At 34.9% G+C, this 144,179-nt stretch overlaps 1 long non-coding RNA gene across 2 annotated transcripts; it reads right to left on the bottom strand.

Moving 5' to 3' along the window:
- Nucleotides 1-66,502: 66,502 nt before the first annotated feature.
- On the bottom strand, nucleotides 66,503-106,562 carry LOC106016458 (uncharacterized). 2 transcript variants are annotated; one of them, XR_002401175.4, is made up of 5 exons: nucleotides 106,457-106,562; nucleotides 106,105-106,178; nucleotides 74,880-74,990; nucleotides 67,939-68,103; nucleotides 66,503-67,831 (listed from the first exon to the last, which is right to left on the bottom strand). It is a non-coding gene; the product is annotated as an uncharacterized lncRNA (long non-coding RNA). The 2 variants fall into 2 exon arrangements; XR_001189187.4 differs by lacking the exons at nucleotides 66,503-67,831; nucleotides 67,939-68,103; nucleotides 74,880-74,990 and adding exons at nucleotides 79,024-79,416; nucleotides 79,617-79,729.
- Nucleotides 106,563-144,179: the final 37,617 nt, after the last annotated feature.

The following is a 144,179-nucleotide window of genomic DNA, read 5'->3' as shown; positions in this document are numbered from 1 at the left end:
TCTCTGTCCAGTTAAGAAAATATAACTTGAGCCAGGAACCAGTACCTTGTACCAGACCAGTCTGAACATTTTGTCTGCATAACTGTTTTTTGTTTGTTTGTTTGTTTTGTTTTGTTTTGTTGTCATTGTTTGTTTTTGTTTTTGTTAGTTTTGTTTTTTTAATAGCCATTTGTTTTTTGACCATTCTGAAATATCAGAAAATCTCATATGGGTCCAATGGTATCCTCATAATTATTGGAGTAAAATTACAAATTATGAGTAAAGTTTATAAGATACCCTTCTAGACCTTGAAATAGCAATTGCAGGACAGAATTTATTATTCTATGTTAGCCTGTCAAAGCTATAAGGTAAATTATGTAAGATAATAAGGAAAATTAATAAAAAATTAAATAAGGGAATTATGTAAGAAAGTCTCAAGCCGTTGTGAATAAAGAGAGTGCTTTATTAAACACTTTCTGATACAATTTCCATTTCCTTTTACTCCCTAAAGACATCTAAAAAGGACCCTCCCTCCCTTCCCCTTCCCCCACCCCTACCAAAATAGAAAATTTCCTATGCAGTTTTTCTGTATCATAATATACCATGCTACAAGATTCTCCATTTGCGCAAACTTGCAGTCAAAGTGAATGGAGTGTTGCACTTTATATCCACAGTCTTTCTTCTTAAAAAAATAAAAAAATACTATCCAGACATAGCAAATTTTCCAGATATAATTTCAGGAGAAGACCCCATTTTTGGACAGAGAGCAGGAAATGATTCTTTTAACAGATTACTTGAATAAAATACCGACATCTCATTTATTTAAAGATCTATGCTTTGCAACTCAGATTACCAAAAAACTTTTCTAAATAATGAATTTATATTTTCTACATAATGACTTGAGCAGACATTAAGATGGACACCTAGCAGGATGCTCACATTTCTAACATGGATTTTCTGGATAGCAAGGCAAAATCATCCACTACTACTGTGCACAAGCAGAACAAGTCCCTGAGCATGCAGAGCAAGCAAGATGAATCTAGGACATGCCAGAAATACTGCACATGTGCTGTGGAGGCCATTTGTGCAGACAAGCATCTGAGAGTTGCATCAGGTGACCAAGGTAGTCTTTTCCTGTTTAGAAGAAAACTTACTAGGAAGAAGAAAGAAGAACATGCATGGGGAAACCCAAGCATATAGTAGCCCTAATAACTATTTACAATTGTAAACGGTTATGGTGCTTATCACATGGCTATCACTTCCAAAGAAGCGTGTGTCTAAGTATGTATCATGCTAGATTCCTTTATGGTATAGTACACCAAACATAAATAACTTAAATAGCTCCTCAAGTAACTGCACTTGTTAAGCAGGCAATCTAGCAGCATATTCAGTGTTTTCTGTAAGTGGCTTAGCAGAAATTTCCAGATATTAAATCATATGTTTATAATTGCTCTACATTTATTGTTTCTTTAAAATACTTTTAAATATTAAATTTTACTCATTTTTCTACCTAATTTCCTAAATGTCAGTTAATTCTTTACAAATATCTTTGAAATACTGTTTTCATATTTTTATTAAGCTTATTATTGCATTCTCTGTGTTCCACTAGATTAGTAGGATTACCTTCACATACATTATTGTCATAAAATACAATAACACCTAGTAACACCTAGTATAAAACCTTGGAAATAACTTTTTTTTTTTCCCCCTCTCAGAAAATCCACCTTTTGACTTTCAGCACGAATATGAAAAAAATTCAATATGGTATTGCAATAGACTTTTTTAGTGCTGTCCTTATAAGCTACCAAACCATAGAGTCACAGTTCTTCTTAGGAAAAGCTACAAAAGGGAGAGAGAATCCACACAAGGAATCAAAATGTGGTCATTTTCAAATGTCCTTTATGGATCATAGTTTAATTGTAGAACTGATACGGCTGGAAGATAATCCACGCAGGGCACTCTCCATTTGGGACTAAACAATAAAAGAAGATAACTTAGAAGTTTTCTGGATTGAGAAAAGAAATGGAGATTGGATATACTGTTTTGGATAGATCTGCCTGTTTTTTGTCTTTAGGCTTGCTTAAACAAACAAACAAACAAACAAACAAACATTCATAATGCTAACAAACAGTACATCAAATTTAGTGTTAGATCTGTAACTGAAGTTTTGTGTTGTAACACTAATAATTGCAATGTCCAATTTTTGGTGTCTCAGTCCTGGTGAGAAAACCCACCTCCCAAATAGGTGTCAGAAGGGGGTCCACAGGTGCCAAAGGGAAGGATGTTGCTGCTGGAAGAGCCTGTGTTCCAATGAATTATTTTTGGAACAAGTGACCTAGAGTAACATCCTAACTGCTAGGCTACAGAGTCAGTAACATACTTGTCCTTGATTTCTGGTTTAGATTTCTAGAATAATTATCTGCAAAACTGCCGATATTTTGGGAACATTTTTCCCCAAATAACTTTGTGATTACATATAATTAGTCTACCCTGTTCAGATAAAGGTGGGAAAGGAAAGGAAAATCACATGGCAGATAAAATCTACAAACCTTTTCTGGGAATTACAGGCTGGAGAAATGGGCTGACAGGAACCTTATGAAATTCAACAATGGGAACCTGGCTAGTGAGAGGCAAAGAGGCCTTGGTTACAGATTGAAGTGCAGGACATGCCATCTGAACACCAGGAAGCTCAGGGGCGACCTTATTGCTCTTTACAGATACCTTAAAGGAGGCTGTCGAGAGGTGGGGGTTGGTCTGTTCTCCCAAATGCCTGGTGACAGGATGAGGGGGAATGGGCTTAAGTTGCGCCAGGGGAGTTTTAGGTTGGATGTTAGGAAGAACTTCTTTACCGAAAGGGTTGTTAGACATTGGAAGAGGCTGCCCAGGGAAGTGGTTGAGTCACCATCCCTGGAAGTCCTTAAAAGACGTTTAGATGTAGAGCTTAGGGATACGGTTTAGTGGGAACTGTTAGCGTTAGGTCAGAGATTGGACTCAATGATCTTGAGGTCTCTTCCAACCTAGAAATTCTGTGATTCTGTGATTCTGTGAAAACATGTATTTTACTGTGTGGGTGTCTGAGCACTGGTTCAGACAGGCTGTGGAATTTCCTTCCTTGGAGGTATTCAAAAGCTGTCTGGACATGGTCATGGGAAAGCATCTCTAGATGGCCCTGTTTGACCAGGGGTATTGGACCACATAACCTACAAAGGTCCCTTCCAACCTCAGCTATTCCATGATTATGGAAATTCATTTCATTCTTCACTCCCTTAATGTCTGAACATTACTGGGTCTGAACCCTGTAAACGAAAGACAAGAATTCAATATGTGCTGAATCTTTGACTACGGTCTCAATTATGAAGATTAACATATAAAAGTGTATAGTCACATGTACCTTACTGAGTAAAAGGTGCTCTGCTTAAGCTGACTCCCAGTCAGCTGGTTGCATGGTCAACTTATTAAGAATATTGCTGCCAGATGAAATTCTCAGAGAAGATAACTAGTTGAACACATGCTCTGAGTATCTAACTGGGTCCATAACAATGCAAGCGGTTCTTGTGCTCTTGGGCCCTGCAATTATAATTTTTCTGACACCTTTCTGAAATATTTCTGTGAAAAAACAGTAAATCTCCTCAGAACCCTACTGAGACACCCTTCACTCTTTGAAGCAAAAAGACAGCTGTAGGTGCCTAAAAATCTTCTGATTCTGTCTCACTCCACCTGGAGACCTATTTTTACTGTCTTTGCACTTCTTCAATTAATTTGGACAAATGCTGTATCACAGTATAAAACTGCAAAGGTAAGAAATCCATTTGTCAGCTGTGGGATTTTTTTTTCTTATACTTGGTCAATTTTTGAGTTCAGAGGCAGAAAGTACTCTAAAAAGGTTTGCAAGAAGTACTTCCTTCTTCAAGTACTTAACTGTGAAATCACTTAATATCTGAGAAGGATGTGCTTGTAATATAATGCAGTAAATGAAAAAGCAACTGCAGATGTAAGCAGATTAGAAGAGCAGATTAATTTCACAATTTCATAGAGTTAGTTTCCAGCAGAAAAGTCAGAAAACTCTCCTTTGAAATTACTGGTATTGATTGATAAAGAAACCACACTAAAATAGAGGACGGATTACATTGTTGTATGTAACATCTTGTGAATACAAAGCTGTCCCCTTCATAAATCTACAATAACATACAGATTACATCATTTTGCAGTGTTAGCAAAGAAAGTAAATTTCATCCTTTCTAATTAGAGGGTATTTTAGAAAGGGTCAGGTTGAAGTAGGAAAAGAAAGACAAATATCACTGCAGAGAAAATTTAGGAACCTAATTTGGGTTCCTAAATTTTACTTCCATTTTACCATTCCATTTTACTTCCTTTTTCTCACTGATTGCTGAATTAAAAGCTTTTTCTCTATTAAAACAAACAAACAAAGAAAAAGCAACAACAACAAAGACACCACTGTGAAGATGGGGAGAAAATATATATTTGAAAGCCTGCTCATTCATAGGAAAAAAAAAATAAAATAAAATTAATTTTAAAGCTCATATGGAAAATAAATCCTATACAAATGATGATGATGCCTGCAGAAAGAAAGAAAAGGAAATATTATTCCTACACTTCCTGCTCCATAGAATGTGACTCCAAACACATGAAAAAATACAATTAACCTCAGGCACTTACAAACATCACTGGAATTAAAGAAAGATATTTACTATTTGTCAGCTCTCTATATAATGTTTTTGGTCTAAAATATTTTTCTAAGTACTTTCCTGTAAAGTGATGAAGTTAGAAATTTCCTTGAAATACTGTGTATGTCCCAGCTCTTCATCAGTGAATTTTTCTTCTGATTAAATAGTTATTCTTTAAAGCAGACCTGACATCTCCCAAGCTAGGAAGCCTCAGAAGGTCACAGATTCTGTCTCTATAGGAGGCCAAGCTGTTTAGCACAAAGTATGACCTACTGTGGAAAGCAATGACCTAGTAAAAAAATAAACAGTACAGTGATGTAAAGTGGTGGAGCCAACTGAGAAATAGAGAGCTCAGTAATGAACTGCCTTCCTCCTACAGAGATGAAATCATGTTAAGTGATGCTATTAAAATAAATCACCTTTAAAAGTCTTTACCTGAGACACTAATCACTTAAATAAGTAAACTACAAAAATATCTATTTTACTCTTCAACCTATATGAACACATTTATTCTTCACAGCAGACTGAAGTCCAAACACTCAGATCAACACCCCCTCAGGAAAACACTTAAAATATAAGCCAAAGGAACTTAAGAACAAGTTTCAATGCTTTTCTATATAAATGAAAATGTGGAGAATTATCGGTTGATTTCAATGAACTCTGAAACATGCAACTTGCAAACATTCATTCAATAATTCCTCACATTTCTTTTTAACACGTTCTAATAGGAAGAACTTCTTTACCAAAAGGACTGTTAGGCATCGGAACGGGCTGCCCAGGAAAGTGGTGGAGTCACCATCCTTGGAGGTCTTTAAAAGATGTTTAGATGTAGAGCTTAGTGCTATGGTTTAGTGGAGGACTTGTTAGTGTTAGGTCAGAGGTTGGACTCCATGATCTAGAGGTCTCTTCCAACCTAGAAATTCTGTGATTCTGTGATACACCTTCTGACAGATCATGTATCCCAAGCATTTCTAGTCACATGTACCACAAAAAAAAAAAAAAAAAAAAAAAAAAAGTGTTCACTGGAACAGGCTGCCCAGGGAAGTGGTGGAGTCACCATCCCTGGAAGTCCTTAAAAGACGTTTAGATGTAGAGCTTAGGGATATGGTTTAGTGGGGACTGTTAGTGTTAGGTCAGAGGTTGGACTCGATGATCTTGAGGTCTCTTCCAACCTACAAATTCTGTGATTCTGTAATGGTAAATAATTGTGTCACACCACGAAAGTACTCAGGTAGTGTTCTCCTGAAAGGCTACCATCTGAGATAGTGTTCTGGCTATTTTACTCTGTTTTGTTTCAAAGCAGCATCACAGATCTGGAATTCAAACTGTCTGTTAAACCCTGTGTCTCAAGCAGAGGAATTTTTGTATTTTGTTACTGATATTACAAGAAAAATCTTTATAAGGGTTTGTGTGTGAAATAGGTATTTTCTGGCCAGGTATTTGATTTGTGGCCACACAATCTAATCTGCCTCTGACTTGAGCTAATGTCATTTTCCTAACCAAAATAAAGAATTACAGTCATGTGGACAAGCAAGGCCTGCTAGCAATCACATAAACCATCTCTTTGCCAAACAAATGAGCTACATGCAGACATGATGCAACATGGTCCAAGCTGAGTTCGGCACCTCTACTTAATGTCTCTGATGCATAATAAGTACGCATAACATTCCAAAGGACGTGAAGACCAGGCTCCTGCATTGCAAATTAATGCAAAATCTACAACAGGAGAGAAAAGAAAAGAAAAAAAACAAACAACAAAAAACAAACAAACAAACAAAAAACACAAGATAGTATAGAAAATATACAAATGTTTCTTGGCTCATTTCTAGCTGGGGATTAGATTATTTAATAACAAATTTACTGTGCTTTCTCATTACAGAAAAACTCCTTGTTAGGTCACCTATCACATAAACTTAGAAAGGCAACAAAGAAAAATCAAGAAATCAATTTCTAGTCCCTGTAGTGACATATTCTACACATTAACTTTGTTATGCCTGGGGAGTGCTCATAGAAAATTTCTGGCTTGTCTTAGCTTTTTGAAATGTCTTTTTAGTTCACATTATTATTTTTTTTTTCCTGAGAATATGCCTTACTATGAAAATACCTTGCTCCCACTTGTATTACCAAATATGAAATCCATCTTTCACACAGAAAATTATTATTATAAGTGCTTACAGAAGCAGATGAAAGTCCAGAAAGTTCGAAAGGGTGGAAAAATTCCCTTACCTTTTCCTTCAACAACTCATTTAAAGTTTAAAAAGTAGCAAAGGTCTGTGAACTATCAATTTTTTATTATAACTACAGAAGAATTCCAAATACACAATTTTAAGTGTTCAATACTTGCAATACTACTGTTCTATCTTACAACTTTTGGAAATCAATGTAGGAACAAATTAAGATTACATGAGAAATATTAGATCACCTTCTGTCTAAATATTGTACAACATAAAGAAAGAGGAAGCAAGAGGAAGGAAGCAATCATGCTCTTGTATTTCTCTGTGTGTCATATACTATTGATTTACTTCCTTGAGGACTACCAAATAAACAAACCAAGTCAACAAATATGAAGAAACAAACTCTCTCTCTCTATGTATGTACACATACATAATAAATATTATAATATACACTGTGCTTAAGCATAGCCTTCATAGGTAGAGATCAATAATCCACTTAAACATTAAGTACCAGTAGTGACAACATGCTAGATGACAGATGACATTCACAGCTGCCATAAAAGAGAAGGATTTTTGCCAGAGCTGTCAGTCAGCTGCAAAGTTAGTCAGTTTGCCACTCTAGCGTGAGAGATATTAGGGAAAGTGTTTGACAAGCCCACAATCAGCCACAAAGGAAGAACAAACAGCTCCCATAAGTTAGAGAATATATAGCATCGTCTATAAATCATCCACAGATTAAGAACCTTTGAGTAAAAGGAACTATAGTCAGCACATAACATTGCTATCAATGTTTGCTCTTAGATTAGAAAAAAAAAAAAAAACCAACAAATAATAAAAACAAACAAACAATCAAACCACCAAAGCAAGCAAAACTCCCTCAATATTTATTCTCATTTGAGCAGTTAGTTTTCTCTAAGTCATGTCTTTCCTGTAAATAAAAAGAGGTAACAGGTGAAAAACAGCAGACTATTTAAATAGTTGAGATATTTGTACCAAGAGATGTCATAGTTGCAAGATGAACAAGGAAACCACAGGTTGATGGTAAGCTCACAGACACAGTTATTTCTGCTTCCAGTTTCTGAAGCTGAGAAACTTGAAGAATATATGACAAAAATGTCTTCAGTTGTTTCCAAGTAACAGAAACAGTTCAGACAGGTTAGGATATAAGAAAATTATATCCTTATATTATATTATATTATATTATATTATATTATATTATATTAGAAAATATTGTATATATAGATTCAATTTCAACAAGTCGCGAAACTTAAAAATCGTGACCATATCTGGAAGGAGAGCAGAGCAGAGCAGAGCAGAGAAGAGAAGAGAGAAGAGAATTAAAAATCTTTATAGTATTTGAGTTCATAGCCTGTTGGTATTACCATTTTCACTGATTTCTGTATAATTTTGCTCTTTGAAAATATTCTTTTTAATGAAAACTGATACTCATATATGCTCATTTAATGTAAGAATCTACCAGAAAAACAAACAAACAAAACCTTAATTTATCATGAGATTAGAAGAAAAATCATGAAAGAAATGACTAACATAATTTTTTAATAAATGAAATAATAAATAATCTTCTGTCTACTGTGTCATCTTGTCTAAAATAGCCTCATGTCTCTGAGGTTTTAAACCATTCTCCAATCTGCTACCACAAATCTAAATGTCTATGTGAACTGTAACATTCATATGACTAATTAGGTGCAATCCTTCTGCAGACCAGATAGAAATAATGAGAATGAGAAGGTCATGGAGAGAATTGGTATAACTTATGTTGACTCCACATAGTCATGGCCACTAGAGACTTTAGGCCTGACGCGCCAGTCTAACACAACAAATATGCCAGAGCCATTGAAAAGGAACAAGATTTCTGTCACTTTGATTCTTTCCCATTCCCAGTGTATTAGTTTTTGGACTTGCAGAAAAGTTGTAAAGTTTATCATCTCCTACCAGGGTTGTAAAATCAAAGCCAAAAGAATTCAGAAGACTCTACAAGTGTAGAAGATTTCTACAGAACTGGCACCTGTGTTCATGTCAGCATTGTGGGTTTAAATTTATAAGACAATTGCCTAGGTTTGGTACAGTAAAATTGTGAGACACTAATTAATGAACAAATTGAAGAGAAAACAGTGTTTGGCTGCTACAAATCATTCAGAAGGCCTAGATTTTATTTTTCATGGTTGGAAATGCCCAATGTCAATATACATCACACCTACACCCTCCTCTGAGTCTCACAGCCTTTGTTTGTAAAATGGAGGTTGCAGCTTCCTAAATCCCAAAGGAATTCCTGTTTTAGCTTAGTAAATACCCAGGAATCATCAAAAAGAAGATATTGCAACTCAGAAATGTTATAGTAGAAAAGAAACAAACAAAAAAAAAATCAAATACAAATATCAAAAATGTAAGTAATAATGAAATTCTAATGTCTGAAGTAATTCATGAGACTGCACATATTAACTTCCTGCCCTACTTAATATGTTAGAAACACCTTATGGTTTAACAGTTGAGAGTCTGTTTAGATAAACTGTTAATTGAGATCAAAAACATATTTCAAAATTATTCCCAAGTCCTCAGCTTCACATGTTTCTCATTATCTACAGTTGAGTTAACAGTCCTTTCAGAGTTACTTTATCCCAAGGGCTTGGGCTATCAATTATACTCATCACAAAGAGACTTAAGCCTGCTCAGCAAGGAACACCAGGGTAGTTTATTCTGGATAATAACAAATTGCAAGCATGATTTGCAAATAAAACTTGTAAGGATTATTGATGAGAACCAAACAAGGGTACTGTCAGTAGTTGTGCTGCTGAAAGAGAAGGGCAGCAATTAGGATGTGCACCAGGAACTGGAACTAGTACTGTGCCTGTAAAGTACAGGCAAAACCAGGAATCGCATAGGCCGGAGACTATGGTACATCTACAACAAAACCATGAAAATGTGAGGCTGATTTTATTTCTTAAAGCTAAAAGAGCCTCAATCCTTAAAAGAACAGACAAACAAACAAAATGCCACCTCTGTACCTAGCAGTGTTTTCATACACGAGAAACAACTGCTGGATCTATTTCTAGCTGTCACACCCTGTGGTTTCAAGCAAACATATAAAACAAGCAAACCAAAAAGCAGAAAACAAAGCAATAAACATTGTAGATATGCTCGTAAGAAATTATTACCTTAAAAAGTTAGACAGTTTCTCTTTATTCCAAAATGGCAATTACTGTGATGGAGTATCTAGAGCTAACAGTGCTTAGTATTAACCCTGCGGTTTTGAGAAATTCAAGGGATACTCAGGTTGAAGTTTCTACTCTGAATCACACCAGACACAGAAAATATGTCTCTTTTGCTGCTGTGGCATATAGTCTCAGTTTCTGGATATATTGTTATGAAACCCCTCCCTATACAAGTATGACGGTTTGTTAGAAATAACCAACTATTCCTCAAAGCAACATCATGAAAGAGAGATCTAAGAGAAATGCATCAACCTCCAGACAAATTCATCCTGGATCAAAGAAATACTCTGAAAATATTTTTAATTCACAAGAGTTTACTCCCACAAAGCTTCATTTACTGTAAAATAAATCTCTTCAAAATGAACACATATATATGTATATATATATAAATTCCTTACTGTTAATCAACAAGAGGAAAGAGGTATCAGTAAATCAGCCATTAGAATAATCACACAAACAATATATTAAAGAAGCGTATCACTTCCTTTATGGTAGTTTGATCATTACCTATTACTTTTTATACAGCACTAAATGTGACATCCTCCAATTTGATTATTTAGAGATATCTGCAAAGCTAATTATATATTTTGATTATTAATCTGGCTTCTCTACATGATTATTTATTTTCTGAGACATTTATACACTAGAACACTGTCAAGCACCTGCGAAAAGTATGGTATATTGTTTTTCAGAAATTTCCAGTGCAATGGCTATTTCCTGCTGACATATATGACATATAGTAGCACTAAGAGAGAATATCTAGTTAGAAGCTTGGTGTACAACCCTGATTGTGAAGACAAAGAAGTCAAAAAAGATTTCATTATTATTATAATTATATTATTTTGTTATTTATTTTATTATTTAATAATAATAAGGTCCTAAAAATATTTTGATTGTTCTTTAGCTTTAACTCCAGTGTCTAAATTCAAACTTAATTAGCATTCAGATTTTTTAACTACTTCACTGAACTGCAATGCATTCACTCTGTCTAAGAGACAGAGAAAGAATGGAAACAAGATCATTGTTATCGTTTGTAGGATTTAACATTATTTTCCTCCCTAATATCCTTAAAATCTCCTACTTAAAAATAAGAAAACATGATGAAAACAGGAAAAGTAGCTTCACTGAGTTCTACAATGTAGGACGTATTTTATGGTTAGGTCCTCATCTAACAGATGAGAAACTCAACATAGCTTCAGTTGTGTAGTGACCTCTGAGTAGTTACTACAAAAAACTTTTTCACATCTAATAGGTAGGAAATTTGAGTTTTTTTGTTTGTTTGTTTTTCCCTGGGAGATTTCTGTTACACTCACATATATAAACATTTGAACCCAGTATTTTGTTTGCAATCTTGATTGGATTGCACCTAAGTAAAACAAAGCGTTGTGTGTTCATTTAAAATCACTATTTAAAAATGCCCTCCCTAAGCCTAGGCTATCAGATGTTTTATCTAAAATGACAGTTTGAAAACAAGCAAAATATTGAATAATTCTAATAACCAGAGCATGGAAAAATGTTAGTGGAATGTTCTTTAGCAAGAATGGCAGATAGCCACCACCTACTGCCAAAAAGAATTAATTTCCACCCCTTCTGGAAAAAAATATTGGAGGAATCAAAGCAACTCACCATATGAACAGTAGTCAGTGAACGTGAACCCTCTCAAAACAAACTGCAAAACAAAAGACTCCTCACAGATAATCTCTTGCCATGTTTTCTCATATACCACTGATATTTACTTTGGCTATACAGCCCACGTGAAATGTTTCAAACTCAGATCTCTATTAACATTGACTCAAAATTAAAGAGCCATCAATGGAACTAAACAGTGACATAATAGACACAACTCATAAAATCCAGTAATGTATGAGTGGGATGGTCTTCACACACTTAATTTATATGGTGATGACTAGGCTCTGTAGGCTGTAAGCAAAATAAAAGGTCAGTGCTATCTCCTTTTTTACAGTCTTCTTTGTGCACAAACAATTTTACGGATGAAAGATTTTTTTGAGTGCACCTACAGTATGTCCTCCAAGCTACAAAAGGAGCACTTATCTGAACAAGTCTTTTTAAATAGCACAAATATCTCACACTAGCTGTGGTATTTTTCAGAGGAGTTTCTCAAAGCACACTGTGAATTTTGTATTAAACTATTCCATATGTTCACCTCCCATGTGCAGCTAATTTAAAAACTCTTAGTTTTCTTAGCACCTTCTCCTCTGTTATGATCCTCTCAGAAAGGAGTGGAGGAAAATCATGGAGTTCAGAAATCTGCATTTCAGTTAATGTCCTGGATTTTATGAACTGTAAGGCAGTCTCAGAGTCTCACTCTTTCTCTTTTGTCATTTCTAGCAGCAATGAAAATATGAGATCATCAGGTCCAAGAATAATTCCATTACTACCTTATAGCCTTCTGTGTGTATTGAATGACAAACATTCTCCTGAAACTGTATTTAACTTGAAAATAAATAAATTAATAAGGTATATTTTCAAAAAGTTCTATTGGACATTACTCATCATATAAAAAGTATGCTCTTTGTATTACATGTCTTGTCAACGCATTCCATAAATATTCTGAAGTGTTAATCTCAGATAGACTTCTATTTTGTAGCTTATATTGCCTCCCAAATTTTTACTTACATCCATGAATACACTAACAGTATTACCATTTAAGAATGCTCTTTATCAAACCATCATTAAAGGCTGTATAATGCTCTGTTACTACTGGCATGTCACAATAATTGATTAATTAAATAGTGATGGCACTAATGATTTTATAAAAGTTATTGAGAATGGAATTTCCTTTTACTGACATTGTTTTTATCTCAAAACATCTTTTATTTGGTGGTGTTAAGAAAATGGAATTCTAATGGTTTGAGTAAAAATAGTAAGAAAAGATAAAAAGTACCATTCCAACATCATTTTTTTTCCACAAAAATATTTTAAATATTTTTAGTTTTTTTTTTTGAAAACGTAATATGCATTATTATTGTTGTTGTTGTTATTTAATAACACGTTTTGGAAAATATTAGTTTATAATTCAGAACAAAGTAGAATTTTGAAATATTCCCACAAAATTCCCACAAGTTTCAGAAGGACTTACGACTTCTCTGTTGGAATTACAGAGCACACAATGGGAGCTGAATGCAGCATTGGCTATGATCCTTCTAAGGGGAAGTGACAATAGAAATGTGCAATAATTCGTTCTACTCCAATCCCCTCCTATCCTGACAAATTAAAACCTGACAAATTAGAAGCCTAGACTTTCCATTGAAAAGGTAATGATGGCTATATGGGGATGAGAAATTATTATCATACGTTCATTTTTCCCTTAAACTGTCATCTTTAATGGATTTCTCCTCCTGGGCATCCCAGTGTCACCTAATCTGTAGTTTTAACAGTTTAAATAAACAACTATTAATATTAACAATCATTTTCAGTATTTGTAATATAGCAATATGACTAGGGATAAATGAAATGAGTGCTCAGCATCTAGATGCTAAATCTAAGTAATTTAGAAAATACGTCATGAATTAGTTTAGAGAGGTGTTAAAGTTTAAAGAAATCCAGATGCAAGTGGAATAAATGTCTTTTAATTATGCTATAGCGTATCCTGCTTTCTGGACATGTTCAGGGTTACTCCAGCATTCAGTGAGAAGTATGTATATTTCATTTGTATTTTTACTGCACATACTATGATCATTTAAAATAAATATTTTTTTTTTGGCATGCAGGAATTTGTAACATTTTTTATCTACTTGATTAATAAATGCTAGTCTGGAACTATCATTCCAATTCAGGTATCCTTATGCTTAATTGAGAACTGAGAGTCAAAACAGACCAGAAAACAATACTAACTCTCTTTACATAAAAAACAAATAAGTGATCAGCAGCACTTTCATCTAATCACCCCAAAGTGTCTTCCATTAAGAAAACACACTGATTTTACAACTTTCATCAGAAAAGTCCAGCTTTCCCAGATCACACCAACACTGAACAAGTCTTACAGGACAAGATAATCATTTTCAACTGAAAGTAGGTGGTTAAACATAGAACATATATTTTGATTGTTCATATTGAATTTATACTCATTTATGTTTGTATCAATTTCATATTTGAGTAAATTACTCAACTATGTAAAATAATACAACTGTGTCCAAATACAATGTCAGAGAAGCCCTAATTAAATCTGCTAACCAAAACACATAATGTATACATTAAAATTACATTTGGACAGACTAAAATTATTTTTCTGTGACTAAGTAATCATTTAGATAGTTGTAATGCTAACTCATCTTTCAAACCTATAAAGATATAAAAATAAAATTGATGGTATAAACGCACATTGCAATGTTTCAACCTTAGAGCATTACAGCAGATACATATTTGCAACAAATTTAGTTCTCTTTAACTTCTCTCTCTTTTTTTTTTTTTTTTGTTTTTTTTCCTTGTAGAACTTAAGTTAAAACCAGCACTTCCAACTGTTTCAACTGTACTTAAGGAAGCCAAGTTTGTGTCACATCTTGAGTGCTTGAAATACACAAATAATCACCATTCATAGATGTTATAAGTTCAGGCAGGTAAAAGTGAAGAATGAACAGTTCTTGAACTAAAGGCATGATGTTCATAGAGTAATTGTTGTTCAGTTTTATAGTCTCATAGTGCCACTGCTTTTTTTAAAAATTGTATTTAAATATATTTAAATATGCAAATGCCTAAGCACAATTTGCCATACAGTGACTAAATTTGCTTTATATTTTTCAGTGCCTTCATCAAAATAAAAATAACTTAATTGTCTCCCCTCCTCCCCCCCTTTTCCTTTCCTTTCCTTTCCTTTCCTTTCCTTTCCTTTCCTTTCCTTTCCTTTCCTTTCCTTTCCTTTCCTTTCCTTTCCTTTCCTTTCCTTTCCTTTCCTTTCCTTTCCTTTCCTTTCCTTTCCTTTCCTTTCCTTTCCTTTCCTTTCCTTTCCTTTCCTTTCCCAGTATTCATCATAAATATTCCATAAATAATGGCATGGAGTCATGGCAGGGTATTTGAACACCTGTTTCATTTACCACTCATGTGATGAAACCCATTCATAACCATAACAAGCACACAGTGTGATTCCTGCATTCCAAAATTAAAATACTCAAATTCTTTTACATATCATGAATGCCTAGCAAAGTGTAGTCTGCTAAACTAGTCATCCGGAAGTGTCTGCTCATTCTGACCACAACATGAAGTTCATGTCTTGCATCCTGTGGTCAGTCACTCAGATATTCCTTAAAGTTCAGGAGCCTGACATCAGTTTTGCTACCTCCAAAGGCTGCCTGAAGCTGTTGTGCCTGCTTCCTTCTCCTTTCCCCTTTCCAAAGGACACAGCAGCCTCCCATCTGAGGAATTACAACAAATGAAGCAGCTGTTCTTAATGTTGTGTCCTCCTTTTCTTTACACTATGGAGAAGGTGAAAAACCGGATGTGGCATAAGCCAAGCAGCCCTCCTTCCCATCTGCTTGAAAATAAATTCCTAGGGATATATATTCACTGGTAATGTCAAACTTCACTCTTAAGCTTGCAAAAGCAGTGTTTGTTTCTTCCCTTAGTATTTTACACTGCTTTGAAGACCCTGTCTTTGAGCTGGCCCTAACATCAGGGAAGCACTGTTTCCATCTGTTTTATCTGTAGTAATGTTACCTACATAATGCATGAAGAAGGTTGCTGCACTGATTTTTTTTTTATTTTTTTTGGGTGTGTGTAAGCAACAAGAACTTTCTCAAGAAAGGAAAGTACAAAGCAAAGCTTTTCATAGATTCCAGTTTGTTTGTTTGTTTTGTTATCTTTGAGAAGGATGTAAACATATCCCTTTTCCAAATAAATCAATCCTTCTGTTATAATGAAACAGATAACATTTTCTTAGGTTTTGTGTATGCAGCTTCTTTGTTCAACACCTAGCACAACACTGAACTGGATCTTTTTCTATTTTGCAGAATATTTGAATATTGTGTGAAAAGAAAAATAATTGTGTTCAGTTTAGCGCAATTTCCAGTCTTTGGCACAAAATCAATCATTACCTGAACAAAATGAGAGATATTCTGAATATACAACAAATGAAAACTGAATTACATCTTCAGGGAGTATCTGCAGGTACACAAACAAATTACTGCCTAACCCCTCATTTTAGTTTGATAACTTTTATTCTTTCAATAATGTTTAGTAAAGTGCTCCAAGCTGATGTTTGTATACCACTTAAGCAAAGTTTAGAATTTTTCTGTTCCTCCTGATTTTAGACAGATTAGGAAGGACAAGTGGATACTGGCAAATGCAACTCTGCTCAAGCCAATTCTGGTTCACATGGCAGGTAGCCATGCTACATTGATACTGAATTTGACCTAAGATCAGCATTTCAGTTAGCATGAACTGTGCATACAAAGATGCTGTACCAAAGCATCCTCACATCCTTGCAGTCAGACAGTAGGTAAAATAGCTTGCTGTGTCAAGTAGGCATGCCTCCTGCCTCACTGCCTGATTTTTTTTTCCTTTTTTTGGTCCTTCCGATGTTTTTCCCCAGACATTCATCACCAAATCCACTTGTACATTTATACTTCTTACCGTCATTTCCTTCCTTACTCAACTGTGCTATACAAAGGGCTAATTATGTACCAATTTCTGCTATTGTAATGTAGGAAATGTAGCACTTGCAATATCTTGATGACTGTACTATGCGAATTTTGGAGATGCATCCAGTATTTATTATCACACAATGATGTCAACTGTATTAAAAATGAACCTGATGAGACATTGGATAGCTCAGAAATGGCAATGGGTTACAGAAATATGTATATATAATTAAGTAGTTTAACTACACCAAAACATAGTACTGACTGAAGCTAACAATCATGTGAAGCTTAAAGATAAAGCTGGGATAAAGTTAGTTATCCCAGCTTGATTTCGACTGGACAGAGGTATAAACCATAGAAATGAAAACAATAACAAATTACTAATTTGCAGATTTCTTCATTCCATGGTCCTAAGGGCAAGTGAGGCACAGAGTGCTCACATACACAGCAGCCTTCCTGCCCCAAAACCAGCTCCCTCATCCCAGCTGGGAGCTGTAACCACTGCATTCTGGGTGCAGGACTGTCAGAGACAAGAAGAGCTGGCACAGGCTGCAGCCATTCCTGTGGCTCTGCTAACAGCCCTGTGCAGTCATGCATTGGTGCACAATTCCATTGCCTCTTTAGCTGGCTAGGACAAATGTCACCATGGAGGTCAACGACGGGAAGAAGTTTAAGCACACCTTGTGCAGCTAGGCCAAATGATTAGTCAATAAAACCTCATCCCTCTACTTAAAGCTATCTGCCCACATTTGACTATTTCTCTTCACTCATACTTGCCCCATATACACATACTTATGACCAGATTCCATCCTGAACTAGTTATTTCTGTCTTGTAGGCAGGGGACAGGTCATTTTTTGGAAGGCTGAAAGAGACTTGTTGCTGATGAAGATGTCTGCTGCTTGCCCTTCAACAGCTTAGAGGGTGCTAATGGGAGGTGAGAAAGTATATACCCCAAAATACTCAATATAGAAGGTATTTCCAGAGAAACCACTATAAGAGTTTTCAGTCCAAGGCTCACAGAACACCTATTGCCCCAGTGTCACCCCATGTTGAAATGTCAGCATTGACCCGACAAGAGCAGTGACCTGACAAGTTTTCCATTGTAAATTACTAAGTACTGATGTCACTGAAGGAGTAATGACAAAGCTACATTGCCACAGCAAGGCAATACACTAGACTGGGCTTAGGATAAGGTGTCCCTGTAACAATCCTGGGTTTGGAATCTGTAAATCCTTCTTTCCATAAGTTTAACACACTAATGACCAGAAGTGAAATATTTCTAGACCTTGACCCACAAATGAAAAGGGAATAAGCATTTGAAAATTTGAATTCTGGATAGTTTCTTACTAAGTCACGCTAATAAAAACTTATTATTTACACCTTGTTTACTGCCCGTTCACAAAATGGACTTGGACAGTACTGGTATGATGAAGCAAAGTTTTGCATTACAGATCTCTTCATTGTATCTTTCTTGCAGATGAACAAAGGACCTCAGTTTTCAAAACTATCATTTTAGTTTCTTTCACAAGCAGCAGGTTAATTAGAATTGCTTTTAACAATGCTTATTTGTGTTCCAAAATAAGGCATTTATTACTTTCTGCAAATCATGCTGAATCAGCCATTCTGCAGCATTTTCTCTTTCTATAACACATTCATTTTTTAAGGAGAGAGGGACATTCAAATCTTATTTTAGAAAACCCAGCCATGTACTGTAAACCTCCTTACAAACTAAAATTGTTAAAAGGAAAAGTTGAAGGTCAGCTCTCTGTAATTGTTTAGGGAAAGATTAGTGTCATGTTAAAAAGCCTAGTTTGCTGTTTTCCTACAAATGCTGATTGCAGCTCCAGGCATCATTTTGAATGAACTGTCTTGTCTTTGGCATAGAAGATAATTATCTCAGTCCCACCCGAAGAACTGAGCTTTAGCCAGCAGGGACAGCTGAACTAAAAATGAAACAAATGCCGTGTAGAAACTGAAGATATTGTACCATATTTCCAGTAAAATCTTATTCAGTTTTCTGCCTTTTAAAAAGCTATAAAGGGTGTTGTGTGCCAATGACCTACAAGCAGTGTTTGAGAGGATAATACTGGATGCTATTAGCCAGTTAGCAGTATAAACAAGACTTTTACAGAAGTCTCATTCAAAGAGGCTAAGTTCAATGTACTACACTGTATACCTCTAATCAATATCCTCCATACCTACAGAGCTTGTCATGCCTGCAGATTATCTAGATAATGTTTGAGAAATAGCATGGTCGAGAGGAAAAAGTGATATTTATAAAATACAACAACAAACAAAAATAACAACCAGTTTAAAAGTAACTATATCACTATGTAACTTGCTTCTTATGAAGAACTTTTTTCTAGCCTAATGCAATATAATTTAAGAGATAAATGTGTGCAGAAAGATGAGCAAACCAGTGTGTCAACCTCAAATGAGTGCTTAGACCAATCCCTTTTCTATAAAAAGTGATATTTGGAGGATTCTGTTTTAAAGCCAATTTGTTGCCAAGATAACAACCTTGATTAAAGAATCATTTAAAACGGAATCATTGTGAAGTTTAATTTAGAAACTCATCAAAAACCAAGTCTGAACATGAAAACTAGATTCACACATCCAACGCATAGCATTTGCAGAGATAGCTTCTTTTATTTTCAAATAAAGTTATTTCTATGCAATAAGTCTTTTCAAATTAAAAAAAAAAAAAAAGAAAAAAAAAAACACACACCAAAAAAACCTCACACCAAAAAAACTATTAAGCCCAGTCATCAACATGCCTTCAAAACTTATCTTTTAGACAGTAAACTGTAGACAACCACCACATGACTACGTCAAACAAATTCAAAAAGGGTCTGTAAACTCCCAGAATGCTGAATATTCTAGAAGACAAGCAAATCTTTTCCTTTGATGTTGGCTAAGGTTCCTAGAAAACAACACCAAATCTAAAGTATACCACTGCTGTGCAGAGATCATGGTGAACATGAATATTAAATTTTTAACATGTCAGCTCAGAGAGGCTGCAAGTGATAACTGCAATAGATACGGAAAACCAAGTGGATTTGGCAAATATTGTATTAGACATGAGACTAAAATCAAACTATTGAACAAGCTAAATGATTGCTTTATTAAGATCTTAGTTAGGTAATGAAGGAGTAAACTAACTAGGTCCAGACTGTTAGTAAGGTGTGGCTCAAAGATTATATCTGAAGAGCTGTCCTTCATAAAAGTAAATAAAGCAGTCAAAAGGTGCTGAGGCTGTACACCCATACAGGAAAAAACAGATTCATAAATTCTACTATTGCTTAGTAGTACAAAATATGAAAAGGAGAATTACAAAAGAAGAGGAAGATCTTGAAAAATGAATTGTGAAAGTCAAAAGAATAAATTCTTGCAGTAGGCTCAAAGCTATTTAAATTAGTATTAGAGTATTAGAGGTCCAGGTTATATGCATACCCCTTCTAGTTTGTTGTTTTTGTTGTTGTTTTTTAAACTTGAGAAAAAGCTGGATAAATATCAAGTTAGGAGAAGTTATTAAAATTGAAAGTTAGCCTTTAAATAGTGAAGATTTCTGCAAATGAGGAAAATAGAAGACTTATAAGAAGGTTTACATAAAACCTTTATCAGGTTATATGTAAAAGACAGGCCAAATATGAGCTTGCAGAACAACTTTCTGAAGACCTAAAACCAGATGATAAATACTCAAACATTTTCAAATTTTCAAAACCATCAAAAGAAAGGAGCCATTCAAAAAGACCATAGAAAAACTAGAACTCTGAGTATAGGAGGAGTATGCAGAGTAGGTAAGGCCAAGGAGATTTTTACTTTATTTATGTATTTATCATGGAGATCCATTTAAGCACTTACCGTGAAAATAAATAAATAAATTAAAAAAGTTTACGTGTAAAATTATCACTGATCGTTTTCAAGTTTAAATACTGGTACCAAGATGTTATAGTTTAAATTGATAAAATAAGAGTTTTCTAGACAATCATTAGCATTCAGAGGGAAAGCAAGTATGGAACAGCTAAACTGTTTGTAAAAAGTAACCAAACTAGTGAACAGCTGAATAAAATACATTGGGAAGGTTAAATATGTCTCTTGTAAGTAGAAATCTAAACTTCCAAGGGTTATTCTGAATGAATGAAAAGTATGGAGATGGAGCAGATTTGGATATCATCCACTCAGAACATCAAAATGTGTCTCTTAAAATCACAGAGCAAATGCTTTTAACTAACATAGGCATGGGAAGGTCCTTACATGGTTGGAAAACACGCATGAGTGGCCAGTTTTCACAGTCAGAGATTTTAAATGGAGAATCAAAAGCAACTGTGGTGATATCTCAGCTTATTCATAAGTGATGTGGAGAAGTGGATGAACAAATAAGTGCTTCAGTGTGTTGATGATACTAACTTATTCACAGTAGCAAAGAGGAGGGCTGATTTCAAAGAACAGAACAATGTCAGAAGAGTCAGTGATGAACACGAATTTCATCATAGAAAAATGTAAAGCAGACCATGTGTAGAATAAACAATTGTAACTCAACATGTGCACTGAGAGGGTTTGGACCAGGAAGATCAATTTAACAACTGACAGAAGTCAAAACAAATACACATTTAGGAATAATGAAGAAATACAAAATAAAACTGAAATTATCATTATGATTATGTGGAAAACTATGCTGTACCTTCTTTTTAAATGCTACTTGTTCCAATCTTCCCATGTCAAAAAGAGTACAGTGAAAAGTGTAACATTTTAGAGAAGAATAACAAAGATTATCAAGGCAATATTGTACAAGAAGTGACTAAGCAGACTAGGACCCTTCAACTTGGAAAAGAGGTGACAGGGAGAAGAGCACATGGCATAAATGCATACAATCAAGAGTCTAACATGGAGAGTAGATAATGACCTTGCTCAGTCCCCATAAAGAGCAAGAGTACATTACAACTGGTATCCATTTTAAGGAAAATTCTTTGTCCTTTGAAGGTTATAAAATGTGAAGCATTATTCCTGTCTAGAAAAACACCTGAAAAAAGGCTATGTGATGTTGAAATAGTAGTCCAGGAAATGTCATTACATTTTTGCCATGTTCTGGACATCCACTGCTGGCCTTTGTCAGACATAAGGCTGTCAGAAATGGTCTGACCTGATTTGTTTTTTCCTATGTTCTTTGTGTAACACTGAGACAATCCACTGCTGCCACACTGAATGCAATGCTGTGCATGTAGTCTCCACAAATTTCTTCCTTCTTATATAAAATATATTAATAAAAATGACAGAACTAGATATAGTACCAGTATATTTGACTAAATACATGAGAAAAGGCTGGAATATTTCATGTTAAGTTTACACATTTAATAATAACCTCTTTCTGTAGATTTTTTTTCTTTCTAATCATGCAGGTATTGCCCAATCACTTCAAAAGAGCTGATAGCATCAGACAGATTTCCAGCTGTGAAACCAGGAAATAATGTGTAAGCTTGCTCATGGAGTAATGAGCAAGCAATTAACAGAATCAGGACATATTCCAAGTATCTCCCCCCTCCTCCTCTGTACAAAGCTCCCCAAGTGCTAATAGTGGACTTAAAAAAAATTGTAGACATTTTTGTCTACCCTCCAGTCTCTTCAGAGCTGGCTTTAGTGCACCTTACATTATATCACTACTTTAACTTTGAACAGATTAACATTGTTTTACCTAAAAGGCAGGGAGTCACAGGATGAAGCCAACAAAACTGAGTGTCCTTCCCCTGGTCCGTACGTAATTTGGGGTTTTGTTTGAGCCTAGGAAGTTCTTCCAGAGTAACCTGTAGATGAAAAACAGTTAGTCTGGTTTCCTGGAGTAAATACTCCACCATACTTCAGGTTCCAAGATGCCTGAAGAACCAGCCACTGGTTCAGAATCTCTACCAGGGGCTGGAGCACCTGGTGCTCACCCGGAGCACAGCTCCTAACTTTGTTTCTTCCAAAGTAGACTTCTCTAATGAATACCAAATCTATGCAAGTCAAACAAATGCACAAAGAATAAGAATACTCAGGTGATCCACTCTGTCACCACTCTATGCTGTGAGCCAAAACTCTAATGCAGATGCTTCCTTATTTGTTAATGCCTCTGCAGATGTAGGCTACATGTAAGCGGTAGCATCACTTATAAAGGGGATTGTAATGCTTTAAGTTGTAAGAAAAATGCAAAATATATCTTTTAATAGAGGCACTTATGGTACTCTTCAATTTAACAGCTCAAAAAAATCCTCCTTCCTAACACCATTTTATTTCCACTTTTTCAGGTTTTAAAAATATTCGGTAATTTTCATAGAATATTGCTAAACATAACTGAAGGAATGCATTAAAAAGTAATTATTTTAATTATTATACAAATATATTTCTACAGCTAGAAAAGATAACCTACAAATAATGAACAAAACACACAGCCTTGGGAACTCAGCTGTCAGTAATTTAGAAGTTAACTCTACCATTTCTGATTTCTCCTCTTCCTCTTGATCAAACTGCTTATAAGTCTTCCAGAAGAAAGAAACAGATCAAAAATAGATACTCAAAGCTCTGGTCCTTTCCTAGAAGCTTCAGACTTCAAACTTTATTTTTAGTATGATATACAGGGCAGGTAAGGAAGAAAATAACTAATTTAGCTATGAGATTGTATCACTTACTTGAGGGTAACTGCTGATTCTGGGTCTTTCTATGTGATTTAGTAGATGTGCCAGAGTTCTCACAGAAGTAGGAAAAACAAACAAAAATACAGAATTACTGTATGATATAATTATAAAAACATATATTTTTTTTCTATGACATCCTCTTAGCTCACTTTCTATTGCTGCTGTATATTATGCTTTCACAATATTTTGCTTTATTTGACCCTTTTGATACATACCACATTGTAATAAAAAGCGATGCATTTCTTGGCGAGGAAATGACAAACCGTGGCAGCTTTATATACCAGTTGTTAAAACATAGTTGATGAAACATTCTGTTTGTTGTTTGGTAGCTTAGCTACTTCATCAAGCATTCTGCTTATTTCCCCTCATTACTGGAATTATGCCTTTCAGCTATAGAGACCAAAAACATTAATATATGATTTAGGAAACAAGAATATTAAAAGTGTGTGTGAATGAAATACTGACTAGGCTAAAAAGAAAGTGGGGAATTAGACTTTTAAAACGGAGTGTTTTCATTCCCCTGTACCATCACACAGTTCTTATACATGGTTTTTAGGGGTATGTTTTCAAAACAAAGAATTAGGCACATACTTCTATGCCAGTAGAAGCTGTACATTACCTTTCCAGATGTAAAACAAAAAATGGGAAATCTGAATTCTTCAGTCCCTTGAACAATACAAAGAATTAAATTTTACAATTTTTTAAAATTATTATTTTTTTTCCCCAGAACATCCTTGGTTGTTATTTTGAATTATAAACTAGTTTAAACACTACAATTATTTTTGCTGACAGACTGAAGGCATCCTTTTATCTTGGTGAACCCCATAATCCTGCTGTGTTTAATCCCAATGAACTCCATAACGGTGTTGAACTAGATCCTGGAAAACGAACAAACAAGCTAACAAAACAAAAAACAACGAACAACAACCCCTACCTCAAAGCCATGAACACTTAAACTGAAGAGCATCTGGGAGAAATGTTCTGTAATGAGCTCAAAGACCATATGTCTGCATATACAGGTATGCATTTGAAAATTATTTATATATGACTGAAATTGCGAGAACAAGAAAAATTAAGAAAAAAAAAAAAAAACTGCAACTGAGTCAAAACACCCCCTCTATCACAAAACAAAAACAAACAAGAAGACAAACTAAAAAACAGTGATTGAGTTTCATTAAAAGAAAGTCAAAGCATTTTTTTTTTTAACTTTGAAATAGATATTTTTAACTTTACTGATTTTTTTTTTTTTTCCTAAAAGATAAATAGTAAATTCAGTGATCTCTGTTGAGGTTTAGCTTGGATATGAGGAATAACTTCTTTACTGAAAGGGTTGTGAGGCATTGGAATGTGCTGCCCAGGGAAGTGGTGGAGTCACCATCCCTGGAGGTCTTTAAAAGACGTTTAGATGTTGAACTTAGTGATACGGTTTAGTGGAGGACTTGTTAGTGTTAGGTCAGAGATTGGACTCAATGATCTTGAGGTCTCTTCCAACCTAGACAATTCTGTGATTCTGTGAATTGGCATTTGCATTTTGTGTTAACCATTCCTAGGATGATAAATTGTTCTCAAAAGTGACTTAAAAGAAATTCCTAAGCATTCCAATTTTCAAAGCCTGGATTAGTAAAATGATTCAGTATTAGCCATCACTGCTCTTCCTGAAGGTAGTGGTAAACAAAACTCCCACTATCCTTACTGAGAAAAAGATTAGGCCAACGCTGAGGACTCCTACACTCACAAAGCCAAAATGTAAGAACAATCACATCTGACAGTCATAAATCCAAAAAGCAAATAAAAGGAACTTATTATATTTTTTGTGGTATGTTCAGGCATACATACCACAAGCAAACCAGCTGGGATAGGAAAAAATACCACTTTTTTTCAGCAGCACAGAGAAACTGTGGAATGATTGTGCTCTAAGGACCTGAGGAAAGCACAGATCCTCTTGTCATTCCTGTCTGGACTCTGCTGAAAGAATAGCATACAGGCCTAGCAAAATGAAAAATTACACAGAACACAGAGATTTTTTTTTTTTTTCTCTTATTCCTTGTGTGCAGCTATGATTAAATATATGGATGGAGAGAATACTGCTAAAACATGGTGAATAGAGATGAGCTTAAATTTGAGTTAGAAAATGAAGATTGCCTGGCAAGCAGACGATAGAACATTATTACAAGTACACCAATTTAATAACTTATTAGATTTTTGTTGCAGCCGGTAGACTCTTCTTGACCTAAACAGTGCTCTCTAATAAATATATGCAGGAGTATGCATATGTGTATTTGTGCTTGTATGTGTAAATTATTTCCTTTATTTCCTTCTAAATAATAATACTGTGCTGCCCATTGACTCTAGGCTCTCTTAACTTTGAATTTCTTACAGATATCATGGTAGAAGTGTGTCTGGAAAGCAGATACAGGAAATAGAAAGTTTGAAGTGTAACATCTGCTACACAAACAGAACGAAGAAAGTTGTCATAGAGATGGACAGACAGCAAATAGTGTTTCAGTAACAGAGAGAAAACTGTGGAGGAGGAAAAAGAGAGGGAAAAGCCAGAGGCAGGGAGTATCACAACTTTGGTGGACCTTAAAAATACAGAAAAGCAATCTGAATTTGAATTGGTATGAAATTGGGAGCCAGAGGATGGATTCAAGGAATGCAAGTGATACTACTGAAGAGAAATAAAATGTGATTAGTACTGAATCTTTGCAGGTGTTAAAGGAAACAAACAAACAAACAAACAAACAAAAAACAGGAATGGATGGACAGGACAAATGAAGTTGTGTCACTATATTGTTTTTGATTGACAGGTAAGGATGGCACTATTCCTGTCACTGTGAGGAAAAATATGGGCAGACGAAAGGTAAAAGAGAAAACCAAATTCTAGATGGATAGTCAGACTTCAGGAAACAACATTCTATAAAAGCTCTTTAAAAAAGTGACTGAAAGGATTAAGACATATTGGATCTGGAAATACACTTTTCCAATTATTAGGTAGTTCCCAAATGTATCTAGGAATCAGACTTAGTGTTATGTAGATAGATACATTTCTTAAACAAGGCTTACTGCATTGTCCCTGGTTTGTTTGGGGAACAATTATTCTAGAATAAATATCCTTTTTTCAAATTGAACTTGGATTTCCTAAGAAACAAAGATCATGCAGGGATGCTGCCTATCTTCCCTCCTAAAAACTTGTTAATAGATCATCTAATTCCAGCCATGTCTAATAGAAGTATAGTTGCATCAGAAACTTTAAACCCAAGAAAATCAGAGTAGAAAAAAGATCAAATTTGTATGCAGATTAGTAAAATGCTGCAGAATGAGCAACAGTTGGAGTTCTCATTAATTAGCTGGTCAATCAAAAAGCATACATATTCTTTTCAATGAATTAACTCAGTAGTAGCTTGAAAGCGGTCATGAAGTATACTTTTTTATCCATCCAGGAATATGGAGGCCTGAAAAAGTCAAGGTACCACAGAAGAGTATAAGGCAGTAACTACAGCTGTAAGTAATTGCTGTTGGGGTTGAGGAAGGAGGGAAAGTTTGGAGACAAACTTAGGAACCCAGCATCATGCACTCCAGTGTTCACAGAACAAGTTCTTCCATTAGAAGATTCTCCCTCTGAAGTATGCATACAAGTGAAAACAAAGAAAAATATCTGCTAGATTCTTTATGAACCATTTTTCATTTCCCAATGACAGCTACTTAGGTCTATTACAGACACATCAGAGTGGGTTCAAGATAGCTCATTCTATATCCAGCACATTCATAGTGCTACAGTATTACTGCCAAGCACCCTTGCCCAAAACGTTTAATGTACTACTACATGAGATGATCACCACTATACTATTCCATTCTAGACATTTCACGTACACATAGCCTGAAACTTCTGGTCCTTTTATGTTCACTCCGAGGACCTGTAAAGAAGTCAGGTCCATACCTACTGTCCTCATTCTACCCACAGCACCCTGACACTCTTTTGTCACCTAGTAAAGTATCTATCATCAGATATAAGAAAAATCCTAAAAGTTAAGGAAAGTGTCATTCTATGAGGTGGAGTGGCAGTGCCAAAATACCAAGATGTGCTGATCCAGCTCTTCTGTAAAAGACCCCTATGAAGTCTAATCTATCTGACCAGTTATAGATATTTTGACAAAATATTACTTTAAATTGCCCAGAGACTGAAGCAGTTTCAAGCTTCCATCTGAGGTAAAGGAATGGCAAAATCCATACAACTGTACCTAACCTTTTTTTTTTTTTTTTTTTTTTTGATTATAAAGAAGTCTTTGCATAAAATTTAGTTTTAATTTGCTTGCAGCATTCACTGATGTTACAAGGTAACAATGTGAGCACGTAAAATCTACAGTATTTTACATTTATAATGTATACTCCTCAACACAGGCATACCTCAGTGACTGCGAGCAAAATCCAGTGCAGAGTAATGAATTAGCAATCCAAACATTAAGAATCAATGTAGTTAAAATGACTGAACATATGCTTAATGACATTCTCATGACCCAGTATCTGGAGAAAGAGAAAAATCTATAAAATTATTCATAAATCTTAACATATTTACAAATCAATAAATGATGGACACACTTCCATCCCAGCTAAATAGGTACTTGTTTCCAGTTAGAAACAACAATTGTATAATTTAATGGAATTAACGTTATTTTAGAACAACAACTTCATATTTACATTAAAACAAGAACACTACACCCTTACAGTTTTTTATTAGATTTGCAAATTAAGCTTTGAATTATATTTATATTCTAATGATTTATATTGTCATGCGTGCATTGTTATGGCAGAAAAGTGTAATACCATCCCTCTGTGTTCCCCAAATTCTCTTTGACACCATGCACCAATATGGCACTCAACCTGCTCTTTTTGAGGCCTTCCTTCGTAGTGGGAAAATTATTTGGATGTGGAAGAAGGTGGAAGAAGGATAGTAAAGGTAAGGCTGGAACTCTTCTAGCCTTCTTGTCTTACGCATTTTGGGAGGTGTTAGGGAGGAGAAAAGATCAGCATTCACATCACTGCAGGTCTCAGGATTCAAATAACATCCTCAATGGTTTTGTGACCCCTCTTAGCACTCACAGCTGTAACTTGGCATTTCTATGCAGATGTGTCCTATGTCAATCTTGAAGAAATAAATCAAGAATTTAAGACGTGGAGGTGGCAGTAAGGGACATGGTTTAGTGATGGGACTTGGTAGGTCAGGTTGATGGTTGGACTTGATGATCTTGAAGGTCTTTTCCAAGCTAGATCATTCTATGATTCTACTGTACAATTAATTCTATGACACAAGCTAAGTAAGATTTAGCTAGTGTCAGATATAGCTGATAGTAATAATGTGCTTGCTAGCACTTCTGGGCAAAACATAGTGCCTTGACATCAAAACCTTTAGAATTATTTAAAGGTAGTACCAAACTAATACGTAGTGCTTCTTTCCCTTCTCTGTTACACTTTATTCTCTTCCTGCATAAGATGTATGTCTCACCTCCTTTCACTGTCTTCCTGTACTAGCAAGAACACTGAGTAAATAGGGCTAACAATTTTGATGGCAGGTAGTCAAATTTGGAGACTCAGAGTCTAATGCAACTCAATCTTTGCTCCTGGAGATCAGCTTATATCTGACAGACCTTCATCTTGTCCAAGGAGTGCACAGGTTGGCAAAATAAGTTTAATTCATAAAACATTTTAATTGCAACCCAGAATGTTGGTATTTCACTACTGTATTAAAACCAAATTGATGATATGCAATGTTTAATTGGTTTCTCATTAGGTATATTATGCCAAGTAATTAACACATATTTAAAACTGTGATGCACCACATGGCTGTCCACGTTCTTACCCAAAATGCAGAATTTTGCTACTAACAAAACCAGAATTTTCTCTTTTATTTTTAGAATTTGTTAGAAACAATATATTGTAATTTTCTGAGGAATGAAGGTCTCCTTGGGTACTATAATCAGGCTAATGTATACAGTGTTATACAAATACTTAATTCACGCAGTTAGTCCCCAGTTATCCAATATTTCAATTTCAAGATTCTGATTATAGTAGAATCTTGAAATCCAAGGCATTACAGCTTGGACTCTTCTCTATTAGTAATTTTTATTTGTGTTCACCTCTTCACATGCTTCATATATTTAATGTAAGATTTCTCTGTTATGACCAACGGTCTGAGTATTAGCCTTTTGGGGGTAAAGAAACTAGTATAAATTCTTCACTCTGATAAGAGAATTGAACTGCAAGGATTCATTGGTGTTACAGAGGGAAGCCAAGAGAAGGACTTGTCCTTTTGCCTAAGAACTTTTAAAAGATGGAACTCTTTGTGATTTTAATCACAGAACAAAAGTATTACCTTGGGTTTTGTGTCTTAGGTATTTGAAACTACAAAAACTCCACTGAAATTAAAGTACTCTAAAAAAGCATGAGAAAAAAGCCTTCTTTATGCTTCTCTTACCCCTGCCCTCTACCGCCCAATCCCCCCCCCCCCCCAAAAAAAAAAAAAAAGTGTCTACTGATTAAAACATCTTTCTAAATGTTTATTATTTTAATCTTGGATTTTTGGGGGAAATTAACAATAGACTCCAAGGCTCAATTTCTACATTCGGTGATATCAGTTCACCCCAACTTAAGTCAGTGATTGTTCATTACTAATCTGAAACTAAAGAGAAGTTAGAGTCATACAGGATGTTGAAAGAATGGATAGAATATACAAAGCATGGAGGACAGGTTTTAGGATGCAATAAAATAATTAGTAGAGAACTAATCAGTGGAGAACCACTGTAAAATCCCCCTTATTTTTTCATGATGTTTTCAACATCTAAGTTCTATGCTGGCCTGATAAACTCTACCCTGTGAAAGGACCCTGACAAGACTAAGTTTGTTCTAATTTTGTTAAAAAACAAAACCAAAATGTTTTCATGTACAACACAAGAGTTTTCATGTTAGTAATCAGATATAATCTATCATTTAATTCCTTTTATAAAAACTAGTGGTAGCCATCTTACGCCCCTTGCTTCAAAAGTAAGCAGAATTACAGAAGCAAAATTTTTTTTTCCCCTCATTCTTTCCTTTTTGTGTTTAGTAAGGTAATGACAGATACACATAAGGATGATGTGTAATTAAATTAAATTCAGCAACAAAAACTGTGTAAAATGCATTTATTCCAAAACAATAAACAAGTACGTGATTAATTGCTTGCAATATGCCTACCTTTGATGTGTGAAAATAAAGATGATGCAGCAGCTGAGTACCTTTGAATCAATTCAGAACCCACCTGGTAGAAAAGATCATCGTTTACTACAGCCTTAGACAGGTTCTATGAAATAATTTTCAAGATCTCTGGCAGAAATTCATCACAGCAGAAAAATTTTATATCCATTTAATTCTTCCTCTCCTACTACCATGATTTAGACCAATTCCCAGAGCAATAAGTTCCCCCAAATACCTATAAAACTATGTGGTAGGGGAAAAATTAGAAAACAATTACATATTTTTAGACACCCTGATAAAGTAATATTTGCAAATTAAGTTGATTTTTTTTTTGTCATAATTTGTCATAATTTTCTATGAATCTAGAGATTATACTTATGTAAGCTAGGAAGAAATAAAATCTAGAAGAGTCCTTTAGTAGTGACACATATTTCCACTAATAGTCACTGTGTTTTGAAGCTCTGAGCATTATGCTGTACTTCACTGTAATGCAGTAATACTTATTAAATATACAAATACAGTGAATGTACAAGTAGTATACAAGGAAAATAAAGAGGAAGAGATGTGGTAATAACAATGACCATTCCTCCTGTGTGCAGAACTCTATTTTTCTACCTGGACTTTCAACTGTGTAAGAGAGTTCAACCTACTTACTGTTTTTCAGCAGGTATATATTTCTAGATGCATGCTGGATTGCTGCTTGTTTCCTTTGTCTTACTGGAGAAGCATTTCATTTTCAGCAATGAGTAAGGATAATTCAGACTAGATGAAGGCTTGTTTAAGGTTAATTCTTTATGGTTCTCATCTAAAATGTGTTTCTGTCAAAGCAATAGTTTACGCTGGATTTCAGTGGATACCCAAATCAAAATCTACACTAGATGGGTTCAGGAAAATCCTTTATTTCCCCTCAAATCTTTTAAAGAGATCTAAAATGTCTGCAAGTTCAGATTTTGAGATGTGAACAACTCAGATTGAAGAAATATAAAAGTTTTATCATCTGCAAGTTGGATAAACAAGGATTTGTAGTAGTGCTATAATATTTATCTACACACATCTTCACTCTCTTACAACATCTCACACTCCAGAGATATTGCACCCTCTTTTAAGTGGATGTAGTGAATAAAGAAGGAGAAAGCCAAGTTACTAACTCCTAATTTTGTTTTCTTCTAATACCTGTAGTTTATTAATTTAATAGCAAAAAGAGTTCTGAATGTGCTTATAATAGGATGGCACCTGCAATCCTGCCTAATGTCACATGATACAGGAGAATTACTTGCATTTGTAGTTATTTATTATAAACACAGTCCCATAAATTCACAGAAAAGCACATTTATATAAATAGACCTACTAAAAAAAAAAAAAGCACCATTTTACTAGATATGAAAATACTTAAGAGATAAAGACTAACAAAAGTAGCAATCCTTTTACTCCTAAACAAAACATGAGAAACTCAGTCAAATGTGAGGAGATAAATAATACTATGACTACAAGCAACTGGTGTTGCTAATATGTGCTTTAGCTCCTTGGAGATTGGTTGCATTCATTTCCTATCAGATGACCACTTGAGTTTCACAGTGTGCTCTACAGCTCATTTTACAATAGGGAGCATTCTTCCCAAGCTCTGGCAAGTTGTCATTGATTGTTTCAAATGTTCTGTATTCATCTATTCAAAGAATGATTCCCTGGCTTTTCAAACTGTAAGCAAGCCTAGTGTGTCAAATATGCTTCTGAAGATAAAGGCATTTGTAAATGTAAAGGCATCTTTAAATTCAAAAGGTGCTTAACTATGTATGCAGCCTTTACAAAGCACAGGCAGCAAGTGTGAGACTGTTCCTGGTGAGAAAGAAAATAACTAAGCAATGTTTTTCCTCCTTCTGAATTCAGATTTCAAAATGAAGATTTAGTAGACTCAGACATAATGAAGTTAGGAATTTTAGCAATGTGTCAGTTTTGGCACCACTAATTCTCTATTTTCTGCACCATAGAAATGTTAGCACTGTCTCCCAAAGAACTATGATCCCATTCCAGTATGCACAGTATATAAATACAAGGGTTGGGAGGCCTCATTGGGAAAACCTACTGGCAACAAAACAATAAACACGCTGGCATATATTTATGGACACAAAGTCCTAGCATATATTTGCATACATTTACTCAGAAAAAAAAAAAAAGAGAGAGAGAACGAAAGGTCTAAGAGGAGGAAAAAAGACAGTAAGACCCTAACATTTCAGTATTTAATTACTCCCTAAATCTTCCCTCCAACCATGATTCTGTTATATTCCCACTTCTTCTTCATATTTCAAAATCACCTTCCCACAACTCTGTTCCTTTTATAAATAGAGAAACAATACCAAAATTTTCAATTCTCTTTAGGCTTGGAGACACAGCATTGAGATCAACAGCTAAAGATTTTCATTTTTCCCAATCCTGGTGAGCAGAAATGGATTAGCAACAGCTTTGCTGTAGGTGAACTCTGCTGTAGGCAAGAAGAAACATTCTAGCCTAGATACTTTTTCTTTGCTTGATTTGGGTTTTTAGGGTAGGGATTTGGGCAGGGTGGGGATTGGAGGGTTGTGGTGAGTGGGGGTGAGAGTTAAGAAGGAACAAGCTACTTCATGTATTGAGGGAGCAAACTGTCTGCCATAATGAAGGCCAGCTCATTCTTGTAACTGTGGGAGAACATAGAAAACCAGACAATCAAACAAGGTGAAGGCCTGCCAACCAGGAAGGTCTGAATTTTGTTCTTAGTTGAGAAACAGGTTTCAGTAAGTCACTTCAGCTCCATGTGCTTTTGCTTTCATTGAATCATAGAATGGTTTGGGTTGGAAAGGACTTTAAATACCATCTAATTCCTCCCCCTCACTTCCATGGGCAGGGACACCTCCCACTCACTAAAATTACATGAATGTTCCTAATATCTACAGTTTGCTGAAAACAGAATCATAGAATCATAGAATCACTGAATGTTTTGGGTTGGAAGGGACCTTAAGGATCAGACTGACTGGCCTGTAGTTCCCCAGGTCGTCCATTTTTCCCTTTTTAAAAATGGGGTTTATGTTTCTCCTCTTCCAGTCAGTAAGAACTTCGTCAGACTGCCACAACTTCTCAAATATGATAGTGGCTTAGCAACTTCCTCTGCCAGTTCCATGGGTGCATCTTGTCAGGTCCAATAGACTTATATGCCTTTAGGTTCCTTAGATGGTCTCAAAATTCATTTTCTCCTACAGCGGGTGGTTCTTCATTCTCACTGTCCCTGCCTTTACCTTCTGGGACTTGGAATATATGTCTACAGCTCTTGCTGGTGAAGACTGAGGCAAAAAAGTCATCCATAACCTCAACCTTCTCTGTATCCCAGGTAACTAGGTCTCTTGTTTCCCTCCAGAGAGGTCCCAAAACATCCCTAGTCTTCATTTTATCACTGGTGTACCTATAGAAACCTTTCTTGCTGCCCTTGACATCCCCAGCCAAACTTAATTCTAATACGGCTTTACCTTTCTTGTTCGTAAAGTGAGCATTGGATTACTGAACTCTTCGGTGAAAAGAAATGGTGCCCATAAGAACTCTTGTGGTAATTTTATAGAATGAAAACTCACATAGTGGACTCCAAAAGGAATTACACCACGTTGGTTCCCAAAGATCTACAGAAGGTTTGTCCCAGCAGTACTGAGGCTCAGCTGTTGGTATCAGAAGGTGGCCTGACCTCTTCCCAGCCTTCAACTTTGATAGGTCTCTGTTCATGGGACAGTATTGCTCATGACCTGCTTGAATGGAGCTCGTACCTTTGGAATTTGACTCCAAAGGGAACCTAATATATTTGGCATCTTCTTTTCTGAGTCATATCTAGAGGACTAGAGAAAGGTCACATTTCATCTTTTACTCTCTAATTATCTCCCAAACAGACTCTGTGCTCAGACTTGCCAAGCCTACTGAGATGGGCAACAGATTATTACTTCTCTTGGTAATTTGCCACCCTGCCACTCTGAGCAAATGTATTAGACACACAGATTCCCAGTCTGCTGGGCTCAAGAGATGTACCACTGCCTTGAAACATGTGCCCTATCTGCATACCCAGAAATTTCGGTACATGACTCACTGGACAAATCACTTTCAGATCTGCATATGCCAGGCAGAAAAAACTTCTCAATGACTGAAAGAAGAAACAGAGGCTGTGAAGAAATGAGAATATATATATTCATTCCTGCAAGGGTATTAGAAATAGGAGGAGTCTACTTTTAATGTATTTTCTTTCTTCATTTAGTGATTTTGCTTCTCTAAAATATATTAAAGCCTTTCCTTTAATGTGTCTAAAGTAAGTTAAACCCTGTTTTAATTTATTATGAATTGGTATGCATCCAAAGTTTTAATGATTTTTTTTTTTTAATGGCATTTTTCAATTTTATTCTTTTAGGTATTATATATAAGGGATGATGACCTAATTACAGGAGAAGTGGAAACAGGTTAGTTTGATTTTAGTGCTCTGTCCACCAAGATGCCTTCCAGGTATCTGTCATGTAACATAGTATGTATGCTTCTGGAAAAAAGATGGGCTAGATGGCAGCTATAACTTTTGCAGTATCTCTCTTACATCTGCTCTGTTCTCTCCCCCTACTAAATTTGGCACTGCTGTAGGGATGCACAACAACTCCCTTTCAAAGAATCTCCCAAAATACATTCAACTCTGTGCTTCTGACAGTATCTATTAGGTCTAAACATGTCCTTAAACAGACACATGAAAGAGCAAAATATGTACAAACAAGAAGCAACTGTATGGGTGAAGAATTCCTGTCTTATATTACCAAATACTTGTGATTAACTGCTCCACCCTACACTACCACCCTAACTTTTTTTTTTTCTTATTGTTTTATTTTTCCTGAAAAGCGCAGTCTCAGGCCAGCAGGGTGCAGATACAAAACAAAGGTAACTGGAGGAAATTTTTCCAAGTTGGGGAAAAAAAAAAAAAAAAAAAAAAAAAAAAAAAAGCAGCTGGACAGCTATCTGCCTCAAAAATTTACTTGCTCCAAGACCCATTTCAAAAAAATACTTACAGAATCATTAATCTTGGAAGGTCAATGTTTTTTCACTTATGGGGAGCCAGAAAGGTCTCCACAAAGAAATCTCCACAACCTTACTATCCAGCTGGACAGCTGGGTTTCTGGCATGCTGCCGTCCTCATGGTGGCAGGATTTCCCTGCCACCTACCATAATGTGCATCAGAACAGCAGGTGTTACTTTCCCCCTACTATCTGAAGGAGGTTATAGATTGCCCTAAACCAAGAGCTGGCAACCCATCAAAGGTGGTGTGCCAGACTGTGTGTTTCTTTCCCAAATTAGAATTTCAGCATATTGGCAGAGATATAAAATATTCAGCCTTTCAAAGAGGCAAGTTGTTACCTATTAGTTTATTTTTAACCCAGCGTGAGCTCAGAGATATTATTTTCCTATGAGATTTAGCTGTGTTAGTGGCCATAACTTTGCTCTTTTTTCAAGCCATGGTTCCTGGCTCCCAAAAAGCTTGGGAGCTAATGCCCTGTGCCATATCCCAGTTCCATTACTGAGGTTGGGCCAGGGACACTTCTCTCCACCCTTCAATACGCAGTAGTCTATGTGGGTAACGCTGGTGGCTAGTCTGTTTGTAGACATAACAGTCCAAGAAATCCCCAGTCCAGACAAATGTGATACTTCCATATACTTGGAGGTCAATTTACATGTAGCTAGGATCAGTTAAGAAGCAGGAGGCACTGCAGTTTTCAATACTCTCTCTTAGAAAAACATGAGTTTCAGCTGTAAACCTGCCACATACAACTCACGATCTGTTCACACCTTCAGCACCCTTGCTCTCAGCTATTTGTACCCATTCTATCTAGCTTCAGGAGTCTGGAAGTTTGGCCTTTAATGTAGGTAGTCATTTACACTCCTGCAGTGGAGACTGTCAGGTAGATACAGAGGGGAACTTTTCCCACTTATTTTAATCACCTACCAAAAGATAGAATGGAAAATGCATTTCATTATAAAGCCAGCCTAGAAAAAATGTGCAAAATACAAAAGAATAAAAAACAATTTTGGTATTTTGCAAAGAAAAGAAGAAAAAATATTAAAAAAAAATATAAATTAAAAAATAGTACATCTTCCATTAGGATTAATGAAGGTAGTGTTTGTGTGCAGTGTGGGAGGTCTCCTAGTGAAGAAGAAGCACAAATATGCCCAAAGTACCTCTTAAGTTTAAATAAAACATGGTGTTAGCGTGTGTTAGCTGTTTTTCTCAGTCACTTGTGAAGTTGTGTGGTGTACTGTAATTCAGAAAATTCCACAGTGATCTTTCACAGTTTTATGAGTCTCCTTGAATCCTATCTGTGTGAAATAGCAGATAATCTGGAGATGAGAGGAATGAGTGCAACAGGGAAGGTACCAAAAGGTATACAATGCATATCTCAAGCTTGTTGTTACTTCTTGTGGAAAAAAAAAAAAAAAGATTTGTGGTGTTGGGAGAAAATATAAAGTGCATTTGAATACATATACTTACAAAGTGTATAAGCATACTCAATATAGAGTTTTCATGAAGCAGAAGAACAAGTCATAGAATTTCTGCATGCTCTAAGAAAAGATAGAAACCCAGTAATATAGGAAATCATTAAACTGAAAGATCAAGAAATAGCACAAGCATAAAACACTCCATAGAGAGAATTCAAGGCAAGTAATAGTCAACGTATACAAATGATGTGGCACAATGGATTTTGCTTACAGTGAGGAACTTTGTTATACCCACACCTAATTTCTAACTTCATTCCAGAAGTATGAGATTGGACTATGTACAGATCTCAATTATTTGCTGAGCCAAATGGGTAATGTAGATGAGAATCCAGTTTATTTTGACACACCACCCAATTACACCATTGAAGAGGTAGGTACAAAATTTGTCATCATAAAAAACTTTGGGGAATGAAAAAATGCACTTTACAGTCACGTTGGCAGTGTTAGCAGATGGTATGAAATTGCCACCATATGTGGTTCTGAAGCATAAAACAATGCCGAAGGAACAGCTGCCTACTGGAATAATTGTTAGGTGTCAAAACCAGGATGGATGTCTGAAGACTTAATGAAGGATTGGCTGAACGTTATTTGGAATAGGCAACCAGGTGTGCTATTAACAGAAAGGAGTAATGCTTGTCCTAGCTGCATCCAGAGGGCTCCTATCACTAGCAATATTATTACTAGAGACAAAATATTATCAGAGACATTAATACTGTTCTCTGGTAGCAGGAGAAGGACGGTCACAATCATACATGGCTTGGTGGAGCAGCAAACAAGCTCCTGGATGGCTATTTGAAGTCTGTGTATTCAGAATGGCTCTAGAGAGGTGATCGTGATATAATTCCTAGTAAATAAATAAATAAATAAATAAATAAATAAATAAAAAGAAAAGAGTAGGCACAACAATCTCTGTCATTGGATTTAGACAGCATGGTACTAGATAAACCCAGAAGTTGCAGATGAAAGTTGCAAACTCCACATTTCATATTCTGAGTGGAACCAAAGATGATTTGTTTGAGTTCAAAGAAGCTGAGAGCACAGAAGACAATGAAAATGACCAAGAAATTGAATACGAGCAGGAGAGTGACGGAGACAGAAATGAAGAAAGATACTGAAACTCAACAGCATTAATAATAAAGCATAGGAGAGGGAGGCTAGTCAGACATCAGGAAAATAATGAGTGAAAAGTGTATATACTTTCTGCACACATTACAAATATGTAATATAAAATCTTTGTCTATAACCTATGTTTTTGGAGGACGAAGAGATCATCTCAAACTCAGAGTCATCTTTCTTTCTGGTTAATACAGTAAATAAGTCTACACTTGGTCTCCAAATTACAGTTGTACCAAGGAGGAAGAGGTCAGAGCTTCCTGCCAGAATCACTTGTGTACCATGAACTAGGACCAGCCACATGTCTGAGGAGTGTAATTGTGTGGACAACAATGTACCTTCTCTATTAGTTCAAATTTTTGTGAACTGGGGAAATTCAGTTGAACACAATAGCATTTTCAGAGCACCTCTTTTTTTTACAAACTGAAGAAAATATCATATATAACTCAAGAGGTAATTAACCTACAGCTCATATAGTATCTCAGATTTTATCAACATGACCTCAACCACTGCTTCTTGTTCCTAGAAACACAATCAAATAATTCCAGAGTCTCTGCACCCAGGGAAAGATGAAAATTCCATCACAAAATATTTCTATGAATTTATCATGTGGCCTCTGGGATTTTGGCATATCACCAATGTCTGTTTTTTCTCCTTGAATACAGGATTACATTAGTGACTAGATGACTTTGAAATATGTATATATATTTAAATTAATAACTGAATACAGCATAAGAATGTTATTTAGTGCTATTTTAGTCAATATGTCTAGATAGGTAGATATATATTCACAAGAGCCAAAATTTCAAAGCCTGCTCAACACTACTGAGTTGTTTTTTCCTATCGCAAGATTCAGTTTAACCATTCTGTTACAACAGGAGCTATTACTGCATTAAAAAGCTTCAGCATGAAGAACTGCCTAACAAGAATATAATCAAGTCTGTATAAAAAGATCAACTGCTCCCTGCCATGCTTAATATAGTCTACATTTATTAATGACAGTTGCTCCTGGAAATGTCCAAAAATTCAGAATTTAAACATGATTGCCTTGGAAATTTGAAGGCCAGCAGTAATTGACACAGTTCTTATCAATTTCTATTAAAGTAGCATTGAGATCTAGTTACTCCTCATTGTTGCTTGTAGAGTACATTCTTGGGAATGTGGTTTAAAAGGCTGGAATTGGAAGAGTTTTAAATAGACTAAGTGGATATTTGTGTCTTCTCTACCTCCCAGTAGCTATAGTAGTTTAGGACTAAATCTTCATCAGTGGCACAGAGACTTTTCTTGGTAGTGGCAGTAAGAGTTCATGTCCAGACAGCCTCCCAAGTAGAAGAATATGAAGTTCATGCCACCTTTATTCACAGGAACATTTGGTGTGGTTCTTGTCACCTGACATTGCATACCAATCTCCATCTGCATTATTTTCAAACTGTTTTTTTTTTTATTATTTAAAATTTAAATTTACATTTAAGTAGAACAGTCTTTAAGTCTGTGCTGAATAAATTCAGCTTTTGCACAAACCCTAAGAATACTGAGTTGCTGCATTGAAATTAAATGAAATCTATCCTCAATATACAAAGTATTCATCACTTTCTAATGTCATAACCATGTGAAGGTACTTTGGCTTCTTAATATTACTAAGTCAAAATGTACAACTTTTACAATTCCCACAGAGGGTTTAACTGCATTCCCCTCTGTGTATACTTTTCAACAAGACCTTTCACTGCATGACCACAGATTGCTAACTACTGTATGTTGTTAGATTTATTGGGAAAAGGATGGAGACAAGAGTGGCTCAGAAGGTGATATGTACCAGTTGTTTAATCAAGTAAAGAAACATCACATCTCTTGCTCCTTGAGAGATGATCTTTCATTTAGTATCACTTTTCTACTAAAATAAGCAATTCTACTGAAATAAAATTTCAGGCAACAGAAACAGATACTTGGCTTGCCTTCTAGATCTGCATGTTATGGAAGATAAAAAAATACCTCTTCTAAATAAGAGGTGCTACAGAATACTAGTAGTATAAAAAGCAAGGCTGCCGAGCATTTGAAGGTCACTTCCACATACGTTGTTATCCCTACCTCTGTTGCTTTCTTGGACAAATAGAGTTAAATAGTGTATTCTTTCTAAAATGAGATTAATTTGTCCCTGATAAAACTGATAGGAAGAATTCCTAAGAGAAAGCCTCCTTGAAAGCAGAGATCACCATGAGCAAAGAATGAAGTACGTGTCTGAAAAAAGAATGAAGCCATAATTGGTGACAGTGGGAATGTAAAAAAATATTTCTAATTGATTCCTTCACACTTTTCTGTGTAGCTACTGCTCCAGAGCCAAAGTTTCAGTTTCCTTGTATTAAAATTCTTCTAAGAGAGAAAAGCATTCCCCCCTTCCAAATATGTGTTCACTATTAGACCTCCACTTCTCTTACAATGATTTATGCAAAATGAATTGCGGAACTCAGTCTAGTTTCCAGTCTATGTAAGAACCATTGCAACTGACCTTCATTGTCCCAGTTAAATAGCCAAGGACTGAATTAGCATAGAGACAAAGGATAGCTCTGAGTAGTAAGTTAATAAAAGATTTCTTGCAGAATAAACAAGTATATTGTAGATTGGAATAATAGAGTCTTTAGTGTTATGTTCACAGTAGATCCATGCAACTCAAAGAGATTCCTATTATATTTAGCAATGAATGAAGAGTTATCCTCAGAGAAAATAAAACAGTCAAGATCTCAATGTTCTTTCAGAAAGAAATCATTAATACCAATTAAAAACATGAATCAGAAGATATATGTCTTAGTTGTTCCAAAACTAAAAAACTGAAACATCAAAATATTTCATCTGAGAATGATGAAACAAAATGTTTCACTTTCTAGAGGAGAAAATAAGTAAATAAATCACTTTTCTCAGCTTGAACTACTGTACAGATTCAGGACAAATCATTTTCCTTAATCTTTCTCTTGCAATTATTTATGCCCAACCCCTGCTTAATTCTAGCCATAAGTGTTACATTTTCTCCAGCTAAGTTGGTAAGTAGTGCTGAAAAAAGGATATGGCAACTGAAGTTTGTTCCGACATAGGTTGTTTCAAACTACACACGAGCCACAAAACCAGGGTAAAACTTTTCAGATGGAAGCTCCAGTTTGGGAGCCTAGACCTTCAAGCTTCACAATTTCCTTCATAAGTTAGCCTGTCCCTGAACATACTAGTCCCTGAAATAGAAAGAGCAGCAAAGGTGATGCAGCACTGCAGCCCAGCTTACCACAGAAGAGATGTGGGGTAGAAAAGCAGTGAAAATAAATGCTTTGCAACCCCAACTTGTAACGGTGATGTAGAAGACAGGAAAAGATAAAAGGTAAGTTGTAGAAGACATCTTGTGAAGATACAGTAGCAGCATCAGGAAGGTAACAAATCTGAATGGAGGTAAGCAGTTGTAGTCTGTGGGGATGAAGTGTGCAGCAGTCCTAACTTTCAGGAGCAAGGAACTGTACTTGCTCCAAGGAGGAGGAGGAAGTGTTTGAAGCAAACCTCCTCTTCTGTGTGATAGGCCTGGTGCAGAACTGGAGGATGTAATCAACAGCAGCACAGCCATGCCAACTAAGTTTGTAAGGCACTATTTAAAGAAGGACAGTTGCTTGTGTTTTATACCAGCTTTGGAAGTTACCTCTGTATTTGCTTCAACAGAGTTTGGACCTAGTGACCTTGAGATCAAGCTGTAGGGCTCCTGGAAATATCTGAAGTAGAGAAATATATTACTCCTCAGTATTGTGGATGTTGTTTCTCTGTCAATTGTCACTGAGCTATCACCTCAGAAAAGAATACTGAAGTGTCAGAGCTGTCTGCAAACCTCAGTGAAAACATCAGTCACTCTAATTAAAGACCATCCAGAAATTGCTTTCCCTTATATACTGCTCACCATCAAAGGATAAATTGGCAAAAGACCACAGACTGTTGTTGGGATGATGCTGTTAAAAAAGTACCTGGCAGATATTGACATCTTGTGTTTTTGTTCGTGTTCCAAATTCACCCAAATATTATCCATTTATCCATAGAACTAAAGAAGAAAAAAGAATCTTAGGACAATATCAACAAGACAACATGGAAGTAAGAGCAGAGTTAAAGAGAAGATCCTGCTGAGAATTTCTCTCAGGTGACATATTGCCAAGACATCCACTATAGAAAGAGCCAGTATTCTGGATACAGTTAAATACTAGCAACTCCATGCCTTGCTGTCCACCCCCCAAGATTTTTAATAAATCTGTAGTAGTAAGTAAAGTCACTTGGGTTTTGCCCCTTCCTCACTTACACTATTGGAGCAAATGCATGGATGGTTATTCCCACTATTAGCTGTGCAAATGTTATCTAACAAAAGCATGGTGATAATAAATACCTGGAAATAAGAGTCTTGAAGTTACACTTGTAAGAAAAAGAAAATTTCCAACTCTAGTGGGAAGACAATATGATAATAACAATGATCTTAAAGGACTAATAATCCAAGCTAAAGAAGCAGAATTTTGGGGAAAGTAAGTAGATAATATTATGTCATTTGACTAAAATCTGTTAGTGTCAAAATAAAAGGCAATACCGCTGTAGTTATAGCAAATCTAAATCCAACTCAGCACACTAAATGGTTCTCACAACCCCAAATCAGTGGAACCTAAGAATGGGATAATTATATGCTGTTGGTTTTTCTTGATCCACTTGTTTGATTGATGGTTTCTTTAAAATGCTTGCACTAGTCATCAACTTTCTATTCTTTGCTTTTTTTTTCTTTTTTTTTTCTTTTTTTTTTTTTTTTCCCCAGACTAGGTAAATTACATAATGTAGAACACACACATATGTGCAAACATGATATTAAAACAAAAAAAACATGAGACAAGACAAAAACGCTTGTTCTCCAGAAGTATGCTGGCAAATTCCCAGTGACAGATTAAACAATGGCAGCCTACAGCATTTTTTGTATCCATCTATAAATCATAGTACATTAGTTGCTTTATTCAGGGTGAAGGGGGGGATGACAAAGAGAGAGAAAAATAGGAGAAAAAAGTCATATTTTAAGATTTCCTAAACTCAACTCACATTTCAGCCTTTGTTTGCAGCACTACTTCTGGATCATAAAAATCAAATAATTTAGATATTCATTTCAAACAATACTGCCTGCTTACACAGGACTTCAAGGAGTAATATATAGGTACCTCTATACGGCAGTTATTTTTACATCTAAGAATTTTTTATGTTTGTTCTGTTTAAATATTCAGGCTTTAGGCTATTCAGGTTATAAGGAATTATAGCCATCTATTGGAGAATAAAACAGTAATGACTGTAACAGTTAGTGATGCCCAACAGTTACCTCATTATCCTTTGTTAATCAGTAATACAGAATCTTGGGCTCTATTTTCCCAGTTGGACAAGCACCAAATTTTTATTTGTTTGTATTTGCTCTTGATTATGTTAGAAAATTTCAGGCAGGCAAGAGCATTCATGTTACCTTATAATCTAGAGACAGAAAGCAAAAATGAAAAGTAAACTCTTTAGTACCCATTCTTTTAATTACTTGAAGCTACATATACTTCTGCTCCCCATACTTTGATTTTATACATTAAAAAGTGTCCCTTGGGCTTCCCTTTAAATTTTAAGTAACCTACAGTGTCATTCCAGCAGAGAAGAGAGACCAAGCAGGACTACTGCAATTTACTACTACCATTATGCATTAAAGAGAGGGGACTGACTTGGAATGTCATAGCCACTTTTATGGGATGGCCATGCTTTCTAACATTCCCTGCTGGAGTTAATCTACAGGATTGTACTGTGATGTTTCCGTTGTTTACTGTGGACTTTAGATCAGCTGAGTGAGAAAAAGGAAATAATAGGTATAGTCCAGCATGCTGAATTAATATATTTCAGAATATTCTATGAGGGGGAAAAAATTCCCAAAGAAACCACCAGCACCTGCAACCCTGCAGAATAGAAAAGCAAAAAAATCAAAGAGACTGAAAGCAACAAGAAAAAGGAAACAGCAAGCTTGAGAGTATCTGAAAGCGAAGACACAGGAAGGTGAATTTGCCTCATTATCTTTTAAAGCAGTTTGTAACTAATACTCGTGGTGGGGAGGGAGAGCCATTCCATATTAAGAGTAATGAGAAAAGATACAGTGCAAAAAGAAACTAGAATTACAGCACTTCCTGAACTATGTAGTCAAATAAGATGACACAGACAAAAAACTAAATAATTAAAAAACAGTCAGACATCCTAAATATATAAACGTGTGTATACGCATTGGCAAGGGTTAGACCAAGTTGAACTCAAAAAACTGTGTGCATGAAATCAAAACATTTTTTTGTAATACTAAACTGCTTCAGTAAGAAAAGCAATATATAGAAAACATTTATATTATCAAAAGATCTCAAATGAAGATTAAAATTATTCTGACTCTCTTGGAGAGAATGAAGTAATTTGGGGTTATATTTCACAGCTTCATACTTCTACAAGACTCTTAAAACATGTGAGCTGCATACTCTCTTTCTTCATAATATGTATCAGAAATATTGCAGCAAAGTTAAGAGAATATGATAAGCATTGAGGGAGATTTTCTTGTAAATGCAAAACACTAGATAGAACAGTTATATCTGAAAATGCTTATGGAACCTGAAACTGTCACAAATTTCTCTTTTTATAAATCTGACAGAGCTGAGTCTATTGCAGTCTTACTGATAATAATCAAACGGGAATTTTGCTATAGGGATGAGAAAGGGCAAAGGATACTAATTCAAAAATTGTATATTAATAATAATAGAAAAATGCCCTACCTCTGCTGAGGATATTGTGCCATCTATAATGACGTACAAAAAGTCATGAGATCTCCCATTAATGAGATAAGTTGGCCCCAGACTACATCCACTTGGGAATTCCCAGTGCTTAGCATGAGGGCTGGAAGAAAATGAATCTTCCATTACAGTGCAAGTGGGCGACCTGTCTCGTAACCCTGATCACCACATTGCTGATTTGTATGCCTAATGGCCATCTCTTTCCAACTTCAGGTCTGAAAGAGCATTGCAAGCTTCTGATTAATTAGAGAGAGCATACAGGATGGGTTCACTTGTTGCAAAAGCAGTGCTTTTTGAAGGTTATCACCTTGATTTCTAAGGCTTTAACCCATGACCAGTATCTGCCTTTACTACTCACAAAGGATGCTTATATTATATACTTGAAAAAGAATTCCTGTAAAGCACAGCTATCTAGTCGTATATGCCATACAGACGTACAAAGTTGAGAAATGATCTTGCAGTATCCAAGTTTGAGAGCTATCTGCTCAATACTGTCAGATCCTTCTACAGAAACTATTATCAGGTCACCTGTAAGTGTATTTTTAATGCCTCTTCCTTTTCATTTAAATTTAACTCATTAGTGAGGTAAAAAAACTGACACTTTTTCAAAATTATATATTATATATAATATATTATATTATATATTATATATATATATATATTAATATATATATATATATTATAAAATTCATATAGCAACTGGTCGGCCTAAATATATACAATATACATACAAATATTTTTGATTCAGTGCATGGATTAATCTGTCTGTACTAGGCTAGGAGACAGGTTTCAAACACTCTCCTCACTTAAGCATTGTTTCTTGCCAAGTGTGAGAATTAGTGTGATGTTTTTTGTGGCTCTCAGCCAAAACCATCTAACTTTTCTTATTCATGGATATAAGTTCCCCAGCCTAAGATGATAAATGTATGTGTCTGGGTCCATACATTACTGTGGTTAGTGGAACAATGCGTAAATTACTTGTTAATCTGGGTGTAAATAATTTCTTTCCCAACAGACAAGTTAAAATACATTTAAAAAACATCTACCTTGAATAATGATTTAGATAAATAGAAAAGATCACATAGCAATGGAGTTGGTGAGGTGAACAAATGTCCCTCTACATGAGCAGACAGTCATGAAACTGGATCCAGAATTAAGTGAAGATTTCTTCTCATATACAATACCAATGCATCAGAATTTGAATACTGGTGTAAACATTGCTTCAAGGATTCTCTGCAGTAGTAAGCAGAAGAAGTCCCAAAGCAATACCTGCTTGCATATGGCATTTCAAGCACACAAACTTTCAAGTACCAGACCTGAAACCAAACCTGGAACCAAAATACAACTAGGTCCCTACATACCCCCAGGTATCTTAAAACAGATACCTTGGAAAGAATATGAGTGAGAGTAAGGTAAGAACACTGCAACACATGGACATGCGGACAAAGATTTAGCAATTTCCACAGAGTACTTCTTCAACCTCCAACAATTCATGACACTGATACTTACAGGCCATTTAGTCAAAACACTGTACCAACTAAATTAGAACAATCTACAGTCAAGAATAGTTCTAGCAAACAAAGGAAGAGAGAGAGAAATCAGTAAAGAGTCTGTATTTCATAAGTAGGAAGAAAGTATGGCTCACAGATCCATCAGGCTGCTATCCAAGAGTCAATTAGCAAGTAAGTGATGGTGACACAGCCTAGTATTATCTAGATTTTCCTCCACCAAGGTAAAGGAGAAGCTACTAGAGGAGTGGGCCGTGTAACACCCTTATTAACAAATTGGAAAAAGGGGTAAATAATAAATTGAAAAGCTTGCTGATGTTAAAAATTATATAGAATAACCAAATATGAAGAATATGACATGGACTTCCAGAAAAGTGATCAGGCAAGAGATAATGAAATACATTTTCAACAAATGCAAAACAATTTCACTTGGGTGAAATAATTGCAATTACACATACTCAATATGCAATACCAACATTTGGACAGGAGTCAAAGTACCTGGTAGTCATTGTGGATATTTCTCTGACACCACCATCTGGTCAGTGGAGTCAGACAAGACATTATGAATTATTAGGAACAGACAAAAACAGTAGACCTAATTATGAAGTTTCTTTTCTTTGAAAATCATATCAAAATAGTGAAGTCACCATTTTGAGTAGCTCATACTAGTCTAATCTGCCCATCTCCCAAAGGATAAAGTAAAAATAATATATACATTATATATAAAAATATTTTATATAATATACATATAATAATTATTATAAGAATACATTATGATATAATTAATATAAGAATTTCATATGATTATGATTCATAATCATACATTATAAGAATACTGTATTATATGTCACATATTATATATACAATATAACATATTAACAATACTAATATGTAATAATACATATAATACATACACTAATACATTAAAAAATGGAAAGGTTATAAGAGGTGCTCAATGCTTTCTTTATAAAGACTGTAAATATAAATGGACTTGCAAAAGAGAAAACAGACAGAAATAAGGAAGAGTTAAAATAGTTACAGGCAACATGCATACCAAAGAATAATTTGGTATGAACTATTGAACTATTTTTCTGTTGTTTCCTATATTTATGTAAAAATTGTATTAATTCCTACATAGGATTGGCCACTATCAGGGAGAAGATGTAATGTTAGGTGGGTTTCATGTGAAAATGCCATGACTTTATTTTATTTTCTAAGAAAAAAGAGAAAAGACAAGAAAAAAAAAAAAGAAAGAAAAAGAAAAGATGATTTTATGATTCTTCAAAGTAACTTCTAAAACAGTTAGAAATTTCACAGCAGGTTGTGCACATCATTCTTGTAAACTGAACATGGAAATGTTGATATGTATTTGTTTTGTTTTCTCCCAGTCCCTCATTTGGTCCCATTTGGTCCCTCCACGTCCAGCTTTGTGAAACAAAAGTAAGCTGAGATTTCCTGCTGAATTCCAACCTTCTCCATTCAATCTAGAAAAAATACATAAGACTTTTCAATCAGTCTGATGTCCAGAACTGTGGAGACCTTTGACTGATTGAAGAAGAGAACTCAGATGGTCCATTTTAGCATAAAAGGTGAACAAAAAGTATAGTGTAACATTCTGTATTTCACAGTTCTCATTGAAATTTGATCTTCTGAGTGATCTGTGTTGCTGGGGATTTCAAGTGAAACAAGTCTAATGTTTAGGTATATGAGCAACAGACTTGTGGGAGATCCACAAGCTGGTACCTGGATTTTTCTTGTTTAAAATCACAGAGGTATTAAACTAATTATCACACTGCACAAATATTCAGTAAGTTCTCAGTTGCCTGGAGATCTATAAAAAATGTCCCTAAAAGGAGTAACCAAACCAAAACCCTGAAAGACAACCATTACTCTGGGTAGTACTTACTAGACTTTATTTTCTAAGCCTGGTGTGCTTTGGGGAGGTAGGGAAGGAGGAAAAACTAATGACCCCTTTCTTAAAGCAACTGGTCAGCAAAATACCAGCTTTGTTGGGCTTTGTGAATCACGAGGGTAACGTTGAAACTCTCCATTTAAACACTATGTCTTGAATACAGAGAAACAGTGATGAAATTAATGTGTTTAAGTAATTAATTTTAATTTTAATTTTAATATGTAATTTATAATTATATTATATAATTATATATATTATAAATATATCATATAGTATATATACATCATGATAATTACATAATATAATTATATATAATTTATATATGATATATATGCAATATGTATTATATATGCATATAATATATAATATAATTATATGATATAATAATAATTTAATATTAAGTAATGTTTTTTTTTGTTTGTTTTTCTCTGTCTGGTAACAACTCAAGACAAATAATATCTTTATTTTCAACATTATCTTGTGTGGCAAAGTAAAATGGAAATTGAACAGATGCCTTCATAGGTTCTTTTTAAAACAGTTATTTCTAAAATTCTGCAAGAAGAACATTATAGTCCTGCTTTCTGAATAGAAAAATGCAGTTTTACTTGAGAGACTGGTCACTGCATATGTTTAATTTTACTTTTGATAGATGCTTTAAGATGTTGCATTTCAAACAACACACTAGTAGAACTCAGTAGTTATTTTGAATCCCTTAGGATTTTCAGTGAAATCTGACAAAATCCCACAGTAAATGCATGTTATCCAAAGGAACAAAGTGGGGTTATCAAAAGATATTACGATGATACTTCAGAGAGACATCAGTACATGACTCCTCTCAGTAGTGATTTGAGTTGCATACATAATCAAATACTTAAGGCAGACCACCATCATGGCTTCAGGGAACAGCAAAAGATGGACTTAAGAGGCTCGTGCTAGGTGTGTGGGGCCTCAGATTTTTGTTCAGACTTCATGTGTTTAAAAACAAACAAACAAACAAACAAAAAAAAAAAGTGAGGCCTGAAGTAGCTTCATTTCAGCCACCTGTGCTTAGGAAAGAAAAGATTTGGACAACCAGGCCCACCAAGTTTTAGACTCTAACACAAATACTTGAGGTGCTTTGATGGAGTCAAAGGTGTTAGTTCAGTACTTGAGGGGCTGAATGCAGCTGTTTCTCTTTCCACCCACTGCAACAGCAGACAAACACAGATCAAAGACCTCACTGAGATCACTTCTCTCATGACTGGCAACAGCTATACAACAAGATGTCCATTTTAAGGATTCTGCAAAGAATTTGTACCATCAAATCCAATTCATTATGTTTAACTCAACTGCTTTTAATACTTTGACAGATGCTTTAAAATTTTAATAAAGGTCACAAGTCCACAGCTGTAATTTGCCACAGAAGGACAGCAAAAATAAACTGCACTGCCAGAGAACATGCTCCTTTCACTAATTAGGGATTTTTATATAAAATAAGTTATAAAAAGTTATTTTTATATAAAACTTCCATAAGACCTTAAGTCTTATTTTTATATAAGACTTCCATAAGATAAATGCTCACACTGAAGAACAGGATACAAGAGGCCTTGCATTGAATTAGTCCCTATCAGCCCGACCGAATAAGAAAACCCACCTTCCCAAAGTAGGCACTCAGGTGACATGAATTTGGCTTGTGTTCTAAATGTGTTCTAACATTTGCAGATAGGCCAATCTTTTATCAAAAATAAATAAATAATAAATGAGTGTAGCACATTAAAATGCTTTTTGGAATAAGGCAGAATACAGAATACAAGGTATAATAAAATTTTCTAATAGTTATCTGAAGATACCAGAAAATTACTCTGTCACAATCTGCTCCCTCTGTGCCACTCTGACAGCAGGAAGACCTGGATACCTAACAGAAATATTTCTGGCATAGAGGCGCCAGCACCAGCTGACAGAAAGGCCATACACATACATAACAGCTACCAACATACAAGCTTTGCCAAGGGACAAACAGGTCCTAATCAGAGCATGCCGCTCTCCAATAATTCTTGGCTGTGGAGCATTCCCCCAGTTCCACTGCAGTTAAACACAATTTAGAGATGTGATTGAGCTGTTCTAACTTATCCAGGAACCTTCATCCAGGGATTATCACAGAGATGACAACTGTCCTAAAGTCACCTTTCCCATATGTATATCTTCCTTTAACAGGGATAACCCAGGAAGAAAAATTAAAATCACATATTTGAAACAGAGCCAGGTCTAGGAATCACTAAGTAAAAGGATTCTGCTTTTGAGAAATTTCTGGACCTTCCAATGACATACAACAATGGATTGGTTATGGCAGAAAAGTTAAACAAACAAAACGTGCAGCAACCGTGAGTCATATACTGTGATTTAATCAATCCACCTTTAATTAAAACCAACATTAAAGAAGAATGTTTTCACTCACACATCCCAGTACACAAGAATTTATGTTTTACTTTGTTGTTGTTGTTGTTGTTGTTGTTGTTTTTTTAGCAATCTGAAGTTATACGTGCAAATTCCCACATCTCACAGTGAGAGTGTTCCCCATAAATTCAAATAGATGATTATCCTCAGATGAGTATCCATCAGGGTAAGCATTTCAAACCGCATTAGACAAGTGTAAAAATTCACAGAGATTAATGAATTTAAGCTTCAAATCTAGCAGTGACACTATGAATAAAATGAACTTGCAGTTTTCTCTACAAAGATGGGTTAACTTATTAGGCATGTGTATGAACTGATACATTTTCCTGAAAAATTTATTGTCATTTCTAACTGCCTTTCCTTTATAATCAGCTCTTCCCCACCTGTACTGAGTCAAGGTTGTAAAGAAAGCTGCTCCTTAATGAGTGTGTGATACCTAATGCCTCACCATACTAGTCCATTAATGCACCTTGTTCTGGTTAGGCAAGTTGGGTGAATAATTCAAGATCATTTCTAATTTTTACAGAAGCAGATGATTACTTTGGAGTAACATAATATTCTGTTTATCTGAAGCCTGCTACCAGAGCTTCACAATAAATATAAAGAAGCCAGCAGTAGGCATTTCCATGCTCAAACTTTATTGCAACTTTTTAGTTTTGACACAATGCTTTATCCTAATGGGCTTTTTATCCTCTGCATAGATTTTAATTAAGCAATAAATAATCATCAGCAGAACATGGATAATTACTGTAGGTATGTCAGAAACAAAAATCCTGTGCTCTGTCTCCATGTCAATGAAAATATTAGAAAATTAGAAAAATAGAAAAGTGTACCTTATGGAGATCTCAATATACACTTATACATTTAAGTAGTGGCCATGCAACAGTTCATAACAGAGAGAAGCTCTGGGTGCAATAAACTTAATCAAAAGGACAGCTTAAAGAGTTTTGGGTACATGAGAAAATTCTCCTTGCTCTTTTAATATAAAAAATTGGGTATTTCTTTGTTTGTTACGATTGTTTTAGAAGGGCTGCTTCAAATCCATTTAGCACTTCCAAAGGAAACATAAAACTGTACTATTCTTGCTATCTTGCAACTGAAGCATAGATGGAAAATATTCCCCCACCCCCAGCCTCTCCAGAAACCATATCTTGATTTGGTGATCTGTGGATCCTTGCAACTTTCAACCTACAATACACATAGAAACACAGAAAACAAGTGTTGTTTTTGTATTTTTATTATTATTATTATTATTATTAAATATAGATATTCAGTTTAACACAATACTCTTTGTCTTCGCTACAGTTGTTTATGGAGTTTTCTCTCTGTTAATTAAAAGATGATCCACACCTATTCATCTCCTAGGTCTGTTACTCAGAATTGCCTAAAGCTCAAAAACCTATTTCTTCCCTTCTACCTTTCATTCTGCTGCACAGGGAGTAAGTAGGCAGCTGGTCTACACCTATGATTTCTTCCCTGACCAAACATACTCGGCACTTTGACACTGCCAGTTCTGCTCTCTCTGCATCCTAAGAGCAAGTACTTGGGGGTACATCAATCATCTCTGGAGGGCTTAGTCAGCACCTTTACACAAGCTTGCCATGCTATTTGAGAACACAAGAAGGCATTTTACTCAATGTCACAAAAATATTGGTCTGAGTTCTCCACTGGCTAGGAAATGTTTCCAGCTTAGTCCATTCAAAGTAGAGGGAAAATTGTATCTAAGAGATATGCATAGCAACAAAATTCAACAAACTGCATAAACTATTCTACACCGAACAGGTCTTTAAAAAAATAATGGAGATTAACTTCACAATTGACATCAAATTCATCTTTGTCTAACCAACATCTTTGATCCAGTCTAACAGTCCTCTAGTAAAAACAGTTAGTGCCCTTGCTTGTCAGCATTCTTTGACCATTTTCAACCTGTGTGTGTAACACGGATGTGTCCAACTCTTCCTATACTTGGAAAGGCTTTTTTTTTTTTTTTTTTTTGAGAAGTTGATTCTCAGTGTGGATGGAAAATAAAATTCAGCCTCCATCACACCACAGCAGAATTTAATTTCCAAGGTCGGATAGCTATATAAGAATTCCAGGAAGCACATGACACTTCAGGAAACAGATTATATATATATATATTCAAGAGTTAAATTTCCACCGAGAAACAGACTCAACGGAAAATTTTCAATCAAATTAAGAAATGGGATGGGCAGTTTTCAAGAAAACGTCTCACTTATTCTTCTCTGCCCTATCTATTTATTTCTCTTCAGTATAATATCTTCACCATAAATAGAAGTGAAGTGCATCTTACATCACCTTCAGCAATTAAATTCAGCTCTTACGGTGCTAGCATCTATCCATCCTGTTAAAATCACCACTCAAGTCTTAAGCTAAAACATCTAAAATCTCATTCTTTAAATATTACTCTTGGCTCTCTTTCTTCCACAGCCTCAACTAGACAGAGAATAGAAATAGTGACACTATATTTCGTGTAGTGGAAATTAGGCAAGGCATTGAGAGCATTTCTCTGAACGGTTGATAATGGATTCCCATCATAACTCTCAAACTTAGTCATCAAGTCACAATCTAAGATCAAATAAAAAGCTTTTCAAAGAAAAAGAGTATGAACTGGAAATTAATACAATTCAACTGTAAATTTGAGGGTTTCCAATTATAAGAATAGTGAGAATCTGAAGCAATCTTCTGAGTAATAATAATGAAGACAACAATCTAACTGTTCCTGAAGTGAAACTTGAAGATTTCTGTAACTAGACTGACTACAGTAATAAGGATTCATTTCCTGGATTCACTCTCAATGCTTAGCTTCTAAAAGCTGATTTATTTATTATGATTGTATGCAGCTTCTGAAAATATACTGAGATGAATCCTACTTTACATCATATGGAAGAGAATGAATAACAGATCATTATAAACCTTTTCAGATTACATTTTTATCTAATGCAGTGAGTTTTTTGAAAATGGGAGTATATTTCCAAATTCTTATACAGAATTATAGTGCTTTGTTATTTACAGAATATAATTTCTAAAGCTAACACGACTCTAAAAATTAACATCAAATTAAATTTTTGTTAGGCTATGATGACAGCAACCAGTAGTGTCTTTTAATTAGTTCTCATGATAAATTCTAATTTAAATGAATAATTAAAATATTATGCATTAGAATTTCAAACATTAATATCATCAAGAAAGGTAAAGAAAACTAAAAGGCTATGCCTTATAACATAGTCTCCAAATTCAAGTTTATAAGCTTATGGGTGTAAGATGAAGGATCCGCAATTTGGATTTGGCCTTTATAAGGCCTTACATGGCCTTTGCCTGTGTAAAAATTATATGGACAAGCAAAAGTCCCAGCTGGGACAGCAGAGACTTCTAAAGGCTCAGAAATGTATCCTTACATTTCTACATATATGTACATTTTTACACCTACATAATAGAAGACAAATACAATAAATAAAGGCCTTTTTGAAAACTTGATTTAAGCAAATACTTTCTGTTTCTGTAATCTCTAGGAGGTCTGGAGCTGCTTTGCATGTGGAAAAAGCTTCAAATAAGATTTCAATTAATTAGAATTACATGACTTCCTTTTATTTATTTTTTTTTTTCACCTCCTTTAAATAAATAAATAAATAAATAAAAAGTCAAACAAAACCACAGTTCACCCTGGTAACTGAAATGTGGAACTCCAATTCCAAAATTCTGTAGCACAAGATAGGAGAAAGAAAGCAGTTTAGCAGTAATACAGATACTTTGTGAACTTTTAGTCATAATGTACAGAACTCCTGCATGTTAAAATAATTTCATATTTAATTGTTGATAATAAAATATCTAGGAATATTTGACTTTTTTCTTTCTTTTTCTTTTTTTTTTTTTTTTTAGTGAATATGTCAGATTTGGGGTTTAAAATATACTATGACTTTATTCAACAGTATAGTTAGATCTATTTTAAAATAGTTCTAAATGTATTTTACCCTTTTGTTTTGTTTTCTATTTTCTGTTACAATGAGCAGTACTAAGGATGTTTATAAGGCATACAAGAGGTGCAAGGATAAACACTGATTAACTTAAAAAGATACATGCATCAGATTGATCTTCAACTTCTCTACACAGGTGAACTTGCATTGACTCACTGAGATGACAATAAACTCTAGTCTATCCAAGCAGCTTGCAGCAATCTGAGACCCAGAGATGAAGATTTGGTATTTCAGAGACTTAAATAGCAATATTCCCTCTGACCCCAAATGCATCCACCTCATGGCATGCTCTCCAACCTGGTATAATACCTACAGAGATTTCTGCAAGTAGAAACGTACATTATTGATATATTCATTTTGCCTCAAGTTATAAAGCAAGTCCTTTTTACCCTAGTCTTGCAGAAGTTATAACGTGAAAAACTTATTTTACAAAAGGAGAGTAAAGGAGTTTGATGTATTTACCTAAACAAAATGAAGAGCCAGGAGGCATACAGTTGTTATCCCTAAATATCAAAAAGAAACGTGAGCTGTTTCACCTCAGCAACAGTTCCAGCAACACTGGTATTGGAACAAACACATGAACTAGCTGAGACTAAATTCAGGCTGGATATTGAAAGGAGGCTTTAAACCATCAGGGAAGCAAGGCTGTAAGACTACTTTCTATTAGAAACAGTAGAAACAAAGGAAAAAATGCTCATTTTCAAGTCTGAAGAAACCTATGATTAAAATATGACATGACAGATCTGGGACTGACAGCCCGAGAGGCCCTTGGCTATCTTATATCCCTGTAGTCCTATGAGAAATAAGTGACATTAGTCACTCCTACTTTCCAGCTGGAATCAGTTCTACGTTGGGAAGGAAATAAAAATATCCCCTTTTAGTCTAAGTAATGTTTGGTTCATGATACTCTAACTGTTTATCCCATAAAAGAACCTTATCTGCAAGTCAGTAGAAATGTTTGTTATTTATGCTTCTTGTCAGAGTTCAAGAAAATATTTGTTTACACAAACCAGAGCTTTAGATGCTTGCAACTCAGTACAGAATGGTTGCATGTGTTGCATACATGTGTGTGTGCACACACAGCTGGCTAATGGATGAGTAGACTGATGCAATTCAAATCGAGATGGAGGGCACAGTCAAACTGTTCTCTGCCGGATCACAGCACTACTGCTGGCAAGGCACTCTGTGTGAATACTCTTCACCCATTTCAGCTGCTGTATCCACTGCTTCACCTTAAGCTCTGCCACCTCGATTCACCTGGCTCAAGGCCCTTTAAAGCTGCTTTCATGTTGAGTAGATAGATCACTGTGGCACCTACTTCATTTGTCTTTCAGCTGACAGGAGGTTGGTAGCCCCTTAAGAGATGAGTGACAATCACAAAGGCATAAGGAGGGGAAAAAGACCTTCATCTTACTCAATTTATGCCTAAAGAGAAAGTGCAAAGTATCAACCTAGGTTCCTGAATTCATGAACTCGAGACTAGACATTCAAAAGGATGTCCTGGTTTTGAGAACAATGGTCTATGATGGTATATTTGGATATTCTATGAATGACATTTTTTTCACGATCCATCAAAACAGGTGGAAGATATTACAGATTAAGTCCAGGTCAGAGGTTCATCAAGTTAAGTTTCAATTGCTGACTACTTGGTCTTCTGACTTTCTTCCTGCTGACCACATTCAGCATAATCTGTGTAACCCTCCATCTCCAGTCTATAAAACAGGGCCAACAGAATTTCCCCAATTCACAGTGTTATGAGAATTGAGAACTGTAATGTCTAGACAAGAATTGTAGTATCTAGACAGACTGTGTATGAAAGCAATTTATCATTTAAAGTTTATAAATGTAAGACTGTTACCACAGCAGTTATTTTTGTATGCTAGGGGAACATATCAATGGTAATAATAATAATAATAATAAAAAAAAAAAAGGAGCCAAATGTATAGCAAAATTAATTACTTGAACAGCAAACAATGAACATTCTTTTTTGGCACACAAATACTTGTTGTTTGCCCAAGAAATATTCACAGGAGCACCACTATTCCTTCAAATTCAGAAAAAGACTGTTCATATGTGCATAGGAAAAAAAGACATAATTATGCATAATTCTAATGAGTAATTAAATTTTGAAATTGTGTCCACAAGTATTTGCCAATTATTCAAACAAGCCACAAACTAAATACAGTGCTTCATTAAAAAGACCATTAAAACAGCAAATTCAAGCACTAAAATATGACAGAATCACCACACTTAGCTTTCTTATTTCTAACCCCTTGTCTATAGAAAAGTTGGGCATTGTGATCACATATTATAGTATCTACAAAACTTACAAAACTTTTGTTGCATTTAACAACACACAAAGTGAATGAGACTTGGAATGGTATTTTTGTGCACTTTCCTTTTTTTTTTTTTTTTTTTTTTTTTTTAGGCATGGCGTGGACTAATTATTTGTATACCCTATTTTGTTGTAGCATGGTTTCAACAGTATTTTATATAGATAATTTTATCACCTTAAAGGGCTTCTCTTACTATTTTCTAACAATCTTCAGCATGCCTCTGAAGTAAGGAAGCTCTGTGAATCTTTCACAGATGGGAAACTGAGTCATACATAAATATAACATTTAGGAAATCTAATTTTGGGTGTTTGATTGATGACGAGTTATGTATTTTTCATATCAGAGAAGCTCTCATGTTTGAATAAAATTGTTGTCAGTATTTCTTAAAATTAGGACTGGGGATTGGTTTCATTCTACTTAAATATATCTGAACTAGAGAGAAATAGAGAGGAAACAGGCACTTAAAGGACAATAATATTGTCAAAACAAAAACACACAAATCAGGCACAATAACTCACACGTATAAAGCACAATTCTCTCCATCAACAACAAAAGGAATCAAAATAATAAAGCTAATATGTAAACAACTAGAATTAGGTGAAATGAATCCAGCCCAGTATTCTTCAGATTTTCAATCCCTGACATTAAACATCCAAGAATTTCTAAGCAACAGTGAAGCAAGTCTGAGAGAGGCAGTTCTCATAAATCTTTGTTCTTTCTCTTAACTTAGATGACATCAGTGGCATCATCCCTCTTAAAAGACTTTCACAGCAAAATTAAAAATTATACTAATATCTCTTGTCTTTTGGCAACTTGCGCTTCTCTTATTCAAACAGAAATGGAAGAAAAGTTGAACATTTCTCCTTCAAAAGCATAAATCCACCCAAGCGTTCTTTACAGTTCAACTGATGGGATAGACAATTTAATGAGAGAAAGCTTGCTTTTACATCTCCTGAAAGCTCTAGGAAGTCCTGTTTTCTTCCCCCCTTCCCTCCCCCTCCCCCCCCCTTTTTTTTTCCCTGTGAGTATTAGCTGTCAAATTTGTTAGAAGACAAACAGAACACCCTCTGGACTGTTATTTATTTCCAGTCAAAAAGCTTGTGGAGATGGGGGCAAGTAAAGGAAAATAAAAGCCTTTTCTGGTTATAGCTTAGAAAAGCAATGTTCCATACACATCTCCAGCAATATCCACCTGCCATCGGGAATTTTACAAGCCAAGTAGATGACTGTTGCCTTGGCTGCAAATGAAGCCCAGACCACTCATATAGCAATGTTAATTCAGCCACCAAATGACCAGTGGTACACAGAGGAAAACTCTCTACCCCCAAGAAGCTCTACCAGAGAAAGCCTATCCTTTCACTTAATATATTCTGCTTGGTAGGATCAGCTGTCCTATAATTTTTATTTTAAGCATGTGTTCCAAATGTGCCCGAAGTCCCCAAATAACTTTGAAGGTATACTACACAGGGATCCATACACATAGACAACACAGTACCTTTCCTTCAGATCTTACAAACCTAAGCAGGCAAGTCAAACGCGCAGTAGCAGAAAATCCAACATGAACAGACTTTTTTTTTTTTTCAGGTAAGTATCTTCAGTACTTTGCTATTATTGCTGTTTTACCACTTGTTTATATTTACTATCAAGCAGCTCATTGATTCTTTGATTTTTAGACAATCGTAAAGCCAACGACTGTGCTAAATATCACACTCTCAGCACAGAAACAGTGAAAAGGAATGCTCCTTTTTCTGCAAGACAACAGGAATCGACAGAAATCCTTGTCTCTTAAAGTACAACACCAAGCAAGGCCAAATCAGCAGGAGGAGGTGAGAAGGGTTTGACAGTGGCACAGAGAGGCTAAAGGACTGGTGGGATAGCTCTGAATGTCTCAGCCACATACTCAGTCAGAACTGATCCCATTCCTCTGTTCTGCTCACAGATGATTTTATGTTTTACAGCCTTTCCTGTCATACTGTTTAGCAGCAGTGCATTCTGCTTTCAACAGTGCTTAATGTGTCACTCTTCCCTACATCTACATCCTAATTTCATTTCCATGAATAACCTCCCCTCTCCTCACTTTCACACATCTTTACCAATCATCCCTTTTAAGGAAGCTCAGCTATTTTTAAAGGGAAATTTAAAGAAGTAGCAAGGTTGTTTTCTCTACAACTGAACTGCTCTTCATCTTTCCTTCCCACACTGTCTCCTCAGGGGCAAGGTAACTTTGTGGGCTTTCTCTTGATGGAGGAAACTGCTGGCCTCTTGTTCTCACACTGGGATAGAGAGAACTCAATGTCTTTTCATTGGCATAAATGTTTAATACCCATACAGGCAGAACTGTCTCATGATGGCTTGCTAATTATCCACTGTAACAGAGTCTGGATCTGATGTTGTTAGATTATTCTCCTTATTGGCTAGAACTTTAATTACTCATCATGTTTTTAGAAAAATCAAACATTACATTTTCACAGTAAAGGCTCTACTAGCAATGGGAATGATACTAAAAATAGAGCAAAAGAGGCCAGTGGTTTCTTTTGATTCATCAGCACTGTTTCTAGCTCTGCAGACTGCAGTGTGTGACTGGAGTTTGTACATTGAGCAGAATTTCACTGAAGATGAGATCTTCACATCCAAAGCTGCAGGCATTACCTTTGTTGAATGACTAATTAGGTACAATTTACAGAAAATCAGTAGCTTTTTAAATGAGAAAAGTAATTTGTAGCTAGGATTGCCATTTTAGTTACTGCAAATCTGGTGGTTTAGAACTTAAAAATATGACTCAGCATTACAGTTATACCATTCACTAAGCATTGATGTGTGTCCCTTAAATAGAGCAACTGAAATAAGAATGATTCTAGAATTCAGTATTAGATGAGATAAAACAGACAATTACCCAAAAGGATAACAGTTTGTTCAAAAAAAAAAAAAAAATCAAGATTTTGTTTTTATCAAACCTGACTAAACATCTGGAATTTCAGGCATTTTACTATTACAATTGAAGTGCATAGACAATCAGTGGGAAAAAAGATTAAATGTAGAAAGTTTTGACCAATCTGTTGTTAAAATAAGTAAAATTTAAAGACACATTGAAACATATCTAGAATGAGGTATAAGAAAACATTACAAGAGCAAGAAGGGCAGAAGAGCAGGAGTGGACTTGGACACTAAATTTACTGTCAGTGTATTTGTATATGAAGTAATACAGAAGCCAAGAGCAGAATCTACCAGTGTAGAAGAGACTGTCAAACTTGCCTACAATTTAGAGACTTAAAAATCCAAAACACCAAAATGGAAATAACTGAGAATTGTAAATTTCATATATACATGGACATTAGCATGTGACATTGGTTTGAAAATTAACATTTTAGAACAGTAACTAAGAAACAGATATCATCTTGTGATTTTTTTCCTTAAGTAACACTTTTCAGAACCACATAGGTATGCCTGCAGCAGCTTTGAATGAAGTAGGTACCAAAATGTTCTGTTTATATTCCTACAAAATCTTTACAGATTATACACAACAATGTTTGTCAATGTTAAGTCTAAGAATAAACATTCAGCTACTATAATCATTAAAATTACGCATTAAACAAAGCACCTTCCAAAGGTAAAACTCATTGCGTTAACAGGCTTTACTGTTTTTACTACTAAAACTACAATAGACCACTACTTTCAACTTTATCTTTTTCAAAGTACTGTAAACTAGACATTTTAAAAGAATATTGAACGCTAACATTTTCAGTTTATTGTAAAGAAATAAATTTAAACTGAAATTCTTTTTTCAGAAAATATAGTTGATGCCTTCTCTTTCTGGTTGCCCAGTTAGAATGCAGAAAGATTACGGGATTCTATGCACTGTACTCTTAAGTAAGAGAAAATGAAGCACTTTTCTCCTTGCCCCTAATACAACAGAAATACAAACATAAGCTTATGCATTAAGGGGAGTGAAATGAAAGGAAGGGTCACATACTATAAATGACTGCAGTAAACACATACAGGGTGAGTTCAGAACCAGCTAAGTCTTCTACCTTGACCAAATTCTTCTGCTATATTTTTTTCTGTGACACTGCACTATTGGCTGTGTAAAATCATGAAGCATGCAAAGACTAAATATTTGAGGCTACATATATGACATACATATATGTAAGACTAAATATATGAATAAATACATAGCCTATTTTTTCATTTACAGCAAATAATCTAAGCCCTTGTTTTAAATGCAGAATTTAGCTGGCAATTGAATGTGCAGCTGCATTAAGGTTATTTACTACTCTTACAGCATTAGCTAAAGTACAGTATCTGTTTTAAAGGTTCTTGTCCTGAATAATAATTTTTAAAAAGTATCATTGATATTTAGCTTAGTCATAAAACCATGACTGATCACACAGATCCATTCAAGCTGAGGCACTATTAGCAGTTATTGTACAGGCATTCCATCTACAGATGGGGAACAGAAGACATAGAAGTAACTCCATCCAAAAAAGTATATATGCATGTATACACTGCCCATGAAAAAAAGAGGAAATGACAAAACCCCTTCAGATTGCAGGAAAGTTTTTTTTTTTTTTTTTTTTTTTTTTTTCTCCCAAGGGTGAAGGGTACTTGTATTTTTCCTGGCTCCTCTACCACTAAGCTGAAAGACTTCCCCATGACACAGAACAACCGATGCCTAACCCCATTCTATACCATTCTTTTAAACTGTCACTTCAAGTTGCACATCAGATGAATCCTTCCATAGGTATAAGTAGTTTGAAAGAAACAGCAAACTTGGTAGCCATGCCTGAACATATTCATGAATCTACTCAATGCCACAAGCAATCAGGGAAAATGGTTCAACAGCTCTGATTTTTCTACTTAGTAAATTAACTTTTTATTGAAAGAGAGAAAGAGAGAAAGAAGTAAAAACAGTGTCAGGAAAGAACTTCACCTCTGAAGTTCTCCACCACTGCAGATTTTCTTTGCATTTTCCTCATGTAGGAGTCATTTCAGTGCTGTTCTATCATAAGTCAAGTACCTTATGACAAGTAATTTATAAACTTTCTTAATACTTTCAAACTCATTTCCTTTTTTTTTTTTTTTTTTTTTTTTTTTTTCCTACAGCTTGAACAATCCTCCAGAATAGCAAATTAATAAAGGATATAACTGCTGTACATGTGACCTGAATTTCTATGGGTAACTGCTAGCCTGGGTTCCCTATGGGAAGCAAGTATTCTTATGCAACCATGGGCAGTTTAGACCAGGTAATTTCACCTGCGTCTCCAGAAGGCCTGCTTCTGGAACATGTGTTGATTTTGTGGACCAGTTTATATAGAGTGGTAAATGCAAGCTTTTGATAAGCTAGGGTACTATTATAATCAAACATTGCCTGCATTTTAAATTGCTACTATTTCTTATGCAACGTATAATGAAGGATAATGCACGTACCTTTAGAGCTCATTTTGAGTTTCAAAACAAGTTACAATGCAATCACCTGTTAACCTTTTCATCCCAAGGGTTTTTCTACAAAAAGCTAATATCCCTGACAGCTCCTTGTTTATTTTCAGATCCATGCACTGTTTGCCACTAGTGACCTTGCAAGCAGATTCACACCTTGCAAAGTCCCTGACCTTGTAGTCATTAAAATCCAATCACACACTGGGCAGGCTTCCATATTCATTAGGACAGCAAGAAGATAGATTTGAACATGGCTCTAAAGTGACCAATACATTCATCAGCCAATTTCCATCTTCTTCAACAATTTCAGCTTGCTTAGGGATATTACTAGATTAATTGATACAGAAAATCTTTTGCAACAAAACAGTAGCAATGTTAAACAGATGCAGTATGTTTCTAATTACAAAGGCTATGATCAAGCATAAGTCATAATTTATAAGTTGTTCTATGAATACACATATGTAGTTCAGAGAACAATTCTTTTTATTTATACTTCTGATGTAGTGGTCAGGGTTTTCAGAATATGTTACAGAGCAATTAGCATTTACAAATAAGAAAGGTCATGTTTACAAGTATAACAAACTTCACATAGGATATTTGGTAAAAAAAAAAAAACAAAAAAAAAAACTTACCACTGGAACATGCTAAATAATCCTATTCAGTTTCCATGCATCTATTTTGTAAACATGTTAGGAAGGTAAAATTTTAACTAGCTAAATAAATAAAAGATTAGTGACAAGAACAAAAAAAGCATCAGAATCTAAAGGAAACAAAGTTAAGATTGAAGTTGACATTATCCTAATATTTTAACATATATTTGTCTACAGAGAGTTCTCATGGAAAAGTTAAATTTATGTGAATATATTTTGAGGAAAATAAAAAGATTTTTTGTACTAGGAATATATAGGCATGACATCTTTTGAATTTAAAAGAATTGTTGTCCATAAGTTTATATTGGGACTACAGGAGAAGCATTCGAAAGAGGCTGGGATAAAGGAAAAAGTTTCAAATATATAAATAGTTAAGTCTCAACTGAATCACTACCCACAGAAGAGGTTACTAAAAATCTGTTTGCTCTATAAAGCACATTTACAGCAATATTGTTCAAAAAACATTTAAGATTATCTGGTAAAGGCCAGTGTTATATCAAAACATTTTCAAGGGGACTGAGCTTCAGTACTTTGGTCAAAGGTCTCTCTGCACAGAAGGCAGCGGACTGCAAGCTCCTCTTGAATTTTTTATTTTTATTTTTTATTTTTCCTTATATACTGCATGGGGAATACATCTACCTGAGTTTTCATGAATAGACAGACGAGTAGCTACTTTCCTACCAGGCTTCCTCCTCGTCTTAAAACTGTAAATAATATTGCTTATTAGCTTTGCATTTTCATTCTGGCAGCCATTTTATTTTTTTACTAAGAACTGAGACACAGCAGTGACAGCAAATCAAGCCAAGGTTTGATTTTCAAGAGAACTTTTGATTCAGAAGGTTTTTGCCTGATTAACAGATCTTGAGTAACATTTGAAATAAATCACCTCTCTTTACAGATTCCTCCAGCTCTATGACATAAGTCTGAAATGGTATGTGTCTTGCAAGAACCAGTAAAATTACTTTCTTACCATGTACATAGGCCATCATATCACTTATACATTATCTTCCGTGAATTCAAGTTTGTTTAAAAAAAAGAGACTAAACACATTCGTGTCTTAGAAGACAAACAATTTAAGGACGAAAGATAATTCTAAAACCAGGATCTTAAGGAGAGAGGAGAGAAAAGAATGATAGAAAAATCAATATTGCTTTGAAAATGCATTCCCCTAGATAGGGAAAGGGCTGTTGTCTTGAGAATCCAGTGTATAATAAACAAGCGGTTATTTCTCCATGTTTGTTCAAGACCATGTGATGAATGTCCCGGAACAGCATTTGTAACTAGTGTAATAGACTTTCCAAACTACTGAACAGTATACAACTTGATACAGAACAACACTATCTGTATCCTTTGTGTAATGGTCAAGTGTTTTTCATTTATACTGCCCTATCATAACCTGTGTTGTACTCACACTGAGCCAAGGCTCAAAGGCTCTGGCACACAGTTACACCATAAATTGAAATCACGTGAATGATTTCATACAGTTCTACAAAACTTGTCTAGGGAGTTGTGTGTGTAATGAGAACAATTTTGCAGCCAAGACTCTTTCTGTGGAGATAAGTAAGACCATCAGCTTTCCTCAACTCCTGGAGAAAGCACGGATGTTTATGGCAATAAATACACTCTTTTGAAAGTAACTAATTTTAACAGGCCCATTAGTCTTTATTGAATTAATATAAAGAATATTCTTTCAATAAAATTAGGTTCATAAGCATAAGTGCAATTGTCTGGCATTAACTTTGTCTGGCAAGAGACACATTTCATGTCATTATACTGTACGTCCCACATATTCAGCAAATTAAACGCATGCCTGATACTTCAGGAGTACAGTAGCTAAGAAGGCGAGTGTCTAAAGAAGTATATATTGATTCATTCATAAATTACATACAGAATTTTAGAACAACTATATTGTTGGAACACAAAACATACTTACTGTAGCTCCTTGAATACCTATTCTCTGAAGGAAAATTAAGGAAAATAATGACATTCCCTTTTCCTTTGTTTATGGAGGAAATTTCTCTTTTTCTCGTTTATAATTTTATTCTGTAAACATTATTCAAAGGATTGTAATGTAGTTATTAATACTTATTAATTTCACAATGAAAAACAAAGTTTGAATGAAGAAATTAATTTAAAAAAATGCCAAAGTTTGAGATTAAAGCAACAATCAAAATATATGCTACAAATTAGGAACTTTCCATTCTTAAAACTGACAGTTTATGTTTATATAGTCTGCATTCTTCTGCTGGCACTAGCACTCTAACTCCATTTTTAAACACAGTTAAGTTCACAAAGGAGTTGAGGATCATTAAGATTTTGATTTGCTGAGGGGCTGAGAGTCGATGCAGCCCGTTGCCTCCAAATGACTCCGTTATCTCCTCTGCATCTGTGAAAAATTGAAATCATGCTCTAAAAATTATTCCATGTATAACCAGTCCTGTAGCCACACAGTTTGTTTATAAATAAATGTGAAAAATTCAGGTGAATGTGAGGCCACCAATAAAGTGAAAAATACAAATCCCCAAATCAGTAAGCATGCACATAAATAGTCAAAACAAGCACAACAGAACATCAGCCCACATCATTCACCTGCAGAAAAGCAGCAGGTACAAGAATGCTGCACTGTAGCAGGCCACCACAGAGTGCTATTTAGATTGAGTGGTGACAACCCTGCTCAGACTCTGGGTTGTATTATCCACGTTTGGACTGTATTTGAATCTCTCTCTTAATGTCACCATTATACCTCTAATTATTTTAATGAATCTTCCCTTACTTGGTTCATTGATGTGATTATCTGACTATTTGATTTAAAACAAAACAATGAGAGGCTGTTTTCTATTTGGCAGGTAGCTTCACTCTCCTTTTTGTCTTGTTTTAAAAGGATTTTGCTATTCAGCTTCCAGATTTCTTCAACAGTTTCTCATGGCTCTCATCCCAATGCCCCATTTGTTTAAGATGATCTTGTGCATTCATTGCATTTTAAGTAGTCATAACCATTGCTTGTAAATATTTCACCAATATATATTTCAAATAACATATATTTATGCTAAAATACCATGTTAATAACCAACTTCCCAAAACTCATTTTCGTTAAACAAGGATAAGAATGCAATTGAGCATGGATTTCCTGTTCACGGCTCCAGCTGTAATTCCAGTTTTAATATAATTATTATTTCTGTGTTTACTAAGCCTCCGAAGAGTTTAGTACAGAGCTGGCAAGTGCTTAGAAAACTCAATAATAAAGTACAACTTAGAAAAGCAATAATGGTTTTGTTTAAAAGACAGATTTTAACAAAGGTTCATTGTTTTCCAAGCCATAAGAGTGGAAGGATGCTTAAAATAACTAAGAAAGAAGAAAGAGAGAAGTCAAAACACTGACCTGATGCACAAAAGCAGAGAAGTAAAATGTGTATCCCAGGAAACAATGGATCAACTCAAGGGAAAAATAAACCACATAAACATTAATTCTTTTTTCTGATACTTTGAAATTTATTTCCTTGGTAGTATCTATGCTTTCTTAAAGGGTGATGGAGGATGCAGGAGGAGGATGCAGGAGTTATCAATGTTTTATATCTTTGTGTGGCCTCTGAGAGAGAAGAATCAGAGATACCACCCAAACTAAAATTAAAGGGAAAAACAAAAGGTGGAAGAGAGTTTTTTCTTTGGTGGTGGTGATTTGTTTGCCTTTTTTTTTTTTTTTTTTTTTTTTTTTTTTTTAAGTCAGAGAGTGTTAGGCACTTTTTTCCAGTGGGAAATAGCATAGAAAATACATGTATGTTACTCATTGCATACCGCTGTACTTATTTTTCCTTCAGCACTAACATGAATAGATATTGAAGTCTTTATGGACCATACTTTCTTCAAAATAAGTTCTGGAATTAAATCCTTGACCTAGGAAAAGGGACATGTTTTTTGGTTTCTTCGGTATTATTCAGGCGTAAAATTTACCACTTGAAATTACTACTTGGGAATCCTTTACTATTAGAAATCAATATGTTCAATAAATAGCATATTTGACCAGAAGGAACAAGTCTTCACGACAAAGTACATTTTGTTGTGAGTGGTCATACTGAAGTGAATGCATCTATTCACAGTAAACTTTAAAGAACAATAAGAAGAATGGACCAAGTGTTCACTCATTGACCAGCAGACCCAGACTCTGCCTTCCTCTCAGACTGCACTGAAAATTGTTTATCATACATTTAGAAAGAGAAACAATCACAACCAAAGAAGAAAAGACTCCACAGTGGAAAGTGTAGAAGGAAGATAGCAATTCAAAATTAATTTTAACACTAAATGATCACATCATTTCACAGCAGCAGCAGATAAAATGTAGGTGGTGATTTTTTGGTGAAGCTGTGGGTGGTGATTTTTAGGACACTTTATATTTAATTACCTCAGAATATACAACCTAATTGCTCATGAAGAAGCCAAGACAATTTTAACTTATTATTCAGAAATAACAATAATAAAATCTCAAAATGCAAGATAACAAAAACACTGTCGTTTTTAAAGTTTTATCCATTTCTTCTAAATATGTATTACCTGGAGGAAAAAAAAAAAAAAAAAAAGTGAACTGAGAAGTGTTGCTGAATTCAGGAATCAAAAAACAGACTTTACATACTTGTGAAGATGAAGAATACTTATCTTACCCAGAGGAGATATTGCTGAAGAAAAACCAAAGACAAAATTTGATACCAGTTGTGAACCAGGCAACCATTTTTCCAAGGATAAGACATTCATTTATCATTCAAAAATTTTGAGGATCAAGTTTAGTTTGAAGCAAAACAAAGTTCAGTAATTCCAAGATTATATACCTAGGAGAATTGTAAAACATTTTAACTTCAAGAACACACATTCAGCAAAATACAGTTTTATCAAAAGCTACAAAACCATCTAAATTAATTACAAAAAGGTATGTGATCTTCCATCTGATTAATGATTACAAAATTTTTTGTCTAGAGGGAAACTGGAATGTGATTGAGTAGGGGACAAAACACAAAAATGAGAGCAAGCAGAGATTTACTTTTGCTTCAGTTATAAATAATGTGAAGAATTTGATACAGCTGTTCCACAGGGATTCTGTAATACCAAGACTGAGATTTTTGATAGTGCATTCCCCTTCACCATGCTCCAACAAATGTTTGCCAAAATATGTCAAACCATTATTGTCATTTACTTATACGCCATATATCACAGAAGTTTGAAATGAACCTTGAGAGTAATATGTAAAGTAAATGAGAGTGTATGTAAAATATTTACAAGATTTAAAATATCAAGTAATGGCAACAAGAGAGAAGGGAATTATATTGAACAAGATGCCAAAAATAATAAGGCAGAGCACAGTATTGTTTGGAACTAAAAATATGCTGCCCCAGCTGACACCTGATAAATCTACTACAGGAAGGTAACCAGTTCTTTGGATTTCAGGGTACAGTGTTCCAGTGGAATAAGAAATTAAAAACATCTATCCTATATCTCAAGTTTATAGGCCAGGAAAATACTTCAACAGAAAGGAAATGTGATCTGCACAACAAGTGCTTCAGACTCTACAATCACCGACATGTCATATTGGAAATTCAGTGGTTACAGAAACATAATTTAGATAGCAGAGGATTGGGAATGCCAAAATGCCAGGTTTACAGACAGATATCCAGAGGTATTAAAACTTGAGCCTGCAAAGGATCCCCATCACCAAAATTTAAACTGTGTTTTGAGTTAAGCAAGTGTTTTGCTGAACAATGTGTTAATGGCAAACGGGACTAGCATCTTATGAGTCTTAAGAGACTGGATTTATGTTCCTTAGCATTCAAATTTTCCACTGGAGATGTCACTATGATAGCTAAGCGTCAATTAAAAGCTGCAGATGACAAAAAGCTTGAAGTTGCAGTTATGTAATTTTGGTTATTTTCCAGGCTAAATTTACTGAATTTTAACACTTATGTCTTTCAAGACAAATATAATCAAGGTAAAGGCAAGACAAGGTCAGATTCTGTCACTTCTTTCTTCTCCCACAGGCTTAGTTCTACTTTTCCTCTCTTTTATGAAATGAAGACACTTACTTCCTCACTTTGCTTTCCTTGGAGCAAACACTGCAGACTTCCCCCACTGCTAGCAGGCTTAAACTGTCATCTAGTTTGACTGCATCATTTAAGTTACTGGCCTCTCTTGCCCAATTGCTCCTCGGGTCTTACTTGCTCTTTCTCTGATCCCTAGAGACTTCACAGTCAAGATTAAATGGTAGAATGGGGAGCAGTCATGAAAGTGGGTATATGAATACATGACAGGGCAAAACTGAATATTACATAAGGAAAGCAGTAGCCAACATATGATGAAGAGTCTTTTACTCTTTTCTGGTGCCCAGAAACATCTAAAAACAAAACAGAACAAAAACGTTGGAGCTAAGAGAAGAAGAATGAATACATTTGTAAAAGATGACTCGCAAAACATATAAAGAAAGGGACGCATTTAGAGCTGAGCTCTAAGGGATATTACAATAAAACTAATTAAATATGAGTTGATAAAATTACATTGCTTTAGAAACTTTTTGTTACTATATTTATGGTGCTGTATTTAGACTGTACTAGTGAATTTCTGCAGTAGTGTAAAGGCAGGAAAAGGCGAAATTTGAAACAGCAAAGTAGTAGCGGCTCTTGAACATATGGCTCACAAAACAAAATTGAAAAATATTTGTATTCTCCCTAAGGAAACTGAATTTAAAAGTGAGCACAGCTCTGTATAAATACATGGGATCAATGAGCAGGCAAGTTAAGTGTTTTAATTGAATACTAGCAACAAAGTGCAAAATGGCTACAAGCTAACAATATGGTACAGTTAATTTGGCTCAAACATTTTAAGATGTATGCAGTTTAAGCATTAATCTGACATACATATTCCAAAATCCTCTTTCTGCTCACCAGCACTAATGTAATAATGGCAGATATGTATAAGATGCATGAGTACATATATGTAAACACATGCAGACACACAAGTATCCTAATTTACAGATAAATCATCTCATACAAATAACTTTGAAGCACAGATTGCAGCAGTTATGAAATGCTAGGGAAAGAAGTATTCATTCTGACTTCCAACAGGAACTTACAAGAAATTACAAGTGACGTGTATTTCCCTAAGAATACAGGTGAGTGAACAAAGAGAACTACCACTCTCCAGTTAAATGTGAATAATGATATTCATTATAAAGATAAGACTACATGCTGTAGTTAACAATGCTAACATTTATGAATAGGACAGTATCTGCACTGATCTCCAGCTATCTTATCTGAACTATGAGACATTTGCTAGTACTTCTGAAGTAGTCAGCAACAGGTTTGTAAGCAATTCACAAATTAACAAGTCCACGCAAATTTATATAAAAAAAAAAATACAAGGCACTGTAAAGATGTCTTAATAGTGATACAAAATCTGTATCAATTGGGTCAACTCTATCAAATCAATGGAAGTTGCAACTTCAGGGAAAAAGTCACTCAAAAAACAGAAGCTCTAGCTCACTGGAGCTCTAGTCTAATTGTTTGGGGGCTCTTGCAACAAGAGAAAGAACTTTATAACACTTAATTAGCTCTGAAATAAAGACTGGAAAATTTAGTTCCAACTGCGTCTACTTCAAACAAGTTTTAAATTTCCTATGAGGATTAGTTTAAATCACGTTCATACAACAGGTTTCAGATACTTTGACAAGGTAGTTCATATGACTGGTCCCTAGACCTTACTGGCTTTTCTAATTGCACCTGCCAACCTATTGTCTCCCAAACCTTGTATCGCTTTTCTGATGGTACTCCTGACCTCAGATGCTCAGTGTCCGGAGAACAGTTCAATACACGATGTGTTCAATGCCTCCTGTTCCTGCCCCTCTCCAATGCTTGCTCCTTTCTCACCCTGTTCTGCACTATGCTGCATGCACACAGCCATTGTCAGGGCTGTAGGACCAGGCCAGGGAACAAAACAAGATTAAAAATACAACTTTTCCCTCCTCAACTTATTTATTTATTTATTTTTAAATCTAAATCACTTCCCTGATCTGATTTGATGCACTTCACACCTCACAAGCAATTTTCAGGGGCTCAGCAATGGAAGATACAGTCACAGAAAGAAACTACTTATACTGTCATTGCAGTATCAGGGAACTAGATTTTCACTTTGCACTTTAACCAGCTGACATCCTGGCAACAGAGTAAGTGTGATAGGAGATACAGATGAACAACTTACTCCATCTCAAGTTACTGCCAGTTGGGTTAAGCTCCCCTAAAAATATCCATTTTATTTTCTCATCTTGTATCTTCCAAAGCCATCCTAGGAATTCTGTTATTGGAGTATCAGATAGTTTTAAAATAAACTTACAATATGCACTATATTCTTAACCACTTATTTAGGTAACACAGTCACAAAAACATCTAGAACAGTAAAGTAAACATCTAGTACAGATAAGTAAAATGAAGACTAAATTAAAATAAATTTGAAAATCTTAGAAACCATTCATTAATTCACCTTAAATATCCCCAAATTATTTGTCTATATTTGATTTACTATTACTTTAATGATCTCAAAGAACATCAGTCTCCCAATAAAATAATGCATTTTTTTTCCACGAAGCTTTTCACATGCACAGCCTGAACACACGCACATTCTTACATGCACATTCTCCTGGGCTCAACATATTTGACTGTCTATCTGTTAAATGATGGCTGTAGTGTTTAAGTAGCACCCACAGAAAGGCAGATTGCAACTCCATGGATTAGTTTTAATTAACTTTTTAAGTTGCAATAATGTGGCCTGGCATGAGGCAATGAAATGACTTTAGTGCACAGGCTGAATGCCTGCAAGATTTAAGCAAGTTTCTTGAGCAAGGCATGAGTACTGTTGGAGTGGATGGAAAGGGCAGGCACCAAGCACAGCTGATCACCTGAGCTCTCCCCTGACTGCAAATGACTGCCCTATGTTTCAGAAACCGCAGGATTTTTTAGGTCATCCCTAAAACTGGGATTTTAGGTCATGTCTAACCTTGTGAATGTATATAGGTAATAATAAGCTCTATATAAGTAATAACTTTTTAAATTCAAATCTATTTTTATCCATAGATACAAAGCAGTAGAATTTACTCTGTATTATACTACTTTCAGCTAGCCCATGTCATTATCAAGTGTAACGCTTTTCATTCTTTGTAAAGTCCCAGAAAATCTTTTTTATCCACAAAATCTTTGCTCATTGGAATATTTTTGAGTGCTAAGTCACCAAAAATGTACTTGTTATCGCTTTTACTGCCACTGTGTGTGTTAATATCAAAGAAATATAAAAGAAAACTGAAGAAATCTTTCTGCATTGTTTAGACTTAGCAATGCCAAGTATTGTTCATCTCTATTTTAATTTTAAGCACTCCTCCATTCCCTCATTTATGATTTTTTTCTGGTAATATTAGTGAAACAAATGACACAATCTTAACCCCAAAGCCATCACACAGCAGGCATTAGGATGCCATAGACAGCCAGAGGTACTTGGGTGCCTCCATGTCAGTATTTAAATTCTGGCCAATCAAAACTTGGCAATTAGTGTTATTTAACGATGGCATCAAAATTGTCATCAGTAAAATTAGAAATATTAACGTAAGCATTCCAAACAAACAAAATCATCTTTCACTTTGAAAGTCACTTGTCTTACTTTCACAGGACCCTCAGGCATATCTTCTAGAAGTGAGAAGAAGAAATTTCAAATAAAATTTATACTACTCACCTACCTGCTGCATGTTTGTTTTCTATCACAACAATTACAAAAAAGAAATTATTGTGCTGAAGTTTGGTGCAGCATACATTTGGCCTTCAGCATGATGAGGTTACTCTATTTGAGTAATGGTCCTTGAAAACAGAATATTGTGTACTACTGGGGGCCAAATCTTCAGATGGCATAACCTGGCATAACTCCACTGATTCAGTAATACGGATCATAAACTCTCTGAGCAAACGATGTATCATTTTATGCTTGGAATGTGCCACTCGCATTGTGGATGTTATTGTAATTCAGATAGAAGAGATCTACTAATAGCTGAAAAACATGCTTTTCCAGAAAAACATTAAATCAGCTTCTAAGTAAGGAAAACTCCAAATAGTAACTCATCGTGAAAATTAATCTTATAGATTATTGCGATAACAATATCAGTATTGATATGTAAGAACCATTATTCATTTAGAGTAAGCAGCATTTTTAGCAAGCTCAGTACTAAGATCTTCCTATGACATTTTCCCTATAACTAACATAATAAATTACTTTTTCTTAACATGCAAAATTTGATATTAAGCCATGTTTACAGAGGTCAACTATTTGTTAGTGTAGGTATTTCCTTATTAGAGATGATAATCATGAGCAGTCATGTATCAGGCCGCCAAAGAGGGAGGATGTGAAGCAAGTGTACAGCAACGGGAACAATATTAAGTTTAAAAAAAAAAAAAGGACAAGAATGAATAAAGAGTCAGAACCACAAGAAGACAATCCCCAAATCTGGTAAGAAAAACAAAACAAAACAAAACTAAATCCTGAATTGCTCCCCTAATTTAGAGCTGAGAAAACTGTAAATTGATCCTGCAATAGGAATGTGATCAAGTGGTGTTAAAAGAAAGGGGGAAGGGGAAAAGAAAGGAGAGGGAATACTTCACAGTAGCAACTGGATGCTTTCTCATTTTCCAAGGTGCAGAAAAACAGAATTTATAATTGAACATATAGGATTAAAAACTACTATTTGCTCTCTAAGCACATTCAGTTCTGACTGCCTGCTCTTATTAACCAGCTTGTCACCAGAAAATGTTCCTTATTAAGTTGTCCAAGTAATAAAATGTTTCTGTTTTTCTTCATATAAAATTAATGTATCCAGACTGCTATTGTATTTGCCACACTCTGCACTTTAAATGTAAATATTATCAGTTATTTTCATTATGAAACTGCTGTACTGATGCATATACTGTTAATTCAATTTTCCTCCACCAGCTTTGTTCTTTTTAAGCAAACAGCCAACACCCTTCTCATGAACCCAGATGACTGCACTCTTTTGGGCAAAACAATTTCTGCTATGGCACTGTGGAGTTAATTTAAGTTTCACACGGTGAAGTCAAACAGGCAATACGAAAGAATCTGCTAGCACCAGAATTCTGAGTTTGCTACTATGATTTCATAATGTACAGGGGAAAATAGTTCATTCTGATAGAGCTTGCAATGTACCTTTGTACTTGCACAAGTACTTTGAGATTAACCATACTAATGACCTGTAACACATTTTCACCTCTTTGAGTTGAGGAAGACTGGTAAAGTGTGAAAAGATAATGTAAACAAGGGAAAGTCTCACCCAAAGACAGATCAGAGTTGAAGGAACTAAGTAAAGGAATTGAATCAGATTTAGCAATGAAGCTATGTGGTATCGCAACTGAGAAAACAGTATAAATGTATTTGCTACGGCTTCATGATTTGTTCTGAAATATTAAGTTGACAAATTTGAAAGAGTATTTCACTGCCTATTTCAAAACAATGTACTCATTGTATTACTCTTCTGTTTACATTGGAAACTCAGGTACACCTTTTAATTGCTACTTACCCATGTACTTCCACAGTACTTCCATGATGAAATGTTTTAGGATTAAGAGAGGCAACACTGACAGAATAGCAATTTCAGGAGGCTTTACATCCTGTGAAAGACAGCGTGATCCTTAAGGAAAAGGAGAAGGAAGGAAACATGAGGAAAATTTTGTTGTAATTTCAGGAGCCAACATTCCACACAGAAAGCAGCCACCTTAACATGCTTAGAGATGATCATTTTTTCTGTGATCTGTCCAAAAGTGCCCATTTTCTTTTTTCTGTGACTTTTTAAAATATTGGTCCAGCTTAATAAATTTATAGCATCTAAACAAACTTAATCTATGCAATAAAAAGTATGAATGATATAACTGTATGAAATGCATGAAAATTATGTTTTTCTCTTACTTTGTATTAAAGATATTTAATACAATGCAATTTTCTATCTTTCCTCCTCCCCATCCTAAAACCACAGAATAAGATAAAGACTGTTTAAACACCTTAACATTTCAGTTTTAGACCCGTTTTCTGAACATTCAAGTTTAGAAGTGTTTGGGTTGCTTACAATATTCCTGACATGATTTTGCTCTTACATCATTGACATAACCACGTAACTGCAAATTAAGCCAGAAATTTGCCTTTTAAGAGACATGGCAATATTTAATGAAAATCCCCAAAAGCATATTCCCACACATTGTTTCACATGATTTTAAGAAGTATGAGGTCAGAAAAAATATACTTTAAAAATGGTGAGATGCACAGATATTGGGCTATTTTACTCAACTTTGGGAAAAGAGAACTACAAGTAGTTCTTTACAGAAATCTCAAAGTAGAAAATACTTTATCTGATCCTGATAAAGAGCGGGAATAATAGTCAAGACACCCAGAAAATCACATTACGTTAGCAGCAAAGAACAATAGGGAAAAACAATCAAAACATTCTTTTTATCAGAAATGTTTACTATTTTACTAAGTTTGATTTTACATAACATTCAAAAACTTTTTCATATCATTTGCACAAAAAGCAATCTTTTTAGACTACCAGATTTCTCAATCTTGTTTTTTTCTCAAACTTTTTTTTTTCTAAAAACAAGTTAACATTTCTAAAATCCTAATTTAAAAGTGTATAAATTATCAACACTCTCTATAATATCTTATTATTTTCAGAAGAGTGGAGTACTTTCTTCTGATTCCTCTTAAATAACAGGCAGCAGAATCTTTAAAGCTGAGCTTTCTATGCCCATTTTCTATTTTGTATTTTTTGTCCAATGCTGTATACAAACTAGGCTAAACAGTCTCTTATCCAAGGAACTCGAAATACTTTACTAAAGGAGATAAGTAAAACATCAACATTTATACTCCATAGAGGGAAGTTGGTCAGAGAGAGGTATAGAGTTAATAACCTGAGGTCACAAGTCAGGTCACTTGCATAATCCTGTTTTAGCATTATGACCAGATACTCCATTACTGTCACTTGAATGAGCATAGTTTAGGGGGAAAATATTTCTTAGAATACTAATTACAGTACTTGCAACACACCTGAAAAATCACTGAAGGTCTTGAAAGAACTGAACTAATTATACATCCAGGAATGCCACACTATGATACAATCTGGACTGATGCTTTTCATGTGGATTTAAATAGGAAAACACATGTTTGTACCAATTTTGTAATGATTCGCCATCACACAACAATTAGTTCACTACTCCACAGTCTGGTTCCTGAAATAATTCTGCTCACATTGTTAGGAGTCATTGTCGTAACTTCACTGCTGTGGACTTACATAAGTGCAGGGAATTCACAGTCCTTGTGAAAACAGAGCAGCACTTCCTTCTGCTGCTTCTGGCTTTCAGACCTTCCAGCACTATGTATTTCCTAGCCACTGTGTTTTTAAGGTTTAAAGTGCATCTGTTGGTTCTGCAGCTTATAAAAATGGACCTGTAAATGAAAGCGGCAACTTTGAGCCACTACATCTGTCTCTGAAAGAAAAAAAAAAAAAAACAAAACAAAAACTTATATCCTGCTATCTTCTGTGAAGGTTTAGTCTGTATGAATGTAGCAGCCGAGAAGCAAGTCATTTTTCATGCATTGCAACAGATCTTCTTAACATTGTTATTTACATACTATTGATTTGTTATGTTTGGCCATCTGTTTGTGGGTGAAATACTGTACGCATATTTCTCTCTCTTTTTTTTTTTTTTTAAATTTGATTTTGTTTAAAAAGCTTAACAAAATCTTCTCTTTCTCCCCTCAAAAATACTCCATGTTCTTTTCATCCCGTTGGAAAAATGCTACATAATGATAGCCCAAGACATTAACAATACCCTCAGTGAAATATCATCTGTGGATTTCCTTTGGATCTAAAGCACTGAATGGATAATTCTGGATCCCTTTTTCACTATAGAGACATTTTTCCTCCTATACAATGATATTACACAGAAAGCGTGGTTTCACACCATTTAACTCTTATGTTCCTCTGTTTTAAATATTCTAACTGCCATTTTCTTGAACTTGTAAATACCTTTAAACAGCAGATCAAGACTGCTCAAAAAACCAAAGATATACATTTGACAAGGACAATATAAAATTTGCATTGCACTTCAAATTCAGCTAGAAGAAGACCTGCTATACTAATACCCTGGAAGCAATATCTTCTATAAATCCTTTAACAGCAGCTGTTTTGAACACAGTAGCTGATCTGAAATGCCCTGTGATTTAAATCCAAGTAGTACACAAAGTAATCCTCAAACAACTGAATCCTATTTAACTTCACAAAACACCTGAATTTGAATGTAAGAAAAGCAACCATTTCTAAAACCCCACTTTTAAATACACATTTAAACTTAATCTCTTTTTCTACGTCTTTCTTGAAGCATACCACCTGTACATCCATCTCAATTATATGTTCATGTATATACATATTTTTAAAAGTATAATGTATTCAGCTTACTAAAAACAGTTTCTAAGGAGAATTTTCCTCAGTTCTAAGACTAACTCTACAGTTTTCAGTGCCTGATCATACTTTGGACAGCAACAAGCTGTATGCTCTAAACTGCTTTTTGAGCCAGTAAGAAAGAAGTATTTATTATGTTAGCCACTGTATTTTTTTTTCTTTTCTCAGTACAGGAAATTTGCAAAAACAAACAAACAACAATGAAGCAAACAAACAAACAAACAAACAAACACGAAAAACAACCCATGAGTAAATAGAATTTCCAACCAGGACCAAAACATGGCATTGCAAAATTCATAACAAAAGAAAACTGGACAGCCACCCAAACCCAACTTATTTATGATAAGATTTACACTAGTGTTGTATCAACACTTTGACCTACTGTTACGGTACTTGTTTGCAAATGCTGGGTTGATGCATAAAATCAGTGCTTAAAAGACAATGTTCTAATTGAGATTGCTTCTCTCTAAAAATAATAAGAAATACAAACTTCACATGAATCCACCACCACTCCAATCTAAGGTGTTACAACTCCACTAACTTGCCCTCCTCAAGCTGAATAACAAGATATCATGTCAGGATAAGGACCCTATGATGGTGTCAATTCTAAATCAGAGAAATATTTAATGTTATTGTTCATAACATTCAGAGGCATTGACTCATATCCCTGAAGCCCACAATCATAAGAATTCAAAAGCCAGTAATTCTCCAGCTTTTTAATTCTCATCTCTTTGCCTGAAGCTACTACCCATGGCAGAGTTAGTGGAAAGGACCACTTCTGTGCCTCAGCCATTTCAGTTCAACACTTAGTGTTGAACTGAATGGACCTTGGGAAAAAGTAGCAAAATTTCATGCAAATGTCCACTACTGTCAGATTTACTACACAGAGGGTAACTTCCAGCGAAGTATGAGGGTGAAAGATTGGAAACGGTATCTTCTTAGAGGCTGCAGCAAGATTTACCACCATCTATCAGTCAGAGATCACTGAGCCACAGAGCCTCTGGAAGCTTGCATCTATGCTCAGTGTCTCCTGTCTTTCTTACAGAGAACTCAAAATTAAAAAAAAAAAAAAAAAAAAAAAAAAAAAAGATAAAATTTGTAAAACCCAGAATAATTGGTCTAGCAGTAACAAACTAAATTTGTTTTAGATTTGCATTTCTTATTTATTTTTTTTTTTTGTATATACATACATATATATATATTTAGTGGTACTTTGTCTTTCTCTTAAGCAGAAATAGAAACAGTAATTCATTCACAGTTTGGCTTTCAAACACCACACACTTAGGTTACTTTAAAATGATTTGTTTATATTAATAACTTTGCTGTGTATACAACATACCGCTGTTGTATCATTTTGATTTGCATCATATTGATGCCTATTCAAGCCCTAAGAAAATCTATTGTGCACCTTGTAAGGTTATTTCTATGAAACAACATTTTAAATAAAATCAATAAATAATGTGACCTGAAGGTACAGTGAGCTGCTCACACTGCCTAAGAATTGCTAGGACAAGTCTCCCTGAGGCTCATAAACTTCCTGTCGCTTGTCTGTTAGGTTTCAACACAAATTTGAATGATTCAACTGGACACACTGGGACAAGTGAACCTAAAAGAAAACAGGAAAAATCAGTTCACCGACATGACAGGAATTCTGAACTTTCTAAAGTAGAGGAGCCATCAAAATAGCCAAAATGAAAGTGACATTCAGTTCCAGAGCATAGTGTTTTTCTACATGTGATTTAAAAATATTTCAGAAGCTATCTTCCTTCTCTTATGACAGCTCCTATTTGTAATTCAGTCACTTACCACATTTTCATGAAATAAAAACTTTGTTCCCCTTTCTTTTGTGTGCCAGGCTATTAGACTATTTCACGGCATGCTGGGGGATGGCATCAGCACTCTGAGTGGGGCAAATGTTCCTAGGAAGGCAGAAAGAAAAACCTCGATTTCATGTTCAGCTAATACAGGTAAGAAAACACTGTTACATTCCAATGACTGCACTGATCCACACAACTCTGTGTAATCTTTTTGTCACTTAAAACTGTACACAGAATACAACTGTTCTCTAAAATAACTATGCTAGCACAACTGCTAACCTGAATTTAGCTAAGTTTTGCAAAGGTACCCCATAGCAATACAGCCTATATGTCCTCCTGTATGGGATAGAGCAGTGCAAACCTTTAAAATGACTGTGTATGTGTACCCCAAGTAGGCAGAGTAAAGATGTGCAAATTTAACTATACCAGCTGCGGTGGTAATGTTTATGGACATAGGAAACCTTAGGTTACAGCAACAAAAAAACTTTTTGGATAGCATAGATTCTGCTAAGGTATGGTTTTTATACTGATAATGGCTCCAATGCCTGATGCTATACCAGTAACAACTACATTAACAAGGAAAAAATGTTTTCTTGATTGACTTACTGATGCAACATCTTTCTTTCTTTCTTTCTTTCTTTCTTTCTTTCTTTCTTTCTTTCTTTCTTTCTTTCTTTCTTTCTTTCTTTCTTTCTTTCTTTCTTTCTTTCTTTCTTTCTTTCTTTCTTTCTTTCTTTCTTTCTTTCTTTCTTTCTTTCTTTCTTTCTTTCTTTCTTTCTCTTGGTGTTGGCATTATCTACCACCTAATCAGTGGCCTTCTTTGCTAGTACTGCCCAAATATTACAGACCCATAAGGACTAGGTATTTGAATGCAATAGATATAAAAATCAAAACAATTAATTTGTAAAAATTAAAGACTCAGTGTAACAACTTTCTCTTCTTATTCTCTCTGTTTCTGTATCTTTCATTTTTTACAAAGCAAACTGCATTTGAAATTTATGGAAGGAAAAAGAAAATAAAAAACTCCTCACTTAAATGGCTACTGGATGAAGACTCACAGTCTTTCATTTGTCCTTAGTGCTTATGCCCAGACATGGATACCACTAAGCACAACATGCTTTTATTCATGTATAGCATACAACTCTGAGAAAGCAGTAAAACAAGAGAAAGAAATGAAAGTTTATTAACTAAGTGTAGGACCTTCTAATTAATATAGTGATGTCTCAGCACCATCACTGAGCTGATCAATATCACAATCAATATTCTCATTTGCAACTTTATGCAACTTAAGGGCAACAAGCTACCACATTAAAAAAAAAAAAAAAAAAGTCTATAAATCATGCTTAGCACTCAAGGCAAATAATAAATGCTTATCCAACCAACTTTTTTAATGTTTACTTAAAGGAAATTAGCTTCCATCAGTTAGTGTAACTCAACATCAGAAACAACACCTATCTTCCAGTGCTGCTGAATAAGAAAAACGGAAGCCTTCAAATGCAACAGCTGTATTTTCCTACCCAGAATAACTGTTTCCTCTAATATTAATTCAAAAGTTCCCTCTAATTCTCAGCTCATAAATCCAAGGATAATCTACTTTGAGATTTTTTTCCAGATTATCATTTAGAAAAGTCTACAGACTGACAAATAAAACACTGATATCAATACTAATATGGCAATGAACCAACAGAATCCTAGGTAGCAGAAGTTTCCAAAGGCTACCAAAGTAATGCCACTCTTTCTTTCTGAAGGCTGTGAGTTATTTCAGTAGAAGTCATCACCACTTCTATGTTACATTTCTATTGCAAAACTTTCAGTTTTCTAGGAAAATAGGAGAAGAAAACATGGAAAAAATCTACTAAAACAGTATTGTATTTTGATCTTTTTGCATTCTCATGAAAATTGTTTTAAGAAGAGAGGTACACTCAGGCAGATGATTCAGTGTGTTGTTTTATTTTTTCCTTTTTTTTTTTTTTTTCTCTTTTTGTGTTAGTGGAGTCTTTCTATGCAGAATGACAGTCCCATAATAGAAGTTAAATATGAATAACTTGGTATATATGAACAGAAGTCAAACAAACCATCACAAATTAAAGACAGGAGTGAAAAAGAATGAAAAGAATGTGTTGGCTTTACAAACAGCAGAAAAAGTACAGTGATAAATTTGGTCATTTGTGTGCTTTAATATTTATTGTTATCACAATGTACACTTGGAAAAAGAGCAGCTAGAACTTAACCTTGGAACAATACAGCTGTGGAAATACAGGTCTCTGCCACCTGAAGCATAACTGAGTCTTCTTCAGCTATTTTAGTACAGGACGTACGTTGCACAACTCTGATTCAATTGCAGGGACAGTAGCATTATTGTATACTGGTCAATTTACTACAATACTCCATTGCTCTCCTCCCTGACCCACAGATATCTAGACTTATAAAAAAGAAAATACATTTGAAAGAAGAAAGCAGTTCCTTGAAAGGTCAAGAGTGTATTACATAGAGGACAGATCATAAAGCAATAGAACAACACACTTGTTCTTTCAACTACACTCAAAACCATTCATTTATTTTCTTTGTTATAAAGAAAATATTGCAGATGTACAAGAACATTTTTATGGCATACAGTATTTGCCATCTGAGTGTGACATAGCAAGAGGATATGCAGTTATCTCCCCTGTACACCTGTATGGACACTTGATTTATTTTATTATGAAATACTGATAAAATGTACAACTTGGGTTAAACTTCTGAGAACTTCATAGCTTCTTTTTGAGCACATTTATATATGAATAAACACATATAAACAAATCAGGCAATTTACAGTAATCCAGAAAAGATTGATGAAACATACTTGGTTAATAACTTTTGCTGGAAAATGGTTTAGCAAAACTATGCCAAATCCAAGTATTTTCAGCAGAAAACAAATGTTAGGAAGGGTAGAAATAGTTGGTTTATTTTTTTTGAAGAAAAAAATCAAATTTTTAAGTACTGAGGAAATATTTAGATGACAACCTTCTGTCACTTGCATCTCCTTCATGCTTGTTTTCCTGTTCCTCACTTTATATGAGCGTTGTGGCTAGGACACTCATGTGAGTTCTAGTCTTGCTCTTCTTTGGTTTCTTCACAATTATGGTACACAAGTAATCTTTTACTTATTCAAAAGATGTCCTAAATACTTGAGATAGCACACTGTCCCTTGAAGAAATTTCATTTTGTATAAAATGCTTAAGAATATACTACAGCAAAAACTGGATGGAACCACTGTGCCACCTTCCAGAAGAGTGCTTCAATCATGTAATTAGATGGTAGAGGACAAAAATCAGGTCCAACACTTAATAGACTTTGTGAGAGTCACCTAACTCCTCTCATGCATGTAATTTTACACTTCCCTTAAACATCCAGAAGGAATTTAAAAAATCCTGAAAAATATTGTCTTCAGACTGACCCAAATGGATTCCTCTTCAGGTGGGCTTTTGAACTGAGAAAAGATGAATTATTGTAACTATACTGTGAAACCCATGTGCTATTCCCCAAGGCAGAAGTACCAAGTTGCCCAACTCAACAGTCAAAAGCTTTGAAAGTACTAACAAAGAGGTGCAAAGAAAACTTGAAGCACAAGGAGGTCACAGAAAGGTGAGAGAAATATGAAGAGGCATGAAAATGTCTCTCTAGAATATACTGAGATGCACTTCATCACTGTCAAGAATGAGAAAAAGAGGTGAACACATAATAAAAGCAAACTTTAATACTGATTAAAGTGAGAAGGCTGGAATTCTGTTATCACTGATTTACAATTCAGGAATGCTTACTGATAAAGTGAATAATTTAAGATTTGCTATCTGAGATATACATATACATATCAGATATAATGTATTACTGGAAGATACTAAAAAAATAATTTTGCACATTCAGAAATAGTGTATATTGAACAGCAAAAACTATTGACAACAAATCCTTCTGGCAGTCTTACAAAATCAGCTTTAGAGCGTAAAACGTTAGACCCCAAAGTCTGAGATGCGTTCTCTGGTTTCTACTTCTGTTTCCAAGTAGAAAAACAATAGTGGAGATCAAAACAAGTAAGTCTGAGAGTCACAAGCTAAACCAAACATTATTAAATTTAATTATAATTAAAGTTAGAAGATCATGGTGGAAAACTAAGTACTGCATGTTATAAACTTTCTGGTTCTACTCTTAAGCTTCTAAAGATGGCTATCCAGAGGTGGTTTATTAAACTAGACTGACTTTGCTTCTGTGGAAAAAGCAAAAAGAGATTAATCATTCAGCAACATGCCTGCAACTCCATATTTTGGACTGTCTGTGCAAATGTACAGCTAAAAAAATAATCTATCTACAGATAACTGTAGCTTTGGATCATAGACACAGAAGAGAAAATTTCAATAGATCTTTTAATAGTTTGTAAACAACAGGTATTATAAAGGGAGATAAGAGAAGAGTATTTTCCAAAAGAAATATTACTGAATATCTATCATGAGGCACGGAATGAAAAAATATTAAGGATGCTCTTCCAATGCTGCTGACTTTGAAAACCAAACCGTAGCTCTAGTCAGTAGAATTTATGCATATATACATGTATGTCAAAAATAGTATCATTGGTATATTCTGACAGATTTAGCTTAGAATACTGGAATGTTAGCTTTTCTGTTCATTCCTTTATTTCCCTGGGTTTATTGGAACAGAACACCAACTTTTGTTCTATTGAGAATCTGGTGCCTGGCTTCTCCCTATTACAGAAGAAAATCAGTGATCTTTCTTTCACAGATCTTCTGGTATTTCCTGTGTGCAAAAAAAGATACTCCCTGAAGATAGAAAAGATCCTTTCTATTATAATAAGTCCTTTCTTCACTTCTAGCTGTTGTTTAGTTAGAATAAAAGAACGATGTACATTTTTAGGTGCAAACATTTGATACTGAGATGAGCACAGCATGGAAATGAATGATTTGCTAATATATACAAAGGTTGTGGTTTCAGACTTTACTGCTTAACCAAGTGCACCAGTCATTATCTGTCCATACTGACCAGATATTCTTTTCATCCTTATCAACCAGAAAGTTACTTTCTCATTAAATGAATCTTGAGATTCTTGTGCACAATTTGTCTGACTTAATATTTTCCTTCCAACTGCATATTGTCTCCCATTCATGCCCTGCTGGTATTTTTCAAGAACCATATCTTTCATTGTTTCGCTGATGTTGTGTTTCATGCAGCTTATACAACATTACTATTCTGCATTCATTTGCAAAGTCAGGTAACTTTCTGTACCAGGCTCGGTTCTGTCAGGTAAGCCCTCATTCAACAGACATTTTAGTCATATGCTTTTAAACTTAAGAATACAGACAGTCTATTTCTCATATGTTCCAACTCTTTGCTGACCTGGAGTCAGTGCTGAGAATATGCACAGGGTTGAGCTAGCCAGGCAGAAGACACCACTGCACTATCAGCTGCACAGCCAGAATACTTGGAGTTCTTGTCTATGTTGAAAAGTCACCTTGCTTTATGTAAGTTGGTGAAAATAATATATAGCAAAACCTGCCTTGTTTATTAATCTCTCATACCCCAGAGTCTGACAGAAGTCTGCTTCACTCAGTATCTCTCTTACACCTGATCACCACTACACCAAACGAGCTTCTCCACAGCAAACAACTCTCCCAGAAGAGATGCAAATGGAATCTGCACAGGTCCTTGTCAAATAGATAAAGTTATTCCCAAAATGATGAGGAATAAATTATTCTGGTACCTTTACGCAAGGGTCCCTACAAGTGGGTCATGCCAATATAGTGAATATCAATTCATAAAGGACAGTATCTCCTTTTCTGGCACCCATTGACAAGTCCAATGAAGGCACTGTGAAGAAACAATCAAAGTGAATCTCTCTCTGGTTTATGAAAATTCTCACTTGCTGCTGCTTTTTAATTCAACTGCCTCAATAAGAATGTACTAAAGTCTTAAAGCACTAAATCTAAATCACATTTGTTTCTGCCTTGAAAAATTACTTTGGGGTTTAACTTATACTCTACTTGCTGCCACCTGCCAATTGCCCCCAGAACAAGGTTTGCTCTGACCTTATTGAAAACCTTCAAAGCCACTTACTATGCTACGTATAACACTATTTATAACACATCTGTCCTATATTTGATTGAAAGACCTAGAGAATTACTTGAAGTTTTGTTCATTCAAAACTAATCTTCTAACTCAAAGGCTGTCAGTACAGTACATCCCCTGATAGTTTTGGTTGCATGCTATTTAGCAAAATGATCATAATACTTTTTGATGCCAAACAAAGGAAACATTTAGAATACCATGTCTTCAAGTGTCTGGTAAAACAAAAGCCATCCTTTCAGTCTCTGCAGAATATTGCCAAATATTCATCTGTGCTGTAACTAAATGCCATCTATGTTGGACTGGACATATTTTTGATAGCTTAGAATCAGCCTAGAGAACTAATGCTATTTATTTTTTATCTTCCTGACAGAACATCTTATTTGATTTTCCTGCAGAGCATACAGTATCTAAATCTTGCCTTTGCAATAAAAACAAACTCTACTCATTCACCTTTTCTCTGTGGTATTACATAGACATTCTTGCATAGAAAATTAAATATTTCCATCTTCAACCAGTCTGAGAATATGTTCCTTTAAGAATTAGAATATTTATTGCATTTTCACCCAAAATACATAGGGAAGAATTTTATTCATTATTTCAGTAATCTACACTTAACATGAAAGCAGTCAAACTTCATATGTATATCATTTTCATTAGGTGTTTTAGCTATTTAGCTATATTGAACAGTGGCAGAATACTTACTTATATTTCATAAGCTTTGTTAGTTCCATAAAATGTAGTAAAAGTATGTAAATTTTAATTCAGTTTACTCATTTAGGTAACTAATCCACATCCAGCTGTTTCCCACTACTTGGCCTGTTCTACCAGATGAGTATCAGCACATTTACACACTTCTGCAGAGGTGAAGACAGGTGGTAACTACTGCAGAGAGGTGGAAGACAAAAAATTGTGAGGCTGCTACCAAGATCTGCTCGTTTTTTAGCACTGAGTGCTTCTGCTGCCTGATTGCTATAGAGACCAGTCATCAGCCTAAGAAGGAGCTGTTATTAGCATCTGTGGGCAGGCAGAAGCAGACAGGAGAAAAGCATCTCTAGCTAAATTGAAGATTTCTGTTCCAAAGGGAGGAAGAATAAAGGGCTGGTGGTGGTAGCAACAAAACCAATAAAAAAAAGGAGGATGAAAAAACAGAGGGAAAAGAGTGAATTTGACAAAAGTGGTGCACATGGAGAGCCAGATGGCAAATCCTGATGCTGCTTCAGTCTTAATGGGATGAGGGAATGTCATGGTCTATTAGCATTTTCTAATGCAGTACATACTCTCTGCCACACGAAGACACCTCACAGACATGCAGTCTCTGATCAACATCATATCCTTATTTTCCCATGTTCGCAGATGAACCACTTTCTATGTAAGCCACGGATTTGCTAACACTTAACCGTTACTTTGCAAAAAATGCAAGGGTTCAACATTCAGAATCTGTAAAATTAAATTTATAATAACCAAGGACTACATTTGCTAAAAATCTGCATAATTCCCGTTACTGTAAACTGGTATTTGAAATATTTTTAATCATTGATACTTCACAGTGCTTATACATCATGAATTGTATAGGGTCTAAGGAACATTTCAATAACCAGATCAATCTGGATCTCCTACATATCAAATTCCATCTAAAATATTAAATATATCCTTTTTTTTCCCAATAAATCATCATAATAAAAAAGCAGCCCCAATTGTTTACTAAATATTATGACTTTCTAACATAGAACATAGTGACTTTTCCAATGTTCCTGTGTTGCATATATATTGGACATGTGAAACACAAACACTTGGGAAATAATAAGTGTTTATTCCAGCAAAAGTTCAAAGTTAGCAGCACTTAAAAGTAGGGTTGCTCTTAGACAAAGCCTAAATGTTCACAGATTTTCATACAGTAATACAAAGTGTGCAAGTGGGGGAAAGGAGTTGAATTTTTTTCTACTTGTACAGCTTTCATCTGAAATCAAATGCATGAATTTTTGAGGATGACTATTTTTGCATGTGTTTGTACCTTTCCAGACACTCTGTGAGACTTTATACACTACAGAAAATAATAGTATTTATGTGGCTTCCAAAAACGACATTGCCTGTAACATGAGGTGTTCAGGTAAAGAAAACAGAATGCAAACCTATTTATGCTTCAGTAATTTATGGTATAATCTAGAGTAACAAGCAAGCTGTTTTACAAACCATTTCGTATTTTCAGATTTCTGTTGATTTAAATTTAGAACATCAATACTGCTTTTTATGATATGAAGTTTTTTATCTTGTATTTTCCAAAAAGATTTTTTTTTTTTTTTTTATGTTTTCATTTTTGTTTGTTTGTTTGTTTGTTTGTTTTTTAAGCAATGGTCAGGAGCATCCATCAGGCCAGGAATTCACACGCTCAGGATATGTAAAGAGGTAGAGAAAATGCAAAGATTTGTTAACCAGCTCTCAAAGGTCAGCAATAAATATGTATGTCTTTACTGAATATACAGATAATGTTAACAGAAGAGCAACAGGTGTGTTTGCTGACTATATTTTTCTATTAGCTGAACTAATTTATAGGATTTCAGGAACATTTCCATTTTTAATTTGTATTTCATGTCACATAGATTTAAGAGCATTTTCAAATTATATGGGAACTTTACCCAGTGATTTTGTACGGTGCACTCTTTAGTAACAGTGGATGTCCCATTTCTCTCCAGAATCTTTTTCCATTGTGAAGTTTACAGAGAAGAGCATTGCTAGGGAAGACTTTTTCCTGAAATATTTGCTCTAGTTCTAAGAACCTTAATGGCAAGAATATATCTGCTTCCATTAATATCAGGTTTTGAAATTTTTAGAAAATTAAATTAATTTTGTAATACTCTACAATATAATAATAATATTTGATTTTGCATTATTTCCTTTTTCAGTGGTGACAGTCATTTCAAATGATTTGGTTTTCATCTTAGACAACATGTTGCTTTACAAATTTACTCTCACTGATACTGGAGAATTTCAAGATTTCCTAGGGCATAGATATGTTAGAATGGCACCTAGGCACAGATAATGAGTTTTTTATTCAGAGCAGCTAAGGTCATTACAGGATACATTGTATTAGGTTATAGAATAAATACATAATCAGACACAATGCATAACATTCTGAAATACACTCTTTGATAACTTACCTTATAGGAAGCATTAGAAATAAGGGTACAAGAGATGTCAGAAATAGCTCAAATTTTGCACTTAAAGCAATGTGAAATATTAATACCTGAGTCTTTTTCAACAACAGAGACTCTACTCCATGTTTTAAATCTAAGAGTATTTGATTTGTTCAACTTGAGTTTTCTATGTAACTGTAGCTGAAACTTCAGAATATGTGAGTTAATAATACTCTAGAGCTTATTACTTGCGTTTTCAAATTTTATAAAGCAATATTAATTTTTCTTCTGCAGTATGCCATACATGTGACATATACATCATTATGCACCATATATCTCAATATTTGTAGTGTTTGTCTGTTTGTAAGATAAAAGGCTCTGTCATCCCACCCACACAACTTACTCAACAAACTTTATGAAAACACAGGCCTCCTGCCTGAGCTCACTCAAATACTTTAGAAAAGGTCTATGGTGGAAATGTTGAAGTATTTAACATTTATTTTTCCATGTAGTAATGGCTTAGACACAGCATCTAAGTTAAACATCAATGGACATTTAAAAACAAATGATAGTTTCAGAACAGGAGCCACATACACCAGTAGACTAGAAGAAAGCCTCCTAATCCAGACAGCAGAAAGTAATGTGAACGGGTTAATAGCATTTGGGTGCTTTTCTTTTCTGAATAGCTAGGAAGTACCAAGCAGAACTCATGGCTCCTTCTCACGGTCACGGAGAGAACAAGACAGCTCAACAACTGGGCAGGGCTCAGGTCTGGCCTTGCCAAAGAAGAGATCTGCGTTCTGACTTGACAGATCGGGGAGTTGGTGTCCAGGTTTCTCTTGCTCCTCAGTAACTGCTCTTACCATAAGGTAACATTCAGTCTGGGGCTCTTCCTCTAGCACAATAAATATTTATTATTCTATGCTGTGAGAATTTCTGATTATTATTTTTTTTAGAGACTCTAAAAACAGATAAATATATACCTAAGTCCACTAAGTCCTTTTCTCCATGTTGCCTGAAAACTCTGAAGTGATGAAAGATCTAATGTTTTACTTGGCAAACTCTGCTAATAATTGATTTCCCAAAGTACTAAGAACTTAAGATTTCTATGTAGCTCGAGTTTGCTTTGCTCCCTTTTACAATTATATGCTGCCTTTGCTTTTGGGTAGGACATGCAAACTGTAATTTCTTCTCTGTAGGAAATGTCAACACAACCTTTGTCTTAAAAATTAAAGGTAGGAAATTCAAACATATAACACAAAGAAACAAAAATTTTGAGTCAGTTTAACATTAAATCTACATCTTGTAAAAATGGTGCTCACACATCAGTCTATAGAAGATGAAAAACAGCTTCAGAATAAAGCACTGAAATTTGGTTGTACAAATTCTGCTACCACATAGCAAATTTAATTTGTATGGAAGCATGGAAAAAAAAAAACATTTTACATTTAGCAGAAAAATAAATATGGTATTGTTATTATTTCTCATAAATGTTCTCGTTGCTTATATGATTGTTTTATTCTAGATGATGTACCTTGTTTTAATATACACAATTCAATTCAGAAATAACTACTAAATGAAACAGCAGATAAGTAAAATATAATTAGACTATGTCTAATACAGTTACATAGACTTTCATGACTAATTGCTGTAATTATAGATTGCATCCTAAAAACTCAGAACCAAGTCTTCTGAAATCAATGTGCACAGTCATTCCTTCAGTTCAAATGTCTTAAAATAAGACAGATTTTGGAAATGCTGGAAATAAACAATAAAGAGAGGCAGCCAGGTCCTCACAGCTATACAACATCAATTGCACTCAAGAAAGAGAGGCCAGTTCAGACAACATGAAGCAAGAAGGCAAAATGGTATGGACACTGCCAGGTGACAACAGGCTTTCTGCCGCCCTAAGCAGCATGCTACCTACTTGCTTTTCATACTCTTCCCCTAAAAAAAATGTGACTTTGTTGTAACATCCAGCCAAAGAGAACCTTTTCACTTCTTTTCTTAGTTAAATACATAAATTAATATATTGCCCTTCTCACAGAATACAAAATAGCATAAGTATGATTTCTTTATTTGTTATGCATTTCTTTATACCCGTGTGAAATCTGCCATCTTCATTCCAGAGCGTTTTCCACTACTTTGCAGAGTAAAGAAATAAAAAACAGGCCTGTAATACCAAACACTGCAAAGTTAATGATATTTTTGGAACTTTATTCTTTCATACTTACTAATTTTGAGAGATAATTGGGCTACTGGAATATTGCAACACTGGGTATTATTACTAAATTTTGTTTAAGCCAGTTTTTCTATCCCAATTATAATTAGGAATAACAGCTAGACCCAGTATCTCTGATGAATTCCAGTGGCACAATTCTTCTTTGTTTTCTACTAATTTGTTGTGTGAATTTGATAAATTTTAGCAGTCAGAGAAGTGAAAAACTACCTCCATTGGTTAAAGCCAAGAACAGTTTAGATGCACTAAATCAGGTTCTCCAAACAGCTGTGCCAATGTACCTCTGTCCAAAACTGCTAGTAGAGTTTTAGGTCTTTGCTGAACAGGCTGCCAGCTGCATGAAGTAATGCCAAAGTGTATGGAATACAAATAAACATCTACTTGGATTTATATTTAGACCAGCAAACATGGTACATTTGTGTCCCAGGGTCAGATTTAAGCCTAGACCTCTACAAATGTATCCTACTGTATTGACCAACTGTGCCATCTAGCTCTCTTTCAAAGTAATCCTATTATATAATGAATTATGATGAGAGATTTTAGCACTGCTGAATTTGAGTTAAATAATCCCTCTAAGCAGTTGGAAATATACTAAATGGAAATATTTCTGCTGTACTTGGGCCACATTTGAAAACATCACGTTATTTTTTTTTAAATCAGATAATAATTCAACATATTTACATACTTTTTACTAGCCCAGACTCATGCAAGAGGCTAAATCTTAAATATTTTTTTTCATTAAAATTCCCTAAATAAATTCACTAAGGTCTCAGAAAAGTCAATAAAACTGGAAAGCACAATTGTGTTAATTGTGAGTGTTAACAAGAAATGGACTTATTTTAAATATTATAAACCGAAAGTCTTTCCTCTAGATTCTTATCTTGTAATGGTCATTTAAACACCAAGTTTCCACTATCAACATTTCAGAGGTGACACCAGAAAAGATTTATCACCAGAAATGCTTCAGCCATCACCTAATACTAGTACCTCAAGGAAAAAAAAATAGAAAAATCCTCCTAGCTTATTTAATAGGAAACACTTCAAAAGGCCTTGAAACCAATTCAACCAAAAAGAGAAAGGAGAAAATTACAGCATTAACATGAAAATACTACAAGTGCAAGACACACAATTATGGTAATTTAAAGGAATAAAAGGAGTTGAGGTTCCTTCTGAGACAAGGACTTAGAGGTGAATCCTTTACACAGCCAGGAGGCTCGCACTTGATAAGCAGTCCCCACTGGAGGCTCTAGATTAGGTGTTCTCTCAAGAGCTGTTTGTCGATTGAGAAAAGAAAATAAAAGGAAAAGGAAAAAAATATATATATTAATGGCAAAACATAGTTTATTAAATAAGGTAAAGGATGGCTCAGCATGGAATGACCAGTTTCTGAGAGACTAACTCTGCAAGATTACAGTCCTAGCCAAAGAACTGCAAAGGGTAACACAATGTAGTCTTTACAACAAGGAGGTCAAGTGCAGCAGAACAATAGCTGCTAAGCAGTGGGAATGAGGTCGCTTTTGGATGTGCTGAGGCAGCTTCTCCTTGCCTATCCCTAACCAGTCCTGGAGAAACAGAAGCATACAGGCATGCATACACACGTGCTTGAAGATGCAACGGACCTTCAGGTACTCCCACCACAATGGAGGATAAGGTACTAATGGGTTACTAGCCTGAGCTGGTAGGCTTTCTTACAGGAAGAAACAGAAATACCCATGCACTCCTGTGCATAGATGTGCACCTGTGAATGTGCATGCAAATGCACATACAGTAAAATTGAATGTGGAATTAAGTAAACTAACAATTAGACATAAAACACTATTTCTGATTTCTTCTTATTTCTATTCTTAAGGCTTGCAGAAGGATAAGATACAAATTAATCAGAAGTACTCTTCCAGCCAGCAAATCCTGGTGTGCAGTCAGCCTAAAACTGTCTGCTCCAACTAATGTCTCTAACTGCCAGTGACATCAAGAGAAATTATGGATCACAATTCTGGGATTTCCTTTAAAGAGCCTTCTCATTAATAAATAAAATCAGAAAAAAAAAAAAAAAAAAAAGGATCTCAAATGTACAGTTCTGGGAGGGTAGAGATGAAAAATTAAACTACAGCAAGCTTTTGGCCACTCACCAACTCTACACCTAGTTGACATGCTGCAGCCTTAGTACAGGTGTGCTAATTGGGAGCCACCAGCAAGTTATGGTGCTCTTGTCATGCACTTCTTCACCTATCTTAAATAACCTGACAAAAGCTCAGCCGGTTTTCATGTCACTCAGGAGTTTTCTTCACACCAGTGGGTATCTCAGCTGGAGAGTTAGAACAAGTGTTTCGTCTCACCTTGAAGCAGCACAAACAGTGAACATGACCTGGTACCTAACGTTCTCAAAACACTTTTTATTTCTCTAAAATAAAATATTCTAAGTGGAAGAACCAGAACATTAAGGAGTGGCGAAAGCCTCAGGATAGTGTTGAAACTCTAAGTTAGAAATGTAAGTAAATTGCTGATTATCTCTTGCACTGGGTAAATTTTTCCCTTGAATGAACCCAAGGGAGAAAGTGGAATTCTCTCATATAACCAAAAGATATCTACACCAAAGACTTGACTAAATTTTGAGCTCTCAAGGGAACCAGAGAGGTATTCCCTTCGTAGTCTGGCAAATATGTATGCCAAATTAAATGTAAACTGTGATAAAAATATGAAGTGATATAAATTCAAGTTACATGAACAAATACTAGAAATACAGGAAAACAACATACATGAAAATGTATGTTTTAATTGGCCTCTGACAAATTGCCCTTCTATTGCTGTCATATTTCAATGTGAATGACTTCAAAGGGAAGAAGAGGAGATAATGATATTTGTCTAACACCTTACTCCAATGCGGGCCATTTTTAATCCAACATCAGAAACTGCTGGTCTCGGCAGAGAAAATGGGACATTGATTTCCTTACATAGATGTGAGAAGTGAGAATAACTCATATATAAAGACAGCTACAGGTAAGGATCCTCAAGCCACTCCTCCCTGCTATGACTGAACCTATTGAGTAGTTGAATTGTCTTGAATAAATGAACCAAAAATATTTTGGTCTTGTTGAAATACCTACCATAAGCATATCAGAAATCTATCTGAGACAAACAATGCAGAGGGGTTTTGAGAATGAAATTATAAAATGAATAAAAGTTAGCAAAAAAATTTTTTTTTTATTCATCTTACATCCTATCTTCTGTATAACTTTTGCCAGGGAGATTAAATTGACAACTGAAATTAAATAAAGTTATGAAAGTTTTGCCTTACAGGAAACAGAAAATTTAATTTTGGATTTCAGATCATTGCAATATCAAAAATCAGAACTTACTTAGGGTTTATTTTCTTCGAGGTCAAATACGGTCCAATTTCCATAATTTTATGCACCTTTTGTACCTAAAATTGCCAGAATCCATATGGAATGAGAACATACAGTATCCTGTGCTTGCAGTGTTCAAAAACTGATGAAGAAACTATGTGATCACAAAATATTATGCTTTTTTTCAAAGGAAAGATTTACATCAAAACAATTCTAAAACATGTTTATGTTCAGTCATGCATGCAATTTTGACAGTCACAAACATAATTTATATATACACACAAGTCTAACAAAAAGAATCTGTCTCATGGGGTTCATTATTCAACATCTTAGTGGGTAAAAAAAATGCAACTTAAGTCACTGAAAGAGTCCTCTGTTTCCCAAAACATGACAAAAGTTGTGCAGGTACATTTTGAAGAAAATATAAGTTTTAGAAAGTGCACTATTGGTTTGGCCCAAAGTAGGACAGCTTTATTACATTGTCCAGCTATTACAGATTAGATATATCTAGACAAAAATGGAATCTATCTAAGGATAGAATATTTAGATATAACAGTACATATTTTACAGAATAATCTACTCAGTGAATGGTATTTATGAGATTTTTCAAATTCTGAAAATTTTCTAGTCAAAACTACTTTCCTCTAAAGCAAGAATAATGTGTACTACACTGATCTGTATTTCCAGCTTTCAAATATCTACTGTTTAATTAGTTATAAAAAAAAAAAAAAAGTGAAATCTGTAAATATGAGTGATATGAGTGCACACTGTGACATATTTTTTCAATTATATGATATTAGGGCTACAAGTCAGATATTCTGATAAAAATAATCTAGAAAGAAAAACAAATTTTCACCTTACTATAACAAAGGTACAAACACACACACAAGGAATAATAATTTCTTTTCAATTCTCTATTTATTCACTCAAACTATTTGATGAAGTCAAATCATATTAAAAAAAAAAAAAAGTCTCCTATTGTAGAAGCTAAATACTAGTGGAAGACAGCGCATTTGAATCATACAGGTGGCAGAGGAAGAAGAGAAAACATCAGCATTTTCTCTCTTATCATCTTTAGGTACCACACAGTGGAAATAAAAACAAGTTAAGAACTATTGGCATAGGTTAGGAAGGAAATAAATTAAACAAACAACTAAAACATTTTTTTTTCTGATTCAGCTCAGTGCATGCAGATATCCATACATTAAATATGGGTTATTGGTATCAATGATTCACAAACCACTGCCAAGGGGTAAACAGAATTTTATTACATATGCTTGCCTATTTTACCTGAAGTCTCCTAGAATTTCCTCCACCAATAATAGGCATGTTACTCAAACAGCCAAGAATTAATAAAATTAGAGAACAAACAAAAGAAGAATCGTAACATCCAAGCAGCCTGAAAAAACATTCACTTTTCTCTCTACTTTTAAATTTACACTGGCCTGAAGCCCAGAAATGGCAAAATGCAATCCGGCACTTGTGACAAGTCTAAGACTGATGTCTTTTGACCTGTCAGAAGAGAAATGGAAGCCTATAATGATTAGAAAAAGAAGATCAAGAGCTTTCTAATAGAAACAGCCTCATTCTATCTGTTCAAAATACTAGTGTTTAATGGTACTGGGGGGGGGGGGGGGGGGCGGGGTGTTGTACACATAGTAATTTTTTTTTCTCTTAGACATCATTATTCAGAACATTCAGAACCTACAAAGAACAGATTGATTAAAGCAAACACACACCAAAAACAAACAAAAACATACCAAAACAAACAAATCAAAACAAAACAAAAAAGCAAAACAATGAAAGACACAACAAACCAAAACCAAAACCAAGAATATCTTATAAATTCTTAGAGATTAGCCCTGCATTTACAAAACTTAACAGCATGAACTTCACTCATAGTGCTGAAAAAAACACTGGAATAGTGATACACTAACTGAGGATTTACTTTATTTATTTGCCTTTCACAAGTGTGACACAGAAAGATATAGAAAAAGGTTTGTTGGCTCCTGCTTGCAATGACACACATAACTCACTCCTCACTGTGCACTCTGAGGATTTAACTCTTTCCTTAGGGTGGACAAACACAAACCTAAGTGGGGCATGGTACAGAAAATTTTATGGTTTAAGTGTTTATGCAAAAGAGCAAAACAGAGGCTTAGAAACACTGAATATTAGTTAATCTACGAAGTGGAATACTGTTTGCATCTAGCTCAACACCTTTGACCAGAAGCTATGTGTAAGTAAGAGCTATTTTGTTCCCTCCTTTACCGTAGCAGCAAAAGTTTACATCTAGGATAAAGAGTCTAGGGTTTAGATTGAAATGCAAATAAAACATTTTAAGAGTGCTGCACAAGACTATTTTAACAAAACAAAAATCCCAGATCAGAGTAACAATCATGGTGCCTACCTTATCAAAAACTATCATTTCAGAAAAATCCAGGATGTAACATATTAATCATTGAATAGGTGGAGTTCATCCTAGCCATTTGTTTTCAAGAGTCCTCTTTCAAGGACTCTTTAAGATACTTCAATAAAAACAACCAAACATTTTAGATAATGGATAGTCCATTATCTAAATAAACTCTAGATGAAAAAAAATAAAATCACAAAGGAATATTACATGTATTTACTCAGAACAAGAATGACAGGTATGTGTCATCACCTATGAATAATTATTATATGGTTAATAAAATTACTGAACTGTCCATAAGCAATTTAAATATTTTCATAATTAAACAGCAGTCAAACATGACCAATAGTATTAAGAAAGTGGAGAGAAATCATCAAGTTATTTTAAAATTCTTTAACATAAAATACATTCTAGTTCATAAAACACTTGAAAGTTTTGACATTATTTTTTTCCAGACTAGTCATATCAATTGTTTATATGCTCATATGCTGCAATTTCAGCACTCGTTTTGGAAAATTAAGATTAAAATTAAGATTAAAGAAAGCTTTTGTTTATTCCCAAATGCATACATATTGCACTCCAATCAATCCATTCCCACATGAGCATGATAGACCATTACAGCATTTAAGGATATAAATAGATGTTCAAATATTTATGTACTTTTTTTTAATTTATTTTTTAATTTACAGATTAGAATAGGGATTGAGATTTTTTTTTTTTGGGGGGGGGGGGGTATTTTATTTGATTGCTAAAAGGTAGCTAAAACTGTTACTTGCTGTCATGTGCTCATGGTTATACTTCTAATTTCATCTTCTACTTTGTTCTGATTCTTTGAAAAGTAGCTCTTTATGTTTCACTTCACTCCCTGGTAAATTGGTTGCAATACTGTCTATACAAGATAGATTTTTTTTTAAAGCTTAATTCATTATTTATAAGGTACTTTGAGGTGTTCAGAAGAACAGCATATAGCAAATGAAAAGAAAGTGGAAGGTATCCAAGGATACAAGTGCTTTGAAGGACTACAGGTCTTTTTAAGGGTTGCAAAGAACCCTTAATAGATGGCAACATTTCATTTCCAAGGAATCTGAGGATACAGTCCATATTTTGATCTAGAAATGTGTGTGATCTAGGTGTAGCTGTGTTTTCTGGTTTGTTGGCATGTGTTTAACTTTAGTTTTACCAAACACTTAGGACCTGGTGTTGCTGACCAGAATTTTTAAAAGAAGTGTATTCATAATACAATATTTGTATTCTCCATGTCATTCCTTTACCATTGCAATAGAAAATGATCACAACTTTTATTTTTCAATTTTTTGTCTATAAAAACTACTTAAAATTCCAATTTTCCCCATATTTCTTATTCAACATTGTTTACTTACTGTGATTTAGTGACAGCCCTGAAGTTGTAAACCATTTTTACATCATTATGTAAAGCACACAGAACTGAGATACTGAGTAATACAGGAAAAAAAAAAAAAAAAGATTTCACTTGCATTAATCTATTCAAAAATTTGCCAACTGTAACAGGAAATTATAAGAATAATCTGGGATGAAAACAGGGCTGAATTAGAAATTGCCATAAAGATGGAGAATTATTACGAGTTTTTCTCGTTACCTATAATTAAGACACATAAAGTTTCATGAATATTGCTTGTGTGCAAGTAATTTCTCAAAATGGAACCTAGACGTACTTGAAATTTCTGCTACACATATTTTCCCTTTCTCTCTTCTTCTGTCATATTAATTCCAAGTAACATTGAGTGCACACACTTAAAACAAAATTTGGTAATGTAGTATCTATCTAGTAGAACTCCAAGCTTACTTTCAAACTAATTCAGACAACCATTAATGCTATGCAAGGAGTGCAGATTGGATCACAGTTTCTTGAAATGTACATTTAATTTTCACTTCCAGTTCATGACTCCTAAGACACTGCAATAATGGATCTTTAGAAGGAGGTTGTCCTATTTTATTTGCATGATCTATAAAATCAGGAACACAGTACAAAGTCATGTAACTACTTTTTTTCTTCTCTTTTTGTGATGGAAACACTTAGCAACAATCAGTTGTCAGTGTCTTGATTGTTTCCTATTCTTTTGCACGTAAAAGTCATTTTTAATAAAGTGTGAGAAAGGAAAGAACAAGTGATTTTGTACTAATCAGTTGTCAAGGGCTTTTCTTTTTTTTTCCTTATATACATATAAACTAAACTTGAATGTTTTTGTAAAACACATAAAGCAGGTGTGATTTCTTACTGTGATCACCTGACAGTGTTCTTATTGTTTCTAGCACTGTAAGACTTAGCTACTTTCCTTGTTTTGGAGCATGACATTTAGAGGAAAACCTGTTAGCTTATAAGTGGCCAGGGCCTGAATATTACATAGCTTTGTCCAGGAAGAGACGTCCTTGTCCTTTGCTCACCAGCAGTGAGGCCAGGCACAAGTGCCCTTCTCCTGAGCCAAGAGGCTGCTCATTCTTGTTACCGCAACAAGCAAGGCCAAGGTTTTGTTTGCTCCTGGCATACCCTGCTACCTTGTTATTTGGATAAAACTGAAATGTTGAAAGCAGGGAAGCAAGTTCTTGCAAGAAGGTGGAAGCTTTTGGAGGAAAAGGGATTATTCTCCTCTTATCATGGAGCAATTGATCATGGAGCGGTTGGGAAAAGCTTGTGGAAGTACCAAAAAAGCTTGAAAAGGAGGGGGCAGCATTAGCAATCAAAAAGAAGAGTAGGGGTCTACAGGTAGGTGCTGGGAATAGTCATGAGCCAGCCCTCAGACCCTTTGAGTGGTTGTTCACACTGCCCTACAATTATCTAAATGCCAGTTCATCACCTTAGAGCTTCTGTTTTCCTTGTGTACTTTTCTATGAGCAGCAGTTGTTGCACCCATCTGAATTTCCAGTTGGTAATTAATTTGAACAGTTTTAATAAATGTAAGGCAGAAGACAGACACGGGACTATGGACCACATTACCTCTAGGTCATGCAGAGTGGATGGAGCCTGTGTCTTACCACCCACCTGCCTCACTGTGGTGAATAAAAGGAGTATGGAAAACAGAAAATTAGAATACTCCCACTAAATATATTCAGGGTTCTTCCATTAAATGTTCTAGCACTGGATAGTATTTGCATATCCGGACTAAAATTTTCCTCAACATTTTCTACCAAAGCATGCAGAATATACTTTCACTGAAGGACTCTGAAAGAGAAATAACATTTTGCGCATTACCCATGTCATACCATATTCTTAAAAGAAAATCTATGGCCCTAAATGGTAAACAAGCTGGGTTAGAGCCAGGTGTTCACTGTAACAGCCAGTACAGGCTAATGTGATCACAAAGCTGAGCTTCTTGCATAGCACAACTTGTATTATTTTCTAGAAGTGGTGTCTGATTTAACTGTATTGTCTAGTCTTTCTTCTGCCCTTTCTGGATAGCTTCTGCCTGCATCTCACCAGTAATGACAACTAGAAGCCACACTGATTTCTTCAATAGTTAATTGTCCTCACTTCATAAAACTGAAGGACTGTGTGGCATGATTGACTTCATATTGGGCAAAATGAAATCTTAAAAATCTCCACAGAGATGAATAGTGTCTTACACCACTGAGTGAACAGTCTTTTTAGCTTGATTTCCTAGGAAAACAAGATTTCTCTGATGAAGATGTTTGCGTTTATCTCTTTCACCTCTGGGATATACAAGTGTCTGTTTGTCCTTCAATCCCTCAGTCTAACTTTGAGCTTGTTGGCTAATTTTAACCAAGTTTGACAGAGTAGGACCGATCTCCCAGATCTGCTGGTTTCATTAAAACAGTGAAGGAAAAAGACTTAATTAGTGCCTCCTGACGAGAAAAAGACTGCAGAATATGCCTGTTTCTGATTTGGCTTTGAAGAATCGAGACCTGAATGAAACATTAAGAATGCCTTGTCTTTGGCACATGAAAATTCTCACTTTTCCAGGTAGAAGAGAAACAAGCATTAGCTTAATTTGTTCTATATGTTTACATAGATGATACTGTGAGATCACTAATAGGACTTATTTTAAAAACAACACAAAACAAAACAAATAAAGGTTATTGCCAAAAAGATAAGTGATGTAAATAAAAACATATTTTTATCCCTCTCTTTTTACACAGATTACCTTCACATGGGCATCAAAATAATTCTGCTTTGCAATTTGAAAACTATATTTGTATGCATATGCATTATTTCTGGTTCCTACAGTAATCATATGGAAGAAAGGCTACTAGGAATGTTAGAAGGGAAGGGTAAGCTGCCACATTCTTCCTCCAAGGCACAAAATATATCACAAGAGGATGTGACTAGCTGGAAGAACGTGACACTGGCATGTGATGCACACTGGTCCCAAACTGTTAGCCTTAAGTAACATATGGCATTATGTTGCACACTTTTGCTTCTTTCCATTCATAGGCAAGGATGTTGCCAGATCTAACATTTTGTTATGAGTTTTGCTCTTTATTTCTGTATTGTTGTTAGACAGTTTCTAAGATATCTTTCTAACTGCTCTCTGTTCTTAAATACAATTGGCTTCACATCCACCCCATCTGCTCTTGCTGTCTGCATTCCTTAGTGTATGATTCCTAACCATTCAGTAATTTCAATCACTCCTATTTGCAAATTGCTATATGCCTATTTGCCATGGTGTACAGGTTTATTGTCATGATAATGACAAATGCTGAGAACTTTACAATATCTCTTTATTCTCATCTATATCTTCAAAATGTTTGCTGACTACACAATTCATTGGCTATATGAGAATTGATAAGTCTGTATACAAATGATCCATTTGTGCATTGAGGACCCCACTGTGCACTTTCAGCACATTTTGTATTTGAAACACAATTCTTAAAATGCTTGTAGACTGTATTCCTTGTGAATATGTGTTCATCATTCCTTCATTCATTGTGTACCTTTTTGAATTCTGAAAAAAATCTACTGCATAAATGTCAAGGTTCACTCTGTTACAACTGTGATTATAAAAAGGTGAACACAAGTCTAGAACTCCCAAAAATTAAAAGGTATTTTCAAAGCCAAATTAAAATGTGTGTGCCTTTATGAATAATAAAATCTTTATAACTGCAATGACTTTTTCCAGTGCATTTGTCACAGCAGTGTGAAGACCCAATCGTACATGCTGGTTCTTCAGCCCACTCAGAGAACAGTTCATTTAACTGACTGGCAATCAAACAGAAACAGTTCTTTATTCCGAGTCTTATGAAGAAAACAAAATTAATTTCATAAAGAATATATTATTTATGAAACCAAGCAATATTATTCACTGAGATGAATAATATTTTATTATTTTTTTTAAAAAAAAAAAAAAAGAATGTGCCAGATCATACAAACAAAACCAAGATATACAAATTACCTAACTGTGTACTGGCTTATCATTGATGTATGTCTTTCAGTGATGACTGAACTATTTTCTATTTACTTTCACATAAATCTGTGTTGAAGTTATGGCAACTTGAACAATGTTAATTAACTCACATCATATACATAGTTGCTTCATTCTGAACAGCTCTGCAACTTGAGTAAGAACTATCTATTTTCTAGTAATACAATACTTATTTTTTTTCCTGAAAAAGTATTTCCTTCCTTCTATAATTTTTCTTAAAATATATTTATCTGAAATCAAAGTGTATCATCACAACAGAAATATTCCTAATATGGGCAATCAGAACATACTTAGAAGTCCTGTGAAAATAGCATTACTTTGAAGAGTGTTCTCTATAATTTAGAAGTTATACAGCATGTTATATAGCACCATGCCCACTAATTAATTTTCAAAGAGTGTCTACATTTTTTTCAGCAGTTCTGATTTGATTCAGTCCTTCCCTGACTGGCTTCAATCTTGTTTAAAATTCTACTGCCTACGCAGCATCTTACCCTGCCTACTTTCCTTTTTGTCCATTTCTTATTATCATTTCACCTGTTTAATTTCCATTTTCCTCGCTTTTCTATTTTCTGCTCTCTGAATTTCTAAGCTATACGTAGTGTACTGTACTATGTATGCAGTACATCCTTTTCCCCTACATTATATATGCCCTGTCTGTTTTCATTATAAAATTTTCAGGGTGGATACTATCTATGTCTGTTTTTTTGTTTGTTTGTTTTTTCAAGAGTGTTCCCTTTGTCGATCAGTCCCCATACCTAAACAGAACTGAACTTGATAAATAATTTCTCTAAAAACACATGAAAGAGATCTTCCAACTTTCACACACACACGCAAGTCTGATTTTATATATATTTGTATATGTATTACATATAAAATCAAGACATTTCTTTTGAATGGGGCAAGTTGGTGAGGAAAATAAATGAATGACAAAGTTTCCCCAGGATTCTGATATCTAAATTATCTGGGTGAAGCTGACAGTGTGTTTGTAGGGGAGAATGGATGACAGAATCTCTTGAGATGCCTACAAGCTACATTTTCTATTATTTTAGGCAGGGGATTTTCTCATTTAAATATAGGTCACGCTCTTTTCTGTAATGAAGCCTTAGAAAAGTATAAGGCTTTGTAACTGAAATAATATTAAGGAAAAGTTACAAATAAATATATTTTGAATAATGTGTTGATTATCCATCACAGTTTCAGAGTTCAGAAAAACAGTAGCATGGGGGCTTTTGTTGTCATTTGTTTTTGCTTGTTTGTTTTCAGTCACTCAGTCCTGAATAAGCTGGTATGTCTCAGATGACTCAGTCCCTGTATTCATTACTCCAGTGCAGGGAAAAAGTTATAGATGTAACTTGGTTCCATATGCACTGTAAATCAACACTTACTTTAATAGTACTATAATGACAGCAAATGGACATATTAAGTCCTACAGCATCTCACTTCTTTGCTTTTTAGTAGCTTGCTGATGCATGTCATAAACAATATATGAGAATCATGTGCCTTCCTTTTATAGGGAAAATATGCAGAATGGGCTAAAACGTTCAATAATGCATTACAAAACTGTGCTGCTTAAGTAAAATTGTATTATACTATCTGGCCATAAGAAAAAAAACGTTAGGCATAATAATTCATTGAAATGACTACAAATATCTACTGAAAAGAACAATGTTAACTCTGCCTGCTCTACAAGAATTACTAGAATTCTATTATAATATTAACATACATCAAAGTTAACTGTGAGACAACTGTTTTTTCATTTTTGATTTTAAGGAGTACTAGTTTTTTAATAAAATTGACATTTCAAACAATTGCATCTGGAAAAAAAAAAATCACATTTCCACTAACAACAACGAAAAGAACATTACAATGTTCTGAAAATTTGGCATAGTGGAAACAAATATGGAAAAACTTTTGGCTGCTGACAAACCTTTCTGACAGGTACAGATCACCTATTACAACAATTTCTGGTGATTGCTCGCTGTGTGAACTGTAAGGGAAGGCTGGTGGTCTTAATTTAACTTCCTCTCTAATGACAGCCTCTACATTGCCATATGACCATTGCGTACTCAACCTACCCTAACCCAGCACTACACGGCTCTCTTCTGCTGACTCCTTTCACTGTCCTCTTAAATCCCAGCAAATACATTCAGCTTCTCACCCACATGAAGCACATACGCTGTATATTCACTCTCTTACCCATGGTTTGTTCAGGACTTTATCCTAAACCACAAGGGAAGGCATGCTTTCAGGCTTCACCATTAAGTAGCATATGCAACTCAGCTTATACCCCTTGCCAGTATAGAGGTAGATCCTTACTCTACAGCCCCTACTCAATGTTCTGTTTATGCAATAGCTTCAATAGCTTGAAGTTTTGGTGAAGTCTGGACTGCCACTTATGGTTGGTGGCATGCGCAATCACACAGCATGGAAGTTGCTGTGTGGCCTATTGAACAGCATGGACTAACTATAAAAAGCTGCCCTACAAATGAAAGAGTAATACTCAATGAACTTTGAACCTAAAGAAATACAGAAAGAAACTTCTGGAACAAGAATAAAATTGCAATCAGAAAATAAGCACTGGACAGAGAAGGATTATTAAAATCCAAATCAGGTATAGTATTATTCACATAGCAGTAGTAAATGACAGCAAGATACTGAAGCCATAAAGGTCTGAATTTCCATTTATACGTGATTATAAATATAGAGCAGCATGATCTGAATTTAGACTCCTGCCTTTGCCAAGGCTATGATCCCCAGCATGATTCAGCTTGTATAACCTTTTCTCCTCCATTCACCTTCCTCTTTTCTTTTTCTCCCTGGGACACCAGATTTAGTTTACAGGCTATTAACAGCATTTGGACTTAGTTGCTTTCCATTTCTGTTTAGGGTGACTTAGGGTGATTTCAAGCAAAAACAATGGTAAACCTGGTCACAGCAGAACTCATGTAACCCACCCATTTTCTTCCTCCCCCATATGCTGATGCAATCCTATCTCATGGCCAGAAGCAATTTAACCTAAGTGCTTCTGATTCTCAGAGCATGTCGGCAGTGCCAGATAGGTCTACTAGTGCCAGATAGTGTCTACTGGCATTTTAGCACCCTATTGAATAGGGACCAAATCTCCCCAAATTGGAGGCAGTAATTAATCACAGACAACACCTACTTACTTAAACAAAACAAAACAAAAACTTATTTGAATAATAGTTGAACAATTCCCACCCTCCATCCATGAAAACTGTGTTAGTTATGTTCAACTTATTAATGTTATTGCATGCAAAAATCACATTTAAATTAAAAGAGAAATATGGGCACAGGAGCCAAGACAGCCCCACAGCTGCATGACCCTAACAACATCTCCAGATGCACCTCTGTTGCTTGCCAGTAGCAAAACTGGAAAAGGAGCCAGCAGAGGTGACACCAAGGAGTTAGCAACAGACCCACATGCTGCTGCTAGAACAAGCATTTCAGAGTTTGGCATCTGGTCCCTACTTTTGCCAAGTATGCCCTGTTTGTTTCCACAGCTGTTAAATGTGTTTGCTCAGAAAGGAAAAAGCAGAAAGAAGAAAGAGCAGCTAGAGATATACTACTGACTGCAGAAAGAAATATGAAGCCAACATGCAATTTACTCCCAGATAACAATTTTCTTTAGAAAATGTATTGCTAGCTATTAGGACAAGTCTGAGATATTCTTAGATGAAATTCATGCATAAATTCATATGGCATATTTATGTTTATATCTTCAAAACACTGTGGGCAATTATCACAGGGTTAACAAATACATTTGCTGTAAACAACTTTTCCCCATTTTCTATATATGTTTTAAATTACCTTGTAATAATCTGTTCCATCCAGCAGAGAAAATTATTTTAGGCAAACTGAAATCTGCAATAGTTCCAATTTACCTGAAAGTAAAGGAATACAAAATTAAATAATAACGTAAAGTTACATAACTTGTTACAAATACTCGTGAAGCATACATGTATTTCATGAAACAAAACAGTGATTAAAAATTAAAATCACAGTTTACACTCCTGAATAAATTTAAAGAACCTTATTTTGAGACAACAGCTCTAGTTTTCTAAAGCTTAACTCATTTTAACTCAAAAGATTTAAAATTAAACTCTTAAATTAAAAAAAAAAAAAAAAAAAAAAAAAAATTTCATTTAAGTGAATTAAGGACCTCTAAAAAAAAATAGTCTTCTGTAAGACCAAGCAGGGTAAGCACATCATTTCAGATTGCAACACATGCCAGATTCAGTTTCTGGCTAAACCATATCAATTTCTTTGCTTTCAGCTACATTTTAACCTTCACAGGGGAGTAATTTATGGTCTGATTAGCACAGCTGACTTCATTTTACACCTATGAAAGCAAGTCTTGTTAATATAGTTAAACAGAATTTATATTCATGTAAAATCAGGCCTCTGGATGTTTGTAAAACACTAATTTACTCAAATGCAGTTGCTCTTAGGTGAGATATACAGATCCTTTGAAACACAGATGTGAGCTAAAACCTGGTCTCTCATGCTAAGACATTAATTTAGAGCTGTGACAAAATCAACTACATGGATTCTTTTTAAGTCTTTGCTAAGTTGAATTCTTTTTTTAAAAATTGGAAGGTTAGAAGTCATACTGTATATTATATCTCTGCTGTAGTTCCCCTCACAGTTTTATCCATTCCATATTAAAAATATTTATTTCCTTTCTTATTCCCATGAAATTTCTATAAAACAAATTATAAAATAAATTAGTTTTCTATAAAACTAATGAAATTTCTATAAAGTCAGTTTCACAGAGTTTTACTAGTTGATAGGAGAACACTAGGAAATAACTCAAGAATTTAGTTTTTATTTCACATTATGTTCCAATTGGGGAAAAAAAAAAAAAAAAGAATATTCACAGTAGAAAATGTTTTATCATCAGGCTTACTATGATACCAGCACAAACTAAAGAGTTGATGCCATTTTAACTAGCGTATTATAAAGACCAGTTCTGACCAACAATGATCTGTCTTCACCAGTGCACTGAAAATTGTCATCCCTGACAAGACCCGAATCCATGAAGACAAATTTGGAGAGCTCCCAAAAGGTGGTGGCTGAAAATTGACCCTTTCTACCAGAGCATTGTCAGAAGTGATTACAAAAAGTTCCTTGCTATAAACTGTAACAGGGAAATCCAGACCATTAGAATTGCAATGAAGAATCTAAAGAATCTTCAGTAAACAAGAGACTTAACTGAGTGTATTCAGCTCAACCGGTATAATGTTTTCCTCTCTTTCAGCTCAAACAGCCAGTATTTTATTTTATTTTATTATTTTATTTTACCTAAGACTGCAACATGCATAAGGCCACCCACAATTCACTCTCTTTACACAGGAGTTGATAGTAGTAAATACTTATCATGTAGCATGCAAGACTATGCATATTTTTTTATCTACTATGGCCTGGGTTCATATCCAGTTCTGGGAAATGAACCAAGACCACATTTGCACAATCAGAAATAGGTACTGGTATGCAAACCTTGAACTGTTAAGTATTTTTTGCCAGGTGTATTATGAGGATACTTTGTGATACTGGGGAGGGTTCCAGGTTAAATCGATGATTTAGGTACTTCAGGCAGAAGAAAATCTACCTTCATGTTCTTTCCTCACGTAACACTGATTTGGAACAATTATCATGATGCAATTTTTGTTGTTCAACAGAGTCCACAGTTGGGACTACTTATGAAACCACTTTTTTATTCAGAGGTAGCTTGAAATTCTATCTCAAAAGCATATTGGAGAGCTGGTTAATACAAACATTCTTAGGAAGGAAAGCTCCTTCATGACTGGAAGTTGGTGGTAATTTTTATTTATTTATTTACCAATTTAATTGGAGAGCTGGATTCAACTGCTGTTCTTCTAGCACAAGGTGAGGAGTTATAATATTCCTTCTGTTCTGAAGAATAACTTCTCAAAATGTCAAAGTCTTCCCTAAAACCTGGTATTTTATTATTCTATACATAATTATGACATTTATTGCTATTTTGACACCTGTTTGCTCCTTTACACACCTGTGTCCATGTGTAATATAAATTGATTTATAAATGTTCCATAGAAGGTATGAATCTATAGAAGCAAATTCAGGAGGCCCTTTAGCATTTCCATAAACGTGCACATACCTGTATACAGTAATACCTAAGTGCTTAACTGAAATGGTCAATTTTTTTGTTCTTAAACCACATACAGCTCATAATGTATTAAACTCATGTTTGTGGAACTGTCAATACTGTCAAGTAATCTGAAATCCTGGCTAGTGGAGGAAGAGCGCTAGCAAGGTCTGCTGAAGGTCATCCACCCAAGATGATGTGTCCTACATATTTTAATTATGAAGATTTCGGTGTAAAGTGAAGTTTCAAGAGGCTTCTCAGCATTGTGAAGAAAGTTATGGTATTTTTTGTTTGTCTGTTTGTTTTTGGTTTTCTACTTTGCCCTGGCATGGGAGGCTTGGGCTACCTCAGTCCATGTAAGGCTTTGTGGTTACAGAACAGATATGGATGGAACTAGGACAGGCTGTCTGGAAGGGGAACAGTGAGAGAAGATTCCTCTGACCCAAGGTGAAAAGAAAATGTGGCTATGGTGACTATGCTGCTGCTTCAACAGTAGGTGCTGGTACACAGACCCAAACCCTGACTTCACTAGTTTCCTAGAGCCTGATAAAGACAGAAGAGGAACAAACAGGCTTGTGACAGACTTGCCTAAAGGCTGTCTGGCCAGTCCTGGGTAAAAGCTGCAAAGAGTCACGAAGGTTAGGCACTCCTCCTTTAAGGGCAATGGACAATGCCCTGACCTGATGCTGATAAAGGTTAGGCAGTGTAGGCAGATTTAGTTTTTTAATTATTTATTTTTTTAAAATCACAAAGAGCTGAAGTTGGACCAATGAGTTAAGTGAAAAAAAAAAAAAGTACAAAGGAAGAGTTAGTGAACTTTTTTCCTTTTACTGATATGTCCCTAGCTATTGCCTCTCAGTTTTCTGTCTGTTGCAAAAAGTTTAAAGTACATCTTTTGCTTTTGTTTTCCATTCAGCTGATGATAAAAAAGACATCAAATGTCATCAGATGTTCTATATTGAACAGGTTTTTGGTCAATGGGGGACAGAACATTAGCAACATCAGCAAAACACATTTAAGGTAGTAAAAATGATTGTGTTGTGAAATCTTCTCAGGGAGACCCCTGCCTCCATTTGATATGCAGTCATGGTTACTTACATTATACATCTGGGCATCTAATTTTAAGGACAGGCTAGAACTGTCTTTTTTTTGAAGCTTATGAAGTTTTAACTGCTACAGATAGTATCAACTCAAATTATTATTTCCATTCCAACACAGATTATAGAACAAGAGAACAAAAATGGAAATTAAAAAATAAATTCAGCACATATATCAGAAATCACCTTTTCATGTAGAGAATAATAAATGCCTAGAATAGCCTGCGGGCAAAACTGTTGAGGCAAAAAGTGCCAGTGTCATTCAAGAAACAATTAGATATCATCCTTGGGGAAACAGACTGTTAAAAAGAATATGTCTTAATGGACCAAATGACCTTTATTCATTCTCCAAAATTCTCTCATGTTCTTGCAGTTCTGTTGAAGAATATTTCAGCAAGTTGGCCTCAAGCAATGTCAATTCTTTCTTGAATTATTCTGCTCATTGGTTCACTACTGAGGTTGATCCTTTCTTACACTATAATAATGAAAACAATGGCCAGTCCTGTATCATGACAATACTACGACTATATAACAAAAACTCATTTTCAGTCCCATGATTACCAGTCTTGTACCCAGACTAACTACATAAAGTTTTTCAAACATTTGGAAAATGAATAAACAACAAAAATCCCTCCCTCCCAGGGCTCTAAAATTAACCATAAGAAAAATAGCTCTTCTCCACTTCCGGACTTCATGCACATAGCATGCACCTAGTAGACAAAACACGTTTAGGGAAACAAGAAGTTAAATTTGCCTCAGAAAACTAAGCAGATTCATGAAAGTCCTTGTAGCTCTCCAGTGGTTGCTGTGATAAATAAATCTTTTTATGTTTTAAGTTATTGCTGAAAAATTTCAGATGTTTATTCTGTTTTAATACAATACAGACAAAAATAAATATAATATTAAGCATCCATAATGGATTGTCTGTTTATTGGAAAAGTATATCACACTTTAAACTTTAATTTTAAGGGAATAGCTTATAGAAGTGTAATCACTTCTGTAAGGAAGGAAAAGCATAGTTTATCTCTACTGATATACAGTGTTAAGCAGAAACAATAGAATTGGCTACAAGGAACTTTGACATCTTACCCAGCTGGAGAAAATCTAGTGGTATCTGTAAAACTGTATTTTTCTTTTGTACTTTTGACTTGACTGTTACACACAAGTCACATGACCTCTGGACTACTTTGTTTTTTCTTCCCTTGTCCATAATTTTATGAGTTACCTTGGAGTTTGTCTGCTCTTTGCAATGAAATGAAAATTCATACTGAATTTGCAACAGCAAAGAAAAAGGTATAGCTGGAACTCTATCCCCAAAGACTGCCCCTACATATCACAAACCGAAACTCAAGAGGACCTACATGTCAGGAGTGCAATCTTAAAAGCTGCAGAACTGTTGAAAGAAGTGGGTGTTTACTAACATACTGTAATCCAAGTCAGAGTAAATTACACAAATATTTAACACTAACAAAAGAGAAAGGTACTGACATTTTACAGATTTTTGCTAGATGGTACAGATTATCAAGCAAAAAAAAAATCACAATTTAGTTTAAGAAATTTATCAAGACTGCTGTTATAAAAAATAAATGCTGAATCCACAATATACGAAAAATAACAAATTATATGGGTAATTTAAAATGCAAGAAAATTAATCATTCCAAGTTCTTCAAATTCCATTGATTTGACGAACTTAATACACAAATGCTCTTCAGCAATAAGTTATTTTTTTAACTGTTGTAGCTTACAAATATGTTGACACTTTTAGTATTTTATAGCTTTGAAAAATTAAATTGAAGTTTAATTACATGGAGACATCAAACCATTACCTTCATTGGGACATTATTGTACATTAGTGCATTGAAATATTCAAATTCTGTCACAAATACTATTTATTGTAGAAACATAACAAGTAAGTGTTATTGGAAAAGACAGAAATGCTAAGATTTGAATTTTTAGAGACTCCTTTTGAAGGTAACTATTACTGTGCATGCAGGAATGTAACGTTAACATCAATTACCAGGAGTTCTGAAAACAAGAATGCCACTTGGTATTTTCTAGTTTGCATTGCTGAATTTCCACGGGTCCACTATAACTTAATTTCTCTCGGTATCAGAACCTATAAGACATGCTTTTCTGCAACAAAATGGTTTTGCCTTTTTTACATTTAAGACTGGATCCTACTGGAGTTTACTTGTGCTATACTTCTTGTTTATCACATTTTACTTATACTGCAATTATTTTCATGACCTTTCCACAGATGGACGTTTATCCATGTTGTTAAATTACAGAACTAGTCATATTATCTATTAGAATCACTTACATGGATAAGTGTCGGCAGGATTCAAACCCTGACAGATTCTCTTACAACAGAACATTTACCTGCTGGTGAGTTTGGCTCAATAGGCCTTTTTTTTTGCCATTCTGAAGGGCCAAGGTTTAAAGTCAGATTTCTGAGAAAATACAGTTGTCCTAACCAATTTTAGCACATGATTCATTATTCTGTAGTCATCTACAGGAAACCATATTTGCATAACATTACTTGAGATACTTACTAGAGGAAGTCATTATGCATTTTTTTTTTTTTCATTTCCCAACCTTCACCCAAATCATTTATATAAATATTTTAATAGTTACAATTTAAACATTGAGTTTTTTTAGTAATGTAGTAGTAAAACCTTCCTAGAGCAAAGAGATGTCATTTATATTTTTATCTATTGTTCCCTTCATTTAACAGTGTCAGCCAATTTAATAAATTTCTACCTACCATATTAAAAACTAGTTTTTCCTAAAAAAAGATTTTTCCATTCCACACAAATGATCTCCTCATTAAGTAAAAAAGTGTGGAATACAGTATATTTCTCTTTTTATTTTCTAGAATAATATTCCTATTTTTCTTTGGTATTTCTGGCTTGAATTTGCATACCCCTGCCCTTTCTTAAAGGCTATCTAAAAGAAAAAGTGGAAGAAAGTTTTCAGAAAATACAACCTTTTTATTTGCCTACACTTTAGACATTTGAAAAATATTATCCATTTACAGTCTTTAGTAAAAATAAACAAACATATCAAAAAAGCTTCAGCTGGTCAAAAATGCTGAAAAGACATTTCAAAGGACAGGAGATTTAAACCTTAACTGAATGCTAGCTACATCTTTATACCTTCTAAAACTGGCTTTAAATGTTAGAGAGCATAATAGAGGGTCTTCTCAATGTAGTACTGTATTATTCCCACTGTACATTTGCTAGGGTACAGTCCAGTCCAATTTATTTGCTGAACTACCTTATTGTTTTCTCCAGCATATCCCTACTATATTGCAATGGGATTGTACCTGCTTGTTGTAGTCAGGCATCAGACATATCAGAAAGGGGCCTATGGGCTATAAAAAGTATTTGCCCAAATGTTTATGTACCACAACGTATTCTCATAGAACTTAACCTTCACTACCCAAAATATCAATGAATTATTTCACACGTGTTTTTAAAAATCAAAGAAATCAAAACTGCTAACATGTTTTATAGGTACCTTGAACTATGCGATGTTAGTCAATATTACGAGCATTAGGTTGTCAACTTTAGCTTGTAAAGAGGCTACTGTACTGTCATACCAATGGATTAGAAACAATACCATAACGCAGAAAATGCAGCTGAAATAATGGAGTTTGTTCCTTTATCCTTACTTAATTGTTCTGAAAATATGTGAATTATAGGCTTCATCAGATAATGCTTCGTATATACCAATTTACTCTAAAATATCAAGTAGTGGTTTTTTTGTTTGTTTGTTTGTTTTTGTTTTAAACAAAACAAACAAAAACCCAACAGTGATACTAATTCTAATGTTTCTTTAGTTATGGAAGTTTCTGGTAATCTTGAACAAACAAAATTACTAAGTTTTGAGTTCTGTCAACACCAAGAAGGCTTACACTTATATTTGAAAAAGCTGATGAACGTAGTTAACTCATCTTCTCAAACTTGCCCGTTCAAAAAGGGCTTAAGGAATGCAACAGACATTTGAGCACAGATTCTGAGATGTGTTAAAAAAACTACACATATACTATACATATACTACATATGAAGTTCAATAAGGCCAAGTGCCAGGTGCACCTGGGGTGCAATAACCCCAAGCAGAGCTACAGGCTGGGAGATGAGTGGTTGGAGAGCTGCCAGGCAGAGAAGGATCTGGGAGTGATGGTTGAAAGTCAGCTGAATATGAGCCAGCAGTGTGCTCAGGTGGCCAAGAAGGCCAACAGCATCCTGGCTTGCATAAGAAGTAGTGTGACCAGCAGGGCTAGGGAGGTGATCATCCCCCTGTACTCGGCTCTGGTGAGGCCGCACCTCGAGTACTATGGTCAGTTTTGGGCCCCTCGCTACAAAAAGGACATGGAGGTGCTCGAGCGAGTCCAGAGAAGGGTGACGAAGCTGGTGAGGGGCCTAGAGAACAAGTCCTATGAGGAGCGGCTGAGGGAGCTGGGCTTGTTCAGCCTGGAGAAAAGGAGGCTCAGGGGCGACCTTATCGCTCTCTACAGGTACCTTAAAGGAGGTTGTAGTGAGGTGGGGGTTGGTCTGTTCTCCCACGTGCCTGGTGACAGGACGAGGGGGAATGGGCTTAAGTTGCGCCAGGGGAGTTTTAGGTTGGATGTTAGGAAGAACTTCTTTACTGAAAGGGTTGTTAGACGCTGGAATGGGCTGCCCAGGGAAGTGGTGGAGTCACCATCCCTGGAAGTCTTTAAAAGACGTTTAGATGTAGAGTTTAGGAATATAGTTTAGTGAGGACTGTTAGCGTTAGGTCAGAGGTTGGACTCGATGATCTCGAGATCTCTTCCAACCTAGAAATTCTGTGATTCTGTGATTCGCTACATATACACATACTACAACTACATCTACAGACAGGCTATAATTTTCCACTGAAATCGAAAGCTCCCTTCTGTCTTACACAGTAATAGTACCACTTTTCACTACATCATGGATTGTGAACAAAAACATTTATTTTTTTTCTTTTATTTAACTTTATTTTTTTTCTTTTTATTTTTTCTTTTATTTCTTTTATTTAACTTACCCAGTTTTTTGTTTGTTTGTTTGTTTTTTTCCCTGTAATGTTAAATTGGCACTTATGAGTAGCTACACATGAAGCCCAAATATAAACTACAACTAAAGATTCTGGGGATAAGGAGCTGCACTGGAAAAATTATACCCGTTAACGCAAATTGCTAACGCATGTTTAGAATGACATGACTATGAATTTTTGTAGAATAGACAACATTTAAAATTATTTTTTTTTTAATACTTTTTGCTGTTCTTAACTGCTTTTAATATACAATTCTTCAGATTGTAATCAACAATAATTTCTTGATTACTCTAGGGATCCTCACACTATGTATGGAGATAACTTGTTGATTTTATTTATCTATCAGAAAAATACTTAAATCCCTCGAAAATGCTAGATTTACTGAACTATTCAGAACTACCCTCTAGATTTACTTAACTACCCAAGAGATTGTCATTATATTTTGCCGAAATTTCAAAAGTAATTTCTCTGTTATGATAAATGACTTTCTAATTCCAACCATTAAATTTGCCTAGTTCAATTATAGTTTCAAAAAAGAAGAAGGATCTTCTGATATTTACACTGATTGCCTAGTATCTAGGGTATAAAATGCAATACAATTTTACCCTAATTGAAAAGGGCATAAATAGAGAAAGCTATAGAATTAAACAGTGTAATTTCTATAACAACTCACAATTCACAAAAATATTTCTTCACACAAAGTTATTTCAAAGACAAAAAGCAAACCAACCAAACAATTCCCATCCCCCCAAAACAAAACAAACAAACAACAATAAAACATAATACATATATATATATGCACTGGTGATTGAATTATCACCATAAATCAGGCAATGCAAAGAAACAAGTCCACTTATTCACAGAACATGTATGTATATTTTCCAAATAAATAATATCAAAACAAATTATCTCCAAATAGTAAGATTCAGAAGTACTAGGGTTTTCCCCAGAGTAAGAACAAAACAACAATGCAGTTAAGCTCTTACTGTATGTAAATGATCGTTCACTCTCAAAACTTTCAAAATAAAGAGGGCATTCAAAAGCTGAGTAACTTATTTCTTATATTTTTAGGAAGCCAAGTGAAAAGATGACATTTTGTAAAACTTATTTAATGATGGATGACTTCTGAGTGTTCATGAAAACCCACACCATTGGCTCACAATTAAAAATTCATTAGGTCTTACAAGGCCTGAATAACATTTTGTAAATAGAAGCAGCATGTGAAAAATTTGAATGAATGCAAGGGCTTAATAGAATAATCACGTCTTGAACTAGTGCTTTACAAAATAACAATACATAAATATGTATGCCTAAAGGACTAAATCGTGCTCTCTCTACTTACGCTAGCAGCCCCATTAACTTTGGATATTTTGGAGTCAAACAACTTATAGTAATAAAGCAGGCTAGTAACAGCCTAGTAACTTTGGTGGCCATCCTTATTTCTATAGGCAATAATTTGTTATGTAAGCATAACCAATAAAATGTGTGAGATTATTAATTTCCCATTGAAGCAATCTTTTTTCTCAACAGTATTTTTTTTTCCTGTTGCCACTCATATTAATTCCAACTCAATTCAGTGAGAGGAATCTTAATTCAATGTTAGTTTAATGCTTAGTTCAGATAATGAAATACTCTGTATGAAACTGTTTCTATTGGACATTATTAGACTTCTGCCATTGATTTGAATAGACTCACTTTTTACCCTCTGGGTTACATCAAAATCCATCATTTACACTTACTTTTTTTGTTAACTCCTGCTAATTTATAAATTAGTGATGCTTATATTCCAAAAGCTCTAAAGTGAAAAAGTACTCTTGTAGGAAAAAAAAAATAGACTTTAAAGAGAGACAATATCTTAAAAACCTTTTTTGCCTGAACTTACCAATATTTTACTATTCCCTGTACAATGCAACTCAGTCTTAATTCCTCTGCTCAGGGTAACAGAGTAAACCTGCCCTATTAAAACAGCTGAACAAGTTGAACATTGAATTGGACCCCCAATTGAAAGTCAGTGGTTTCAAACACTTATTTAAAGTAACTTGTAATGATCTCAAGTTATTTGAATTGTAGAAAGCCCTATCTGACTTTGAACACAAAAGAAAGCATTCATACATCCAATATAAACACCTGGTGGATTTAAGAGTAGCAGTAACAGTAGCAATTCCTCTTCAAAGCCATCCACATTTTATGTTTGCTTTTCCCATCCAGCAGCAGCTATGGGGGGTGTCAAGACCCTAAGAAACAGCTAATACAACACAGATATAGCAGATAAATAATGTGAAATATAAGCAAGCTAGAGAATGAACCTGAACTCAATATGTAGTGTATATGCCCTGGCTGTATCTGATGCTGTTGTTGTAGTTGGCCTGTTTGTGATGACGACTCAGCCTGTCATGAACTCCACCATATTAACTATTTACAACAGTTGGAAGAGCTAAATAAAATGAAGGAAATGGTTATGACTTTTTCCCCATAATAATAACACATTTAAATAGTCAGGAAGACTTGGTAACAACATTTTTCCTATTTCTTTCAGATCCAAGCTTTGGCTTTCTCCTCCCTCTGCTAATTTGCCATCCCTACACCCATGAATAGAGCATAACATGCTGTTGTGTTGTATTATGTTCAAAAGTTTTCCTTACAGGACAGGAGAAGGAAAAAAAAAGTGACTGTTTCTTGTTCAAATCCTATAGTTCATATACCAACTTGATGGGACTATTTTTCAGTTCAAAGAGCTCAATCAGGATTCACCTTTAAGAGAGTGAAATGGTATCAGGACTTAAAAAATACAAAAACATCTCTCAAATCTGTATGCATTTCAAACAAGAGAATCCCTCTCTACATGACCTTCTAATTTGAATTATGCAAATTTGGTATTCTGAGCTCAACCCACCTGTCAAAAATATTAAAGGAGAAAAAACCATTCAGAAAACAGAGAGGAGTGAAAAACACACATTGGCAAGTAATATTATTATCATCTTTATCATCTCGTAATACCATTGAAAACACAGATGTATTTCTCTTTTTTTTTTTTTCAGGGAAGTTACAGCTTTGTTACAGGTAACAGCTGAGAGAACAACATGCAATATTTTATACTATAAAATGACATAAAGCTAGATGCAAATAAATACAAATTAAACTCTTAAAAGATAAGCTGTGTTGTTACAGTTGATATAGGTGCTACTGTACCTTAACATTTTCTCAGCAATTTAAATATTTATTTTCATCCATCTTCAAATCTTTTTCAACTCTACACACTTTTAATTTATTTGCTTTTGCATAAATGCCCTTTTTACTACTCTGTGTATTTTGAACTCTTCTTTTTCATTAAATAACTCTTCCTTGCATATATTTTTTTCTATATCCAAGCTTCAGCTAGACATCTCACAGTGCCCGCATACATAATTGACCCTAATCATTACATGACAATAATCACTTTAATGAGTCCTCGCCCAGTCAAGCTAGTGGCATAGTGTCAGCTCTTTAGCTACCAAACACGAAACTCTGAAACAGGACTTCAGTTGTACAGTGTTTTGATCAGCAATGTTTTTCATGGTGGTGATAAGTCAGTTCTCCAGCAAATGCTCTGACAGCCCAGACAGAAGGCATTGCCAGCCATTGCTCTGCATTCAGCTTACACTAATTTCTTTGGAAGGCAAGAATCCTATCTTTCAGCGTTAACAAAAGAGAGGTAAATAGTTTCCAGTTAAAGGTGAAGGCCACAGACCTTACAGAACAGCTGTTTTTGCAGTTGATGTACTGCACCAGAATCATGCCAGTAATCAACTTTGCCATCTTTTTTCTTTCCAGTCTTGGCTAAGTCATTTATTCTCCTTGAGCATCAGTGGCACAGTGGAGAGGACAGTGTGCTCCGCTCCTTGTCATTTGTCTGACTTGTCAGATTAGTTTCATTCTTTCATGGAGAATCACACAGAGCAGCTTTGTCAAGCAAGCAGAACCCCACTGGTGTTGAGACCTTCCCCACAGCTGCACAAGTTGTACCCGCCATAGCTACCACAATGAAGCCTACATATGGGCGTTCTCTAAAGTGTATGATAATGCAAATATTAATAATAAAGAGAATGCCGAAGCTCAGAATGAGCAATAAACCACTGGAAGAAGTTCATTAAATCTATTAAATTATACTAGAATTTTAAACACTTCTCAACCTATCTTAGTATTACAACTAATTAGAAACATCACACATATTACACATTTGTTAATATTTAACTTAAACATTGCTGATTTGTAATATTTGATTTATGATTTCAAGTTTTTAATTCGGAGTGAAATACCCTCCGTTTTATCCAAGATATGTTGTTTTAATTAGAAGTAGAATACCTCATTCAGACTATGCACCCCATAGTCGAAGAAATACTAGGAAGTAGAGTGGTTAATATTCCATATATGAATGGAAGACATCAACACTGTCTGAAAGCTGGAAACATGTATTTATGTTCTTCAGTGCTACAGACATTAATCAGATGAGTACTCTGTCCTTAGGGAATGGTAAGAAAATAATTGACGGTAAAGTTAAAACATATACCTCCATGTTCACCGTGTAGAAAAACAAACAAACAAACAAAAACATTTACACATAATTAAAATACAAAGCACCTACTACAGATATCTACCTTTTAGATCTTTAACACATTGAAAATTACATTTTACAAAAAGGAAAAATTGAAACTTGGTCAACTTTAAAATACTGATTTTGATAAATGAATGCTTCAGAAAAAAAAAAAAAAAAAAAAAAAAAAACAGCAAATTTTATTTACACTTAACTTTGATAACTTTCCTTAACAGCTTTGATGAGCAGAACAGTCCAATACCAAGCCATTGTTAGATTTATTTAGTAATCAACTCATTCCCTGGGACATGCTAAGGAAGTCAATGTTTAAATGGCCATGTCTCAACCTTCCAAAAGAATGACACGAGCACTGATTTGCTTGTAACATAGCTAGTTTTTTTTTTTTCCATCTTTATGGAGAAAGATACATTAAGTACTTTTGCCTTTTGCTTCTAATTTCTTAATTTCCACCAAAACCATCGCAGTATCTGTCCTGGACTATATATACTAGATCTTAAAAAGAGTCTTAAAAAGGCCTAGAATATATCCTGCAACATGAATATTTCTTCAAATTCAAGAAATGTCTCTCACAAATCACAGGAACTACATGTATAAGGTTCTGTTACTGAAACCAAAACGATTTCATTTTAAAAGGGCTCTCTTCATTTTATATCTGGAGTCTCAAAACTATCAATTGACCAGTGTCATTAAGAAGCACTAAACAGATCATAGTATGCGTTTCATTTCTAATGTCAGTCTTATCATTCAACCAATATGACATACAATTATTCTCAACCATATAAACAGGTGGAAAGCTTATTTCAATAAAGATTACCATCATTTAAACCCTCCATCCTTTACGTTTGGTTTCTTCACTTCCTGCTTGGCAACTCAGTATAAATACTGTCAATATTATAAAATTATTAAATTCCTATATAACTGGGATATAATTTTCCATTGAATGGAAAAAATGGAAACTAGGATGCAGCAAACTGCAGTTGAAATAATCCTTAAAGAGCATTTTTCTAGGCATACAAGCCATGGCATGGGTGATGCATATATACTATTTGTCAATACGGTTGGTGCACACAGTAAGTCTTTAAATGCATATACTACAGGAAAATAACAACAAATTCTGAAATGTACAGTCAATATAATCATCCAGACCAGAGGTATCATCTGGAATAAGTGGAGACAGCAAAGACTGTTAGCATGCAGTTTTATGACTATCCATAATCTACACTTGTTTTTCTACTCGCAGTAGACTCCAGACAGTGACATTAACCAGTCTGAACACTGTGTTAGGTCTTGCTATTGTTCATGAGATATTGGTCAAGAATGCCTTTTCTCAGCTTTTGGCTATTAAAATATTAGTCATTGCAAAAATCATCTCAGTTAACTTTTGCTGATAAAAAAAATACACTCTAAAAGTGTTATGTGAGCTTCTGTGTTAATCAATGAAGAGAGATAGGTACATCAAAGAACTGATTTATCCCATGTCTTAGATCTTTTTCTAAGGATAAAACACATTTCCTGAGGAGGTGATGGACACTGGTGATGGGAATCCCATTTATCCAAAAAGTTCATTTAGTTCTCATACTTGATCACAATGCAAATTACCCTTTTAGGCATCACTTTGGTGGTTTTGTGTTTATATATATATATATATATATATATATATAGAGAGAGAGAGAGAGAGAGAGAGAGAGAGAGAGAGAGAAACACACACATACACATATTAATAAAAACAACTACCTTTGAAGAAATTAACATATTTTTTTCCTACAGTTTCTCTAAATTTTTGGTAGTGTAATTACACATCTATTACAGACTGGAAGATATATTCTGCTAATGGTTTCAACCAAGCTACTCTAACAATTTATTGGCATTTCAAAGTGATCTGATGGAAAACACCTTGGTGATGAGCATCACAAACTCAATGTCTCTTAATAATTCACAATTCAAATCTACACTACACCAGAAGATTTCCCATATATCCAGATGGTCACTTGTAATTCCTTCTCTTGCTGTGTATGTTGTTTTCCTACCTTTATGAGAAAAGCTTTATGATGAGGCTATATGCAACTAAAATCCTGATGAGGTCATAGATACTCAAATACAGAATTTCACAGAATTTCTAGGTTGGAAGAGACCTCAAGATCATTGAGTCCAACCTCTGACCTAATGCTAACAGTCCCCACTAAACCATATCCACTACCATATGCACTAACCTACTTATTTTCCATACACCATTTGGTGGTACATTTGTTTTATATGGTTTGGTCATTTCTTTTGTGGCTCTCATTTCTTCAGAATCCAATAGCAGTGCTACAGAGACTAAAATGTTGCTTTGACACACTTCAGGAGCGTTTCAGCTTTCTTGAGGCTACAACTAGAAGAAAACTGGGGAAATAGATAGAAAATATGAACAGTAATAAAGGTACAGAATTGACCAGGGGAGATCAGAGAAAAAAAAAAAAACAAGCAAACTTTAGAAAAAGCCATTCCTACTAGTTGAAGGGAATGAAGAATCATCCCCTCTTGAGACTGTGCCCTACTATCAACAGAACATCTTGCAGCTTGAGGATACTGATACTCAGGACAGCTGCCAATATGTGTAGTTTTTCAGCCCTCCAGAATCAAAAGATCATTTCAGTTCTTAGACCTATTCTGAACTTTTAATGAGATGTAATTCTTTTATGACCTTCAAGTGATGTAGAGATACTTAGAACTAGAAGAAACAGGAGCATCTAGTTTGCATTAGTTAATTAAAGTACATTAATTCTGACCACAGAATATTTACGAAGTAATATTTTATATACAACACAGCTGTTTTCCATGATGCAATATTCCACAAACCTTCAGCGTCCTATTTATAATTTAATTGGTAAAATAACTCTATACCATGTTCTATTTGGAAAATACTCAATTTAATGGGAAAAATGTCCTTTATAGGAATTCTATGAAATTAATTTTTTGTTTGTTTTTATCTTCTTCATTTGCCTTTTTCAGTGTTTTTTTTTTGTTGTTTTTTTTTTTTTTTTTTTTTTTTGTGGGGGGGGGATGTCTGTTACATTTGGCAAATATAAGAGTTTACCTGAAGAAGACTGCATGCTGAACTACTTGCAGATTCAGATTCTAAGGCTTTGGTGTTTATAAAACTTCCTGTTACTTGGTGAAACACGTAGAATTTCTGGACAAAAAGGTTGGGAAACACTGAGGTATGCTCTTTCAATATGGATATTTCTAATATTTCACCGTGATTCATCTTCCTCTAGTCTTCTTCTCTATGTACAACATTTTGAAGCCTCTGACTGGTTAGAAATTTTGGAAGTCACATGAAATTACCAAAGAGGGGGGAAAAAAAAGAGGAATAACTAGACAATTATAAGGACAAATTGTTCTGTTTGCTCCAAAATAAATCAAATATAGTTTCTATGACTTTGTCCTTCCATGTCCTTCAGTAGCCCAAGATTCTTGATTTCACACCTTGTCCTACAGTGATTGTCTGATATTCACCATATTTTTCCTTTTTACTGTAGTATATACAGAGATTTGTCTCAACTAATTGCTGATTTTCATGAAACTTAGAAATAGTTAAATTATTTTGAGGACCTCTGCTTCTTCCGCAAACGTACTAAATTTGGCCTTTGGTTTAAAATTGACTAAGGAGGAGCATGCAGAATACGTAACTTCATTATAAAACAAGACTAAGAAAAGCCTTCCAGTTAGAAAGGTGTAATATTTTTCCCGATTTTTCCCTCTCAGTGATTTTTCTTTTTTTTTTTTTTTTTTTTTTTTTTTGAGATTCTTACGTATTTGGTTTTCCTCATTCTTCTTCTCAGCATGATAACAGAGCATACCATATTTTTAATATTAAACGTCTCTATTACAGTTTTCAAGTTTTTTGACATATCAGGATCTTGTCATATACCATATTGAATGTAACCAGTCCAAACCCATATCACACTGGAAACTATTTAAGAAGTCTGAGAAAGGAACTGTTATGAAGTTTATATTTCCAATGTTATAAACAAAGAAAATGTATATACAGAACAAGAGTCCAACATGCCCTCTTCCATTTTTTCTCTCTCATTCTTTTCATCAGGGAAGTGCATATTGAAGGAAAATGCCAGTCTAGAGCCTCCCGTGCACAGGTATTAAAGTTAAAGCTTTTGCCATTTGTGTTTATGCAGCCTCAAGGAATATTTGGAGTAGCAACAGCTGGTTCAGCTGTGAAGGGAGTGAAAGCCTTTTCTGACAAGACTGTTAGATCCACACCTGAGTCTGCTTTAAAATTGACAGTCTTCCCACAAACATTCAGTTCCACTCTTCAGGCTGGCTCTGTATCATTTCTTGTGACTGAACCCAGAAAGAAAGTAAAGGAAAAAAAAATGAAAAAGAACACTTGACCCAGGTGCTTGCTTTCCATGCTTCCTTTGTGTGACATAAATCAACATTTTTGTATGTCTGTGGCATTTGGCTGCTGTAGCTGAGCAATTACCTTCAGACATTGGTGTCTCCACCTCAGCTATACACTGGGGAAAAAGGCATGAATTTTGCCTGAAATATCCCGTGTAACCCATTCAGGCCCACTGTAAAAGAACTTGGTAAAAGCAGACCTAGTGCATTTCCAGTTCTGTAACCACAGGACACATTCTAAGAGGTAAAGCTGCACTTTCTACAAATGTCAGGTCAAAGTATTCTATCATTTTTATTGCTGTCTTCAAATCTCTCATACATCTTCCTCTCATCTCTGGCTGATTGTGAGGAAAAAGTTAATTATAACTTTTGTAAGTTATATAAGTTAATATTACTCTTAGAGAAAAGCCTACAGAATTCAATAGCGAATTGTTAACATTTTGATCCTTTATATTGGAAACTAACAATAGACTGTACTTTCTCCCTGAGACTCAGTAAGCTACGTTAAGAATCCTATAATTAAGGATAAATTTATTAATTTAATTAAGAAAATATATTCTACCAGTTTCAAATTGTTCATATTTCAGACTTATTATATCATAATCCACTATTCCTCTATTTCACCATGGATTTCATTATACTAAAGGAGTGCAATCACGGCCTTACAGTGCAGAAAGTAAAGATGAAACTTGGAAATAAATGCAAACCACAACTCAAAAGAATTTTTTTTTTAAATTAGGTGAGTTTTAAGTTCTGTGATTTACATTTGAACTTGTTTTCAAGTAGATTTTTTTAGAAGAATTGCTTTTAGCTAATAAAAAATAATAATAATAATTAAAAAAATAAATAAAAATAAAAATAAAAATAAAAATAAAAATAAAAAAAGGAAGACAGGAGATATCTAACTAGCTTAGGCGTTGTCTGAAGATTTGTGGAACCCATCTATGTGCAGAATACTGACTGGTAGAGAAAGAATACTAGAAGTTTTTTGCCTGGTTGGCAAATCAGGGGCATCTTTTATTCACTTGGTCTATTTACTCATTTCCTTAGTTTGGGTGAGAAAGGGTCAGAGGAAGTATCTTCAGTAAACCTAACGTATTCTTTGTACCCTGAGACTGAGAGCATCTGATAAAATATGTCCACAAGACCTCACTGTTAGCAATGACCTGAATATACTCAGCAGCTTTTTCCTGATAACATTATTCACAAAAAGAGGATCTAACAATATAGTGATTTGTGTACTCTTAAGGAGCCATGGTTTTCTGTTTAGCTGTCTTGAATTGTCTGTTGAATAGCAATGATGATGACAATGAACAATCCAAAATGATAGCTCCTAGAAGTGTAGAGTACCCAAGCAAAGCAGGCATACTTAAGACAAAATTTCTTATGACCTGACAAAGAAATTTATTTGCAAATATGTGTGCACCTTTCAGATATATGGGCAATCCATTTTACAACAGGATGGAGTGCTCCAACTTCTAAATCCTACACTTGAACCCACACAGAAAAGCTACTCTCCCTTGCTACTGGTGAAGGTAGACAAAAGAGACTGCTAACATGCCTGGGACACAAGCATAATGAGTAAGAGGGAGTCCTGCCACATATATTTTAGCTTTCTATATTGATAGAATTAAAAGATTGCTACTTACCACAGAAGGGGTATGTTAGAGGTCTTATTTATCCTACATAAGATGCACAAATGGTAAATAAAACATACAAAATTTACTAGGACGTGATCAGTTTGCAACTCAAACTTGCCCATTCAAAGCAAGCAACAGTATAGCTTACAAAATGTCTGTCATTTCTAAGGCTACAGGAAAGCAGGGAGGGTAAGAATGTTTTCAGTTTTTGTCTATTGAATGAAAGTAGATAAAAATCAATCCATCTCTACGTATTTTATCTTGATGCTTACAAACAGTTTGAAAGCTACAGAATCATGAATAGGTTTTATCTTTACTCTCTTGAACCAAAGCAGGAAATACTCACTTTTTACTAAGTTATAATGTAAGGAGATTTGCCAAACAAGGAATTAACTTATATTTCACAAATGTTATCCAGTGCACCTCTTTTCCCATCCTCACTTACTACACCAAACATTATTCCCTATTGGTGTAGTAATATAACAAAGTCATCCCAATATATCATCCATCTATAGTCAGTTTCACAAAAGCATTGGCGTCCTTTTAAAATAGTATCATATTAAGCACAGATGTAATAAGTTTATTAAGCTCCCTCTGAATCATGGCATAAACTGGATAGAGTGCAGATACAGGATCAAACATGGAAATAATAGTCTCAAAGGTTTTCAGTTTCTACTCAAAGGACAGGTGTAAGAGTTTGTTCACTGGGAAGCAGAGAAACACAAACACGGCTTTCAGACAAAAAGAAAAAAAAAAGAAAAATATTTCTTTGATATGCTACTTTCTCCAAGAGGCAGAGATTTGATCATTTGGAAGTTTTACATCTCTAAAATAGTAACAATTGTGATGCCCATTAGTAGCTTTTGTTTAGTTTCTTGATTTCATGAACTACATTTATTAGTGTCCAGTCTTGTAATTTGGGATTGCTTCTCTTGCAATTTTCATATTGATTTTCATTATCTAAGTAAAATGATATTTTTTTATGGTTGCTTATTTTCTTTTCACTGGCTGGTAAAAATCATGACACATTAATTAAATCTTTATGTTAATGGGCTTAGAAGCAGTTCCCACCTCAATAAATCAGGGCTTTCCAAATCTGCACAGTGTATTCAACTTGCAATCAATGTTAATTTCCTTTTGGTTCAGCAACTTCATTTAGTTCAGTATTGAAAGTCCAATTATTTCTGATTACAATTTTAATGTATTAAAATTAATGTGGTATACTATCTATATTGTAATTCATTGTAAATTAAGTTTTATTACACTAGGATGTTTGAACTTATTTTGAAGTTAATCTCACAGAACAAATACTACTGTTACTAATACTTTCTTATTTTCTCAAAATGCAGCTGCAATTTATCTATGTCTCTATCTATGCTGTTTACACTATGAGTTTTATTTTTGGTCATACAATATGTGACAAAAGAAAAACTGTGGTTGTTTCTACAATTATGAAAGTTTTTCATAGCTTGTGAAGTTTTTTAAAGTTCATATAGTCACATGTTCTCCATTTAATGAGTTATTTCTCTGATTCTTCATTTTCCTTAAGATATGCCTCTCTTTAAGTTCTGCTTTACTAAAAGTTCCTCTGGTGTCCTGGCCTTCACTTCTCTCTTAAGTGATGAGTAATGAATTAATTCTTATTATTTTTTCTTAAGAAATTATATTATATAATGAGGATATTTTTGAAGAGGATTATTTAACATGGGGACATATTAAAACTGCTGTAGAAAGTTTCCTCATACCTCAAAAAGATTTACATACATTTACCATGGCTCTGCATTCATTTTAATCTTTTACAGTAAATTATGACTAATAGTAAATTTCCACTTGCAGCTAATTGTCTTATTTATGTCTTGTTTCCTCTTTACAACAGTCTTTGTTACCTCTGTATCATCTTTTACGGACAAAATCTATTTTGGGTCTTTTCTGTCAAAGCACTGCAATCTTCTTCCTTGAACTAGCAAATTAGTCATTAGTATATGCATCAGGATAAGAAGATGAAAAAATTATGAGAGATTTGAAGCACTCCTATGGTTAAATGATTAAGAGTTTTATTATTAGTGTAGATCATCAGAGGCGTCTTTGGCTAAATCTGACAATTTCTTCAAAACATCTGAGGGACCATTTGAGACATATTGACACTTCATTAGGCAAACAGAAAAAAGTTCCTCTATGCATTGTATAGAACTTCATTAGATCAATCAGTTTAGCTAATTCACCTATATTACATTAATGTGGCCAAGGAAGTGTAAGGCAGAAGTAGTATTTGCTACCTTCTAACTGCACAGTTAGAAAAAAATGTGTTCAGATTATTCTTGTACTTGATCTCACAAACTGTCAAAGGAAGATCTCTCACTTTCAATCTGATCCATACACATCTATGTATCACACCTAATCCTCTAAGGAATCCTGGCTCTAACGAGGTAAACTTTTCCCCACTGATTTCAGTAGCTCAGATTTTCACCCTGAAGTTTCCATTCCATTTCTGTATATAATCTACCAATTGCTTAAGCAAAAATGCTGGGTAGTTTGAAGTGCAAGTTGGTTTTTGCACAATATGCTATTTCACCCTCCAGACATCATTGATAAAGGTATCAAATTAGGCTACTGCAAAGTATATGTAACAACTGGTCTACAGTATACACTAGCTATGGACTGACTGTGTTCACTGTGCCTTCAATGAGAAACCAAGAGTCAAAAGAGGAAAAGATACAAATCGAAGCTTATACAAGCAAGATTATAAATGAAAGAAGCCATACAAACAAACAAAAAAAACAAACAAACAAACAAAAAAGGTATTTCTGGGATAGGTTGTTTTTTGTTTGTTTGTTATTTTGTTTGTTTTTCCCTTGTGCAAAGCGCTTTAGACTTGAAGAACTATTTTGATTGATATTATGCCTACTAAAGAATGTATGAATTCAAGGAATCAATAAACTAAGAAAATGCTTCTGAGATTTATTAATTGACTGAAGTGTATATATCTTATAAACGCTTTTCTGACATTAAAAATATACGTTTGAGAAAAAAAATGCAGGAAGCAGTACTTACTGCTTGTCAAGTTTGTATTCTTGCCTTGGCATTTGCCTAGGAACATTCCTGGAGGCACGATACTGAGCTAAGTGCACTTTTGGACTGATCCAGTACAAGTTTTATTGGGTAGCTAACTCATAAACTAAGGCACAATATTTTTATGGGAATAACCTGTCTGACTCTCTCTGGGATATGGTCTTGGCAGAGAATGTTTTTTTTTTCAGCTAACAAGGCTTTTTCTTAGTAGCAGTATAGCAGTGCACCTAACAAGTAGCAGATTTAAAAACATAAAATAAAACAAAACAAAACAAAACAAAACAAAATAAAAGCAGCAATATTACAGGTATCTGAATGCTAACTTGGTGCTCTTAGAATGGGTTACAGGAATGACCAAGTCAATCAGACAAATTTTATATAGGATGTGATTTTCAGTGAGGCATTTGAGGGCTAAGCTTCAGAATAATGACTTTCTAAATAATGTTTTCTGTTCATAATCATATTCAATCCTTCTCCCCTCTTTCCTTCTCCCTGGTTCTAAGTATAGCATGTAAAGACATTTATCTTTAAGATAAAAGCAGAACAAAGCTGGTACATAAACGATGCAAGTTATACTTCAGCTCTTATAGACACAAAAATCTGTATTCCTCAGCCATCAAGGAAGATAAAGCATCAGGCAGGTAGCTATCTTCCTCCCTGTTTACGTATTCTTTATTACTTCTTAAATAAAAGGAATGTATCTACATATGACTCAATTATATTTCAGAGACTTTCATTATTTAAAGTCTCTCTCTTTTTTTTTCCTCTCATGAAAATTGTTCCCACATGAAAAATGCAAGCATTTAGAATAAGTTACAAGTAGTTCATAGAAACCAAAGTATAACACAAAACATAACATTAAAAAAAAAAAAAAAATCAACCTGAACTGTGGGAATATGGTCCCAATTAGAGAGAAAGATTGCTCTGCACAGTGTCAGGACACTCAATAGTCTATGTTTCAGCATTAGGTATTTAGTTGTTAAAAAAAAAAAGGTAAACAAAATTATTCAAGAAATCTTGCTGCTTGTTTGAGTACAGGCTTAGTGAAGTCAGGCATTGTTAGTTTAATGGTTAAAATTACGCAACTCAGACAAGTAATGTGAAGTCTGAATTGAAATCAACCATTTCTGACAAATCCTCTCATATAGTCATTGCAACTAATGGCCACAGAAAAACTGTATTTATAAAAAAGTAAATCCCAAGTTACTATCTACAGAAGTTATGTTAACAATTGCTACTTAGCAAAACAGTTGATATTTTCCAAGTAGAAGAAAAAAAGATTTTATTTCCTTTAGCCTAAATACTTACATAATGAACTTTCACTGGGTAGTTTTAACTCTTGCCTGCAAGTAAAACATTTAGTACCAGAACATATTCCAAAACAGATGCAAATTAAGAGTTTTAGAGAACATATCCAGCCCCTCCTCTCTTGCACAGTCAGAAAAAAATGCCAGAAGCACACAGTAGAGATAACAATTCCATACAAGATTTCAAGCTAAATGAAGTGAAGTGATTTCAAGCTAAATGATGATTTGCAAAACCTGTTATGCTTCAGATAAAAATAAAAGTAGAACAGAGATAGTGACAGTGGAGGACAATGTAATGGAATACACGTGTTAATACTTGAAGTTAGACCAGAACTTCTTAATCCTCTCCAAAAGATTTTGTCACATAAATGTAAAATTAAGTGCAGTTTCATATGCAGATATCTCACACATGTCAAAAATACTGGAAGACATTATAAAAAGGTCTGGATATTTACTTAGGCATAGTTTGTAGCTTGGCATATTTACGACAAATGAATTTTCTGCATTTTTTTCAATCATGCTTGTATTCTAGCACCAATTAAAACAGTTTATTTTTTTCTTTCTGGCCAAATGCAGCAGACACATCTATTCAATCTTTGTAAATTCTATCCAAATAACAAAGCTGCACAGAAACATGTTCAGCTTTTTAAAATCGAGCCACTTTTTTTTTTTTTTTTTTTTACTTTGGGGAAAGCTTAACAGTTGGAGTCCGTGCTTTCATGCACCATCACATGCAAACAAAGCATTTCCAGTGCTCCCTTGACTTCTGGCTTGCCAATTCCATTGCCAAAGCTGCCAGCAGACAGACAGAAAAGGCCCAGGTAGACCTGACCTGTCTCTTCTTCTGCTGAGACCACTTAAAGGGCAACAGTGTGGAGAAATCCCTGCACATGAGCAAAGGTCTAAAACTGTGCCTCTTCTCTGTAAGATCAGGTGTAGTTTGGTTTGAGGGAGGAGAGGAAGAAACAAGGATAGAAGACTGGCCACACATCCAGGGCAGCAGACTGACATTAGGAACAGTTCAACTAGTCACTCTTGCACCTGACTTTAACTCCCTCCCTGAGCTCCATAGCCTTCACTAGAATGTCATCCTGTGGATAGGTTGCTGTTATGGGAAGTAACATCAGCAGCACCATTTTTACGTAGCATTCTCAGTACCTCACAGGCAGCACTAAATCCATTAAAGATTAACCACTCTGCAGATTAAGCCTGACAAGATAAAAATCACATAAATAATAAATGCTGAAGTGGCATGCTATGCTGAAACCTGTTTCATTGAGCATAACAAAAACCTCTTACTATTTTTGCCTCAGTATTACCGATTGTTTTAGGGGACAAGGAGCTGCCTCTCCACACTTCTAAAGCTCAGTACCAATGCATTACAGGCAAAACACTTACATTAGCTGGGGGAAATCTGCTTTCCAGGCACCCAGACCAACTTCCACATTGGCTCAGAAGAACCATTCTCTGTATTTTATTATCTGAGATGATGGACAAGATAGTTGAAGACAGAGTTTAAATTCCCATTTCAGCCCAGACTAAACATTTTCTGTCGCTGGTGGCAGCAGGTCATTGGCTTCCTACTGGACTGCCATGCAGGTCTGCATCCACACCATGGCCCCTTCAAGCCCCGGGCCAGAGGAGAGCTCCCCAAAGGACACCCACCCCTTCCCACAGAGAAAGCATCGTGTCCTTGGCTGCCTGGGGCAGCCACCCGTGCCACAGGGCAACAGCAAAGAAGGGGCAAGTATGAGTAAATTTTCCTATATATAAGTTTTAAGGATATTATAGAACAAGATTTGTTATCAATTTAGACTATATTTTATCATCTTTTCTTCATGACTGTCAGCATAATATATTACTTATGGTATTTTTATCATCTTTTTTCTCATTGTAGGATTTTTTCTTCTCCATTTCTACAGAGATTAAACACTTAAAGTGGTAAATGAGAATTTCTTTAATTTCTCAGCACGTTATCTCCTGGGAAGGGAAAGTCTTCTGATAGTCTTAACACTCATTTCTCTTCTTTTTCAAAATTAGTTACTATTGTTAAGTATGTTACCTATTTCCCTGCTTATTTGTGTCCAAAGTCATAGATCTGTATATTATATACAATCTTGGTTTTTTTTTTTTTTTTTTTCAGACTATTGGTTATTGCATTTTGCCAGCACAGATAACTTCCAGTTCATTATTTAGACTCTGCTCAAAACTTGTCATCTATCTACTCAGATGATCAAATTTAGAAGAGGTTTAGTAATTCACCAATTTTTAAACATAGCTGATCTTACCACCTTGTCAGTTATTAATGGGCTGCCTTCCCTCTAAAAACCCTTTTTCTTCTGATTACTGATAAACTCAACAAGAGTTAAAACAGGGACTTTGGCATCTGTGATACAGTGGACTGGGAGCTGGAGGACCTGGTTTTAACTCTGTCTTTATATTTTAAATGCTGATTTTCTCTTGGATGACCTTACCTCGGCTTTCCTCTCTTTCCTCTGTTTTTAACTCTCTTGCTTCCTCTCCTATTCTCATTCTGTATTCTATATTTATGCTACAACATGTTTTCTGTTCTTGATATTAACAGAATAAATATCTCAAAGCACAGGTCCCTGAATCAATAGTAAATACTACCACTCCTAACAATCAGAAATTGGATTCTCAAAACAAAACAAACAAAAAACCCACTGCCTAATCTAAAAGTTCTGAGACAATTTTTACTCTTCCCTTTCCTTCATCTTTCATACATCTCTTCTACACAAATATGTAAAAGCACTTTGCTTTTTGGCATTCAAGAAAATAGTTTTAATTAAAACAATACATACACAGGTGTAAAAGGTGTTAATCACAGAACTACGGGTCTATAAAATCGGGTGAATCAGTATGGAGGTGGGGAACAAGACAATCAATAAAACAGCACTGATTATACATCCCAGTAACATTTCCTGAAAAATCAGTAACTCAATCCATAGATATTTTCTCTTTTAGTCTGTTTAAGTCTAAGTCAGGTCCTAGCATGTAATTATAAGTCCAGTCTGGTCTTGTGGATGATAACGAAGCTGCAGCCCTGCTCTGTATGGGTCAGTAAGCACCTAGTGATGGTATCTTCATATTAGTAATAATTTAAAGTTGGCACTTAATAGAGGTCGAGATATTGCACAGTGCAACTGTTTACATTTATGAGCAGTTTGAGGGCAGTGATATTTTAATTGCTTTTCCTCAAACAGTTCCCTTGCCAGATGACAGAAACAAATTGTAAGCTGTATGGTCACTGTTAAATTACTAGCAAATATTTGCCAGGATTATTTAAGGAGATTTTTTTCCAAAAGTAAAGACTCTGAAGGCCTACATTGAACTCACTCCATTTTGGTCCAAGATACTTGCAAGTAAGTTAGAGAAATGTGAAGTCTAAAAAGTAAACTAATTCAAAATTACAATAAGGGAGATTCAGGATTAAATAAGTATTATTTAGAAACTGAATTCCAATTAATAATATACTTTCTTCTTGACTGACAAAAATTAAACACATAAATATAATGTACATTTAAAGATAGTAAGGTATGTTCAAGAACCTTTTGGCTAAGCTGCTCACAGGGTTGTAATATAGCTACCAATATTTAATTTTTCCTTGATACCATGAAAGTACCTTTCTTTAGCAATGCTTCTACAGATCTCCAGTAAAATGAGAATTTAGTTTTACATGCATTTGTTGGATCATGAGATGTTCACATCAACTTTTCCTTTTTGAAGAGAGAAATCCTGCCACATACATATTCAAGATTTTTTTTTTTTTTTTTATAACAATGCAATATTTATAAGACAGTTTGATAAACTAAGAATTCTGGATGCAGGACCTGTAAGGAATTCAACCCTCAGTACTTCCAGATCCTGCATCCAGGATTCAACCTGTGGAGGCTTAGTGCACTTAATCATAAGTCTAAAATAAATATAAATAGCATGTTTAAAATATAAATTTATTTATCAGTATTTTCAATTCCTGTGATAAACACACTACAAGATGTATTTAAAGAAACCCTACATCCAGCTGAGAAAGACAGAGATAAATGTGAACTCAGGTGTCAGAACCAGTCACCCACTTCTAAAGGCTGTTGTGCTTTTTGCAGGCATAAGATGTAACATCTCTCTTCAAACAATCTAACCCATTGTCTTTGGAAACTAAGGACTCCACAAGAGTGGTGACGAAGCTGGTGAGGGGTCTGGAGAACAAGTCTTATGAGGAGCGGCTGAGGGAGCTGGGCTTGTTCAGCCTGGAAAAGAGGAGGCTCAGGGGAGACCTTATCGCTCTCTACAGGTACCTTAAAGGAGGCTGTAGCGAGGTAGGGGTTGGTCTGTTCTCCCACGTGCCTGGTGACAGGACGAGGGGGAATGGGCTAAAGTTGCACCAGGGGAGTTTTAGGTTGGATGTTAGGAAGAACTTTTTTACCGAAAGGGTTGTTAGTCAGTGGAAAGGGCTGTCCAGGGAAGTGGTGGAGTCACCATCCCTGGAGGTCTTTAAAAGACGTTTAGATGTTGAACGTAGTGATATGGTTTAGTGAGGACTGTTAGCGTTAGGTCAGAGGTTGGACTCGATGATCTTGAGGTCTCTTCCAACCTAGAAATTCTGTGATTCTGTGAAGAAATACCCAGCCAAAAATACTATCCAAGAATATAAACTATATATTGAGGCTACACCTAGCAATATTGTATTTGAAAGAAACCCAACTGGTAACATCAAACAAGGAATGTTCATCATCCCCATGTGCATTAGAGTGCCCCCAAGGTCACAGAATCTCAAATATATCTCAGGGTAGAAGTACCAGATAAAGCATGTATGTAGGGAGGGGGAAGCAAAGGGAAAAATGTTGGGGGAAAACAACAGTAGTACAACAGAATTAGAAAAAGAAGCCACAAAAAGTTACAAAGAAAAGCAGTAGTTACTGGGAATAAAGCTTATAAAAATAATTTAGCTTTGAGGTTTGCTGCTTAACTTAGCCTTCTTAATGCTGATCATCTACCAAAATCTACTACTCCACACTGTTACCAACAACAACTTTCAGTTTAATTCTGTCAGAGATTCATTTATATGTAGATGTTCAGCATCAGATGCATAAACCCAATGAAAGAGAATTACTAAACATCTGCCATGGAAACTTAATGGAGAATCAGGTCTGGTTAAGGTATACCATCATCCAACTGTCTGTTCTTTCTATTAGATATCATTTAATTTACCTTTCCCCCCCCCCCCCCCCCCCCCCCCCCCAGTAAAAGTAAAAACAAAGGGGGAAATACACCTCCTTCTTTTTATGATAATTATACAATGCTTTGTGAAGACGATAATAAAAGATTCCTCAGTTGAAAAGAGAGCTGAAGGCAATACATTTTAAATAAACTTGTGTGTTATGGATTTGGAACTAGAAACACAACACTGAATCTTATACCAAGGGGGTGATTCATGAGCTTAAACACAAGTATCAGGTGCTATTTTAAATACCTGAGTGTATGCAACATAGGTGCAACACACAACCTAGATTCATAATGTTCTGCAGAAGCAGACGAAGGTGTGGAATATCCTCAGGCATCTAAACAGCCATTAGACTTGTTGCTTTAGTCACTTCTATCATTTCTGAAGCAACTTGTGTAGAGAAGGTTTCTGCCTGCTATTAGGGGTAGCAGCATCTTTCTCAACAATGTGTTGTCTACATTCAGAGATTTACCAAAAAAGGTAGCTTTGATCAAGGAAATGTTTGTCTTATTTTAGCTTGTGGTACTTCAGAGAAGTACAGTTTTGCCTGGATTTCCACATCCTACACACAACAATATTATATGGCTGTAAAATTATCATTTTTAAAAGAGGAGTAAAAGAAAGAAGCTACCACAATCCAGGAACAACATCACATGGCAAAACAGAATTATCCAGCTTCTGTGTGCTTTGCTTTTGTTTGCATTTGACAATAAAGCTCAATAGTACAGCCAAAGTAACCTATTCTATTATACAGTTTTTGAAAGAAGTGCTTTGGACAGCAACATCTGAGAACCAAACTTGAGTTGGCAATCAAACTGGGTTTGTGAGTCTATTCACATTTTACCTTACACTTAGTTTTGTTCTTAAAATATGTGTCCTACATAGTTGCTGTTGAGGCTTCACTTACTCTGAAAAATATAACTTCATACTGAAAACCTAAAAAAAAAAAAAAACACAAACCCACACCCATGTCTTTTGACAAATGTCTTACAAATTATTTGCTTCCCTTTTCATTTACAAATACGTTCCTTCTTTCCTTTTAATCAAATAAGAAATCCTCTTATTTTAAGAAGACTGTTTATGTGAACACAAAATGATAAATGGTTTCTGAAATACAAAATATCATAAAGTGTGGTGCCACAGTTTGTCATACACTTAAGGTCTCAAAATCTGAAGCATCTTGAAATTGAGAGTTCAAAGCTTTTCAAATCATAGTCAGTTTTCTACAGACTCGTAACTGTGTCCCACTTATAGCTCTAATCTGAACCTGGAAGTACAGAAGAGATAAACATGGGCTATCTGTACAACAGTGAATTTTACTTTTTGTTCTCACTGACCTCTGAACCTCCTATCCACCTATACTCATAAAAATACAATGGCTTAGGTTCATATCTTTCCCATGAAGCACTTTGTCTGTCCCCTGTCCTAAATATCTGACCATACGTACCTTCCCTGAAAGTGTCAGCCTTGTCAAAAACTGTCTCAAAACCCAGCACTGCCTGCATAACAAGATTAGGTGAAGTAGAAAAGGCTTAGTCATTCTTTCCCCCTTCAAATAATTATATTTCTTAATGTTAAAACACATTTAATTTTTGCACAATGATAGAATGAGATCTGGGATCAGAAATAGACTATGATATTAGATATAGATATAGAATCTTAGAGGCAGCTGCCACTCAGCAGAAGGGAGAAGAAGAATAATCGGCCTGTGGTTATTAAATCCCTGCACAATTAAAGCCCATTGTTAATTAGTACACAGGGATCTGTACAGTGTGCCTTAAGAGAGACAGGCACCATGTCTCAATACCACTCAGAACATCTTTCATTACTCTTCATTCAGCCACTTAAAAACTCAGGAAGTTTTAACACGTACATAGATATATGTGCTTTCATAGGTGAGTAAGAGTACAGCAGCCCTGCCTCCTGGTGTAAAGTAACTGGTGTATATTTTCTTTTATTCAAAGCATAGCTATCATTCTTGTTTGCCTAGACTTGCTTTATTTTGTCCCTAGAAAATACACAACTTTTTTGAATCAATGGAATTTACTACATTGTTCAGATCATTATGTCAGAAATGGCACCACATATATTTTTATCCAAGTTAAATAAACATGTTACTGAAACACTAACACGGGTGGTTGCTGCTGTACTCGCTGAAAATCATTCAGTGATAAAGTGGCTCAGACTATGCTTTTTTTGCTTTTTTCCACTGTTCTTCTTGAAAGTTAGATGCTCATGTTTATTTTCTAGATATTCTGAACATACTTCACGTTTCCAAAGTCAACAACAACATATCTCAAAGAATTCCTTTCTTCCAATTGAAAAAAAAAACTCACATGAAACCTTACTTGTCCCAGTTCTCCAGTTTGTCCATCATTCTCCAGCCTCTCTCTTCAAGCTGTTAAAACTGGGAATATCTTCCAACTACAGTATTGCCAACTTGGCTCCTTACTTGCTCCTCATTTTTGTCTGCTTCTTGTTGCCCCCTACGTCTCCACTTCCTGCCGCCTCTCTGAAATCCTCATTTACTCCTCACATCATATCTCTGCTGTGCAGCTTCTCACAGGGGTCCTGCAAACAGGCACTGGTTGCGTCCACACCACCAAATAAATTCTCTGATCTTTCTTCAACTACGGTAGAATAATTAACTTTCTGTGCAAAGTTCACAGACATCTTGACTTAAGTTTTCCTTCTCTCTTATTCTTCACATACAATTTCTATACCCCTGCCTGCTCCCTAATTAATTCCCAAACACTTGTAGGGGAAATAATGGTTTATTCCTTTACCCCTACAAAGTCATGATAATGTTTCTTAAAAGCAACTCATACATTGTTGGTACTACATAAAATAAAGCATAATTAAATAATATAATAATCTCACTGAAATCATTTTCTTGAAGCCACGAAGTCAGTGTCACTATCTGAACCTCACCCAGAGGTTCAATCCAACCGTCATTTTTTCATTGGCCCAAAAACAAACTCACTCTAAAGGACTTTATGTTGCTATACTGGGTGGAGTTGCCCAGGTGGTGGCAGAGGCCTGCAGGGCTGCTGTGTGAGGCAATGCCGGGCCCCGCAGGCAAGATGGCGGCGCCTTGGGGAAAATGGATTTAAGAAAGAGAGAAGTGAGAAAAATGTGAGAGAAGCAACCCTGCAGACACATATGTCAGTGAATGACGGGGAGCAGATACTTCATGTGCCAGAGCAGAGGTTCCCTTGCAACCCATGGGAGAGACAATAGAAAACAATTGTTAGAGCTAAATACAGGTTTACTGAACTCCTAGGGTGAACCGAACAGAGCCAAAACTGAACACACATCCCACCAAATGACCACCAACTATTCGTCATGAAGATGGCAAGAAAAAAAAGAACAGGAAAAGTCAATTATTTCTGGTTAATACATAGGGCACAACAAAATTTTCTAGCTGTACAAAGAATTCAGAGAGGAAGAGTTGCAAAACAATATTACATTTAACATTATAACTCTGCTCCCACTAAAGCATGCTTCCTCTGATCATTAGAGTTATGAACAGGATTGGTTTCTTTTTTTGCTTCGGTTTGAGTTTTGCTTTTTTAAGATAGGAGTGATACTCAAACATGAATGAAGGGACTGGATCTAGTCCTGAGAGAACAATTTAGAGTTTTTTTTGTTTGTTTGTTTTTTAACCATAAAAAAACCCTCAGAAGAAATTTTAATTAAATTCTTTCTAAGCTTGAGGGTGTATTTGTGTATTTATTTATTTAAGCTTGCTTGCCAGATATGTTTACAAACAATACTATAATTCTAGAGACAGACCACTTCTCAGATCTAAACAGTATCAGTGAAGTGCTACAAGCAGGTACTATATTATTTTAATTGCAATATTAGAATGATATTTACAGTTTTGGGGATCTAAAGTATTATACACCAGCTTCAAAGGGAAGTATCTAACTGCAGACAAAAACACCAGTTTCCATATAGCAATGCTGCCTTCTGTTTTCTCATCTACTCCATTCTTCAGCATCTCACTCCTCAACTGTTGTCATTCTGTTTTCCCTGCTTATTAATCTGCTTTCCAAATTAATTTCTCAGTATATTCATCTAATCCATGCCTTAGTCACACAGACATGCACATGCTCTCTCCTTTCTGTCTGCTGTCGATTGCACAATAAACTTTCATCATATATTTCAAAAGTCCATAGATTTCATACCTTAAGCTTAGTTCTTGGTTTTCATAGGAAACATTATAGGTTACAAATCAGTATTCATGAGTTATAGATCTATATTGTTAATTTGTCTCCGATGATCACAGAAAAAGATAGAGATGAAGCAGCTTGTGGATATTTTAGAGAAAATGTATAAAAGACAGAAATAGAATCAAGATCTCTTCTCTAAAAACATTTAAGAGAACTCCTGGCAAGTATGTTTTTGCTGAAAATTCATTCCTAACTAAAAAATTTTACATGCTCTACTTTTGACTACACATAATCTCATGCTTAATTGACCAAATTAATATTTAAAACACAAAGCAAGAGTATTCTCAATTTACATAGCTGTAATTTGGCTATCTTCAATGAAATTAGAAGTGTTCGCGTGAGAGTTTAAAAAATGCCTTAATTTTAGAATGAATAGCCAGTGTAGTAAGTCCTTTCATGTTTTAATTGCATACCCATATAGAATTACTGAAAAAAGTAAGGCAAGTGCTTTTTACTTTTTTTCCTCTATGATCTCCATTTCTCTCAAATCTTTCTGCTGACGGTAGATTTTGACATACAACATCAAATTGTCTGAGCCATGTCACACTATTGCTATGTGGTAATTTTCTCATTTCAAAAATACCACTTTTTAAGGGTCCCTAGTAACTGCAAAATCCTGTTGAGGTTATTTGCTAAGGAAAAGCTGACTGCTAATAATGTTACTCCTTTCATACCATACAAATTGTAGAGAGGTGAGACAGACATCCATTTCACTCAGTATGCAGTTTGAGGTATAAATAGTATTTGTAAATATATGCAGAAAGAGGCCTATAAATTCTATAAAGCTCACATTTACCAAAGAACAGTATGAGCTACGGACTAAAATAAGAATTTCTCTTTTTAAGTAGCTGGTATAAAGAGGGAATAAAATGATAGATATATAGCCTGACTAAGAGCTTTGTTAGGTTTAAAGCTTCAACAGCGAGTCTTTTGTTTTTGAAGCCACACAATTGAGACTGTCTCAAACACAGAAATGCACAATTTATATTTTTACTGAAAAAAAAAAATGCAAAAAAGAACTGAGAGCAAGCCATTAACAGCTCTGTGTGCCTGTTCTGGGCTGCACATGTATTCTAGAAGCATGAGAATGTTCTATGTAAACATGTGATAGGGACCCCTTTCATCCCAAAGTGTTTCAATACCTATGAGATAGCAGCGTAAAGCAAATAATCCTGGACTAGATGTTAGAAGTGAAAGAAAATAAAAATAAAACACTGCACAACAAGTGAAAGGAGGAGAAAGCTGAGTCAGGGTTTAGAACACATCCTCTATCCTCCTAAACATACTGGAAAGCAGCTAGGAGAAGAGGACTAATACAGCATAAGATATAAAGGTAGTGGTGACGTCAGAAGGTGAAGTAAAATATATCTTTGTGCTTTCCTGCATGTATAACATCTCTGTCTAGGAAGAATTTCAACTTCCAAAGGTCCTATGACATAAATTAGTACAGAACAGAGGTACTGTGTTAGTGGTATAAAATATATAGGGATCTACTTCATTATAAAGAAATCATAGTTACACCACTGTATAAGGAATGCTCTATATACAGATCTTGCAAATCTTGCTTATACCTTGTGAGCATTTCAAGAGTGCTTCTTTCCTGAGACTAGGTTGTATGACTGCTAACTAGACTGTTCTTGGCTAGAAGTTCAACAGGTAAAACCACCACAATCCAATTCCTAAGTTTGGGAGGAAGAAAACAGAGGTAATTGAGGCAGATATCATTGGCAGTTCTGAGACTCTTCTGCATTCTCAATTCCATGCTATGCAGTGGCCAAGTGGACCGAACAGTCAAGGTTGGAAAGCATATCTGGAGACCAATCCCTTCTTCACAGCAGGATTAGCCAGATCAGTTTGCTTAGGGCATCTAGTCAGGTTTTGAATGTCTTCATGGATGGAACCTCCATGATACACATGGGCAATTTGTTCCAGTATTCCAACATCCTTACAGGAAATCAATGTTTCTTATATCTAAATAGAATTTCCCATGTTTCTTTCAGTTTGTGCCCATTGCCTCTTGTTCATTCACTGAGTACTACCTGAGTCTTCAGACTGTCTTCTTTATACCCTCTCATCAGGTTTTAACATGCATTGATAAATAGCCTCTGAGCCTTCTCGGCTTCAGGCTGGACAGTTACAAGCTGTTTCAGCCTATCCTCCTATTAAAAATATTCCGAGCGCTGTGGATGTACAGCAACCCCTTGGGCCCAGTCATCTGTGACTTTCTCTATATTCACTTTAGCACACCACATTCTTCCAAAGAAGAATGTACAGTCTTTTTTCTCAATGTCCAATGATGTGATCCTGCTCTCTGATTTCTTCCCTCCTTTAAGGATCCTGAACTCCATCACTTCACAGTCACTGTAACAAAGGCTAACCCCAACCAGTTCTATTTTTTTGGTAAATACAAAGCAGTAGGCACCCAGACCAGCTACTCAGTACTTCAGGTTAGATAGTACATGCTCTAACTCCTGGCCAGGCAAGATCTTAGTTTGCGGCTCACAGAATCAAGGGCTACACTACACAACCTACTCTCCTGCCCTAGAACTGTGAGATTCTGGATACCCTTCCATCAGAAGCAATCTTTCTATAAGCAACTATACCAGTTTTATTATAGCAAACTAGAAACAATGAGAGAGAGCATTATCTCATAGGATTTGTCCCATGGGACTTGCACTCAGACTCACACTAAGCAAGCTACATTTGCAGAGACACCCGCCCAAGTTCTATTAAGTTAGACTTTGCTTGTTAAGAAAGTCTGATTACTTGTTTTTGCTTTGACTTTGTCATCATGTCCTCATTATCATATTCAATTAATTAGAGTTTAAAGGTAATATTCCAGCAGGCACACCTCCCTAACATTATTGACTTCAACTAAATAACGTAGATCTGCAACAAAAGAATGGGATTTAAAAAGAAGATTTAGGGGCTTGAAAGCATACTGAATTGCATACCTCATAGGAAAAGCATACTATAATAAAATAATAGTTTTCTGTAAGGACACCTGAAAGACAAGCAAAAATAGGGAAAAAAAAAAAGAACAGGTACAACTAGGGAAGAATGCATACCTACTGGCAAGTGCACTCGTTTCTGCTTCACCTCAACCTCATTATCTTTATGAATATCAAGATATGGGGAATAGAAAATGAGTGTATATTACAACCACATACTTTACTTCCCTGTCTCAAAGCAACAAACAAGTGTTTTGTCACAATTTTGGGGGGAGCAGCATGTTGATTTCTGTATTAATTAACTCTCTTTCAAAGTTGGCAAATCTATTTATAAGGTGAAAAGAAGTCAGATAATAAAAACAAAACCATGTTCATTATAAAATAGAGCCAAATCACATAGGACGCACTTGTATTTTCTAGTTTGGATCAAGGTTGCTTTTGAAGAAGATATCATCATCTCCATTTACTGTACTTCGGGGAATGCTTTCAAAGTATATGATTTGGAAACCTTCCAGATGAAACAGACCAGGAAGATACACTCTGGAAGCATCCCTTTTATACTTCATTCAGTTCATGAAACCTGAATAAGACTCATACAAAACTAAAAACAAATAAATAAATTAAATAAATGAATAATAATAATAATAATAATAATAATAATAATAATAAAAAGTACTGTTGTGGATGCTAGATTCTCCACAGAAGTGGCCAACTGTTTCTCTCTATAGATCCTTTCTATTAGTGTATATTACTTTGTAACGTGGACATAGTATTATCTGAAGAAAACTGAAGAAACAAAAATGCTATTCATGCTGCAGAACAAAAGGAAGTGGGTATGCCTACTTCTTTTGTTAGACATTCATATTGGTCCAGAAGTTTTTGCTGGATGATTGTTAGTATTTGTTCTTCTGAAATTCCAGGTTTCAGAAAGTCTTAATATTCTTGTGGTCTAGGTCTCAGTGTTCATGATAGTTTACAGTGCTGATTTACATGATAGGTAACAATTACTGCTTTTCTCTTTGGGATAGTGTCCTCATACTGGAGGTAAAGGTTTTGATCAGTAAACAGTCCCAAATTTTCTTACATATATTTTTCAAATTAAGTATAATATATATGATGCCACATTTTTACATTAAAAACTTCCAAATCTCATTAAATACAGTTTAATAAATTTAACCCTCATATCAGTACAATTATATTATTCTTGATTTCAAGGAGAAGAAAAAAAAAATAATTGTATGTTTCTAATGCACACAAATGGCATTTGGATACAACATATGACCCTGAATATACTCAAGATACAAAATAATCACTAAAAACCTTTTTGCTCAGCTTTTCTCCTACAATCTTTCACCAGAATACCCACGTATTGGAAGCAATATAAATACAGCACAGCACATTGATCTCATTTGTATTGCTGGTGTAAAGAGGTTATACATATATTCCCTAAGGTCTCTTCTCCTAAAGTCTGTTTTTTTCACTCTTCCCCTGTTAGAAGATCTTGTTTTAACATTGCTACCAGAACTATCACTATACTAAGCTTTGACTGCCATTAAAAATGAATTTCCCAGTTTTCAGTTGGGAAAGTATTCAAAACTCTAGCAACAGAGCTCAAGTGTTCAGAAGCTGAAACAAACAAACAAACAAACATACACATTAATATAAGGCATTAGAAAAAATCCAGATATTTATTGTAACAGCACGTTTGCTGAATTAAAGCACTACATTCAACTTATACCCATAGCCATTTATTATATGCTTCACTCAGTAGCATGTGCATTTAGTACATTAATATTAATGGTAGTATTTGTTTTACTGGGAAGTCCCCCTGCATTGGACAGAGACATCACTTAAGAAGCTTGTTGCTGCTTATACACAGTAACTCTGATAAACTCTTGTTTCATCTGAGCAATTGCATCTGGCCAAATTAGTGCATTCATCCCAAATGCATATGATTTTCCATGCACACCTACCTGCAAGGTATGCTTATGAGAGATCAGCAAAGTCCTGTGTTAGACCAGGTGGGTATCCACAGCTTTGATGTGGATGCACATTCATACTTACCACACGCAAACACGATAGATTGCATAACTTGCCTACAAAAAGCCCAACAAGAACAGAATTCCTGACTAATAGGGGGGAGAGAAAGAGAGAGAATGACTAAAAGGCA

This window comes from Anas platyrhynchos, chromosome 1 (assembly GCF_047663525.1).
Source record: "Anas platyrhynchos isolate ZD024472 breed Pekin duck chromosome 1, IASCAAS_PekinDuck_T2T, whole genome shotgun sequence".
In the NCBI taxonomy this organism is placed as follows: Eukaryota; Metazoa; Chordata; class Aves; order Anseriformes; family Anatidae; genus Anas; species Anas platyrhynchos.
This window is presented reverse-complemented; position numbering and strand designations above follow the sequence as displayed.